At 37.4% G+C, this 122,802-nt stretch overlaps 1 protein-coding gene and 1 pseudogene across 2 annotated transcripts; both read left to right on the top strand.

The window, feature by feature from the left end:
• Nucleotides 1-12,744: 12,744 nt before the first annotated feature.
• Nucleotides 12,745-13,174, top strand: LOC106560057 (annotated as a pseudogene).
• Nucleotides 13,175-36,838: 23,664 nt separating this feature from the next.
• Nucleotides 36,839-121,608, top strand: ACVR2A (activin A receptor type 2A). Of its 2 annotated transcripts, none has more exons than XM_038565135.1 (11): nucleotides 36,839-37,404; nucleotides 87,014-87,221; nucleotides 90,595-90,704; nucleotides 90,906-91,060; nucleotides 105,361-105,504; nucleotides 107,413-107,556; nucleotides 108,608-108,753; nucleotides 110,685-110,799; nucleotides 113,602-113,740; nucleotides 116,847-116,977; nucleotides 117,853-121,608. In XM_038565135.1, exons 1-11 carry the CDS (start codon nucleotides 37,350-37,352, stop codon nucleotides 118,045-118,047), a joined length of 1,542 nt encoding a protein of 513 aa, XP_038421063.1. In that variant the 5' UTR covers nucleotides 36,839-37,349; the 3' UTR covers nucleotides 118,048-121,608. The 2 variants fall into 2 exon arrangements, with proteins under 2 accessions (XP_038421063.1, XP_038421064.1); XM_038565136.1 differs by lacking the exon at nucleotides 36,839-37,404 and adding an exon at nucleotides 82,432-82,450 and having other exon boundaries at nucleotides 117,853-118,394.
• The last annotated feature ends 1,194 nt before the right edge of the window (nucleotides 121,609-122,802 follow it).

Consider the following 122,802-nt stretch of genomic DNA (forward strand, 5'->3'; position numbering starts at 1 on the left):
GTTATTCTCTCTTTCATAAGGACTAAATGCTGCTCTCCTAGATTGTCCCCTTAATGAATTCTTCTTGCTGGGAGACTCCCTGTCCAATCACGGAGCCACACTGGAATGCTCTCTCGCTTCTCCGTGTGAGTGGCTTAGAGTGGCGGTATTAGCCTGGCAACTCGCCTAAGCATTCTATCACTCACAGTAATAAGTGTAACAAGGGCTAACTTCTATTGACTGCTTATTATGTGCCAGACAGTGTGCTAAGAGCCTTGTATGCATGCTTACACTTAGGTCTCACAATTCCATTGGGTGGTAAGTATTATCGTCCACCTTTGAAAAGTGAGGAAATGAAGTTGCATTTCTTCTTCTCCAAGGCCACAGCCTCTAAGCAGAGTTCTTTCTACATATTTAGATAAGCAACACAATGACCCTATACTGAGCCAGTTGCAGAGCTCTGAGATGAGGCATATTTTAAAAGAAGATTCTCACTTTTCCTTGAGGACATAGTCCTATGCTCTTTGAAGATCGCTACCAACTCTTAGACTCTTCAAATACGCATTAGTGCCAAGGCTGGAACTCTAACCAGAGTTGTGCTCATGGATTTTGTTAGTGGATGGATCAATCTGGCCAAAGACTGTTCTAAACTATTATTCAAATTCATTGTTTATGTAATTTATAATAGGCACATAAACCCAATTAGTTTTTAATTTTTTTACATGCTAAATCTATAGATATGGACTCTATCTTATAATTAAGCCCTCTGCATCAGTCAGCAATTGTTCCATAACGAACCACCTCAATATTCAAGTCATAGAATAATAAGCTTTGGTCCTTAGTCACGTGTCTATGAGTCAGCTGCAGTGTGTCAGCTTCAGACTAGACCAGAAATGCTTTGCTTTACTGGTCTCATTCAGAGGCCCAGTTTGAAGGAGCAGTGGCTACCTGCTGTATGTTCTAACAGCCCACTGGCCAAGGTAAGTCACAGGGCCAAGACCGACATTAACGAGACAGGGCAATAAACTTCTCCCTTGGAGGTTTTTTGGGGGAAGAAACTAAATATTATCTGAGGAATAACTTACTCTACCATAATTCTGCAAATAAAGAATGAGGAGAAGAGATCAACATGTGTTAAACACATACCTGTTTATCCATCGATTTAGAAAAGATTGTAAAGTAGGTACGATATACTGATTTTTGAGTAGATGCTAGGATCGCGATAATGAACAATAATCTAGTGGCAAAACAAATGGCATTTCCCTGTAAATCTTCATAGCAACCCCATTTGGTAGATATAGTCTTCCGCATTTGATAGCTAAAGAAACTAAGGCATCAAAAGATCAAACAACTTGGTCAGAGTCATACAGATAGCATGTGGCAAAAGTAGAATATGAAGAGTGAGGGTAAAGCCTAAATTCTTTCAACCTCACCAATATTGATTCCCAATAATAAATAAACTCTCATAATGCTTCAGAAGTGAATGTCAGAAACAGACCACCCATGAGGTGGAGTTGAGCCAGGCAGGCAGAACCATTGAGCGACAGACCACAAAGAGCTCACTCTTACAGGCGCTGGCCTGAATGCAGTCATAGACGTCTGCTGCCTACAGGTCTGGTACTGAGCCTGAGCATCAGTCAGGAAGAGAATGTGGGCACAAAGTAGGGGCAACCAAGGACAAACCAGAACCTGTTAGGAAAAAAACTGAAAGATCACCTAATCTCTGCCTTCCATCCTGATAATTTGGGTAACTTCTGGGATAAGCCAGCATCTTTTACCACAGAGCCAATCATGCCCCAACCCTGGATTCTCAGAGGCTGAAGGAGTTTGATGGCAGCCAGAGGTGCCGTGGGTCCAGCAGATGCCCTTGGGCCAACAGCAGATCCATGACAGCATGCACAAACCCCAAAGTACTGGTCCGGCCACAATCCTCAAAACCTAGAAATGGGTGTCCTTCGGTGCCTAATCCTGCACAACTTTGTGTCTTGGCAAATCCTAACCTGCAACCATTATGGGAAGAGAATTTGGGGAGATTGACACGGTACAAAGCCATCACCCCATGTTAGCACTTTTGCTATATGTTAACTAAAAGTCTGGGGCAGCCCGGGTGGCTCAGCGGTTTAGCCTTCAGCCCAGGGCGTGATCCTGGGGACCTGGGATCGAGTCCCACGTTGGGCTCCCTGCAGGGGGCCTGCTTCTCCCTCTGCCTGTGTCTCTGCCTCTCTCTGTGTTTCTCATGAATAAATAAATAAAATCTTAAAAAAAAATAAAAGCCTGTTGTCAGGCACTTCTTTGTGTCACTGTGATGCTTTCTGAAGAAGGGAAAAGAATAGCAGTGTAAACTTCAGCATCTTCCTTAAAATTATTTGATTTAAGGTACATTTGCATCACACATTTTAATCTAGCCAGAACCCCTATTCTTTGAGGACTGGCTTCTCCCTCTTCCTCCAGGTTTGGGTGGAGAGGACAGGCTTAGTATTTGAAATATTGTATTTTAAATAAAATGATTTTCTAGAACTTTCAAGTATCTAGAGTCGAAAATACTGAGTGATGTCAGGGAATGCACATCCAGAAGCTTCTTTCCATACAGTGACAGATCGTGAGTACTTTGTATTTATTTAACCCTGACATTTCATATGTAAGGAGCCACAACACTTAGTTTTTCTCAGCATAACGTCACTTTGATATATACTATTTTGGTTAGAAGAATTCAAACCAGATTAAGTAGAAAAGAAGGAATGTGTCAGCTCATATACCTGGAAATTTAAGGATGACTCTCACTTCGGGAATGGCTAGGAACAGGAGTGCAAATAGTATCATTAAGGTTTACTTAACATCTCTCAACCATGCTCGTCTCTGCTTCTCTTTGTATGTAAGGTACCTGTTTTCCTACTCTGAATGACTATCATCACATGTCAGAAAACATAAGTGCCAGGATTTCCAAGTGTGCATCTTTGAATCTTGAGATGCAAAAAATATGAGCCCTTTCACCATACACACACACACACACACACACACACACACACACATATTCTAAGAGGACTTGTCTAGGTCATATGCCCACCAAACACCATAAGACAGAAGGGTGAGATACTATGATTGGACAGGCTCAGGTCCCCTGCCCACTCCTGCAGCAGAAGCTGGCAAGACACTGAGACTGTCCTCTCCAGCAAAACCCAGAGGAAGAGGGAGACACCACTCCTCAAATAACACAGGGGTTCTGGCCAAATTAAAATGACCGATGTTTAATGCAAATGTAACTTAAATCAAATAATTGTAGGGTCTTCGTTAAGGAAGATGTTGATGTTTTTGCTATGATCCTTTTCTCTTTTCTAGAAAGCATGACAGTGACATAAAGAAGCACCTGATAACAGACGGAGTGTAGAAAAAAAAAAAAGCAGCACATATTGGCAATAGAACCAAATGCAGTTTTCTATAGATAGCACTGGCCTGCTGCTATCTCAATTTAAAATACATTCAAAAAATTGCCACTAGATGAACTTTATGGCCAGCTTTAGCGTTGAGGGAAATAAAAAAAAATCCAATGTCCAATAGATATCTTGTAATGGGTTGCCTTTGCTGGGGATGTTTTATTAACAAATCAAGTGTGCAGCTGCTACTCATTGGTCACTCACACCTCACATTTTTTAATACCAAAAAAAAAAAAAAAGAAAGAAAGAAAGAAAAGAATCCATAAGAATGGAGAGGCTTCCTAATAATGAGGAATGACCTCTCATTATAATGGAGGTTACTTTCAGGTAAGTTGGTTAAAAGCTAATTTTTATAGCATGACGTAAAAGTATTGTTTTTCTTAATGGTTTTGCTTCAGACAAAATGTGACTCCATAAGAAATAACACTGAAGTTGGTTCACAACTAACAGTACTAAAGGATTTAGTCATTGTCCCCACATTCACTCTGTATCGACAGCCCACCGTATTGCCATGCACTGAACTAAGCACTAAAGATACCAAAAAGAGTCAGACATGTCCCTACCCTAGAGAAGCTTCCAGTGTAGCAGAGGCAAGCTCGAGAAACACAGACAGAGCCACAAACCTCTTATGTCCAGACAGCTATGACAGCATAGAGGAGCAAGCAGTGAATTTTGCCTGGGGATGTCAGAGAAGGCCTTTTAGATAGGGGTCTTGATGGAGAAACAGTAATTTTCTAATCAGAGGCCCTAGGAAATGATATTCCAGGAAGCAAAGGCAAGCATCCACCGTTAGGGACTATGTGGATTAATTGTGTCACTGGCTGGACAGGGCACAGTGGGGAGGAGCTCCCAGAAAACTAATGGGGTGAGACCAGACAAAAGGGGACAGGAATTGTGTGTCATGCCAAGGAGTTTGAAAGAATAACTCTGGAAGCAGGAAAGAGGGTGGGTGACCAAGGAGAGACACTGGTTACACTGGGACCTTGAGGTGAGTTCAGAGAAGGCTGACATGGGGCCAAAGTGAGGCTGGACCTGACTAGCAATGCAGCGAATGAACGACTTAAGGAAGAGAGAGGGATCAGAATACATCTCCTGTACCCAGTTTAGGAGATTAGCTGGAAGGAGATACCATTAAAGGTTGTAGGGAAAACGGAAAGAGACAGACATGCGGGTAGAGGGCGGGTCTGGGATGGAAGAAGGAGAGAGAACCCAGCTGGGATGGCCTATGTGCCCAGGCTTTGATTGGGTGACTCAGTACAATAGCTATATAAAATAATCTGTTTACCCATACATGTTATTATATTATAGGTTTTGTTTTGTTTGTTTTTGTTGTTATAGGTTTTGATTAATGCCTCCCTTTCAATGTATTCATCCTGTCAAAACATATGTTATTAAGTAACAGTACAGACCGCGTCCTCTATTTCCGATATTGCATGAGGGGTATAATATTCTGAGTAGCAGTGCAGAAATCTCATGTTATGTGTAGTGTTCCAGCTTTATGCGTATATTATAGATGCTCTGGGGGAAAAATACTGTCTCCACGTGACTGCATAATATTTTGAGGGAAAAATATTTTCCTAAGTTCAACTAGCGATCTCCTCAAAGCCAAGAACTGATGCAGTTCATACTTCCTAACCTTCCCTTTTCAAGTGCAGTATTTTCAGCTCCAGGAGTCTAACAATGCTAAACCTTTGCAAATGATGTCTTTTGGTTTAATTTGCAAGACTCAAAGATTGCAGATTCTGACGGATTAGGAGCAAACCATTCGCCAGAAACAATAATAGCTACTAGTTGTTGCATATACATTGCATTTTTCAATGACGTTCTAAGATACTTGCTTACTACTACATTATAAGACTTTTACAGTGATCTTAGCTAAGGCATTAACGTGAATTACAGGAAAGGTAGCTGAGTTTTTTTCACATCAGATGTCAGGGGTGGGGATTTGGGTGTCTAGTCTTATTTCACACTGAGTCTTTTTCATTTACTTTTCTTAATGCATTCAAAAGTTGTTAAAGTTTCTTATATAAAAATATGATTGATTGTTACAGTGACAGTAATTGCATTTTAGCAAAAGTAACCATTATAGTAATTTTCTTCAAGAAAGAGAAATCTAACTAACTAAAGTAGCTAGTTACTTCCTCATACATTAACTTTGAAATTTTTTAACATAAAAATACTTGATAAGGGGAAGTACAAATTGAAGAACATAAAATGGCATGCAATATTTATAAAACTACTTCCATTAGACGGTTCAAAATTTTTGCAGCTGTTAATCACAAATGCAGTGAAACAAAATAAGGGGAAAAAAATGACAATTTCTCTACTAGTCCGTCAATAAAAGTAAGGCCTCAGCTGAAGCCTTTTAAAAATGATGCTCAGGTATCTCTTATTTTCATTTCTAAGCTATAGAAAGTAATCATTTATTTGTATCCAAGATTTATTCAGACCATGCCCTCAGAAGATTGAATCAAATGAATACATGAAGATATGATGATTACAAAGAGAAAAAACAACAATTATACATGTGCATTGACAGGGTAATGTGCATATGGTAACAACTTGTACATGTTAAGTCACAAATGAAACGGCATTAGCATTTAATTTCATGTATTCCACTGCACACCTGAATACTAATTAGCAACTAAAATAGGAAATGTGTGGTACTGCATGTATTGATGAAATCTCAGTTCTGTATTCTTCAGACACCAGCAATTTAACATGAACTGCACACGACGAAAAGCTGCTTTAGCACTTGTGCAGTCTCCTTTCTAAACTTTTTTCCCCTTATTATTGAAAGCAATATCCTAATTTCAAAGTCAATCAAAGGCAACTGAAATGTTGGCTAAATCTGGAATCGCATTTTCTAATATTTATTGTTAACAATCTATAGACAGTAACCACCATGGGGAGTATGAAGCAGAGGCTCAAATTCAGCACACAAACAGATGAACAGTAATTCGAGGTAATCTGAATCAATTGAATCAACCCAAGTTTTTTATTTTTAGGGGGCCACAGAGGACACCGGTACTTTGTGTCTGCCCCTCCTTAGCCCAATTTTGAAATGGCCCCTATAATTGCAAGACAAAGATTTATTTTGAAGACTGAGACAGAGGAAAAGGAGTTTAAACTTTGTGATTTTTCCCTGGCTGCCTCTATTCATCTTTCTCCATCTCCATTCCTTTGCTAGCCTCTGTATTTAAACTGGCCCTTGCACTACCATTTGATTTATTCTGGAATTATTCTTATAGAAGAGGAGTTCATTCACAAAGCCACTCTTCTTTGAGTTAACACTTTCCTTTATTTTTTCACTACCCCCCACAGGTTCTAGATCCTCTCCCATTTGTTTGTACCATTTTGCCCACCAATAGCATCTATAATTCAAGTTAGTTTTTAGTACTTATGGCAAGGAATGCGGTGGGGGAAATAGCAGGTGTGTGTACGTGTTGTGTGTGTGCGCGCGTGTGTGCACACAGATGCGCTTGTGTGTCTGTTTGGTTTTAGGTTGTATTCTAAAATAAAGATTCAGTATAAAATTGATGATAATAGTCTTTCGGCGAAATCCTATTTCCTTGAAGCTTGGCTAGTGTTTCATTTACTAACAGAACACAAACGTAAAAGGTAATTGCAAAATAATTACCCTAGCAGACATCAAAATAAAATGTTTCAGAGGAGAGGCCCTAATAAATATCTGCTAAGAAAGTCACAGAGGCCGTATCAGTTAGGATTCTTCTAGTCGTAAACAAAAGAAAATCTTACCCAAACTTGCATAAACAATAAAGAGAATTTGTTGGCTCATGTGACTAATAGTCCAGAGGAAGGCAGAGACTCAGCTGCAAATGACCAGAGTGCCAGGTGATTTGGCTGCAGTTGTCTCAGCTCTTCCCTTCTTTGATTATTGGTTGTCCCCTTAGGCTTTACAAGGGCAGGTTACAAAATTTTAGTTCACAGCAACGAGGGTCACCTCCTTTCCCATTCACATCTCCTCAAGACAGGGCATCCTCTCTCCTACCCAGAGAAGGAAAGCCTGAGCTTCATTCTGACTGGCCCAGTTTGGACTCCTCTTGAACTATCTGCAATGGCAAGAAGGAAAGACATATTGGTTTAGACCAACCAAACCAAGTGCTTAGCACACACTGACATAGGTTTGGTTTTTTTTTTTTTTTTTTTTTTTTTAAATACTGAAATGCTCCTAAACCAGATGATAAGTAGCCAAGGCTCTGTGACCCACTACATGCTCCTCACTGCCTCAACAATCCATCCTGGCATCCTCCTGACTTACCTGTATCCAGCAACTACAAAGTTAACATCTGCAAAGTGAGGATCCATCTGGTCCCTGCTCTAGCAATGCAGCAGGCATCTCTCCTGTTTGGATGGATCATATCCTGGTTGTGAAACATACTGAATATAATCTCAATGTACAGTTGAGGGCATTGTCAACCCCCCTCTATTAGTTTCCTGTGGCTACCATAACCAAGTACCACAAACTGGGTGGCTTAAAACAACAAAAATTTATTCCCTTATAATTCTGGAGGCTGGGAATTCTAAATCAAGCTGTTGGCTGAGCCATGTTCCCTCCAGAGGCTCCAGGGAAGAATCACTCCTTGCCTCTTCTAGCTTCTGCTAGTTGCTGGCCGTTCTTTGTGTTCCTTGGTTTATGGTAGCATAACTCCAATCTTGGCCTCTGTCTTCACATGATGATTGTCTATGTGTCCATATCTAAATTTCCCTCTTCCTATAAAGACGCCAGTCACTGGATCAAGGCCCACCTTAATCCAGCATGACCTCATCTTAACTTGATTTTATTTGCAAAGACCTTATTTCCAAATACAGTGATACTCATAGGCTCCAAGTGAAACATGAATCTGGGAGGGACACTATTCAACACAGTATACCCCTCCAAGGGGGATGGCTGCTATGCGATGGGGAAGTGGCAAAGTAATGTTGGGGAAGTTCCCACAATGTCCACTAGATGCTGGACCTCTGGTCCTCACCTCTCTTTTTACCTGTTTTAGACAACAGTTAACCCCGCATTTCAGATTTTCTGAAATGGATCCTATTCTATGTAACCTCTCCTGAGCTGGTTCCTATTCTATCCTCATTTTTAAATCTAAGGCCTAAGGCCATGGACTTCAGAAAGAAGTTTGGGGAAGGGGTCTGACAAGTCCTTAAATCCACATGTCAGTCCAAGCATTAACAAGAGAGTGACTAAGCAATACATTTCACCTAAGTACTATCATTTTTCAAATGTACGCAGCTGGAATTAATAAAAATCCATTTAAAGTCTTCTTGTATTTATAATACCTCTTTGTCATTATGTATATTCTCTATCAGCAGATATTAAGAGACAACCACTAGGGTACTTTTACACACTGGCCTCTATTAGAAGGGCCATGAGTAGACTGGAAGATAAGTCTGCCTGCTGTCACAAAGACCAAAAAAATTATAGCTCAGATGAATAGACACTGATTTCTTTCTCACATAAGAGCTGGAGCACAAACAGTCCAGGGGTTGTGTGGCAGCTCCTCGGTCCTGAGGACTTGGCACTTTCTACTTTGTTGTTCTATCATTCTCAAGACATGGCTTTCATTCCCTGGTCTAAGATGGCTTTTTCAGCTCTCACCAATGTGGCTGGATTCTACTCACACACCATTGGTCAGATCCTAAAATATATGGCAGCAAGAGTAGCTGGGAAATATAGTCTTTATCTGGATGGCCAGATGCTCAGCTAAATGTTGAAGGTTCTAATACTAAAGAAAGAAGGAGCAAATCAATATTAGGGGAGAGTTAGCAATCCTTAACAAAAGCTACATGCACGTGGGAGAAAATAATGGTTCTTTGCAAATAATTTGCATACTCTTAATAGGTTATGAAGTTTGTTCTGACATAATTTTCAAGATAACTTTACACATTCTTAATATTGTAATTTTCTGATATGTTTCTTTAGTCTCTATCTTATCTTACTAATTCTATTTACATAGTTGGCCTGAATATGTTCATTAGATGTCCATGGCAAGAAGGTTTTAAAGTCATAAGGAGATTGGTTGCAAATACTGGAGTCAACAAGAAACAGTGTATGGAATGGGAAAAATTACAATTTAGAGAGTGACTATTTTGCTAGCATGAGACTTTTAACTCCCTATCTCTAGTGACAAGTTATCCAATTACAACTAACAAGAAGAAAAGTTAAGCTACGGTACTGATATTGAAGACATAAACTATCTGCACAGTGCTGTAGCCAACCAAGCCTTTGTATTGCTTAAAACTTAAAACCTAGTACCCAGTTTAGAATCTGATTTTTTTTTAAAGATTCTATTTATTTCTTCATGAGAGACACACAGAGAGGCAGAGACCCAGGTAGAGGGAGAAGCAGGCTCCATGCAGGGGATCCCAGGACTCTGAGATCATGACCTGAGCCAAAGGCAGATGCTTAGCCACTGAGCCACCCAGGTGTCCCATAGAAGCAGGTTATTTTTAAATGGAAAGTAGCAAGTTAAGGTGTATAAATGCTGAACAACAATCAGGGGCAGAAATTTGCCAAAAAAAACAAATAAACCAAACAATAATGCCAAAAAAAGGAAAGAAAAGGGAAACAAAGATGCATGATTTTTTTTTTTTTAAGAACTAACATTAGAGATTGGGAGTATATGATTCTATTTACAATTATTCAAAGGTCTTCTGGTGCTGAAATTCTCATCCTTTGGCTTTTCACAGAACCTTATTACAAACTTTTTTATGGAAACAAGTGTACTGAATGGTCTCGGTGTGTGCCTTGGATCCACTTCCCATCCTTCCCCATCTGATCTGTACCCCAGGAGATTGATTTGTATGGATCATATCGCTAGACTTGCTTGCCCTATAGTGTTTTACTAAACCCCACCTATAAGAGGCTCCAGCAGGACATCAGACAATGATAGGACAATGAAGTTGGGTATTTACTCCCCTGCTTCTCTCTATGCCAGACTGCAGGTTGGCAGTTCCTGTGATCCTCCACTGAGGGCCACAGCTCCTGTCAGCTGTCCTGTCCTATAATTATAGCCATAGGTGCCCTGCCTCTTCCCTGGACCTACAGATCCATCATGCAGTCGAGCCAGGCCCTTCTTACTGGTTTAACTCTGCTTACAACTGCATAAAGTAGCTCAGTATCTATATTCTCCTAAATTGCTCCTTTTGAATGAGCCATCTGTTCCTAGAATCCTGAGTGATACAATGAGGAAGAAATGATTCACTCACCAAAAAACTAGTCCTACTAATCTAGTGGCTAGTGAGCCATTCTCAATTTTGAAACTGTCTCCTTCCTACAAATCCATGTTCTCTTCCTCCTAAACTTGGATCGAAAGAGGCTCACCTCTTTCATGAACCATTTCTAAACTAGCTGCATGGTTTTCTACTTCCTAAAAACACTGGCCATCACTTTCCAGTTCTATTACTCCACTTATCTAAATTTGATATATTTATAAGCCATTTCTAAGTTTATTAATGTTTCCTCTAGGCTTCTTTTTAAAGGTTTTAGTGTCTCTAGTGTAGAAATGACTTTGCCTGCTTTCTGTGCAAACTCGCTCATTCCTAGAGTTCTGTGTAACTTGTCTCTATTTATACTCTTTCCCTGGTAGTTCTCATCCAAGTCTTATGACTTTATAGGACTAATGAACCTTTCTACTTTTAAGCCTAATAGGTATTTTAATCTTAAAATTAACATATCCAAATCTAAACTTTGGATCTCCTTCTTTACCCTCACTGCAAATATGTTCATGTTCCAGTTCTATTCTCTTAGAAACTCCAGTTTCTTGGGCCCCAAAACTTGGGGCCATCTTTTACTCATCTCTCTTTTTCTTTTTGTCATACCTTAACGAAAATCCTTCAAAAAGTTATGTCAACCCTATATACAAAATATATACAGATTCCAATCACTTCTCACAACTTCCTCTGCTACCTTCTGTGCTGGTCCAGGTCACTACGATCACTATAGTAGTCTCCTCATTGGTCTCCTCTGCCTTTGCTCTCATCCATCTGATAGTCTTTTCTTAATAGAGCAGCCTGAGTGCTGCCTTTTTAAACCTTAGTCCGATCATGTCATTTCTCTGTTCAAACCCTTCTCCTAGCTCCATTTTCATTCAGAGTGACACCCAGAGTTCTTACATATAGCCTACATGGTCCCACATAATACAGCCTCTGCTATCTGTCTGGGCACATTTCCTACTCCATTCCAGACACACTGACCTTCTTGTTTTGGGATAACATACCTGCCACCTCTCACCTTAGGGATTCACATGGCTCACTCTCTCATCTCCTTCAAGTCTCTGCTCAAGCATTATCTGTTCAGGGTACAACCCTTTCCCATAGTAATTACTATCATTCAACAAATCATATATTTCACATGTTTATTTTGTTCATCATCTATCTTCCCCATAAGAAGGCAAATCTTCTATGAACTTAGTATTTCTTAAATATTCTCAGTTTTATTTACTACATATACACAGCTTTTAAATCTGTTTCTGGCATTTAAAATATACACAACAAATATTTGATAAATAAATGAAAGTGTATATTTTTTATTCTTTAACATAAAGCCTTTCACCAAAATACATGGGCATTAGAATACCTCAACAGATTTAAAAAATTTAAAAGAAACTCATATGCATAGAGTGCTCGCCATCTATTAGGTAATGGGTAGTACTTTACAAGCATGAACTCAAGGAATTTTCATAGCAGATCTTATTATAAGCAACTTGCAGACAAATGTTATATAACTAGTTTAAAAAGTGAAAAAGTCAGTACATGGGGAATATGGGTTCCAATACTGACATGCCTGACTCCAGAGTCCATGTTCTTTCTGATATGACTAAAACATGCCTCTTTAAACTTAAAAAAACAACAACAACAGCAATAAAAACGATGAAAGCAAACCTTCATTTCAAAGGGGGGCAACTGGGGCTCCTGGGTGGCTCAGTGGTTAAGCATCGGCCTTCGGCTCAGGGCATGACCCCGGGGTCCTGGGATCGAGGCCCACATAGGGCTCCTTGCAAGGAGTCTGCTTCTCCCTCTGTCTGTGTCTCTGCCTCTCTGTGTCTCTCATGAATAAATAAATAAAATCTTAAAAATAAATAAAAGGAGGGCAACTAAGTGTCTGACTAGGATTCCAAGTGTGTTAAAATTCTAAGCCCTAGCTTTTAGAAGAAAAAATACTGGATAGGCCAGGCAAAAGGCTGGACACAGATTAGAAAGCCAGAATTGCACCTTCATGCAAACCAAGAGATTGTAGGTAGAGAAACTGCTCTGAAAGCACCATCTTTTCCCCCCTTGTATGGCCATTGTTGAAGCAGCAGTAGCCAAAATGAAGTTCAATCCCTTTGTGACTTCTGACCAGGGCAAGAGCCATAAAAGGCATTTCAATTGACCTTCCCACATTTGCAGGAAGATTGCGTCTTTCCCTCTTTCCAAAGAGCTGAGACAGAAGTACAATGTTCTCTCCGTGTCCATCTGAAAGGATGATAAAGTTCAGGTTGTATGAGGACACTACAAAGGTCAGCAAATTGGCAAAGTTGTCCAAGTTTACAGAAAGAAGTGTGTCATCTACCCTGAACCTGTGCGATGGGAGAAGTCAATCCCACAGCTGCCTGTGTGGGCACTGGGCCCTGCAAGGTGGTTTTATCACCAGGCTAACACTGGACAGACCCAGGGAGGTCTTTGAATGTAAAGCCAAAACTTGTCAGATGGGAAAAGAAAAGGGCAAGTATAGAGAAGCAACAACTGAGAAGATTTAGGGATAAAGTAATCTAAAATAAAAAAAAAAAAAGTAATCTAAAATACAACCTTCACTATACAAACTGCTACAACGAAAAACAAACAAACAAACAAACCTCCCCAGCCCTGTCCCTGTGGTCTACCAGCTGCCCTGTACTCCCACTGCACAAAAGGATGGGAGATTGTTCCAAGTTCTTGCTTATTGAGTTGATATCAATTTGCATCAGGAAACTGAGATAATCAAATAATTCCAGAAATAAAATTAGAGCCCTTTTTATTAAAGAATTCCTCTATCTTGGTCAATTAGAAAATAGTAGAGGGAGCTTCCTTGGCTCTTCTGCTGGCCATGTGAATAGACCAGGGATTGGTTTCACCTCTTCTCTGTCTTCTTTCTTTGAAAGATGCACTATGTCCAAAAAATTATCCAGAAAAGAAAAAGGAAGAGGGTAAATGTCATAGTATACCCCAGACACAAGGAAAGGTTCTTGGGAAACGTAAGTAAGTTATCTGAAACTTGACAAAAATCATATCAATAAAAAAAAGAAGTTACATGAGTGACTTTTGAATTGAAACTTCAAGTGTGTTAGCAAATCAGAACGTCTATAAAACAAGGCAATATTCTTCCCAATATCCCCTAAGCTCTCTACCTTATAAACAGATTCTAAAGGGACATTTACATAAGTAATTCACATTTAGAGCCAACAGAAACCTCCTATTGATGAGAATATTCCAATTGCCAGCATCTCTCAACACACACAGAAGTCCCTTAAGATTTCAATACCTCACGTTATTCGAGCTGAAGTTTCACTGGTTTTATATCAGAATTAACGCCTCAGAGAAAACTGAAATTCATATAAAACTTTAGGATTTTAAAAACATTTTGTATCTTGGTTCTTTTTTAAAGAGAATGTTGTAAAAGAGAAATAAAATATTGAGGTTCAATCATACCAGAGGGAAGGCAATGAAGTTGAATTTAGAGGCAAATCAGGACTTCAGCACCAACAGGTACGAAGGTACACATTCACATTCTTTGGTTTCTCCACTACACATCTTTTATCTTCGCTGACATCCTGCCCAATATGTATATTTACATTTTTTCTAGTAGTTAGAAACATGACACAACTCGTGATGTGCCTCAAATGAGAAGATTCTTCAACACATCAGATTTCACGTTATGGTGGCTAGCTCAGTGCTAACACTCGGGTGACAGCAGCAGCTCTTTAGAAACTAGCACTGAAAGGTGCTAAAACCTCAGGAAGTACTTAAAGAAGATTTAAAATTGTCTCTACGTGATCTAAGGCTGAGCACTGTGTATAGAAAAAAGGGCTGACAGAGATTCAGCAACTAGAAGTCTACGTCTCCTAGCAAAAGACAGCTGGACAACTCCTCGTAAAGAGAGCAAGATATTACTCAAAAGTCAAACATTCGCTTCTCCATTTGCATGAGGAAATTACATTCTTTCATCAAATCCAGTATGTGTGGTTTTTAAAAATTATATGCCTATCACTAAATGGCTGAGTTCACCTACATATTTGAGCTAACATATCAAACAAAGAAAACAGGCTTGGCCGCGAAGTCAATGAAAGTCAAATAAAAAGCCAAACTAAACAGATGAGACACCATGCCATGAAGATCGACAAAGAAGATCATTGTTAGGTGAGGAGGGTTTAGCAACCAGCAAGGAGGATTTGCTGTGCCCATCATAAACACAAAGCAACTCATTTAAGCTACTTAAATACAAATCCCACTTCAAGACGGATGGGTAGTTGATTGCATACAACTGGATTTTTTTCTTTACCATTCTGTATTAGAGTTAAACTCCATGAACCACACATGGATATCTTAAAGGTATTTTTGAAATGCTTGGTAATAATAATAGGAGTAACAAAATCGGTAGCTTTGTATTAGGGATTTTTAAAAATAGAGTACTCTCTATAAATTTAAGATGTAATGGCAATTATGATGACTAAGATTAAGATCACAATGACTTATTTGTTTTAAAACAATCCTCATTCCAATATTTCCCTTCTAAAATGATACTACAGCTTTTGAGGGCATTCATTACCTGGTCTGGTCTAGAGAAGCCAAGCATCCAGAATGTATCTATATTTGTCCTTCCTGAGATTTATCAGAAGGGATTTCTATCCATTAAACTGAAAAACACAATTTCTTCTCTTCCACAGCATCCATTAGGAATCTTCCTGCCAGGTATTATAATTATATACCTGGAAAACTCAAGAGACTCAATTGAAAAGCTATTTAGCAAAGTAGTGGGGCACAAAATCAATATACAAAAGAAACACAACAAACAATATGAATATATAATGGAAGACAGTACTCACCTAAGAAAGAAAAGAAGATAAAAGGCAGGCAAATAAACTTAATAAAAAATGTTAAAACTTGGGGATTTCTGGGTGGCTCAGTGGTTTAATATCTGCCTTCGGCTCAGGGCGTGATCCTGGAGACCCAGGATCGAGTCTCACATCCTGCTCCCTGCATAGAGCCTGCTTCTCCCTCTGCCTATGTCTCTGCCTCTCTCTCTCTCTCTCTCTCTCTCTGTCTTTCATGAATAAATAAATAAAATCTTTTAAAAAATGTTAAAACTCTACTGAAGAACATACAAGAAATTTTTGTACAAAGTGAAGATGTATCTAGCTGGTAGAGTTAACAACAAAAAGATGTCAATTCTTTGTGAGTTAATTTATAATTTATTTTTATTTTTATTTTTTTTAATTTATAATTTAAACATAAGCCCAAAAAGAATAATATTGATGTAGGTTTTTTGAAACTAGGCAAAGTGATCATAAAGTTTATATGGAAAAATTATCAAAAATGGGAAGGAAAATTGGGGGAGAGAAAGGGCAATGAGGGGGAATTACCCCTATATGTTTTATAAAAACATAAACATAAAAACCTTCAAATAGGATGGCACTGGTTCATCATTAGACAGATTGACCAACAGAATATTATACAAAGTCCAGAAATAATTTCAAATGCATACTACAATTCACCAGACGAAAAAGGTAGCATTTCAAATCAGTGGGGAAAAGACAACACTTCAATAAATGGTGATAGAATGTATGGGGAAAAGATATTGGACTCATTACTCTATCACACTCTAGTGATCTAGTACAACTAGGATAGTTTTCATTTGAGTCAAAGATGTACATACAAAATAATGAAAGCATGCGAGTAGTAGAAGAGAGCACAAGAAGTTCCTTTGTAACATTTCAGTGGAGAAGATCTTTGTAATTCAGATCTAGAATCCACAAAATTAAAAAAAATAAATTTAACAACATATGAAACTGTGAACAAACTCAGAAGATAAGTGGTAAACTGAAAAACTTCTATCAGAGAGAGATACTAACCTTCCCTAACGTATGAAGAGCTACTAGAAACCAATAAAAGACCAATCACGTAGTAGAAATAGGCAGAAATACATACATATATGTCAGAAAAAAAAACTGACATAGCTTATAAATATAAATAGATGATCAAATCCACTTGTAATAAGAGAAATACATTGTTAAAACTAGGCTGATCTATCACTTTCCAGTTTGGTAATGGTCTAAGAGCTTGACAGCACATTTTCTTATTGTAGGAAGATAGGCCTTCTCATACATCAGGGAGAATTGAAATTGGTACAGCTCCGATGGAAAGACTTTTTGTAAGGTTTATCAAAACGGTGTTCACATTGTACTTTTAGGAATTTATCCTGCAGATATACTTGCCCACGTGTGAAACGACATTATGTGTAATGTTTTCTAGGCCAGCATTGCTTTAAAAACTGGAAACAACTCACATACCCACTAATAGGAGACTAGTTAAAAAAATCATTGAACATTTACAGAGTGAAGTACTACACAGCGGTTTAAAAAAATGAGGAAGCTATCTACTATTGATCATCAAGATGTAGTGTTGCAAAAAAAATAATGCATAAAACAGTGTATATTGTGTGCTACTTTTTATTTGAAAAAGGAAGAATAAGACTATATATTCATATTTTCTGGGTTAACGCATAAAGAAATCTGCCAAGAATATATAAGAATTAATTATGGCTCTGTGTGTATATGTGTGTGTGTGTGTGTGTAAAAGAGAGCTGTGTAAATGGTGGACAGGATGAGAGCACAACTTTTCACAGTATGCCTTTTTTACATTTTTGAAAAGTTTGCACTATGTGAATATATGCCATTTCAGGGCAAAGGAGGGGTGGAGGACGCTACTTGCCTAAACTTTCTGTTCCTCTACAGCTCTAGTCACCAGCAAATCATTTGCTGCTGGGGAGAGTGGGAGTCAATTAAGACTATCTTTTTCATTGCCAGAGGACGCTTTCTATTAAAAAGTACACTATGAAAGCCACACTTAGGAAAGAGAACCAAGGAAAATACATTTTCCTACTTATTTATGCTGCTTTATTCAAGATAAAGGGAATTAAGCCCAAATACGTGTGTCCTCCTGCCAGTCTCTTCTTTTTAATCCTTTATAAGCACACACACATATAAATCATTCAGTCTTTTCCTCACCTTAGTGCATTTGGCTGCTTTAACAAAATACTACAGACCGGCTTGTAACAACAGAAATTTATTTCTTACAGTTCTGGAGACTAGAAGTCTGAGATCAGAACACCAGGATGCTTGGGTGAGGACCCTCTTGCAGGTCACAGACTTCTTATTGTATCCTCGAGCAGTGGAAGGAGTTAGGTGTATTTCCAGAACCTCCTTTATAAATAAGGGCACTAATTCCATTCATGAGGGCTCCATTCACCTCCAAAAGGCCCCACCTCCTAATACCACCACCTTTGAAGGGTGAAGATTTCAACACATGAATTTGGGGGGATATATATATATATTCAGACCATAGCAATCCTCATCACGTACTTTACACATTTTGAATTTTATTTTGTAGGCTGGATTTCTTTTCTACAATTGTTGATTTTGCCACTAATCTTCAAAACTCCTTAATCTTATCTGCAAAATTTTAAACTTTTCCTGATCCAGATGTAAGCATTGTTTTAGTACAAGTCTGTCAAATGAAAAGTATAGGAGAAAGATCATCTTTCAAACTGAATTCATGGGGGAGTTTCTTTGAAGTTAAACCTCACCTTGTATTTGTCACCTCTGGTTTCACATTTTGCATTCAGGACCAACAGTTTATCAGCCTTCACATCATTTCTCTCTCTGTGTTCTAGGATATTAGAGAACCACCTAATTCAGTTCCCTGTGAGTCTCACAATATGTTCTGAATCTTTTATCCAAGATAGCAATAAAGATACGAAGAAAACTATCCTCATAGCATGTTTCCATTAATTGTCATTTGCTTCATCCCGTCTAGAAATACAACCATGGTTTAACTACTCTTTGTTTTTGTCAAATTGTTCGGTTACCTGGAAGCAGTATAAATCAGACCTTACTACTATAGTTCTTCAAAGCCTTCTTCTCTTCTTGCAGATGCTGTAGATATCCCCAGCCCAGATATCACCTGCCTAGATTGAAACGGATTCAATCTTTGTCGAGGTTTCACCGAAGAATACAGTGTAGGGTACCTATGACAACACTAGGGTGGTAAAAGAGAAGTAACTCCAATAAGCTAGAATTCCCTTCAACCGTTAAGAATTTATAAGACATTTTATGTTGTAATTTGTCTTATATGGCAAAGATAATATGGAAGCGATACTCCTGGAAATAAAAGAACTGTATTCAATTTGTTCCTTTTTCTTTTTCTACTCCTAACTTCTCTCTCTCTCTCTTTTTTTTTTACTATGTTTAATTTGGTTTCAGGACTGGATTTAGGATAAAGAGCAGGTTGGTCATGGAGAATAACAATTCTTAGGAAAGCCATGTTAATACAATATAGTGATCAAAAATATTTCTTTTAAAAATAACATAAACAAACAAACAAAAAATAAATAAAAATAAAAATAAAATAAAAATAACATAAACAGACTATGATAATTGTAAAGGCTGGGTGATGGATACCTGAGAGTTCAATATAACATGCCTCTACTTTGGTATATTTTGAACATTTTCCCCAACAAAAAATTAAAATAAGCAAACATTAAACTATATTCTCAATCTCTTTTGCTGTGGTGCATCTTATTAGATATCCTCTAAATTACCCTTGACCTCATCCCCCAAATTGGATCTATGTCTAGAGACAGAGATAAAAGTATAATTGAAGTAAAATGTGCTATTATTTTACTGTATTTAATGATATGATTAGAAAAGTAGAGCGATATTACCAAAGTGTTGGTATCCCTGAATGTTGGGAACTGTACGCTACTGAGGTGGGTTGGTGATCTGGTTTATATGTGCAGAGGATGGGAGGAAAAACAGGATGTGGACTGCACAAAAGTGCTACAAGGAAATAAAGTTTTAAAGACACCCTGGGTCCAGATGGTTTAAAAAAAAATGAGAAAAAAAGGGAAAAAACAAACCCAGGAAGGGATGAACTAATGAAAAGTTGAACTCAGGCAATCTCTGCATATTATCACATGTCTGGAAAAAAGAAAAGAAGATTGATCATGGGATTTCAGTGGGTTCAATCCCAATGACCCCACACACGTTGAATACTCAGATGCCTACCACAACAGCAGTTTGAAGCCTAAACTGATCCAGGCAGAAAATGACCCTGTCTTCAAAGATGAAGTTTTCTAAAAAAAGGTTTCTCTGCTCTCAGTTTGAGAATGGAAGCAGACAGAACAAGAAGAAAGGTGGTGACTTCAAGGGTTTGGCCTCAAGGAGAGAGCAGCAAATGAAAGAACTGAGCTAGCTTCGGCAAGAAGGGTTATTGTTTTCAGGCTGTCCTGAGCTGATGAAGTAACGCACTTCATCTACCTACAGTTTTTCCTAAAATTGCCAAGTAGATGGTAGCATCAGTTGTGGGACCAAACAGATTCTGAGTACTGCATTTTGGTGGATATAATGGGAAAGGTGTGCTCCAGTGGGGGAAAAGGATATCAGACCATAGAGAGAGATTTGAAGGAAAAATTGCAATCTTTAAGTGGTGAAGTTAAGTTTTTTGCTCACAATGCAGGACAGGGAAAATCCAAGTTAAAGACACTTTCTGTTTGGGATCTGGAGTGGCATTCCATCAGCCATTTAGAACTTAATTGCAAAAGCATAAATAAATTTTCCAAGCCCCTTATTCTCTTTATAAATAGCACTTTCTCACGTGTGTGCTATTCTTCACTTTCCTGAAAAGCAAATTAAGGCTTTCTAGTAGCTATTCACAAATACATAGCGACTTTGGGGGTCCTCTTTATTTATTATTCTCATTTGTGATCCTGGGATTTATGTTGAGCGTATACTTATTAAACTAACGGAAGATGCAACTTTAGCTTGCATGTCTATTACTTAAGGAAACACAATTGAATTCAAAGTCGTCTTCACAAATCTAATGACCTTTAATTCAGGGGACAAATGCAGATTTAATCACCTAAATGAAAGAAAAAATGCTAGAAATTTACATAAACATGATAGACTATTATATAGTAATTATGATACATCAGAAACAATAAAAACAACAAAACCTTTAACACTGACCAGGTCTTAATCAAAGTGCTGTCTTCTGGGATATAGTTTTATGCCATGGATGAAACGACAAGGCAGGGATCTTGGAGAGAAGCTCAGCCAATATGCAAATATTTAATAAATGATAGGAAGAAGGCCTAAATAAAGTAGGACCATAGATTGCTAATGTGAGGATAATTTTTAAAATTCCTCAGATATTTAGAAAGGAATCCTACATTGTGGTTAACCACTCTGTATTTGAGTAGAAGTCAAGGAAAAAGTAGACTACAGAAATAGCAACTTAGTATAACAATGGGACAAGGTCCTTACCATAAAAAGGATGTGATATATAATAAGTAAGTATTGTGAAATCTCATCAAAAGATATGTTTAGGGCACCTGAGTGGCTCAGTGGGTTGAGTGTCAGACTCTTGGTTTTGGCTCAGGGGGTGATCTCATGGGTCATGGGATAAGCCCTGCATCGGGCTCCACAGTCAGTAGGGAGTATGGTTGAAGATTCTCTCTCTCTCTCTCTCTGCCCATCTACCCACTTATGCGTTCTCTCTCTCTCTCTCTCAAATAAATAAATAAATCTTTAACAAAAAGATATGTTTAAGTTGGATAAGAAATACTCTTGTATTTCACAGATAGACTGAAAAGAGGAAATTCAAAATTCTATTTCTAGAATCTTGGGATTATCCACAGATTCAAGAATTAACATCATCCTTTAATAATGATTTGGGAGAATTTTAGAGAAGTCTAAAACCATGGGCACACAACTAATTTTGATAAGTTGGTGGCTAGCAATATTCTGAAGACTGTGTGATAAAGAAACATAATCATCTAAGAGTTAGACACATAAAGTATCAATCCTGACTCTATTATTCACAAATTCTAATTCTACATCTGAGTCTCTTCATTTGGAAAATATAGCACTTGACCTCCAACTTCAATAGTTGTACAGATGACAAGATAATGTATGTGAAAGCAGTTTAAGAATCAGAGCTTTGCAGATATATTTGCTCCGATTATTAACACTGACAACAATATTAGAAACAAATCATTCCTATGTTTCAGTGATACATATGCGACTCTCTCAACCACAAATATGAGAACTTTCACTCCTTCCATTACACTCTGAAAGGGAATCTATATCCAAGAATTAAAGAAGGGCCTGAGGTTAACCATTTACTGTTATTTGTTTTTAAAGGCTTGTTTTTTACAAGAGTATATATTCATACAATAAAATTCACATAGTGTATTGCTCAAAGAATTTTGGTAAATGAATACACCTGTGTAACCACCTCCCAGGTCAGATATAGAACATTCCCAATATCCTACAATGTTCTCTCATGTCCGATTCCAGTTAACTTTCCTAAAGCTAACTAATATTCTCACTTTCATCACTATAGACTCATTTTAGGTGGTTTTGGAAGGTCCCATAAGTAAAATCAAACAATATGTACTGTTTGTGCCTGGCTTCTTTGGCTCACTGTCATTTCTGGGAGACTCATCAATGTGGTTACATGAAACATTATTCATTATTTTTATTGCTCTATACTACTCCACTTCAACAAAATATCAGAACAAAAGCACTTCTGGAATGGCAGAGTAAGAACCTCAATCCTCTCCTATAAAAGCATTGAGAACACTCATTAAAAATGTCAAAATTAATTTTTTCAGACCTCTAGAAATAAACTCAAGACTTGCAGCAATCAAAAGAACATTTATTATGCAATGAAACGCCGGGACACCTGCACCCCGATGTTTCTAGCAGCAATGGCCACTATAGCCAAACTGTGGAAGGAGCCTCGGTGTCCAACGAAAGATGAATGGATAAAGAAGATGTGGTTTATGTATACAATGGAATATTACTCAGCTATTAGAAATGACAAATACCCACCATTTGCTTCAACGTGGATGGAACTGGAGGGTATTATGCTGAGTGAAGTAAGTCAGTCGGAGAAGGACAAACATTATATGTTCTCATTCATTTGGGGAATATAAATAATAGTGAAAGGGAATATAAGGGAAGGGAGAAGAAATGCGTGGGAAATATCAGAAAGGGAGACAGAACGTAAAGACTGCTAACTCTGGGAAATGAACTAGGGGTGGTAGAAGGGGAGGAGGGCGGGGGGTGGGAGTGAATGGGTGGCGGGCACTGGGTATTATTCTGTATGTTAGTAAATTGAACACCAATAAAAAAAAAAAACAAATATGAAAAGAAAAAAAAAAAAAAAAAGAACATTTATTAAAAAAAGAAAAACCTACTGAATTTTGGTAAAACCGGTGAGCTTTGTGGCATTTTGACTTGCCCTATCTGGTTATCCTCTCCTCAGATTGATGGTAGCCCTGAAAATCAGCAGCCTAACACCATAGTAGCTATGAAAACCACCCTAGTAGACACTGAAGGGGACAGAATGAGTTTGGAAATCCCCCCAAGTCCCCAACCGATTGTCACTGTTTGACCTATCTGGCAACTCCCAGGAAGAACCCCATTCATAAGACTTGCCTTTATTTTACCTGAACCAGAGTTTGTTTAGTGAAGAGAGCTCTACCCCTAAGGCATTGTCAAAAGCATTCAATGACAATTGTTCAACATCACAGTCACCTAAAACAGAAATACCACGAAAGAAAGAAAGAAAGAAAGAAAGAGAGAGAAATACCACTCTTGACAAAAACAAGAGGCTTGACAAAAAGAAAAAGAAATACCACTTGACAAAAACAAGAGGCTTGACAAAAAAAAAAAAAAAAATGGGAAATCTGAAATGAGATGTGCATAGTGGGCTTTGAAAAGCTCCAAAATATTTCTGAGACTCTAGAAGGCCACATGCTTGTGCAGGGTTGTGGAATGCCTCACAAAAACCATTTTCTCTCCTCTGACACAATCTGAAGCCCTGTGCAAACAGGAAGTGAAGGTTAAGGCAGACTTATAAAATGCCAGAGCATTGAAGGCATACCCCAAAACAAACACACAAAGAATTTCTTGGCAAAATCTTGGACACCTATAGTTCTTTTACAAAAATCATCCTGCAATTGTAAGCTGACCACTAAACTCACCAAGCAGAGACTTCGATGGCTACATATAACTAAAAATACAAATTTTAGAGAATTAGTTCAGGAAAGTCACCAAATAATAAGTAGCAACAACAAATAGCACCTACAATAAATCATGTGGTATGAAGGTACCACATTATATTGCATAAAATTCTAGTTTTCAACAGCAAAAAATAATTTCCAGATTTTCTAAGACACAGGAAGTTATGGCCCATACACAGGAGTAAATAGCAGTAAATAAATACTATACCTAGGACTCTTAGATGTTAAAATTACTAAACGAAGAATTAAAATCAGCTACTATAAACATGTTTAAAGAACTAAAGGAAATCATAGCTAAGGAATTATAGAGAGATGACATCAAATAAAGAATATCAACAACAACAGCAAAATATATACATATATATCCCAAATATAAATATATCAATTTGGAATTGAAAAGTACAGTAACAAAAATTAAAAATTCATTAGAGGGACTTAAGATTATTTTTGAACTGGCAAAAGTAGAATTGGCAAACATGAATATAGGTCAATAGAGACTATCCAATCTGAGAAACAGAAATTATTTTAGTGAAAAAAATAAAATGAACAGAGCCTCATTGATCCACAAAACACTGTGAAAAGTACTAATATATGTATGATGAGAGTCTCAGACGGAAAGCAAGAGAAAGAAACAGAAAGAATATTTGAAGAAACAATGGACAGACATTTCCCAAATTTGATGAAAAATATTAATCTATAGATTCAGGAAATTCAACAAACCTAAAGTATGATGAACATAAAGAGATCTACTCTTTTTTTATTTTTAAAGAATTTATTTATTATTTACTTATTTATTTGAGAGAGAGTGTGAACGGGGTCCAAGTGGGGGGAATAGCAGAGGGAGAGGGACAAGCAGACTCTGCACTGAGCATGGAGCCCAACCTAGGGCTCAGTCCTACAACGAAAATCAAGAGTCAGTGACTTAAACAACTAAGCCACCCAGGCACCCTGAGATCCATTCTTTTATATAGACAAATGATAGTCACACTGTCAAATGGCAAAGAGTAAAACTGTATTTTTGTTTGCAACACTTTTCACCTTTTATATGAGTTAAAAGATATGTACATAAATGATAAAACTTTGGGGCAGCCTGGGGGGCTCAGTGGTTTAGCGCAGCCTTCAGCCCAAGGCCTGATCCTGGAGACCCAGGATTGAGTCCCGCATCAGGCTCCCTGCATGGAGCCTGCTTCTCCCTCTGCCTGTGTCTCATGAATAAATAAATAAAATATTTTTAAAAATTATAAAACTTTGTTAATGGGCTTTAATATACAAAAACATAATTCGTATGACAATAATGGCACCAAAAATGAAAAGCAGAAAGGGAACTAACTAAATAATTTTGTACATTTCTGTACAAAGAGGAACCAATAATTTTGTACATTATTGTAATTGATTGTTTTAAGTTAGAATGCTAATTGTAATTTCCATCGAATACAGTAAGAAAATTAATTCCAATAATATAATAGAAGAAACAACAAGGGAGTTCAAAAAGTATGCTAGAAAATATCTAATACAAAAGAAGGCAGTGACTGAGAAAGAAAAAGACATAAGACAGAACACAAATAACAAAATGATAAATGTAAATCCTACCTTATCAGTAATTACATTAAATGTGAATGGATTAAGCACTTGAATCAAAAGGAGAGATTGGCAGGATGTATTTTGAAGAAAATGACCCAACTATATGCTGGGTATAAAAGATACACTTTTGATTCAAGAAACAAAAAAGTTGAAAGTAAAAGAATAGGGGAAAAGTCTCTTTGGTTACTGTAATCAGAGACCTAGTAACTAACCAAAAAGACCTAGTAGCCAAAAGTAACCTTGGACGGCCATACTAGTATCAAACAAAATAGACTCTAAGACAAAACAGGTAACTAGAGTCAAAAAAGGCATTTTAAAATAAAAAGTGAGTCAATTTGTCAGGATGACAATCAATTATAAATACATATGCACCTAATTGTGGAGCTCCAATGTGTGCAAAGTAAAAGCTTATAGAATTGAAGAAATGGACAATTAAAAAATATTAGTTCGAGACCTCCATATCCCATTTTTAGTAATGGATAAAAAGAAAGAAGACCAAGAAGAAAATAGAAAAGTGTAACAACACTACAAGCCAACTAGACCTAATAACATCTATAGAACACTACCCAACAACAACAGAATTCATACTCTTAGGTGCACATCGAATAATTCTCCAGCATAGGCCATATATCAGGACATAAACAAGCTGCAATCAATGGAAAATAATTGAAATCATACCATATATGTTCTCCAACATTAATGGATTGATATTAAAAATCAATAACAGGGGCACCTGGGTTAAGTGGCCAATTCTTGATTTCAGCTCAGGTCATGATCTCAGTGTCCTTGGATCTAGCCCCACGCCAGGCTCTTTGCTCAGCGGGGAGTGTGCTCTAGGATTCTCTCTCTCTCCACCTTTGCCCCTCCTTCTGCTCTGTCTTTCTAAAATAAATAAATAAGTAAATATTTTTAAAAAGCAATAACACAAGGTAACATTGTGTGTCAGATACTTCAATAAATAAATAAATAAATAAATAAATAAATAAAAATACCAAAAAAATCAAAAACAGAAAAAATAATTTGAGAAATTTGAGAAATTTGAGGACATCAAAGAGTCAAAAAGGGAAAATTAGAATATATTTATAATAATTTATATATTTTAAGACTGTGTTATTAGGTATGTTTAAATTTAAGTTTATATTCCTATTCTTTTTTTTATGATTTTTTTATTGATTCTTTTATTATTATCAAACACTGTGTTTTTCTATAGTAATGCCTTTTGCCTTAGAGTTTATGTTGTCTGACATCAGTATAGCTACACCTTTTTCCTTTGGTCATGATTTCATTTTATAGTTTTCATACTGTTACTTTCAGCCTTAAATAGTCCTTATATTTAAGGTTTATCTTTTATGAGCAACATATGATTTGTTATTGTTTTTCTGTCTACTTTGCCCATCTTTGTCATTTAACTGGAGTATTAATCCAACTACTTAATTATAATTATTGGTTTATTTGTATTGAAATGTATCTTCTTACTGTATATTTTATACTATACCATCTTCTTTTATATTAATCAAGTTTTTTATTATTCCATTTGCCTTATGGGATTGTAGTGATATATTTATCATTTTATTGATTACCCTAAAATAAGAGATTCCAAGATTCATTCATTCATTGAAATATACTTTAAGTTTGTACATTTACAATTTCTTAGATAATATCTTTGTGTTGTTATGTATGTTAATCCTATAGCTATTTTAAACCCCATAGTGCTTTACTTACTATTATTTGTATTTAGATTTACTCATTTACCCTTCCCTGTGTTAATATTTTTCCTACAGTTCCATGTTGAAACATGAAAAAAAAAATCCCTTTTGTCTTCTGTAGTGTAGGTATACTAGAAACAAATTTTCTCTGGTTTTGTTTTTCTGAAAATTTATTTATTTCACATTCCTTTCTGATGAATCTATTTGTAAGGTATAGAATTGTTGGTTAGCAGTTTCAGTCTTTCAGAATTTTAAAGTCATTCCATTGTCTTCTAGATTCCATGGTTTTTATTTAAAAGTCATCTGAAGTCTTTGGTCAATAGTTTCTTTTTATCTTTTTTTTTTTTTTTTTTTTTCCCAGATGTTTGACTATGATACCCTGGTTGTAGCTTCCTTGTATTTATCCTGCATGTGGTTCGTGGAGCTTTTTGAATTCATGACTTGCTGGCTTTCATCCATTTTGTAAAATTTGTTGCCAATAGATTTGAAATGTTGCTCTTGTTCACTTCATGCTTTCATATTCTTCTAGGACTCCAATTACTGGTATGTCCGACTTTTAAATGCTGTTCCACCTAACTCTTATTTTCTCTTCTGTATTTTTCATCCCTTTTAATCTTTATATTTGAATATTTTCTACTTCTCTCTTAGTTCACTATTCTTCTTTCTGATGTGCCTAATCTATTATTAATTCATCTTATAATTTATTTTAGTTCTCGTAACATTTCCTTCTAGCATTTCTGCTTGGTCCTGTTTCTTACACACTTGGTGATTTTTAAATTGGATGCTAAATGTCATGTGTGAAAATTTGCAAAGACTCAACATTAAGTTATCCTTTTCCCAGAAAGGATTTAATATGCTCTGGTCATATAATGTATGGACTCATCACACTACTCAAGTCAAATGCCGGGATTCAGACTTTGTTAGCCTTAATGATTTCCAGTTTGTTCCTACTCCTAAAGCATAGTCTTTAATTTTTAAGGAGTAGCATTCTTAGATTCTCCTCTGAAATCCTAAAGCGTTTACTTAGGCTCTAGCACCTTGGTGGTTTCTAAATTTTCATCTCTGCCTCCCAAGTTCTCCAAGCCTGCCAAAATCTCTGCTCAGCTATTTAACATCCAAGCTAGTCCTTTACACTCAGTTTCTCTGCATTTTACCCTGCACAGTTTAAGAGTCAGCATATGCCTTGACTTTGTGGCTTTCTCAACTCCTGGATCTTAGTCTCTCAAGTCGCAATCACCTTGGTAGTCTCAAACTGTATCATCATCTGTCATATAGCATTCCCAACCCAGTGAGCCTGCCGTAAGCTCAGGCTGATGCTTTCTTATTGGCCTCTATTTATGCATGCCAGGAATCTGCTAATACAAGTGAAAAGCTGAGATGAATGTGGGGCTCAACTCATCACAGTTTTCTCTCCTCTGGGATCTTGGATCCTCCGGGACTGGTTTTCTTAGCTCTTCTCTAGTGACTTCAAATAGTTGTTGTATATGTTATGTTTAACCGGTTGTTCTCAAGGAGAGTTAAAATATTACAAGCTATTCTCTCATAGCTAGAAGTGGAAGTTGAATCATTCACTTTTAATTTGCAACTTCCATAATCTCTGCTTTCAATATAGTCTTTCATTTGTGGTTTTGAAACTGCAGAGTTAAAACTGAGTCAGAAAAAGTACGTACCTGGGTGAACTTGGAATAAGAAAAATGAGTCAGGAAAGCACTTGTTCAAATGTTAAATAAAATGTATACAGTTGCTGTTTTTCTATGGTTAGCCTAAATAACAAAGGGAAAATGGATTCCTGAATTACGTAGATATTAGTCTAATACTGCAAATTCATATTCTGTGTATCCCAGGTCTAATGTCAGTATTGGCCAACAAAATTAAAACACTCTTTTGATTTTGTAAGTATAAAATGTAGTGCCTTTCTACAGTATATATATTTTGTACTACTTTTTTGAACTTCTGACATATATTGTCTCTATACAGAAAGGTTGACGGTTTGGTATGTAAGTTTTTTTTGGTTTCGGCTTTTGGTTTTTTTAAGTGGAAGAAATAGGTCTCCTTACTATGTTGTGTAGGTCTGGATGGGACATGCTCCATTTAGAACTCTGTTTCCTGCTTGGAGGGACAATTAATATGCTTACTACTTGAGAAACAGCATGGCTCATTGGACTAAGCTTTGAGTCAGTAGTTTGGAGTTATAATCCTACTTCTGCTACTGATTCAATTTATTTCCCTGGGCAAACCATTTAACCTTTGCATTTGTTCACCTAAAAAATTGGATAAAATTATCACTTATTTGCAAGAGTAGCTAGTAATAACTGATTTTGAATATAAAGAAATGCATACAATACATTGTGACTAGTTAAAATTACTACAAACATTCCTACAATTCAGTTTCCCCTAAAGCCTCAGTATTGCTTTGATTAAAATTCTTCTGATCTAAGTTAAAATGAAGCACAATAAAGTGCCGTTAAGTGTTTTAATTTGCATGCTTAAACAGATGGGAAAATCCAGTGTAGTTTAGCCAGAGAAAACAAAAATTTTTTGGAAATAAAGAGAAAAATAATTTTTCCATCTCCCCTGTTTTTTTTTAATTATAAAAAGTACTATATGTTATACACAGGTATTATTCTCTATTGCTTAAGTGCAAAAATTCACATTTACACACAACAATAAACTCACATCTACTCTTTTCATTTTCTTTTTTTTCTTTTCATTTTCTTATTTATAATTCTTTAGAAATGGAGTTTTATGTTTTTTTAAATTTTATTTATTTACTCATGAGAGACACACAGAGAGAGGCAGAGACACGGGCAGAGGGAGAAACAGGCTCCATGCAGGGAGCCTGACATGGGACTCAATCCCAGGTCTCCAGGATCATGCCCTGGGCTGAAGGCGGCGCTAAACTGCTGAGCCACCGGGGCTACCCTAGAAATGGAGTTTTAATAATAATTATTGTTACATTTTGTGATAATTTTATCTCAACACAGTTTTTTTCTTTTTTTTAATGCTCTCACCATATAAAAGGGAGCAAATATTCAGATCATTCCTTTGCCTGGTACTTTATCTTACTTTGCATAATATATGCTTCTGAAACAATGTAAAGATTGAATTTTTTTAATATGGAGAAATTTAAAATAACATTGAGGAATGCTGTCATCTAACAGACTCCAAGAAACATCTCTATGTTCTTGAAGTCTCAATGTTTTTACTCCCTTGTCTAGTATTTGTCACCATTTTAGGTAGTTTCAACCTCCTTAGAAATGACCCATTCAGCTCACTGGATGCTTTGGCATCCCATTTTTGGATCTTCTCATTGCCAGTGACCGTATCTTTTTCTTTCACAGCAATGGTAATTCCCTGGCCAGACACAACTTCTCTCTAAAACTTTGCATTCTTATTCTTTGATCCTAGCTCCTAGCCTTCTAGTTGCTTAAATATTGACCAGGAAGCAACAAACTATCTTAACGGTGTTGGCCAGTCTTCTAATCCATGACTCCTATCACTCCTCTACACACAACAGCCTCTTCTAGACTATACTTTCTTCCTACCCAACTCAAACTCCATTATTCGGTGTTTCAATACAATTCCCATACCTTTCTTTCTTTTTCTTTTTCTTTTCCTCAAAATCACTTACTTAACAAACCCAACCATGATAGAACTCAATCAATCTGCCTGACAATTCTGTACCTGACACCCCTGTGTGTTTCAGGAAGTAACCAGTAACAGCTTGGACTGACTGCAGTGGTGATAAACATGATCTCCAACTTCCAATAGCTACTCAACCCTGAGAATTCCACTATAAATCTTTGCTCTCCAACCTCAATTAGGAATATTTCACAACTCTTCACTATGCATCTTCCACTTTAAACTGAAAACTTGCTTTATAATTTGTGGAAATTAGAGCTCTCAGCTGGAAATACACCCTCCAGTGACTAGTTCTACAAACTCACCCGCTTCTGCTGGCACTTTTTTCGTCCTGCCTACCTCAATCTGGCTTCTCTCCCCATGATGCAACATACAATAGCTCCTTATTATTTATTTATTTATTTATTTATTTATTTATTTATTTATTTATTTATTTTTGCTCTTCAATTTATTGATGTTTCTATAGGACCAATACTGTTCCCATCTCCCTTCTGTAGAACACTCTCATGTATGACATCTTTCTCAATTTTTATCTTATCTCTCTGGCATTTACTTTGTCATCCCCTTTCCTGCCTCTTATTCCTCCACTTGCTAAATTTCTTCTCTGTCCACTCTCTATTTAGATGTTTTCAGTCATTTCCATGGCCCTACATACCATTTACCTGCTGATAATTCTCAAATTTATATCCGCAGCATTGCCTGTTCCTCCGAACATCGGTTACATACAATTGCTTACTTTTACATCTCTGTTTAGACGTCTTGTAGGCATCTGTTATTTAATATTTTCAAAATTGAACTTTTTTCACCATTCATCTCTCTACTTTCTCTATATCTCTCCTTCTAAATCTTTCCCAACTCAACAAATGACACTACCTCTACACATCTGCTTAAGAAAAAAGTAGGAGTCTTCCAATGCATCAGCAAATCCTGTTGATTCTTCTTCCCGAGTATATCTTAGAGTCTGTCCACTTCTTTCCATATTAGTTCATAGTACCATAATCTCTTGCCTGACTTACTGCAACACCTTTCTCCTAGTCTCTCTGCTTTCTTTGGTAATTTCCTACAACCTGTTCTCCATATAAGAACAAGAATAATCTTTAAGGACTTAAGCTAGAAGACATAACTTCCTTACTAAAACACTCCAATGGCTTGATGCTTCACTTTGGAAAAAAATCCAACGACCTTACTTTGCCCTATAAGCTTTTGTGGTCCGGGGCCTGTGTTCCTCTCTCTCCTTATTTATACCACTGTCTTTATAACCACGAGAACCTCCTTTCAGTTTCTGGAACACATCGTAGGCTTTGTACGTACTGTTTCTCCTTATCTAGCTAAATTCATGGCTATCTCCTTTTCATCTTGTGGGTTCGGTTTAAATGTTACCTCCTTAGTAAGTCCTTCCTGAGTTATTCCCTCGCATTAGTGTCCTTTTCCTTTCCAGTTCCATCATTCTTCCTTATCTCAGCACCCCGTCTGCTTTTGTAAATAATCCTTCCCATTTGACAAATATTTTTTTTCTGTCTTCCTCATGATACTGTAAGCTCAGTGAGGGCAGAGATGATATCCACTTTCTTTATCACTATGCAACCAATACCCAGGACAACCCTGAAGCTAAAGTTAATAGTTACTTGTTGAATAAATGAATAGCACAGGTAATGATAGACCATGTGATAAAAAGGACTGATTCTTATGCAATCTTACATTATAGAAAATTTTAAGAGTATAGCATCAAAGCTTTATTGAAGATTTCAAGCATTTGTCAAAATGGATGGAAAGCATTTTTTTTTTTTTTTGAGAGATAATCTTTGGTATATAGTCTATTTTCTCCTCCAGTGCCTCTCAAATTATCTATGGTGAATTCCAAATCTATGAGACTTTTGTAAAATTCAATAAAAATTACTAAAAAACATCATGAAATAAAAACAATAACAAAATATAAACCCAATTGTTTTTATTATTAACTTTAACAGACTTAACATGTTTAAGTTTCTACAAGATTTTTTTTTTTAATATATATTTTTTTTCTTTTAGAGAGAGGGAGAGAAGAGAGAGGGACAGGCAGGGAGAGAATCTTAAGTAGGCTCCATGCCCAGCATATAGCCCATGCTGGACTCAATCTCCTGACTCTGAGATCATGACCCTGGGGTCATGACCTGAGCAGAAATTGAGTCAGCCACTTAACAGACTGAACCACCCAGGCGCCCCTCTATGAAACTTTTTAATCAATTGTTGCCAATGTCTATGCTAATCTCATTTAAGATCAGTAACAAGGTTTGGGACCAATGCTGGTTGGAGATCTGTACTTTTGAGTAGTGTTGTTTTACTCCAACTTGGATGAATGACTGAGGTCATTGGGATTGATTTAGGCACTGTATCTCAAAGCTCATCCATCCTGTTATAGGAAGAGGAGTTGAAAGCTACTAGAAATAAAACAAAACAAATAAAAGTCATAAAATTTACAGAACAGTTGTAAAATTTAGAAATGAAATAGAAAACTATTAGAAATTAAATTTCTAAAATGATGGAAGTCAAACAGAAAATGAAGTTTCTGTGGTCATGAATATACATTGGAGGGTGGGAAAACATCTTCCCCAAATACCTTGACTGGATTTTGAAGGAGGTGAGAGTGGGAGAAAATTCAAATATTACCCTTGGGATGTCACATGGTGACCAATTGGTTATTTCTATTCCTACTTGAGTTAGTATAGCCTTTTAATCAAAGTGCTAGACTCATTATTTCTACCACAAGCTAGTTTCCTCTAATTCTTCTAACTCATCTTCCTGTCTTAAAAAATTCTGCCCTAATGTTTTGTCCCTCATCCATTCCCACATCCCTATTCTTTTCATTATCTGTCTCCGTCCACTCCATCATTGGCATAGCGCAATGCTATTAGTAGACCTACGTAAAAAGGGAAGAATAACAGTAGCAAAAGCTAGGTAGGATACAGGGAACTTAATTCCCAGTTTGAGCATTTAGGGAGGGGGATGTTCATGGAAGATATGTTATTATTTGCCTTTCTTTGACTTACCAAGTTACCAAGATTTCCCCCTTGTGTTATGCCTCACAGCATCGGTGTAGGGGAAATTCATTACTTATGCCACTTCAGGAATGCCCATGTTACTTGAAATTTGAACACGAGTAGACTTCCATAGTACCTTTATAGTATACTTGTACATACTCATACAAATGTATACTTTTGTAGCATACAGAAAGCAGCAGAAATACTCTTAAATCCTTCATCTAAGGGAAATCCAACAGCCTTCATACATCCAAAGGAATGTAGTCATCTTACTGAAGATGAAGGAAGAGAGATTTGGCATCTCTAAGCTTATATGAGGCTGTTGCTATGTCCAAAGGCAGGTGAATATCTTACAGTGAATTTCTTCACAATATATATGGCATACCACCCAATCTCAAAGGCAAGTTCAAATCTTGCCTAATTCAATTCCAGCCCTATTTCAGAGCTGAAGGTTCAAACCTAATGCATATACCTTTTTGAGCCATATGAGTTCCTAGCAAAATAAATCATCCTCTATTTTGAAAGCAGTCTACAATACTTGTTTACCTCTGTCTCCTCATCTAGCCAACACGCCCTAAAACGGTCTCTTAAAATTCTTCCGGCTGGGGAAAGCCTGCAGTTCAATCAAATTTCTTGTCAGAAGCCTGGACCTGAAATTCTAGCATTAGAGAGACTGAGACCAGGTGTCGGGATTGAGTGATGTCAGCTAAAGGTGTTTAACACATTATCGTCTAACGCTTTGTCGGACCAGAGTTCCTTTCGCGTTTCTGCCCCTTTTCTTCTCCTTCTTTCCTTCTCCTTCTTCCTCTTGTATGGCTTGCACTGTTAGGGAGTTGTTGGATTTGTGGATTAAGAAGAAGTGATTCTAGAAATAGGAAAAAGAGGGGCAGTAGGGTTAGCTGCAGCTACCTCTGTCTAGTTTTCAAGCTTTAGAATTCCAGTGGGAGTTAGTCACATACTCTCACGTCTTAAGTTAAATTATTTTTGAATTTTTAAAAATATACAGAAGATGGGGGATTTTAGGAACAAAATAGGTAACTACTGTTACTGGATATTAATAACTTCTGGGGGGGGGCTAAACTCTTTATAAGAATAGTTCAGCGAGGACTCTGACTTGTTGCTCCCCTTTTATGCGACAGAGAAAAAATAATTTCCTTCTTCTCTTAAAATTCTTCTACTGGCAAATTTAGGTGGTAAGATAAGGAATATAATTTTTTTGTGTGTGTGTGTTTTAGTCCTATTACTGGTTATTCCAGTTATTCCACTCTCTGTGGTTTCACAATCTGCGAAATATGGAAGTGATGCAGAGATAAGACAACAGGGAGGCCTGATCCAGGGTATAACCCACAGAAAAATTCCTGAATGCACTAAATACGCTCTTCCATTCCAGAAACATTAGTGGAAACAGTGCAAGTAGAGAATGGAAGAATGTTTATATTTATTCCTCTGAGCAGCTCATAAGGTCCAGAGAATTACATAATATGGGACCATTTAGACACCTTGAAGACCCACTGGGGACTTTTTCTTAACTGTTGCACAACATCAGTCCAATTCTGAGCACCAAAACAAACAAACAAACAAAAAAAAACAAAAACAAAACAAAACCAACAAACAAAACCAAAAAAAATCAACAAAACAAAACACACAAAAAAACCTCACAAAAAAAACAAATAAAAAAAAAAAACAAAAACAAATTCTGAGCACAAACAAACAGAAAACCAAATTCTGAGCACCACGACGTGAGGACTTGGAGATCTTGGAGGGAGTTTAAGAGTCACAGTCATTACTAATGACCCTGACAAGTCGTAGAAATGGGCAGATAATTACAGGATGAGCTTCATAGATAGCGATATTGAGTAATTTAGAGGAAGGGGAAAAAAAAAAACCACTGTGTACATACATGGGAGGAGGCTTGGCTTTGTGGGAAAAACGTGGGGATCGGTAAAGCACCAGTGAAACAGAGGAGTTAGCCACACGCAGTACGGTTTATGACTCTTTATCATTAAAAAAATAAAACGGTTTGCGGAGCTCACGCTAGAACGCCGCAGGCAGGGCCGGGCGGCCCCGGGTCGGGTCGGGTCGGGTCGGTCGGGTCGGGTCGGGTCGGGTCCCGGCGTCCGCGGGGCTCGAACCCGCCGCCGCCGCGGGCTCCGCGAGGGGGGACGCTGGTCCTGCGTTCGGAGTCGCGATCCGAGCCCGGCCCGGCCCCGTGCGAGCGATCCACCTGGCTTAGGGGGCGTGAAAATTTAAGGAAAAAAAAAGAGAAAGAAGAAAGAAAGAAAGAAAAAGATGCAAGGAAAGAAAGAGGCAGCCGCGACCCCGCCGGGTGCGGAGCGGACCCCGCGCGATCCCGGGCGGCGCTCGGCTGCCCCCCGCCCCGCGTGCACGCCCGGCCCGGTGGCTCGGCCGCGGCACTGAGCGCTCGGGCGCCGGGGGCTGGGGCTGGGGCCGGGCCGCGCCTGCAGCCCGCGCGCACCGGGTCGGCCGGGCGGCTCCGCGGACGCGGCGTCCCCTGGGGCAGCGCGGGGCAGGGCAGGGCAGGGCAGGGCACGGCAGGGGCTCCGCGGCTCCCCGCGCCCCGCGTCCCGCCCGCCCGGGCCCCGCAGCCCCCGCAGCCCCGCAGGCCGCGCAGGCCGGACGCACAGGCCTCGCGGGAACGCGCCTCCGTCCGCCCCGCCCCGCCCCCGCCCTCCGGCCCGCCCCGCCCTCGCGCGCGCCCCTCCCCGCGCCCGCCTCGCCTCGCCTCCCCGACCATCTCCTCGCGCTCCCGGCCCGGCACGCGCGCTGCGCCCGCCGCCCCGCCGTCCCCGTCCCCGTCCCCGTCCCCGTCCCCGTCCCCGCCGCCGCCGCCGCCGCCGCCGCGGCCGAGCGTTCCTCCGCCGCGCCTGGCTTCCAGCTTCGGGCCGGAACCGGAAGTGTGGGGGGCGGGGCCGGCGGAGGCCAGGGGACCGAAAACGCGGCCGAGCCCGGAGCCCGGAGCCGGAGCCAGAGCCTGGACCAGAACTTGGCCGCCGCTTGCGCCGCCGCCTGCGCCGCCGTCCCCGCCGCCGTCCCCGCCGCCGCCGCGCCGTCCCCGCCGCCCGGGCCGCCACGGCCGCCAGCCCGGCCGCCAGCGGTCCGCGGACTTTGGGTGTCCGGGTTGAAGGTCGGTCCGGACGTCGGACCCGGCTCGGCTCCCGGACTGTCCGGGCGGCTCGGGCTCCCCGCCGCCCCGCCGCCGCCTCGGCGCCTCCGCCTGGCGTTTTGTTCCGAGAGCCCCGACAGGCGAGCGGCGCTGACAGCGATTTTGACAGTGATTTAAACCCGCTTTTGTTGTTGTTGCCTTTTCGTTGTTTGGTTTTGTGTGTCGTGCGTGTGTGTGGCGGTTTTTCTCCCCCCACCCCTTCCCCGTGGTGCATTTTTCCTTTTTTTTTTTTTTTTAATATATAGCATTATTGTGCTCTTTTATTTTTTCCTTTTTTTTTTTTTCTTAACCCCGTGAACCTTTTTCGTTTTTTATTTTTTTTTATTTTTCTTTTTGGTCGGGGGCTTCCGAATATGTTTTATGACGGTTGATTTCACACCAGGAGGTTTGTCTCCGAGGAAGACCAGGGAACGGGCTCTCTAGCGAGAACTTGCTGCGGATCCCCCGGCGCCTCGGAAAATGGGAGCTGCTGCGAAGTTGGCGTTCGCCGTGTTTCTTATCTCCTGCTCTTCAGGTAGGTGCGTGGAGCGAGCGCGGCGGGGCTGCGGCGGCGGCGGCCTGGGGAGCTCCACACACACACACACACACACACACACACACGCGCGCGCACGGACACACGCGCGCACACACGCGCGCACACCCGCCCCCCGGCGCCCTGGGCCGCGACCCCGCGCGACCCCCCACCTCAGCCCCGACCGTGCCCCGGAAATCTCTGTCAGCGTCTCCCGCTCGGAGCCGGGCCGGCGGGCTGAGGAGACGGACGGCTCGGCCGTGCGACTGGGAAAGTCACGCTCCGTGGCCCTCGCCCCGGGTGACAGCGCTGCCTGGGGCGGGGGGGGGGAGGGGGGCGGTTAAGCCACAAGCGGCGCGAGTGACAGCCGGGGCCGCGGGTTCGAGCCCCGAAAGGCGCCCCCCGGAGCGGCGTGTCGCGTGGCCTGCCTCCCCCCCACCCCGGAGCGGCGCGTTTTGTTCTGGGTTTGATTGTCTCGTAACCAGCGCTTCCGCGGTGGCCGTCACGACGGGCGTCCAGCCGGCCGTCGCCCGCCCGCCCGTTCGCCCGTTCGCCCGCCCGTTCGCCCGTTCGCCCGCTCGCTCCGGACGGCGAGAAACAATGCGGCGCGGCGGCGGTGTCATCGGGGTCCCCCCCACCCCCCTCGCCCGCCCGCCCGCCCGCCTCACGGTCTCCTCAACTTCGGCGTCCAGCCGCGTTAAAAATAGTTGTAGCTGCTGTGGCCCGGGTGTTCACAATACCGCGGCGCGGAGCGGAGCGCGGCCGGGCGCTGGCGGAGCGCTGGCCCTCACCACCATGTCTGCGTGCTCTCGGCTGGCACAGATTCCGCTCACCTACGGGGGACTTCTCTTAACGCGCGGTGTATCGAGGCATTGTTTTCGGTCTATAGAGCAGCCATTCGAGATGGTTCGCGCTCGTCAGAGACGTTGCGGTCCTGGCGTGGGTTGTGGCCCGAGGTTTGGAGGGGGCGACCTGGTCCCTCCTGCATCCGACGTTGTGATTTTTGCTTGGACGTTGTACGCCTTTGCAACCAGTGGTTGGGAAACTAGTCTTTTGTGTTTGGGGTTCGGTAAACGAACGCAGCCCAGCTCCAAGGTGTGCACACGTACGTCGCAGGAGAGTTTAGTTTGATGGATGGAACACTTTTGAAGTCGCAGTGGATCTGGTGATCATAAAATTCAATATTCGGGTACCAGGTTGTGGGAGAGAATTATTGGAGGCGGGGGGGGAGGGGGGGACGAATTGACAGGTTTCACGGCCACGTCTTTATCTCGTTTGCTGCAGGGAAATTAGAGGGTGTTAGTCTTTTCTTTGTGTACCTCTGTGCTGTGTGTGTGTGTGTGTGTGTGTGTGTGTCCGTCCGTCCTCCCAGCCCCCTCTTCTAATAGAATCCTTTGTAACGTATAGAATTTTGCTGAATGGTACATTTCCTTGTGGTTAATAAATGGATAAAGTCTAGTCTTATGTCTGTAGTGGTATTGATCAGTTCCGGGTGGGCTAAATGTGTTGTGAAATGGCGATCATTGCCAGAGATTAACCAAAGAATCATGTCTGTTTAAATGGAAGAAGGAACATGCTTAAGGCAGGCTGACAGTTCTTTTTGTGCAGGGCTTGGGGAGGAAGATAAACAATGGTGTCTCCGAAATGAATGAATACCTTGATAACATTAAACCTCTCGCTTTTGTGACATGACTTAACTATGCAGTTTTTATTTTCCCCGTAGTACTCTCTCTCTCTCCTGGTTCCTGTATGTTCTGGTTGGTGAACTCCTCATGTTCAAATCCCTTTCTCTGATCTCCTGCCCTTGAGGAGGAGGGGCATCATGGCCACTGACCAAGGAATTGTGGACATTATTCCCTCCCAAACCCACCTGAGTCACAATAATTGGTGAAGGGGGTTATTCTTAAGCAGTCTCAAGGTATTACTTCTGGAAAAGCAGGCTGTCGCTTACAGATCTTACAGCCTCCTCTGCTTGGTTTAGAAGCAAAAAGAATTGAGCGTTAGTTTCTTGTAGGATTATTTTCAGTGGGCCAGGAGGTTAATAGCTAAAATTCTGAAATACAGTAATTTTCTTGCTTACAGAGCATATAGATATGTATAGCACATAGAATTACATAAAACCGGTGCTGAATATTGTTGCATAGTTTTTTTTCCCCAAATAATTCCTAGTTGAACTAAAATATAATTCTGTTGAAGATAATTGAAATCATCTTAAAGACTTTAATCCATATTTATGTATAAAGATATTTAGTACTTAAAATATCTGATTTTTTAAAAGGCTTTTGTTATGAATCAAATGCACTCTAAAAGATTATTGTGTTTCCTTTCCTAATTGATTTTCCTAGGTAATATGTAATCTGGCATGCTGGAAGCATGAGGATGGCTATTTTTATGAGAATTAAAAAATTTCTCAAGTTGTCATTTTTTTTTTGTTTCTGGATATTTAATTTTTTTAAGCAAATGAAAAATAGTAATAAAGAGCTGTTTATCAGATTTTTAGGGTGGATGCTTCTTTCTTTTTTTTTTTTTTTTTTTTTTTTTTTTTTTTAGTATTTTGCAGACTTTGATTTTTCAGTTTCCATCCCATGGCATAGTATATAGGAGACTGATTTTGCAGACTATTCCTGTAGGATATGGCCAAGTATGTAATTTCTTAATGTAATTCCAGGGGAAACATTTTTGAGTTTTGTTCTATTCCTCAGATGCCTTCAGATTCCTTTTGTATTTGCATTTTTTCCATTCTTTTTATCCTTCCTCAGATTCTGTTTCAAAACACAAATCGATTTATTGGATTTGTTTGTTTGTTTTTAAAGCAGTGTGGCTAATTTGTGTCTTTCTTCACCATTTGTTAAACTATGAGTTTAATACTTGCTCTAGCACTTAGGTCTCTCCTACCTAGAATGATGCAGCTATTGTGGTGTTTGAGTTGCACTGACTAAGTTGAGGAATTTGGGTTTCTGTGGGAACTGGAGCAGCCTGGTCCATATATTTGATGAAATAAGAAATGGAAATAAAGTAATTATGTGCATTTCTTTGACCTCAGATAGGTAGGCAGTGCCGGGTGTGTGCACGCCCGTGCCCGTGTGTGTTTCTGTGAGTGAGTCTATGTGCCTTTGGAGGGGGAATTGGCAGCACTGTGGATCTTCTGGGACTCAGCTGAACTTTGGCTAACAAGTGATGGATGTGACACGCTTTGTTTCCTACAGTCAGAATCTCTTAAGTGTAGTCTGTGATCAGATTCAGATACCATCTACTGGAACATCAAAACCAGAAGAGGAACAAGACAGACTCCCTCCTCCACCAATTCACTTTGAATTTTTTTGTATTTATAAGCCAGTAGTTCTCAGGTTGGGTGTCTTTTGCTACCTACCCCTGCACTTCTCCTCCAGGGGACGTTTGAAGACATTTTTGGTTATCACAACTATGGGGGAGGGTGTGCTACTAGCATCTAGCGGGGAAAGGGCAGGGATGCTGCTCATCATCCCACGGTGCACAGGACAGCCTTGCACAGTGAAGAGTTACCTGGCTCAAAGTGTCAGTAGTGTTGAGGTTGAGAAGCTCTGTTTTCAAAAGTATTAGTATATTAGCAAAAGGGTCTAGCTTCCTACTCCCACAGTCAGTCATCCAAATTTTGCAGGTACATGCATATTGATCTTTAGGTGACTTTTTGTTGAGAGCTTTCATCTTTTCGTTATCTTTTAAAACTAGAATGATTATATTAGACAGACTATAGCTATATGCATTATTTCATCTTATTATACTTTAATAAAATGTTTTGCTGATTTATGAATAAACTCTCCAAAACCATGGCTTTGCTATGATGGAGAGCCCATGAAGACTGGTATGTTCATGAATAGGATGAATGATTGGTCAAGGTATCAAGTTTAATTATATTTGCATCTGATCCAGTAGACTCCTTGCTGTGATAATTACCTTTAAGGATATTTCCTTTTATCCTTACTGAAATTTTACTGTATGGACTGTGTGGTGGCAGCGGATTGTGTGTTAGAGAAAGAGAAAGAAAGAGAGAAAGAGAGAGTGAGATCAACAGTGAGGGTGCCAGAAAGTTTTATAAGTTTCCGATGGAAGAACTATGTACGTTATATGCCCCTGAAAGGTTTCAAAGTATAAATTCAGGTTTTTTTTTTTTTTTTTTTTTTTTTAAGGATACTTCTTCTTCTCCTTCTTCTTCTTCTTTCGTTTAGCTGCCTTTAATTTGAAGCAACTTTTAAAGTGGTTTCTTAATTCCATAATTTTCTGGAGAATCATTGGCTGGGTTTTGATTATTAGACTCATTTTGGCTATGCTAATTAATATTCTATGATCTATCACAGACCCTTGTCCTTTTTAAGGTTAAAATTTGACCATAACTAATAAGTGCTTACTTGTTTTGAACTCTGGTTTTAAGGAAGTGAACCCAGCCAGGATAAGAATTAAAGTGAAAAGGTGTAAGTAGCACTACAGCATTGAAAGGAAAACTTCTGAAATCACTCCCACAAGAAGTATGCAAATAAGCCTCATACTATCTTTGTAACACACCTCCCCATACATGCGTATCTCTGGTACTACTGACATTTTCACCTTTTGGATTCACCGTTTTGTGTGAAGTAAAGCACAACTAAATCAAACGAGATTTTAATAATCTCTAAACATTCCTTTAGATTCTAAAACTATTTTGTTGCTTTTTTACTTTTGTGGGTAGTGTACTCTTATTTCGCATCTTTGGGGTCTCAAAAAATCTGTGATTTAAATTTCCTCTTTTCATGCTCTCTTATGTTGCTACTGGTCTTAGATAGCAGTGTTTGAGATTAGGGTCACTAGTACTCTTTCACTTTTTTGTCCATATTGTATAACTCATAATTTCTTCCATTCCCTTTCATTATGCTTCCCTTTCCACTGTAGGCCTTTTTTGTTTATTCTCTTTAACCCCTTCTGTTCCTTCTGTACTTCCTTATACTGTAGGCAGCTTGTTTGTGGAACCCACTTGTTGCTTAGCATCAGGGTGGCTCAAGGGGCTTACACATGGTTTAAATGAAAACAGATTCAGTTTAGAATGTTTGAGAATTGACCAGATAGTTTTTTTTTACTGTTCTTTCATTTGTTGGCTTCTGGAATACCACAAACACACACACACACACACACACACACACACACTCTTTTGGAATCAAATAGCTTCAACTGTAGATTGCTCTTACTCCTCCCTCCCCCGTAACCTTTTTTTGAGGAGGGGGCAGAGAGAGGGGAGAGAATCTTATGTGGGACCTGATGCAGGGCTCAAGCTCATGACCCTAGGTCATGACCTGAGCTGAAATCAAGAATCTGACACTTAGCTGACTGAACCACCCAGGTGCCCCACTCTTACTCCCCCTTAAATGTTCTGGTTTTAACTCTTCTCTGCTTTCAAAAAGTCTGTCTTTTGTTATTATTCATTCATCACCTTTGTTTAAGCCACAGTTTGACCAGACCAGAGAATATATTTATTGCTGGGACCACATCAGACTTCCTCGGTGGTAGATTTAATTTTGTTAGGTTATAATAGTCATGTCTAGACAGAACATTGATTTCAAATTGACTATTGAACATGAAAGTTCCAGGAATAGTATATAGAGGAAGGAGAAGGAAAAAGTCAAGAAGGTAAGAAAACTGCTGTAGATAGCAATTGACTTTCTGTCATTCTCCACTGGGTTTCTGTTAGTCACTTTCTTTCCTATATCCAAATGCATCTAGTAGTCACATTTGGTTTAATGAAGGGTCTAAAGAAAATGTGTATTTCCCCGAGTTTTGAATTTTTTTTTAAACTGTTAGAATGGTGGGTTTAAAGGAAGAAGTTTGGGGGTTCTTATGGATACTGGACAAGAATGTGGTCACAGTGGTCAGTAGACTTTGGTTCCGGTGTCAGCACTGCCACTGTGTAGCACATCTATCATTTTTCTTGCCTGAATTATGGTAATACTTTTCTAGCCAAGACTAGGTCCCTGTAACTACTTCCTCTTCCAGTCTGTCCACATATAACTTCCAGATTGACTTCATTAAAAAATAAATCTAAATATGTCACTCCTGCTTAAAACATTTCACTGTGAGTCACCTTTAGCATAAAATCTAAAGTCTTAGAATGGTATGTACTTAGAATGGTGTTTTATCATTTGGTTCCTGCTTGTGTTCTCTAACCTCTTGGTAGAGTGACTAAGAGGATAGGCTCTGGAGTTAGGCTTCCCTGGTTTACATCCTGGCTTCACAATTTAACTTTGGGCACATCACTTCATCTTTTGTACTTCAGTTTTATCATCTACAAAATGGGGATATTAATAGTGACCACCTCAGAGAGTGATTTGAAGGTTAAATATCACATAAATAGGGCAGCCCCTTGGGATCCCTGGGTGGCTCAGCAGTTTGGCGCTTGCCTTCGGCCCAGGGCATGATCCTGGAGACCCCGGATCGAGTCCCGCGTTGGGCTCCCTGCATGGAGCCTGCTTCTCCCTCTGCCTGTGTCTCTGCCTCTCTCTCTCTCTCTCTCTCTCTCTCTCTAGAGAGTAAATGAGTAAATAAATAAAATCTTAAAAAAAAAATCACAAATACTTGGTATTCTGCTTTGGCTCCTCCTTATATTCCAGCTATACAACTTGGCTTACAGTTTTTTGAATGTGTCATCCTTTATTGTGTATCAGTACAGTACCTTTGTATATTTTATTTCTTCTCCTTTACCTGGCCAGCTCTTTGTTTTTAAGACTGAGTAGTATCACTTGTTTAGAAACAATTTTTCTGCCACCCAACCCAGATTGAGTTAGTTGCTGTTTTTCTAAATGACCTTGATTCCACTAATTACTGCAAATGTTTATTTACCTTTATACATGTTAGACTGTGAGCTCTTTGGAGACATCTTCTCTATATGCAGATTCAATCCTAGAACCTGGCACATAATGGGTTCAGAGGAAATGTTCAGTGAATGAATGAAGTGAAATTTTTTCATTTCTGGGCCTGGGTTTTTCTTTTATATGTATTAAAGCAATAAAGTTGGATTAGATTATTTCTGAATGTTTTTCCTTCTCTAAAAGCTTTATGATTCTATAATCTTAAGGTTAGAGTTTAATAGTGACATTTTATTAAGAAAAAATGATTTTGCTGGCTGTTTTTTGGGTATCCTTAAATTCTCTTCATTTTTTAAAAATGCTTTTTCTGATCCTTAGACTAATAAATCTTTTAATATAATTTGAATCGTGCAGATTTAGAAGGCATTTTAGAGACCTTTAAGTTCTGTAGCTTTCAGCTCTTTTGACCATAGCCCACAGTAAGAGATAGACATTACATCATTACTCAGTTTCCATATACATAAATATGTATATATGTCAGGAATAGAAGTTTTGTGAACTCTGTGTGTAAGACTTTTATTTATTTTTATATTCTGTTCACTAAAATATTTTTTATTGTGATCCATTAATTAATTCAGTGATGAACTTATGGGTTCTCAACTCCTAAGAAATAGCGACTCAGTTCAACAATCCCTTATTCTCTCTACTCAGTACTCTGAGAAGGAAGCTGCAGTGTAAACATGTGGAATGAAAAATACGTATACTGAAAAATGTGCTCATTATTTAACTGACAGTAGAGAATGAGTACTTAGGTATAGAATATAACGAAAAGTGGTCCCATGAGAGAGCATGGCCCTGACTGAGCTCTTTTCTCTTTTGGATTCACTGGCTAAATTAGGTGTATACAAAAGTGCTAAAACAGAATTAGATTGTAATTTTGAAGGGTTCATATATACATTTTTTTTTTAAATTTAGGAAAGGCTTTCTGGAGGACATAGATCCTAGTAATAGGGAAAAAAATGTCTTGGAAGGTGTTTGAGAGGGATGTTCATCTTAATATGAAGGAAAAGGCACAAAATAGGATCAGGAACACAGAGGGCATTTACCAGTAAACTTGACCATGGATGGAAGGCAAATTGAGATGAGGGAATTTTGGCTAAATCTGAGGAGATTTATGTGATGAGAGGATGTTTATAATTTCTTGAAAAAGTAAAATAACCTCATTTGAGGGGGTTAAATCAGAGCAACAGTAATTGAAACTAAGAGAGATAGGAGTGTATGATATAGCTCTTGATGGATGTCCCAAATATATATATGTGGAATATAGGATAGAGCAATTTGAAGATTAAAGTAGGATGCTGGTGCTACTAACTAAATTGGTAAAGAAATAACAAACCAGAAGAAAATAGGAAGCATTTTCATAACTAAAGAAATTCTACAGATATGGATTTAGATAATAAGCATGAGTGAAAATACCGACATGATTTGGAAAAATAAGAGTACATAGAAAATATGAGCACATGTAATATTCTTTTATGGGGGTAGAGATACCACACAATGGATATGTCTTTATTGTGAAGTTAAAGAATTCTAAGCACTTACGGCTTGGTATGTTGTTTGTGTTTAATAGATTATAGTAATTGCAGTTATTGCTCATACTGGCCATCCAGATTATATTCTTTGAGATCTACATAAGGCATTTTCCTCATAGTAAATTATACTCTTGCATAGAAGTAGATTTAGAAACTTTTTTGACTTGGTGTATGTTATTCATGCCTGAATCCTAAACTTTTTTAATACCATTCTTTTGGACTAGATACAAGCACTTTTTTCTTTGGTTGACTATTTTCTTAATAGCTATAGTCACATTGGGAATCATTGTATTCTCTAATTTGCTGAAGAAAATAAATGTAAAGCGATAATTATTAGAAGTTCCCACTAGGGAGTGGTTGCTTTTTAAAAGCTTTGAAAAATGAACCATCTTTACATATTGTAATAAAAGTAAGCCTATCCATATATAAAACTTTGAGAGAGGAGTTTTCCTACTTATGATTACTAACTTTACAATATATATTTAATAGAAATGAAACCTTTATTGGAAAAAATCTGTTAGTCTTCATATCCTTATGATTATACATGATCTTCACATTTTTATGATTATAGATGATAAATCAAGCTACTTCCAAAGCATTATTTTAGGAGGAGGGGGCATGGGTAAATTATGATATCTTGGCAAGTTTCTAAAACTCTTAGATTAATTTTTTTAAATTTGTAAACCAAGATGTATATAATGAAGTAATAGGCCATATAACACAGTCGCACAGTAGATACCACACACACATATTAGTTTGTAACCTATCTTTAAGTCTTATTATTTTAAGAATGTAGTGTGTAAAACATTTAAAAATATAGATTCAGTTCTTGGAAGGTATTTTAAAATTTTCTAGTAAAGTACTTATGAGTTAATATAAAATAATATTCTGACTAAATGATTTAGCCAAAGAAAATATCAATAGAGTGCCAAAAAGGAGCCAAGAAATATTTAGAACATTCAGATAAGTTTTTTTTTTTTTTTTTTTTACAAAGTATTCTTCAAGATCTCATTGTTGTAGCATACATTGAAAGGAAACATTTGAATAAATTTTCATTTCTATTTATTGGAATTTAAGATATACTTATAATTTTACTTAAAACTTAAGTGCTGCAAGATTTTTCATATAAAAGTAAAGTCTTGAAAGATTCTCAAGCCTGTTTTGGGGGGACAGCTACAAGCTTTGAAAACAATCAAGTTTTGAGATCAGTGTTTTGGATATGATATAATAATATCTTGGACTAAAACTTGAATTTCATTCAGATTCTTACTTTGCTTACTCTTCTTGACCTTAGCCATCACTAAGAACTCATTTTACTCATCTTTAAATTAAAAAGGGTAAAATAACTATTTTTTTATTAACAAATGTTGAATTGCATTGCTAAACACTGCAATGTGCTTGGGATGCAGCAGTGAAGAAGACAGATATGATTATGTGCTTATGGAGCTTACAGTCTTAAAGTAGCCAAGTGAATAAAATAATTACAGATCATCATATGAGTTCTGACAGAAGCAAACAGGGTACTCACAGGATAGCTATTCACTTCACATCACGTACCACAAATCTCCAGTTATTTAGTTTATCTACCCATTTATTATCTACACTTTCCACTACTGGAGTGTAAGCTCTAAGAGGGGTGTGTCACCTTTGTCATGATACACTCAGGGGTTAGCACAGTGTCTGGCAAAGGAGAAGCTCAGTAAATGTTTGCCTGCCTGAAGAAGTGAGTGCAGGCTTGGCACTGGAGAGATAGACAGGGACCAGACCATGTAGGGGCTTTGATCTAATGTGGGAAGGAGTTAGAATAAAATCCAAAGGGTAGTGGTAAAGCAAAGAGTTTTAAGGAGGAGCTAGATCTGGGTTATGTGGTGATATCACTTGGGCAGCTCCCTGGACAATAAATTAGAGGAATCTAAGAGTGAAGAGGTGAGAGTAGGAGGCTGTTCCCATCAACCTGAACTAGAGAGACTCTCCCAAGACCCCTTCTAGCTTTGAACATTCTCCATACTCTAAAGCTTGCCTGCAATTAACTAGTCTTCCTCTCAGATTTTCTTAGTCACCCCATTTTTTCCTACCTATTATTTCTTTAAAGAAAAATGGATAGGCTTATTGTGCACCTGAAAACTTTGAATACAACATCTCAAAAAAAAAAAAAAAAACCCAAAATCTAAAAAGAGAGATAATAAAATGTAGATTGGAGTTTATTGAATTTTTGTGGCAATTTCCTATATTTAGATTTTGTGCATTTGCTAATTTATATTCTTGTTTACTAAGCAGTCCTATTTCCCAGTGAAACTTTGACTTTACTCCTTTTCATATGTCTATTTTTTCACAAGATCATCTCTTTATTGTTTTAAACATGTAATATACTGTATTGTTGGTATGGTTGAAGATTCACAAGTAGAAAAAGCATATATTGTGTCTTAATTCTTAGGAATTTGATATCTTTACAGGTTATCAAGGTCTTAAAGGCTGAAAGGATAAATAGTTAATACTATGGGTTCTTATTTTTACTCAGGGCTATGGCCTCTAACTCTAAGTAGTCAGCTTGAATATTTTTATCTGTGAAAGATTTCAAGCCTTTACTGTTGGTAGGAGGGGGAGGTGGTGCTTGGCACAGGGAAATCAACTCTATATTGGCAGAAGTTCAGCATCATCATCTCTGACTAGGAAAAACTATATTATTACACAGAGAGAAAACCAGAAGAGACGTTAAACTTTACTGAATTTAAAAATGTAATGGTGGCTGCCTCTTTTCATTTGGTTTCTCTCATTATGGAAACAGGTAAAGCTAACTTAAGCCACCTATTGTAAAGAAGTGTAGTTTCACCCTGAAAATCCATTTTATTTGTTATTACCTAAAATAAAGTAGCTCTAGAAGTATAACTGGTTTGCTAGGTTTTGTCTTAATTGGTACTGGAGTTTCATACTGCATTACTTGTGAATAGAATTTGCTAATTGTTTTTATTTAAGCTTAGACTTCAAATTACTTGTGCAAGTACATTTTAAAATGATATGGGGGAGAAATGAAAAGTCTAAGTTAAAAGAGAATGATAAGTAATGAATAAGGGCAGTTATGAGAGATTAGCTTATACAGATGGGCAGGGTAATAGTAAGGCAGTTTGATTAGTAGGCATTCAGAGGTAGGGAAAAAAAAGAAAACCTTATTTTGTGACTGGGAAAATGATTACATAGCTACTGATCATCCTTTTATTTTGTGTAAATGTTACATGACATGTCTTACCAACTGACCTTTTTTTGTTCTCTTCCATAGACATACATAAACCTGGTTTTGGTGTTGAATTAGGAAATTCATTGCTAATTGTTTGTTAAAATGTAAATAGAGATTGCCTATTCACCAAGAGAACTAGAAATAATAGAAATGATTAAATTAGGAGGCTTTAACTGCTGAGATGGCCAAACAGAATGTCAGGTACTGTTTTTTTCTAGTAACTACCTCTATCAGAATGATTTTTATGAGATACAAGTCTACTCAAGCTGATCCTCACTTTAGAAAGATGGAGTAAAATTAAAAGATCAGGGTCAGAGAAGAGGAATGTTGGTTATACTTTTTAAATTTTTGAATCAGTAGAAGAGTGGTTTTGATCTTTTATCCACAGATCTTATCTTTCACTATTGTAGCTGGAAAATAATAGCCCTACACCAAGAGTTGTAATTCCTATTTAGCAACATATATTTAGCAACGTATATTTAGCAGCTTTGATTAAACAGTATTTTTAAATTAATATCTGATCTTGTTTCTGTGATAGGGAAAGATATCAGCTCACTAAGCCAGGGAGTAGAAAAAAAATCATAAGAGCCTAGTCTGTTACAGATTGTAGAATTTTCTACCATTGGAACCTGTTGTAGACTAGTAAGGTCTAGTTAATAGAAATAAAAGCTAATCTTACTGGTACAAATGTAGCTGTTGGTTAGAAAGAATGATTTTCTCAAAAACAAATGAATAGCAGTAGGAAGGTTCTTCATCTCAAATTCAGTGAAAGTAATTAATTATGCAGTTCTTGGAGTGGTTTAGTAGAAAGAACAGACATTCTGTAGGGAGAAAACTTGGGTGTTGGGGCTTTTTTTTTTTTTTTTTTTAAACCGTGGTGTGATATACCATTTGAACTTGGGAAAATTCTGTAACCTTAATTTCTTCATCTGTAAAATGGAGTTTATAATACCTACCTCACAGAAGTACAGTGAGGATCAGAGGCTGCATACATAAACTCAAGCACACTTACATATACACTTGCAACTTTTTAAACTTTGAAATATTATTTCAGATATTTATATTAATGCAATGATTTTTTTTGAGAACATTAGAATGCTAGGTTCAAGTGAACTGTAATAGTTCTAATTTAGACTTAGTGATTTTTCATCAGTAGATATTTATCTTTACAGTGTGAGTAAAGGAGTTAAACTGAATATACAGTAAAATATTAGAGGAATGTCTAGTTTTTATAGTGACCTTAAACGCATTGCTTGATATGGTCATCTCCAGTCTCCTCTTTTGCCATATTGGCTCTCTGATGGTTCTTACAACAAACCAAATGCTCTTTATTCTACTGAGCTTTTGCTTTCACTTGCCTTCCATGAATTCTTGGGAGGGGAGAGCCATATCGGACTTATTCATTGTAGTTTCCCCAGCGTCTGACACATAAAAGGTGTTTAACCAGTATTTGTGAATGTAGGTTGAAAGCTTTCAAATACTAAAGAGTTCACAAAGTTTTTTTTTTTGTAAAGGGCTAGATAGTAAATATTTTAGGCAGTCTTTTTTGCAACTATCAGCTTTGCCAGTTTGTTATTTTTTCTTTTTTTTCCCAGCTTTGCCAGTTTTAACACAAAATCATTTGTGTTAAATCACAATGAATCAATGAATCAGTGTGACTGTGTTCTAATAAAACTTTATTTATAGATACTGAAATTTGAATTTCGTGTAATTTTCATGTGTCATAAAATATTCTTTTGAATTTTTTTCAGCCATTTAAAAACATACAAGCTATTCCAGCCCCTAACATAGAACATGGTATAAATAGCACCCCTCCCTCCAAGAAGTATTTTGTGTTTTAAAAACTTTTTTTGGAACCTAGAAAGAATTTTCTTATAGGATCATTGTTCTATAAGTTGGGTAAGTCCCCAGACTAATCTACAAGCCTTTTTTTTTTTTTTTTTTTTTTACCTCCAGTGTTCTTTATTTTGGAGCCCTTTATTCCTCCAGTACAGCTTTGCCCCCCAGCAATAACACCATCTCTGAGAGAGAATGGATATGGTATTCTTTCTTGGACCAGAAGAAAGACATATTCTCAACACCTATCAAAATTTCCTTCTTCTGGGATCCCTCTTTTTCTGTCTGCTGGGCTTTGGATCCTGGGAAATATCTGGATCCTTGGGGCTCCAGTAGGGTGATAGGGTGACAGGACTAAAAAGAGAGTTATGTGATTAGGGAGGGAGGGCATGGAGGTAAACAGGTTGTAGGGGGTGCAGAGAAAAGAAAGAAAATAGAAGAGTGATTGTAGTATTTTGTGAAGTTCAGGTATGTGTGTGATTTTATGTATATATGTGTGGATCACAATGAAAAATGTAGGTCTTACAGTGGTTTGTGGTCAGAAAGTTTGAAAACCTGTACTTTAAGGGCTTGAGATACTGATCCTGACATCTTTTTTCCCCCCTCTTATTATATATAAGACCCAAATGAAAAAATCGGAAGGAAGTCTTTATTGCTTGCTACAGTGTTTTGGGTACCAAGTTACTTTATGAGGTAGTTATCCGTTTTATAGATAAAAAGACAGGGTCTTAAACTAATAAGCTTCACCAGTGAGATTCATATGAACATTTGCCTTATTTTAGAATATGCACTTCTTTGTTATAACACGTTTTTACTGGAGGGAAAGAAGCTGTGTATGACTTCTATTGTGTTTCAGAGTACAAAAAAACATTTTATTTTTTAAAAGATTTTATTTATTTATTCACGAGAGACACAGAGAGGTGGAGATACAGCCAGGGGAAAAGCCGGCTACGTGTAGGGAGCCCGATGTGGGACTCAATTCCAGGACCCAGGGTCACGCCCTGAGCTGAAGGCAGATGCACAACCACTGAGCCACCCTGGTGTCCCACAAAAAAAAAAAAAAAAAAAAAAAACGTTTTAATTGGTGGCAACTCATCAAATTTCTTGAGACAAGGCACCGGCTTAAGTATTAGGACAGTGCTACTGGAAGAAAATGATTAGGAACTATGTGAAGAATGACATGATGTGTAAGAAAGGAAGAGGCTCTGTCATTTTGCCTTTATTTTTTCTTCTTCCCTGTCTGTACAGCGAGCCTTGCTCCTTCATACCTCACCACCAGTGTGGGCTCTTAACTCATACCAGAAACAACAAGGGCTTGAGGATGAAGTTTAGTGAGGAAGAGTAATATAATCTTGTCTTTAGTTGAAAGGAGAACAAGGAGGGAAACCCAAGTAGCAGGGCCACCTGGCCACCTGAATGGGTTGGCTATTCCCAGGTGGCGATTTATAAGTGGGTATAGGTAAAACAAGGACTGCTGTTAATCATGTTACCGACAGAAGTCTTGGCATTGGAGACTAGTAGCTTTGATATGCTAATTGAAAATAGTTCTTTTCTAGTTATTAAGGAGAATCTTCTCTTAAGCAATACTGAGTCCAGATTTAGTTACCCATTTTAAGTACTTAAAAATTATATTAAGTGTCTAAGACATCTCTGTTTCTCTTATATATTTTGTTAGCAAGTATGGTGCAAACTAATTTATGCTAATTCTGATCTCTAACTTGATTTGGAATTGTCTTGGGAGGAAAAAGATTGATAGGAAGGCTATTGTTCTTAACTAGAAAAGTAATGAAACCATAGCAGATAGAGAGATATACCTGGTTAATTGAATGGAAAGATGACAAACCCTTATAAAGTATGTTAATTTTTCTCAGGCTGAGTTGGGAGTCTTGGTTTTACAATGGGAATTACTAATTTATTTATTATAAATAAATTAGTAATAAATAAAATATTATTTTATTTATTTCAACTGGTAATATCTGAAGACTCGGACTTAATATTTTTAGCCCTCTTGGTTACCCCTATGCTACTGCTTACCATATTCTGTATTAGAATTCCTTGTAATATGTCCATCTCTATTGGCTGACCTTGAGTTCTTTTAGATTCTTTCAGTGTAGTTCCTAGTGTTCAAGAGCACTGGAGCCAGAGCACCTGGTTTTGTATCTTGGCTCCATTATTTTCTGGCTCTCTGATCAAGTTGTTTTTCTCATCTGGAAAAGGGAGATAATATAAAGTATAGACGAATTAATATATATAAAGCGCTTTAAATGATAACTGGCATGTAGTAAGTGTTCTAAATAACTCAGAGACATTAGTTGAAAGATAAGACTGGAAGAAAATATTTGCAATATTTGATAATATCTGATGGGGGACTATTGTCCAAAATAAACAACTCTTAGAACTCATAAGAAAAAAAAAAAACAGATTTAAAAATGGACCAAAAAATTAAAAAAAAAAAAAAATGGACCAAAGACCTTAAGAGACACCTCACCAAAGAAGATAAACAGATGGTAAAGAAGCTATGAAGTGGTGCCCTTACATCATAAGTCATCAGGCAAATACAGATTAAAATGAGACAATACTGTACACCTATTAGGACAAAATCTGGAACACTGACACCAGCAAATGCTGGGAAGGATGTAGAGCAATATGAACTCATATAATTGGGAGTGCAAAAATGGCACAGCTACTTTGGAAAGATAATTTGGTGGTTTCTAACATACTCTTACCTTAGGATTCGCAGTCACGGCACTTGATATTTACCCAAAGGAATTGAAAACTTAAGTCCAAACAAAAACTTATACACGAATGTTTACAGCTTTGTTTCTAAGTGCCAACATTTGGAAGAACCAAGATGTCCTTTAGTAGGTGAATGTATACATAAACTGTGGTACATCTAAACAATGGAATATTATTCACTAAAAAGAAATGAGCCATCAAGTCATGAAAAGAAGAAAAAAGAAGCTTAAATGCATGCTACTAAGTGAAAGAGGCCAACTGAAAAATTCTTAAGAAAAAATCACTGTCAGGGGTGGAAAGGATAAATAGGCAAAGCACAGAGGATTTTTGGGGTGGTGAAAATACCCTGTATGATAGTCTAATGATGGATATGTGTCATTATACATTTGTCCTAACCCATAGAATATGCAACACCAAGAGTGAACCCTAAGATAAATGAGGGGCTTTGGGTGATTCTGATGTGTCAAGGTTCATCCTTGGTAACAAATGTAGCATTCTAGTGAGTTATGTTGATAATGCCGGAAGCTATGCATGTGTGGGGTCAGAGGGTATATGAGAAATCCCTGTACTTTCCTCTCATTTTGTTGTGAACCTAAAACCGCTGGTTTTTAAGTCTCAAAAAAAAAAAAAAAAAAAGTTGCTGCTAATTGTTTTTGTCTAGCACAGTGTCTAGCTTGAACTATTCATTGAACATGAATGAGTACAGTGTAGTGAATCTAAAACTGAGGGAATTCCAGTATATTTAGTGAGAAACTATACTTCTGCAGATGGCCATGCTCTTCAGGATACAATAGTGTTTGTTTTATTTATATTAGTTATATATTTATTAGACTGGTTTAAATCTGTTAGACTGTTTAAATTCTAGAACATTGGTTTTCATCCTTGTACTACTTTGAGAAGAGTACTAACATTTTCAATTATGTAATTTGATAGTATTTTATATAGCATGGGGGATCTTTTCAGAAAACTATAAAATAGAATGGAGTACTGTGGCATTCAATAGTATATCCTCAAAGGGGAGCATCTCAAAATCTTTCTAAAATGAGATGAAGACAAAAGGGAAGTGAGTGTGGTAGAATAAATAAGTGAAAGTTCCAAAAGTGAATCTTACTTGTTTTTTTCAGTATTTTTTCACTATTTCTGGGAAGGTAACTTCTATTTATTAATGCCTTACAGTTTTCTGACTGATTTCATGTATGTTCCTATTTGATCCCATTTGAACCTGTTTGAGGTATGTTTCCTATTTTATGTTTTAATTTAAGTCAGACTCTGAGATAACAGAATTTGCTTGAATTCACTAAGCATTGGAGTTAGCACTTTTATTAAAACCCCATTTTTAAGTTCAGTGGGTTTTTTTGGTAAAAGAATGCTTACTCTTTTCTCATCCTCCTCTGCCATTTCCCATTCTTAGTGGGGGGGAATCTTTACAGTCATTAATAGAGGTAGTTGTTCTGTAAATCATCCTTGTACTACTTTGAGAAGTCCATGCTTGGTGGGGAAGTAGGGAGCTGGAAGTAGCAGTACAGCAGTAAGAAACACCAAAATGAGCCGAAAGTCCAGGGCAGAAGGTTGTTTTGCTCCTGCTTGATAGCTTGATGGTAACCACAAATCCATGTGTGTTAATTGTTGCTGCAGGTAAATCCTGTCTTTGATTGCTTTTCTCAATCACTTTTGCTTTTGTTGAAGAATGATTACATTTTTTTTTTTCCTAATGGGTCATTATCAGGTGAGTCCCATTACACGTGAGCCACGATTTTACATTATTACATTCTTTGGTCAAATTGGAACTGGCAAGCTATGTCACAGCTCGGTCATTGTGTAAAACGATAATGTTATTAATGATTAACATTTGTTAAAGCTGCCATTATTAATAGCCACCACTTATTGTATGCCCTGGGCTAAGTGCTTTTAAGTTTCAGTGATAATGTGGGTGACTCACCTTATAAGATAGATATTATTCCCATTTTATAGATGAAGAACCTGAGACTCAGTGACTTGCCTAAGGCTACATAACTGAAGTTGCAGAGCCAGGGTATGTTACCTTGGTATGCAGGGCTTAAATCTGTTCTTTCTATTGAATCAAATATTTTGAAATGTGTATTAAAATAGACGTTACCAATTCCAGGACAGTGTGATTTTCTTTGAACCTGTTCTGCCAATGTTCCTGCCCCATGTTCCCACCCTGACAGTAGCTGCTGTTGCTGTTACTCCTTAAAAACTTACGATGTAGTAAACAATGCTGAGTTATCAGAATGAGTTTTTGATGGTCTGTCGTAGTTCCTGGAGCTGATAAAGCAGAGCTTTCTCCACTTCTTAACTAAAAGTCCACAACTGTTTAAAGACTAAGAAACAGAAGTTGTTCCTTTTGGCTATACAATGAGCCAGAATCAGAACTAGGTCAGAATTCATTTGCGCTGATCACTACTTGAGTAATTAATGAATGAAAGGATCAAAGCAAATGCATCTTTTAAAAATGATTATACTTTGATTCAGAGAGGATGAATTAATTGAAATTTGCTTCTGTAGAAGAAAACAAGCCCAGATTCTTTTTGACTGGTATTTGGAAAATAATTTAATGGTAGTAGCAGTTAATTGCTCACTTGGTGCCTGTTACCTATGCTGGGTGAGTGAGAAAGAACATATTAGATAAGTATGAATGATTCTGGCATTTGGATTTGTGGTTCCCTTGCCCACATTCATATTAAGACAGATTGATAAAAAGATAAAACACATACTTTGTTTTGCAAAATCCAAGGACTTAATTTTTCTGTTACTGTAACTTTTAAATTATACGTTAGCTTGCAGAAAACTGAGTGATGATGAAGAGAATAGGAAGAAAAGGAAATCCGTTATTTATTCTGTGTTTCTTAGATTAGAAGAATGAATAAAAGATGACAAATGAGTAGTAGAAGCTAATAAATCCATAGGGATTTGGTTTAAATTTAAGTGACTGAATTTATAGAAAAATGAATATTGTCATATTCTTTATCTGCTTTGCTATAATTGAAATCAGCCAACATTTAAAGGGTACCTGCTGTGTGCTTCTTAGTATGCCAGGTACTATGGAGGTTGTAAAAGGAGTATGAAGTCTTTGTTTCTTTTTGGAATGATAAACTTTATACATCAAAACATAATACACATTTTGAAACTTAAATTCAAATACAAAGGCAGTTGACATGATTACTAAAAAAAATGGTGTTATACACTAAGGGGCATTTCTCTCTCTCTCTCTCTCTCTCTCTCTCTGGAGGCTTTAGTTATCTTTTAGGACTTTAGTAAGTAAGGGATGCCTTTCAGATTCTCTTTGGTCTAATCTTTTTGAGGTCCTCTTGGCGTTGTTTCTTCCTAAATTTAGTGCCTCCAAAATAAAAGCACCATGAGGATAAGGATTATGACCTTCTTGTTTATCACTGCATTTCTAGTGTCCAATGTTCAGTATTTTTTGAGTGAAATCATGTGTAAAGGTCTCCCTTTTTCCTCTCACTAAGTTCTTGAAAGGTTTTTGTCCTACTTTGGCTTCACATCTGTACCTTTTGTTTTCTCCTCAACCCATTGTCATCCTGAAGTAAGTGAAATAATTCCCTTAAAGATTAATGATTTTCTGATTGCCTAATCCAAAGGATTCTTATCTATATTTGGTTACTACTTGACTTTCCTAAAACTTTGATGCTATTATCTGCCTGTTCCTGAAATTCTTTAGTTCCTTTATTCTTCCAGTTTTCCTGACCATAGCCCCCTCATTACCTCAACACTCAATACTCAGTCTGCCCATCCTTTTAGTTTTGTGTTTCTCAAGAGTTAAATCCTTATGGAATTCTTAATCTACACATCTTTCCCTGCTAAAGTAATCCCACTTATCATTTTTAACTAAATGTAGTTGTCCAGAATTATATCTCTCACTCTGATCTCCTTGAGCTCCAGACTTACTTATTAGTCATCCAGTAAACATTAAGTATATGTCAGAACTGTGAATATGGGGATGAATGATTACACGGTCCCTAGAGGACTCACAATTTTGTTGAGGAATGATTAGTAAAATAGCAATTATGCAGCACATTCTATGTATATTAGAGTGCCTGGGACTACAGAAGAAGGTGGCCCAAGTTCAGTTTGGGAGGAGTCACGTAGTATTTTCCTTCAATGATGCTTACAGTGTTTTTGAAGGATGATTAGGAGTTCACCAGGGGAGCAGAGTGGGAGGAATATTTTATGTTGTCTTTGTCGAGTCTGTTGGGTGTGCTTCTTGGTCTTGAGACATCCCATTATGGAAGCCTCCAAGGTCTGAGAACATACAGCCTCAGGGCAGAGAGTGAGCATCTTTTAGTGGAGCCAGAGTCACGGCCTCTAAAATGGTATCAGGCACTAAATCTAGAGGGAGAGAAGAGACTGTAAATGGAGAGTTAATAACAAAGTTCATTACTACTCAGTCAAAAACTGTGTGTTTTAAAGGAATGACTTAGATTAAGGCTCCAGAAGTAACATGTATTAGATTTGTCCTTTTCTGTGTTACCTGTTGTTCATTGTAGTAATGGTTTTGATAAAGGACTACTTCTCAGGCTTTAGTATGCATATAAATCACTTGGAGATAATGTTAAAAATGCAGATTTTTGATTCACTTTGTTGGGAGTGGAGCCTGAGATTCTACATTTCTAACAAATTCCTAGTGAATCTATGCAGTCTGTCCCTGTACTTGGAGAGTCAGAAGGGACTAAAAGAACCAAGAATGACCAGAGACATGCAGAAGAAACAACTTATACGTGGACATAGATATTTATTACATGTTTGAGGTACTGGAGTTAGTTCATGAGACCTAGATCACGAGACATGGGACATGAAGCACAGTGATGGACTCAGTGATGAGTCTGCAGAGGTGGACAGGGATCAGATCACGAAGGGCTTGTTTTGTGGAGGAGTGTTAACTTCATGCTGAAGGCTGTGAAGCCCATTTTGAGCTGGAGAGTGCTTTATCAGGTTAGAACTTTAGCATGAAGAGATCAGTTAGGTTTTCATCAAGTAGAGGTCAAAAAATACTTGTAGCTTATCCGGGTAGATATATCAAATAAGTAGTTGATGATAAAGATCATAGCTGGAGAGAGATTTGAGTCTTCAGCTAATAGATGTATAGGCATGAAATCAGCTAGGTAGAAGGAAGAATAAAGAGTTCTAAAGATCAAACTGGGGAATACTGACATTTTCAGGGTAGGGAGAAAGGACAAGGAAGAGCTTGTAGAGGAGACCAAGATGTGGTCAGGAAGGTAGAAGTAAACAAATAAGTGTCATTGTAAGAAATCTAGATGGAGGGAATGAATATTCACAGTGCCAGAGAGACCAGATATAAGATACAGCTGAAAAGTCAATACTACATTTGTCAATTTGGAGATTATTTGTAACTTTAGCAAGAGACATTTCAGTGGAATGATGGAGACAAGAACCATTGTAGAAGATGAAGAGTGAAATGTAGATGAGGAAGTGGGTTCAGCTTGACCAATTACTTTTTAAGAAATGTTAGCTGAGGGGATCCCTGGGTGGCTCAATGGTTTGGCACCTGCCTTTGGCCCAGGGCACGATCCTGAAGTCCCAGGATTGAGTCCTGCGTTGGGCTCCTGGCATGGAGCCTGCTTCTCCCTCTGCCTGTGTCTCTGCCCCCCCCCCCCCCCCCCCCCGTCTATCATGAATAAATAAATAAATAAATCTTAAAAAAAAAAAAAAGAAATGTTAGCTGAGAAGGGATGTAAAGGGATGTTTATATGCTGCTTAAGGAGTTGGTTTAGGAGAGAGACTATAGAAAGGGAAAGATTGAAATTTAAACCTTCTGGAACCAGAAACTTGGGTGCCATCTTCAACACTTCTGAGTGTTTTTGCCAAGTCTATGAAATTACTAAATCCTAAATTTTAACCTCCTGAATATTTCTTGAATCTATTCTTATTTGCCCGTTCCCATTACCAGAGTGTTCTGTCCTTACCATCCCTTCCCTGGACTCTTAAATGCATTCACCCCCTTACTCCCCTCTCCTGCAAACAAAGCAAACAAAAAAGCGCCTGAGGAAAAGAAAATCTGTAGCTTCTACACAATTTGCTGGAAACCATGGAGACTACAGAAACTAAGAGATCTGTCATGAATGTGCAGATCTGACCCTGACACTCACCTGCTTAAATCCCCTGCACTGACTTATCACCCATAGAGGATGAAGGCCAATCTTCTTAACCTGACATATACAGTACCCCCTGGGACTATTCCTTTCCAACTTCATTTCCTGCCACTCACTGCTTCCTACTTTGATCCTCTGACACTAAAAAAAAAAACTTCTATCTCTCCTCGCCCACCATATACTTTGATTTTGCCTCCAAACTCCACACATTTTGTACTTCCTGAAGTTCCTATGGGACCTTCCCCAGCAAGTTGTTAGGTGCTCTTTCCTGTGTTTCCATACCACCTTATTGATTTATACCTATTGTTAAACTTCCTACATTCTTGATATTTTTCTCTTTTCCACATTAGATTTGTAAGGGGTTTGTCTGATTCATCTCCGAATTCTTGGTGCTTGGCTTAGTGCTGCTGGAGTAGTAGTAAGTAGGTGCTCAACTCATGTTCAACGATTAGACATAAAAAAAGAATTATGTGTGCAAGTAGTGGCATTTGACCTGACCTGGGAAGAATGGTAGGATTTTACCAAGTGTAATCCCATTGGCCTTTGATGGGGAGAAGGATTCTATACAGAGTGACCAGCATATGCAAGAGTACTGAGGCAGTAAATATTATATTTATAGATATGTTGAATACCCCTTTTCGACAGGAGAAAGGAGGTAGAAAATAAAATGGGAGATAGGGTTAGAAAAATAAGTTGGGTACAGATGAAGTGGAGTCTTTGGTCTGTGCTTTAAGATTTTATTTATCTTTTCCCTTGTAGCAACCCTTGTTGGATTGTTAAACTGGGAAGTAACACCAACTCTTGAATTTTGAGGAAAGGCTCTATACCTTCTTGAAATATTAGATGTAGATAATCTCTTTTTTGTTCAAGGTGTTTTGTTTTGTTTTGTTTTAATTTTTGTTCCTTTCCGAAGGATTATAAGATTTTGCCCTTTGTACTTAGATCAGTACTTTCTATCATTGTCTTTTAATATCTTTAAAAGCAATCCTTGGTGACTTTTAGAGTTTTTCCCTTAGGGATAGTCATTTAATAAGGGTAGTTTGTATTCTTCCTTTAATATTAGAAAGCATTCTAATATTACATTTTTATACCCTTTAAAGAACTTTGTAAAATTGCTCCCATTTAGCATGGTAACTTGCTTCCTAGAGTTGCTTATTGAAATTTCTTAAGTCTGAAGGCTCTGCTTTATACCTACTTTTCCAGGTTATTTGTAAAAATGTTAAAATTGATTTTGTGTCATTCATCAGGGAGACTGACTATTCATTCTTGCCTTTTGTGTATTCCCTAAGCCAATGTCCAACTTATGACTGTAAGACCATATTAGTGATGTGTTTAAATACGTTATTGGGAGATTGTGGAAGGAAATCGAGGGATTGAATGTATTTGGGGAATTGTTAGGCAATATTATGTCAAAATGGAATAGCATATAGGGTAACAGCCATTCAAAAGGTGTGTGTGTGTGTGTGCGCGCGCGCGCGTACGTGTGCATGCGTGCCTTGTATTGTGTTTCTGTAGAGAAAATAAAAAGCTGTGGTCTATGCTTATGTTCTGTTGGAGAGAATTCTATATATAAATCAACAGTAAATGTTACAATATAGTTTATATTTAAATTTTGAATTGCTTGAGAAACCAGCTGAATACTAGCTGAGTAACTAAGAAATACAGGATCAAGAAAAATCATCAAGAGGCAAAGTAGCCTGGAAAGCTTCATAAAGGAAATGGGACTTCAGTGGACCTTGAAAGTCATCACTTAAAATTTAGTTGGGAAAGTGGTGGGGTGGGGGTGAGTGTAGGGACATGAACTAAGGTATGGATATTGGAAATAAGAGAATGACATATTTGTGTTGAATGAGGTATGAATGTGCTTGGGGGTGTAAGAGAGCATGGGTGTTGAGGTATGTGAGAGTTCTGTGGGGCTGTGAAAGTTGTGGGTTTGTGTGAGAGGAGAGGATATGAGGGTATATGAGTTCTGAAGGTGTGTAGGGGTCGGTAAGAGGAAGGTGTGTGTCGGAGTGTGAGGGTATTGTGGGCTGTGTGAGAAGAGATTGGGTGTGGGGGGATGTGTGTGGGGTGTGTGGGAGGGTGGAGGGTATGAGTTGAAGAGTTTGTTCTTCAAGGCAACAACAAGTTGTAGAGTGAAAAATGTCTCAAGTATATAAGGAAATCTTTACTCTTTAGACGTGTGTGTTCGTCCTTGTGGTACTCCTGTGTAGCATAGCATCAAGTTAATTGTTGGCCTATTTCTTCCTTCCTTTAATATTCTACTTGGTCATCTCTGCTACTTCTTTAATCAAAAGTGTACCTTTCATCTCTATCTATCTGTGCTTCTTATGAATGTCTCCAATACCTTGCCAGAATGCTGAATTTAATAAGCCGCATCTGATTTTTCTTGTTTGTGCGTTGGCAACTTGAGAGCAGGTGTCACAGTTTATTCAGTTCTTTGGCCTTTCTAGTACCTTGTAGGCTACCTAGGATGGAGTTTTACCCTTTACACCCTCTGGCCTAATTTATAAAGTCGATACGTAGTGACTCTGAATACCTTAGGTAGTTAATCAGAAGCCTTTTAGTTGCAAGAACTGTTGACCCTGATTTTTCTCATTTCTTTCTCCACTGACTCCCTTCTTCTCTTTTAAAGGAGCTTGCTTTTTTTCTCAGTACAGACTGCTTTCTGCATTCAGGCCCTTCTTTTCTCTGACTACCCTCTTCTTTCTTTAGATGACCAAATATCTTTACTTTTCCAAATATAGCAAGAGTCTTTTTCATAAACTTTTTTTTCTTAAAGATTTTATTTATTTGTTTGGGGGGGGGGTGCTCAAAAGCATGAGCAGGAGGAGAGGGGCAAAAGGAGAAGCAGACTCCCCGCTGAGCCGGGAGCCCTATATGGGGCTCTATTCCAGGACCCTGGGCAGACACTTAACCCACTGAGCCACCCAGGCGCCCCTTCCATAAACGTTTTCTATGAAGTCTTTTCTAATAAATCCTTTATAGTCTGTGTATATATAGCCCTTTAAATCTTCACATTCCTAGTGAAATCCTCACATTCCTCGTGTACTTGGTTTGCAAATAAGCACACAAATTACTTTAAATAACTTCCAAATTTTTGATATATTTGAGATGCAGAATGGATTGCAAATTTCTAAAGAGTAAAAGACGACTTGTGGTATATTTCTCTAATGTTTTGGAGTGCCCTGAGTACTTAGATTACAGTTATTGTCTGATGGTTGGTACTCCTCTCTAGTGCTCAAAGCTCATGAGTTTGAAGAGGTTTCCCCTGCTATGTCACAAGTTCTGATTCTTACTTATACTTGTGGGCTGGTAATATTAAAAACTTGTTAGGAAGACATTTTTTCCTTGCTTTTGGCCAGTATTGAGTAAATGCCAAGTTAATACGTAATTACTAATTAAATTAAATTAATATGTAAGCTTTCTCCTACACTTACCTTCTGCTAATCACTTTTGAATTCTAATACTTAAATTCTAAAGACCCGAAGGAACATCAGTAAATAATTTAATTTGATCAGCTTTTTAAATGAGGGTTTTATTTAAATAAACATTTTGTGTGTTATCACTCATAGGACAATTTGTAGATATCTAGCCTAGGTGCCTGTGCAATTTAAGTATATATGATAACTTAATTATAAATTAATTTTGAGAGCGAATGTATCAATATTTTGTGGACTGTGCTATTTGCTGCAGGTAAGTCCTAACAAGCAAAAGCACGGTATTAAGCCTCTGGTGTCAGTGGCATTGAGCAGATATATACTGAAAAGCTCATCTTATAAATATTCTGAGGACTAAGTCCCCTACTTAACTATCTGTTAAGATTTCACTTTAAAGAAAAACTTGCCTCCTGCTTTTTGGGACATCTTAAATTGCTGCTCACATTGCCTTCTTCTTGTTCTTCAAGTTCAGATCTTTTCATTTTTCTGCTTTTTTGTTACTTTATCCAGTTTACATTCTTTGTGATTTGATTTTGTTTGTTGGTCTTTGGCATAAGTAGGAGAAAAACAGTTTATTGAGCACCTACTGTATTAGGGATTCTTACTGGTGAAGCTTGCTTGCTCTCTAATGCAAAGGTTTTTTTTACCCCGTACAGTGGCAAACGTGATCACATACTTTCCATTGCATCTCCTCTGAATCAGCATTGAGAGCACAGAGCCCATGTTTTAGTATGTATGTATTCTTACTACAGGGAAATCTGAGTGATTGACAGCTGACTTCTTAAATGTGCCTCACCTATGTTTTGCATCTATCAAAAAGGAGTCATACATTATTTTTTCCACATAGAATGTATTATGTAAAGCCCAATTAATAAAGTGTGCCTTGATGCAAAAAGCTCCTTATGTCTTAATGGAAAGCTGGGTTCCATGCGTAATCAACATGTTGAGCAGTTGATGTCAAGCATTAGTGGCTTACATTTTGTTGTGCTTTATATTTGCAGAGTAGTTCTCAACAGAAACCTCTTTTGTTCCTTTTCCAGCCGGACATCAACAGACTGCTATGGTTTTATGTCATGTTTTGGTTTATCACTGCCACTTCTGCAAAATCAGCAAAGTTGTCATTGATGCATTTCTTGGCTCAATTAGAGGAATATTAGTGTGATTTCTTCCTTTGACAGAAATGCTACTAGATGACTATGGTAGGAGTCTTAGTCACCTGCCACTGTCTCCAGGTTATCTGGTTGAGCAGGATTCGGGGTAGATGGTGTTAAATGCATCTTTTCTGAAAGTTATAATTTTCTTTCTTAACAACGTATCTTCTAACTCTCAGAATCTTACATACGTTTTGTTTTACATACAGATAATCTTAGTGATAGAAGTTATTTTTGTCTTTCTATAGTTTCTAGGGTTTTCCTTTTTCCTTTGTTAGAGGTAGCCATTGTCTTACCTTCTTGGGGTAGCTTAAGTATATGGGAGAGAAGGCAAAAAGAAAAGTTTCAGGTATAGGAGACGGTTTTTAGGCAGACTAGTTTGTTTGCTTTTCGGTAGCTTGTTTACTTGACACCTAACTTGTAGTTCCAACTTTGAAGGCATTCATGGTAGCTTCATTTCTACCTGGTGTTCCTTGAAATGCGAGGAACATTTTTTTATCTTTTGAGGATGTATTTATTAAGTTCTGAAATGTTGAATAATTTTTCTTTTAAACATACAAACTGAAAGAAAAACTAGGAAAACTAGAAATTCAACACCTTACTACTATTACTATTGTTACTTTTTTTTTTTTTTTAAGTTTGTATTATTTTGCCCAAATGAAAGGTGAGCTAGTATTTCTGACAGTGTCGTCAGCTGGAGAACTTCATCTTGGCCTCCACTTGATGTCTTTTACTCCGTGGAAATGTCTTTTCAAAGCAGTGTTATCTGCCCACGGAGAATTTAAACAGGAGTCATCGTCATTTTCTTCCAATTTCTTGAGCTCCTCTTGTCTTCTCTGATAGTACAGCATCAGCTGTTTCTGCTCCCCATTGCTGATCACTGGTTCTCAGGCTGGAGCTCCCTGTCCTCTTTGCTGAATTGTTCTAGAATTTTTATTTTAATGGGATGAGCTAATTGATAATTGATATAGCTTTGAGGAGATGGTTGAACAGAGGGAGTAGATCTATTCTAAGGTCTCCTATGACATGTTATAATGACTGGCATTGGGCCAGTCAGGCTCAGGATTGTGGACTGTATAAAGTAGTATTGGAAAGGAAATAGAATGCAAGACACAGATGTGACCCACAAAATACAATTTTAGATTTTCTGGTGGCCATATTAAAAAAGGTACAAAAACGCGAAATGTTTTAACCCCAAAATGAAGTTAATTTCAGTAATATACTTTATTTAACTCAGTATATTAAAATTATGATTTCAACATGTAATCAGTATGAAATTATTGATGAGGCCTTTGAAATCTGGTGTATGTTTTATAGTTAATGGCACATAACAGTTTGCATTAGCCACATTTCTGGTGCTTACTAACCACACATAGCTCGTATCGGACAGCTTGGGTCTGGAGTGTTTGGTGAAATTATGGTAATGCCAGGAAATTGGGGAAGGCATAAGATGAGTGAACATGAATCTTTTAAGATAGACTTAGTGCCCGGAATTCTGTATGAGATGGTTTGTAATTTCAGGAGAGAGATTGAGAAACTAGTGTGAAACAGAGATTTTTGGTGGATGGTGGGGAAATCATCTGGAAGATGAGAAAAAGATTCAAAAGAAGATGAAAATAGAAAATGGCAGGACTTGACAGCAGACAGTATTCGATAAGAAGAATAAAATACTTAGCATTTTAAGGAAAACATCTTTCCCAACCCAGGGCTTTTTAGCCTAGGCTATGGTACTACTGGAGTTACTCATAATGACATCCAAGAGAAACCATTGAGATCAGCAGATAAAATTGATTGCAGAGAAATAATGTGGGTAGCAGTGAGGCATGGGGGATGATTTACACTAATATAGTAGAGGAAGGATTTGAGGTAAATGATTGATTTTCATGAAATAAGAACTGGACAAAGTTCTTGGTGACTTAAGTGCGAGTGAAAGATTATGCAAACTACTAGATCAAAATTTATTGCTTAGGCGATGAATTTAGAGGACCTAGTGATAGGGATATTGGTCACAGTATATAAGTGATGTTAAGAGCTCATACTTTTAACTTTAGTCAGTCCTGACCTGACCACTGAATTTTATATTCGTTGGCAAATTACAACCACCCACGTCTCAGTTCCTTTATCCATAGAATGGGCAGAAATAGAATCTACTTCATTGACCTATATGGATTAAATGAGTATGCATGTAGTGATCTTGACTGGTATGATCTTCCTGTTATTTCTTTTAATTTGGAGGAAGAAGAGTTGGAAGAAGAGTTACCATAGTGTTTTTGGAATCCATGTTCACACTACATCTTCTAAACTATGACTCCTTAAAGTAGCTTTCAGAGTCCAGCTTGGTGAAACCTCTTGATTAATAGTTGATGAAAATTTCTTTACACGAATTCTTATTAAGTGAAGAAAGACTTTCTAAGACTTGTTTTGTGAATGGTGTGCATAGTGAAAATGAGAACAGAAGTCTGGGACTGAGTCCCAACTCTACCACATAATGACCATTATAATCACTTCATCTCTGAGACTCAGTTGGGATTGAACTGTTTTATGATTCTCAAACTGTGGTTTGAGGTCCTCTCAGCATTAGAATTACCTTGAGTACTTGGATAAAAATGCAGATTCTTGAGCTCCTCCTTAGACCCATTGAGTCAGGCTCTGAGGGTAGTGCTAAGGAAGTTTTATGTAGCAGTCAGGTATAACTGATGCATACCACATCCAGTTTGAGAAGCACTGGAAATGAGGCACTAGATGATTCTAAGATCTGTTTTGGTTCAAGTATGAATCTTCTGATTGTATTATAAGTATACAATATGAGTTGGTAGGATTGTTGAGGATCAAGCAAGATATTTTTGTAAAAATCCATTTGAGTAAAAAGATAATTAAATGCTAGATCTCTGTAAGTTGTAACATAATACATAGTACATATGCATACGTTGTAATATGTAATACATATAATTTATATATGTATAATAGGCAGTGGCTCTTAGCTGTAAATCTATAATGATTTCTCCACTAGGTGAGTCTGGGTGGATCACAGGTGTTATTAAGTATTTGATAACAGATTTCTAATGCACAAATATTGAGTTTTTTAAATCTCCCCATTTCCATTTAATTTCTTTGCTTCTGTAAGTTGCATAGAGGCTAAACAGGATTACAGATATTCAAGCCAAGTGAGTATGTAATTTGAAGGGAAGACAATGTCCATTTCAATTTTCAAATTTGGGGCTTAAAGTGTTTGATGTTAGGAATATTAATATTAGGAATAATAATTACTAAGTAATTTTTAAAAATAATTCCTGTGGCTGTTGTTTAAATAGAAATCTTGCTTAGGGATTATTTGAAGTCTACCTTTAATACTCTTTACCATCAACAAACAAAAAATACCAACCTAGAACAAAAAGCTACCCCTACCACTATGGTACCTTCTGGGGATAATAAAACATAATTCCCCATTTTCTCCATTTCCAGGGAGAGTAGACTATTACTGATTATCTATTCTGTGTTAGATACAGTGTTTTATGCTTTAAAAACTCTTATTTTTGTATCTCGCCCCGGCACATAGTATATAAAAATGCAGTGTAATAGACAACACACTTAATTTGATTTAGTGGGTCAGGATTGGGGTCCAAAAATCTACATTTTGGTACAGGACCCACACTTTAGAAACACTAGTCTGAGTTTCTGGTTGCCTCCAGAAGCATACATTTTAGGCACTGGCTGCAGATATACATTAAGAATAATATATTTCCAGCTTGAAAATGAACTTAAGGGCCCCAGTGGCTCAGCAGTTTAGCGCCGCCTTCAGCCCAGGGCATGATCCTGGAGACCCCGGATCGAGTCCCATGTTGGGCTCCCTGCATGGAGCCTGCTTCTCCCTCTGCCTGTGTCTCTCCCTCCCTCCCTCTCTCTCTCTCTCTGTGCCTCTAATAAATAAATAAAAAATCTTAAAAAAAAAAGAAAATGAATTTAAAAATGTTGCACATCAGAACTCTGTGTGTGTGTGTGTGTAAAATATATATATATATATATATATATATATATATATATATATATATATATTTGTGTTTTCCCTAGAGACTCAAAATAATACAGAGATGTCAAATCAGGGCACAAGCCCATCACCTGCAGGTTAAAGCACAGAATATATTAGTATCTCAGAAAGCAGTTTTTAGAAAAGAAAACCATAGAACATGACTGGCTCTAAGAAGAATCTATACTTCTCAGCCTTCCTTTTTAAGTTAGTTTCAGGGATCCAAAAATGTAATAGTCCATTAGTGAAAACTGTTAAGATTATGTGGCAAAATAAATAGGCAGAAAATAGGATAGACAGGCAGTGTCTGGTATTTCCATTAAGAAAAATTACTAAGCTTATTGTGTGTCCAGTTCTGGTTGCTCCCCCAGGCATCTTCTATCAACACTTGTATTCACGTCCTGAAGGGGCTAAATACCTTCACTCCTATGAACAATCCTGTTTTTGGTTGCCCCCCCCCCCCACGATTTTTCATTTAAACAGTATGCTTACTCACTGTTATATAGGTTTTTCATATAATGTGTTTTTTTTTTGTCTCTCTTCTCCTCTTACTGGTTTCTCTTTTTACTGAATGAATGGTTATAAAGAGTGAAATAGTTTATAAAAAAATTAAAATTTCTGAGTACCAAAGCAACACACTAAAATTTGAAATTTTCTTTCCTTTACACCAGTGCTGCTGCTGCTTTTCTTAGGTATTCACCCCCCAGATGTCTCCTCAAGTGTTAGGATTATGCCGTAAATGCATATTTATATTTGAAAATGCTATTATTAAAGGCAGATCTTGGATTGTGTGGCACCTAGGACATAATTCTCATCAGCCTATCACTGGCATTCTCTTCATTAGACTTCTGAGGCTTTTAATACCTAAAGATATAGAAGTTCCTGTTGGGTTCAGACTTTCATTGCAGTTGTTCCCATTCTTAATTTGTTTTTTAAAAAGCAAAATTGTTCTTCACTGAAAATTGGGGCAGGTGGGATAAGTGCTAACCGGGAGGCGGGTGTGTGAATTCCACCAGGAGTTCGTCTTCAGACTTAGTGGAAGGCCTGGGATTAGAATTGTTGACCCCTGAGTCAGCGGCCGGCCAGCTGCTTCCCTGAGAACAAGTCTGCTGGGTGCAGTTGTTCTCCATGTCCTTTCAACTTCTTTTTGTCTCCATCCTTTTCTTCTGTCCGGTTGCTCCTATCCCATCGCAGTCTCTTCAGTGCACAAATACATCACTGAGCATGAAAAGGGGTAACAGTAGTGGCATTATTATTAACGTTTCTGTGTCTGTGAATTCCTTTGCTTTCTGCCACACATCTTGATCCCAGACTTCTATTCCGAGGGTTGATCTGAACCTAAACACTGGCCAGCTGTGGCCTTAGTTTCTGGCATTGGGAAAGTAGCTTTGAACTTGAGAGAAAAGTGCGCTATATTTGAACGTCTTTGAATCTTATTTTATAGGTATCTTTCAGTGGCTCGTTGGTAAGGATTTTTCCTGGTGTTTAAGTGTGCAAATAAATAGAGGACTGTGCAAACAGCTTCAATAATTGTTAGGGTTCTGTAGATCTTTGTTCCTTCATGTGACAAAGGGGATAAACAGTTCTAGGAGGGAGAATGTTGGAGAAATTGTAAAATGCCATTCAAGGTGGGCTAGCATAATTTGTTTCAAGATCTTAAGTTATTAGAACACAGATATATCGAGGTGCCAACTCTTCCACTTTTGGATTTAAAAAGTAAATAGTTATTGACCGATCTTCAGTTTTACTTTTCCAAGGTTGTCATACTCCTAAACACAAAAAGTTCTTTTTACTATTAGCTTAAGTAAACAATATTTTTCTGGTTTCATTAATGAGATATAGGTGGTGGCATATTAGAAAGTAAATTAATCATTCACATAGCAAAACCAGTTACTGATTATTGTTGAAGTAACCATGACTAGTTTTCAGTGTAAACATGACCTTTCAAATGGACATTATATTAGCAAGGGTGATAAAATTTGTGTACTAAATGTAAGTAATAGGCTTTACAGATGTTTGTGTGAAAGCTTTCTGAAGGAGGCTCATTGTAGACTGTTTTGCTATAACTTTGATCCTTGATTAAAACTGTGTTACATTTATCATGTCATTTTTTTTAAATTCCTCGAAATCCCTGTTTCTTAACTACTGACTGGTTATACAGAGAAATATGAATGCTTATAGTAAAAATCGATGCCTATAGTATATATATTTTGTTGCATTAGTTGTAGAGGGAAAACTCTATTGAGGTAGTATTAAAATAATTATTTTGTGGTAATTAGCATAGAACAAAATTATTGTTGTTGCCAAATTATACTTTGGCAATATTACTATGAATATTACTATGGCAAGACTATTAAAGAAAGGGTTGAGGAAAATTTTTCCTTTCGGTTTAGAAGGTAAAGACAATCTGCATTTGGAAGGAATGTTTTAAAATTGTAAAAGTAGGGATCCCTGGGTGGCGCAGCGGTTTGGCGCCTGCCTTTGGCCCAGGGCGCGATCCTGGAGACCCGGGATCGAATCCCACGTCAGGCTCCCGGTGCATGGAGCCTGCTTCTCCCTCTGCCTGTGTCTCTGCCTCTCTCTCTCTCACTGTGTGCCTATCATAAATAAATAAAAAAAAATTAAAAAAAAAATTATAAAATTGTAAAAGTAAAAGATTTAGGTTAAATGTATTTTGTAATATTAAGTAAAAATGTGTTAATCTAATTTTATTATTCCTGCTATTCTTTAATAGCATCAGACAAACCAATATCTTAAAATGACTTTGATAATTATTGAAAGGTATTAGATAGATGTATTTATCTTTAAAGGGGGCAAATGTGACTTTCATAAGTGTAACTTTTATATTTTTCCTAATAAGCAAGAGGCCAGTAACTAAATTCAGATACTTACTTGATTTGGAATGTTTATCTGAAATTTTTGCTCAGCTTTCTCTGGGTTTAGGAGGAAGGTGCATGTTTTGGATTATTGTGACTAGGGATTTTTAGACAAAAGTTATTAGATTTAAGGGCTTTGTCTCTTATGAATTAGCAAATAAAGCTTTCTTTTTATAGAAATATCAGAAAATAACATTAAGTTTTTGAGAGCTTAGGAATCAGTAGTTTCTTGGGAATGTAAAATTTGATGGTAAATGTATATATTTTTAAAACGTACTAAATGTAATCAAACTGTGTTCTCAGTGGTTTGAGAACTACTTCCAAATTAGAGTTGATATTTTGCCATGATCTGGTAACTTCTCTTCAACTTTTCAAGCATTTTTTTTTAAATGTTTTACTGCACTCCATTATCTCAAACATTAAAAGGGACCTGAAATAGGGAGGGAGTGGTAGAAAGAATGTATCAAGGTCTGAGTTTGTTCTTTGTGTGGTGTGAATTGAAGCTGAAGAGGAGCCAGAGTGTGGAAGCCTCAGAAAATTTGTTCAAGTTTTATTTTAAGGCCCAGAGCAGTGGGAGACCATTGAATGGCATTGGGTTGGGGGAGTGACTTGATTTTGTTTGCTTTAATAAAGGCTCTGACTTCTGGATGAAGACTTTACTGGATGAGATATAAGTGGAAGCTGAGAAATCAGCTTGGAAAGCCATTGCTCTAGCCTAGGAAGAGATGTTGGTAACTTGAAGTAATAGCCTTCTTATTCTACTGACATCTCTTTCAAAAACTAGCTTAGGGCACCTGAGTGGCTCAGTGGTTGAGTACTTGCGTTTGGCTCAGGTCATGATCCCGGGGTCCTAGGATCGAGTCCTGCTTTGGGCTCCCCGTAGGGAGCCTACTTCTCCTTCTGCCTGTGTGTGTCTCTGCCTCTCTGTGTCTCTCATGAATAAATAAAATCTTAAAAAAAAAAAAAAAAAGTAAACAAAACTAGCTTAGATTTTCTCTAATTCTGTTGCTTTTAACTTAAGTCCCTGGCCTGGTTTTGTTCTTTTCAAGTTTTAGTTACCTATAAATATTCTTTTGACAAGCTGGGTGACATTATTTTATTGTTTTATTTGTTAGGGGTGTTAATACGAATGGATGGTTTCTTTATAGTTACTATGAATGCATTTGTAAAGGGCTTATTTACTTTTTAAAAAGTGTCCTTACTACCTAGCAATAAGGAGTTGATGTGGCTGCTTTGTAATATCAAGCAGTAATTAGTGGTGAGCACTTTTGTATGCAAGTCAGGATATCTCACTTGATTTTTATATTTCCCTTTTTTTTTTTTTAAAGATATATTTTTTGGGATCCCTGGGTGGCGCAGCGGTTTGGCGCCTGCCTTTGGCCCGGGGCACGATCCTGGAGACCCGGGATCGAATCCCACGTCGGGCTCCCAGTGCATGGAGCCTGCTTCTCCCTCTGCCTGTGTCTCTGCCTCTCTCTCTCTCTCTGTGACTATCATAAATAAATAAAAATTAAAAAAAAAAAAAGATTTATTTTTTTTGGAGAGAGCAAAGGGAGAGGGAGAGAAGTAGACTCCCTGTTAGTCAGGGAGCCCAACACAGGGCTGCATCTAGGACCCTAAGGTGAAATCAAGAGTTGTAGGCTTAACCTGCTTGAGCCCCTGTATTTCTTTACTTGTCATTTTATCTTGTAAATTCAGTTCCAAGACAAAGTCTACATTTTTAAATGCAGTAACACAATTTTTTCCTTTAAATAAAATGTTGATAAAGAAACATACTTGAAATTCCCTAGTCTTTGTGATCTTCTGATTATTAACCTATTCTGCCTTCCCACCTACCTTCCTGGAGGAATTAAAATAAGCTTTAGGGACACTTGGGGGGCTCAGTGGTTAAGTGTTTGCCTTTGGCTCAGGTCATGATCCTGGGGTCCCAGGATCGAGTTCCACATCAGACTTCCTACAGGGAGCCTGTTTCTCCCTCTGCCTGTGTCTCTGCCTCTCTTTCTGTGTCTCTCATGAATAAATAAATAAAAACTTTAAAAAAAAAAAGCTTTAATTGAAGTTCAGAAATATTTAGAGGTATTTGTTTCTACCTTAGTGTCTTGTTCTGAAAATTCAGCCTCTCATTTTTTTCCCTTCTTCCTAGGTTGAGGTTAAAGATCTCAAATTTTGAAATACTTTATTTCTCACTATTTCTACTTAGTAAAGGATCAAAGTGCCTGGCACATAGTATTCTAGCACTCTATATTTGTTGGATGTAGTTGTTGCTCTGTCTCTGTGAAAGACATAAATAATATATCCTTTAAGATTTCATGTAGCATGTCCCCAAACTAGATGTTAAGTTGTCCTGCCAGGGACAGAAGGGTAGAAGGGTAGATTTTTCTCATTTGTAAGGGGAAAACTTTGGGCTCCTATTTTCCTATTCTTTTTTGTCGTTACCCGCCCCCCCCCCCCCTTAATAAGAAACCTACTTACATTGTTTAAAATTAGAAGAAAGCAGGACTTTTCTTATAACCATTATCCCTCCTCCTTTTTTAATTAGAAGGTTGAGATTTGGAAGTTTGCCAGGCTTTCTTGGATTGTCCTAGAAAAGTAATCGTAAATGTATTCCCAAGTGCTGGCCAGTTGAATCAGAAATTTGGAGTTTTGTGATTTGCTCTTTTCTTGGTTACTGTTATTCTATATATACTTCATGTATTTAGGAAAGTGGAGTTCTTTGGTAGTGGATGATAAAATCAATGCTTTATTCTGGGCAACTAACCAAATATACTAATGTGAAGTATTTTTCTTTAGGAGAAAACGTTATAATGGGTGGCTTTAGTTAGTTAGCAGTTTAGTAATCAAGTGCAGGTTAGTGTCTTTTATTGAACTATCCCTTTTTAGATTATCTTCTGTGCTTAGAGAAGTATTTAAGAAATGAGGTCCTTTAAAAGTTTTGTTAATAGCAGCGCCCAGTGGCGCAGCGGTTTAGCATCTGCCTTCAGCCCAGGGCGTGACCTCAGGGTCCGAGGATCGAGTCCCAAGTCAGGCTCCCTGCATGGAGCCTGCTTCTCCCTCTGCCTGTGTCTCTGTCTCTCTCTCTCTCTCTCTCTCTATGTCTCTCATGAATAAATAAATGAAATCTTTAAAAAAAAAAAAGTTTTGTTAATAAAGAAGCACAGCTTTTGGTATAATTAAGTAAACAAAAAAATGAGAAATTGTTAGGTATTTATTTAAAGAGGGCTGCTTGCTTCTTTTATAAAAGGAACTTCTACCATTACAAACTTGGTTATCTGTTTGGGGCTCTAAAACTTTATTTGTGTAGAGACTTCTTAAGGAAGAGGTTTGAGAAATTAGTATTTTTCTTCAAATCTGGGTCTTTTTAAAAAGATTTTATTTAGAGGGAGTGCACGCACATGTAAGCAGGAGGAGTAGCAGAGGCAGAGGGGGAGAGGGGGAGAGAGAGAGAGAGAGAATGAACCTTAGGCAGGCTCCATGTTCAGCATGGAGCCCTACCCCGTGCTCAGTCTGACAACCCCGAGATCACAACCTGAGCTGAAAATCAAGAGTAGGATGCTTAACTGACAGGAGCCACCCAGGTGCCCCTTGGTCTTCATTAATTATAGACAACAAACTGATGGTTACTGGAGGGGAGGTGGATGGGGCCATGGGGGAAAATAGATGATGGGGATTAAGGAGTAAGTTTGTGATGAGCACTAGGTGATGTTTGAAATTGTTGAACCATTACATGGTACACCTGAAACTAATAAATCTACTGGAATTAAAATTTTAAAAAATAATATTAAAAATCTCTTCGTCCTTACAAAATAAATATATATTTATTTTTGAACTACCTATATGGGAAAAATTAGTCACTTATGAGTTAACAATGTTGTAATACATTTTCGGTGGTTATCTTAGTAATTTGTCAGGAATTAATGTTAGGAATTAATGTTAGGAGTCCTTAAGTACCCAGTGGTTAAATGTTGACTTACAAGTAGTTTTACTCTCCTTATTACACACCCGTGCACATATTGTATCTGGTGTCATAACATACAACATTTAGATTTTTAGTTTATTCCATAGTAGTTGTGTTTCTAGTTTATATTACTTGAGCTAGATGGACAGAATCTTGTAATATTTTGTCAGACTAATAGTAAGTACTAAGTACAGAGTATTAAACAGGTAAGGGAAAAAAATTCTGGGAAGAATGCCAGAAAGTGTTTGTGTTTTCCTTTAGAAATGATTGGTAGTAAGGAGGTGCTTAAGTTTAAAAAAAAAATTAAAAAAAAAAAAAAAAAGATTGATAGGGCCTAAAATGTTTTCATTACCATCCAGAAATTTTATTTGAAAATGTATTCTCGGGACGTCTGGGTGGCTCAGCGATTTGGTGCCCGCCTTCGGCGCAGGGTGTGATCCTGGAGACCCTGGATCGAATCCCACATCGGGCTCCCCGCATGGAGCCTGCTTCTCCCTCTGCCTGTGTCTCTGCCTCTCTCTCTCTCACTCCCTCCCTCTCTCTGTCTCTCATGTATAAATAAAGTCTTTAAGAAAAAAAAATTGAAAATGTATTCTCCTTCCTCATATTTCTAACTTGTTTATCAGAAGGCTTTTGGCACATTATGGATTTATTTTTCTTCCTAATACTTAAAAACAGCCCAAGGCAACCAAATAGGGAAAGTGACTTGTCTTCAGTGGTGTGTGTTACTGTAGAAAAGAAAGGATACTGGAAGACCTATGATGTGTTTATAGTTGTACAGAAACATTATTTAAATGAGTTTCTTGAAAAGGGACAGATTACATAACACACAATAGTAGTAAATAAGAATTTTAGATTATGTTCTTTTCTAATACTAGGAATCTTGGTTATAAATATGAAAAAAAAGCTATTGGTGATTTTTAAAATAAGGTTAGTTAGGTTGATTCTATATCCATTGTTATTCAGTGTCAAAGTTTGTTTCTAGTCAGCAATCTTTTCCTTTAATAGAATTGTATTGCTAGTTAAAGCTACACTAATAAGTATTACTAATTTTCTTCATTTGCTGGTTTTAAAATGCCAGGTATTACTTTGATGAAAACTTTTGTAATAAGGTGGTTTTTTGTTTTGTTTTTTTTTTTTTTTTTCAGTTTCTCACCCTTGATACTACCAGCTCTCGGGTGATATTTCACATTACTTGTATAGCAGCTGAAATTACCCATTTTTAGTCTTTTTGCATCAGACAGAGTTTGATGATTTACTAAAAAGAAGGCCACACCTCCCAAGTAAATAGAGCACTAAAATTTAATTTTCGTAGGGTGTTCTCAGTGTAATTGAGATGTGTAGGTTGTTTTTAGTAGGAACTATTCTGAATGTGTGCTTCCTTAATCTGTTTTAGGAGTTCTGTTCTGATTTTGAGAATTTACCTTTTATATTTTACTATTCTAAATTTATGCTGAGTTTTGGCTTTTATATAATTTCCGAAATAGCCCATTAATTCTGGTGGGAGTACTGGTCTCTAGATGCAGTCACTGCGATCTCCCCTGCCCTCGCAAGATGAACATCTAATATCAGAAATCTGTTTTACACAGTGCAGGTAATACTTGTATCTACTTGTATTTGTTTTGATGTAATTCATATTTCAAATGAGTGCCAGAAAACTGGATAGAACTATTTTAGTCTTGCATCCTGGGCATTTATAGATATCCCACACATTTTGTGGCTGTAGGCAAAAACACTTTGCTGTTGGGCCTCATCTTTGAAGATATCTTACTTATCCCTGAAAATATGTATCTTTCATGACAGTAGGAATAAATATCAGGAGGAGAGTTAGCAACAAAGAGAAACAAAGGGTAGATAGTGTGGAAGCCAGCTTTGTTTGTCAGATGATACGAGATAAACATTTAGAAACCGCCAACCATCTAAACCCCAAAGACTTTTATAAACCAAATCACTTTTATCCCTTATTTTATTACACTAAGAGGGACCAAATAAGGGACTGTAGAAACCAAAAACTTGATCTCTGTTTTCTAATTTGCCAATCCTTTTGATACTTGTGGCTGTCTGGTAAGTAAGTATGTGATAGTATAGAACCTTGGTTTATATTAGTGTTTAGTGTGGCTTTACTGAGTTTCTTTCTATTCTAACACACTTTAATACTCATTGTATTCAGATTAATCTTTAAAATATCATTTCAGTTCTTAAGCTCTGATGTATTGCAAACCTGTCTTGATTATATTCAACATCAAATGACATGGAATGCGCATGTCTAATAAGAGCAGTCTTGTCAAATACTCTGATTATTCACATTCCTGTTGATGTGGTCATTATCTTCTCTGCCTCTGTTTGCCATAGTTTTGTCTCTCCTTAATAGTTTGCTTTAGTTCCACTTCCTCATAGAGCCTTTCTTTTTTTCTTTTCTGTGTGAATTGATTGGTTTTGTGTATACTTGTTAAATTCCTATACTGTGCTGGGCTCTGGTAATTCAAAAGTGGTAACAGGGCTTATTCTAGAAGCTCATAGTCTAATAGAGGTCTAGGTTTACAACTCTAATTTCTGCAGCATTTATCTGTAGCCCTTATCTTGGTGTGTTAACTTATAGTATAAGCATATGGTCAATTTTTTTAAATCTGTAAATGCTCAATATAAGCATAGTTTTCTCTGAAAGATTATTCCTCAGGAAAAGAGTAATTTTATATATGAATCCTTACAAAGTTTTCCATATTTTGAGGCCCTTTCAATTCTATTTTGAATGAAAATGTAATGTTTGGAAAAGGCAGACAAGCTTGAAATGATGCCAGTCAGTGCCAGATTGAATGTTTATGTCAGTTTCCTAAGGGAATAGGTAGAAGGGGATAAAGAGTTTAAATGAATAAATTATTCTTGGGGGTGGTGGTGCTACTAGTTTACTATCATTTATTGTAAACAATTTACAAAGGCTGTAAAAAAAAAACTTGAAAAGCTCACTTTTTAAAGCAATACTGTCAGTAGTTACTTTATGAAGAGCACAAAATATACCTATGGAACAGTGGAAAATTACTCTTAGTATTATGTGAATGGATATTATTGGCTTGGAAAAACATTTCCAGGGATAGTATTCTATATGACTTTGAAGCAACTTAAATGTAAGTGAAGCTGATTCATGTTTTGATACTTTCCGATGACTCAAAAAGAAAGTAGTGACACTTGTTGAGAATTGCATGTGAAACTTGAACAGAATTGTTTTGTAAAATTTTTGTGTTTTATGATTTTAAAATATTCATAAAACCAAATTCATTAAAATAAGTATACACTGGACTATTTCATATGAATATACAAAGGTTTGTATATTTTAAGTTGGTCAAAATTTTAAAAATACCTTAATGGGGAAATTGGGAAATCCTTCAAATTGAGGATTGTATGATATTCATTCAAGTTGCAAGTTTCTGGGTAGTTGGATGATTACTTAGCATAGTGAGAGACTATTAAATAATAACTGTTGAACTAATAAAATGCTGTATACATTTACTTATTTTAAATTTCCGTTACTTATGTAAAATCATTCTTTTGTTTAATGCTTTTGATACTATTTTATTTTTTAAAATTTATACTATAAAATGTTTTGGATTAAAAGCATCATTCAGTTTTATCTGCCTGCTGCTATTGATTCTCTTTGGATGCATATTCTATCCCTAGAGTGGCAGGAAGCAGTACCATGTGAGAGAGAAACAAGAAGTGCTTATCAAGTTTTATTTATTATTTTTGAAACTTCATTAACCCTTCCTAAAGGACTAAATTGTCTGTAGGAGGAACAGGTTTAGGGAAGACATTCAATTGCATGTCTGTTAATATTGTATTCTCAATGACTTATTGATAGTTTCAGACACCATTGGAAAACTTTTTCAGAAGAGAGCCTCATATTTGTAAGATAGCCAAACAACTTTCCTTTCTGTTTAATGTTGGTTACATATATAGGAACATCGTAATAGGGTGATGCAGGATCACAGACCTCTGAAAAACGTCATCTTAATCAGAAAACAAATTAATGCAATTCTTAATTGCTAAAGATATTTTAATTCCAGCTGTTTGAAGCTGGGAAGCAGCAGTAGTTGGTGTTTAGTTTTGTTATTTAGTTGTTACATTGCTTTTTTACATGTTATCATTCATTAAGTACGATTTATATTTGGAAGGATAGTTTTAGACCCACTGACATTCAGACATGTAAAAGAATGTGTGTAGGCAATTGATCAAAAACAGTCAATAAATGTAAAAGAATACATTTTATGTTGGATTGCAAGTGTGTACATTTTGAGGGCAGGAGGACTTCTGATTAGAAATTCTAGGATTATTGCATCTATCTACCTTGAGAAAACCTGAAAATTGTCACATGTGAGATTTAGCCTAGGAGGTTTTCTTTTTTTGCAAGACTTGGGCTTTCAGGAACTATTAAAACGATGATAGATAGCAGAGGGGAGGGCATTTAAGAAATATTTGCTTGAACCATGTGCTATTGCTCTAGTGCTATTTATCGAAAAGGCTTTTTCTTCTCTATAGAGTTGCTTTTGTTCATTTTTCCAAAATTAGTCATATTTGTATAGATCTCTTTCTGTTTTTTTTGTGTGTTTATTGATATTTGTGTCTGTCCCTCCTCTATTACCACATGGTCATATTTACTGCAGCTTTATGGTAAGGCTTAAGATCAGTAAGCATGAATTCTCCTACTTTATTCTTTTTCAAAAATGTTTGGAATAAGTTCATTTATGTCTATAAAGACGTTTGATTAAATTTTAATATGAATTGGATTAAATCTATACATTATCATGGTATATCTCTCCAAATGTTCAAGTCTTCTTTTTTTTCTTTCATTAATATTTTATAATTTTTATCATGCAGATTTTATACATTTTGTCTGATTATATCTTAGGTATTTTATAATCATAGCAATTGTAATTGGTACTACCTTTTAAAAAATATTATATTCATTTATGTATTTACTTATTTGAGAGAGCACATACTTGGGAGCATGCACAGATGCATGCAAGTGCGGGGAGGGTCAGAGGGGGAAGAAGAAAAGGAAGAGAATCTCAAGCCGACTCAGCACCAACTGGGAGCCTGATGCAGTACTTGATCTCAGAATCTTAAGATCATGGCCTGAGCCCAAATCAAGAGCTAGATGCTTAACTGTGAGCCACCCAGGTGCCCCACTGGTATTATATTTTAAATTTTATTTCTACTTGTTCCTTGTTAGTTTATAGAAATGCAGTTTTTGTGTTTTGATCTTATATCCTGTGGCCTTAATTGAACTCATCTAACATTTTGTTTGAAGATTCCTTGGGATTCTCTCCAGAGACAGTCATGTCATCTGCAAATAGAAATAGTCATATGTATTTTTTCCAATTGGTATGCCATTAATTCCTTTTTCTTGCCTTATTGCAGTAGCTAGAATTTCCAGTACAGTGTTAAGAGTAGTGGGAGTAGACGTCATTGCCTCATTTTTTTCTTAGAAAGAAGCATTTAGTCTTTTGCCATTAAATATGATGTTAGCGGCCAGTGTTTTTGTAGGTGCTCTTTGTGAGTTTGAGGAAGTTCGCCTCTCTTCCTGGTGTACTGGATAGACTGTATTATTTTTATTTTTTAGCTTCTTAATTTGGCCGATTGCACTGATTGATTTTTGAATATTTAACCAACCTTATGAACTTGAAATAAATCCTACTTGGTGTGGGTTTTTATTTTTATTTTTTTTTAAAACTTTATTTATTTATTCAGAGAGACACAGAGAGAGAGAGAGAAGGCACAGGCAGAGGGAGAAGCAGGCTCCACGCAGAGAGCCTAATGTGGGACTCGATCCAGGGTCTCCAGGATCATGCCCTGGGCTGCAGGCGGCGCTAAACCACTGCGCCACTGGGGCTGCCCTGGTGTGGGTTTTTAAAAATTTTTTTAAACATGCTGTTGGATTTGGTTTGTATAAATTTTTCTGAGGACTTTAACATCTAAGTAAGAGATACGGGTCTATATTTTGCTTTTTGTGCTCTTTGTTTTTGTAATTATGAGGTGGCCTCATAAAATCAGTTGTGAAGTAGGCCTGTCTTTTCTGTTTCTGGAAGAGATTATGTAAAGTTAGTGTTGGGGCATTATGTTAATATTTACTGCTTTTAAAAAATAAAACCCCAGTTATCCTCAAACAGTTACTTTAGGTGAACCTGCTTTTTCATCATAGGAGGGGTATTTTAGATATTTTGCTGGGCTATTTTATAGTTAAATGTTCTACCAAATTTCAGATCCAGTGTGTTGCTTTTTTTTTTTTTTTTTTTTTTAAATGGTACCAGTCATTAAAGCATAAAGTAGTACTTTGGAAATAGAATTATTATCTAAATTAACTCTGATACTGGATTCGGTGATTAGGCTCATTGATTTACTATAACTAGGCTGAATGTGAATTATGAAATGATGGAATTATCCATAATAATTATGAAGTTATTATGGAAATTGAATCAGTTGTGGCAACAGGGTAATGAAAGTTTTGGTAATTTACTCAAGGCCACAGTTTGTGAATGAAATTCTAAATTCATGTCACAATCTGTTAAGCCAGTGGTACTTAACTAGGGAGGAACATTAGATCACCAGTGAGTGGGTCTTTGTCAGTAAGACAGAGAAAGCAAGTGCGCACACGTGCACGCACACACACACACACACACACACATTTTCTTGGGTATATACCCCTCCTGTCATAGAGTTTTCAGTTATTCCCAGGGCTACAAATGGACTCAAACAGGAATTTGAGAAAACAGAGGATTCTGTTGTATATGATTTGTTAAGAACCATGAATACCTTTTATGTCTGTTTATTTCTTTTGAAAATAGTATGAACTATTTTTTTTTAGTATGAACTATTTTTTTTTTTATTTTTATTTTTTTTTAATTTTTTTTTAATTTATTTATGATAGTCACAGAGAGAGAGAGAGAGAGGCAGAGACACAGGCAGAGGGAGAAGCAGGCTCCATGCACCGGGAGCCCGATGTGGGATTCGATCCCGGGTCTCCAGGATCGCGCCCTGGGCCAAAGGCAGGCGCCAAACCGCTGCGCCACCCAGGGATCCCTAGTATGAACTATTTTGAATTATTTTGATAGAATAAACCTATGGGTAGAAGCTTTAAGTTTCAAAAAATTTTAAATTGGAAGTTGCTGCTAAAAATAAGTGCGTGTAAGCAACTTTTGCCTTTTTTTTTTTTTTAGGATTGCACCTTTAAAGTCACAATGCAAGCTTAAGAACATAAAATGTATGTGTAATTGACTTTATTTTTATAATTATCATGTTGTTGTATTTAGTGTTGAGTTGGAGGAATGATGAGATAGAGACAGATTACAGGATCAGCTTGAAGAGGGGGTGATGAGATTGTCACAGTTTTCCATATAAGCAGTCTTGTATCTCTGGAAAATATCAATCAAATGGTAATCTAAATCTAGAAAACCATCCTGAAATCTGTTTGCCTTTACAAATTAAGTGAAAAAATTATTTTTTAAAATGAAGAAATGGTCATTTGTTTCTTTTCTCTAGAACAGAGATGGCAGATACTAAGTCGAAGACCCTTTTACTTCAGAATTCTTATTACTCCGGGCAGCTACTATTAACTGATTGGAATTGACACCAAAGATGAAACTTACTTGGCATTTCTGCTCTAGGCAGTATTTTATTTTTGTCAGTTTTATTTCATTTAAATGGTGTTATGGTGTCCTATGCTTCAGTGGCATCTTCTTTGGAAGTTAAAAGTAATTAATACTAATTACATGAGTGGTAATTTACAGAGGATTTGTCCCCAACAAAACAAATCAAACAAAAGGCAGGTTAGCTAGACTGTTGGAATTAGGAAATTGTTTTAAAAGATAGCTGACCACACAGACTGTGAGCCAAATTAGGCTGTAAACTAAGAGTGATTTTTGTATTTTTAAATGGTTGAAAACAAGAATAGTGTTTTTTGACATGTAAAAATTACACAAATTTCATTTTTAGTGTCTATAAATAAAGTTCTATTGGAATATAACCATGCTCATTCATATAATGTCCTATGGATGCTTTTGTGCTGTAAGCGCAGAATGGAGAGGAGTTGTGACAGAGACCAGTTGGTCTGCAAAACTGAAAATATTTACCGTCTGGCCCTCTACAGAGAAGGTTTGCCATACCTTGTTTTAGATAATAATGTGACAGTGAATGATTGCTTTTGGGTTTAGTAGAGGAGGTAACTTACTTTGCTGGTATTTTCAACAGGTTTCTGAAAAGGAATAACTTAGAAAATAGTTTTTATACACATAAATAGTAGAAGCACCTTTGGTTTTTTTTATAGAATACAAAGAACATGGAGTTAGCAGCCTTAGGTTATAATATGTCTGCTCGTGCTATTATTTCTTCCATAGTTGAGAGAAGTCCGTTGCACTAATATTGCTACAGATTTTAGTAGCTTATAATTCCATCTGTGTACTAGCACATTGTACAGCAGCAGCAAGTTCTCACACTTTTTGGTCTCAACTTTTTAAAGACTGTATATTTAGAATCCCAGACTCTTTTTTTTTTTTTTTTTTAAATAGGGGTTATATCTATCATCATCACATTAGAAGTTGATACAATTTTGAAATATTTATTTAAAAGTAGCAATAATCCATTGTATGTTCACCAAAGAACATTTTTATGAAAAATATTTTCCACAACAAAAAAATGTGAAATATTTACAAATCTCCTTAATTGTTTTAGTGGAAGATAACTAGATTGTTGTATCTCTCCATTAAGTCTGCCGTGGTATGTTCTTTTGATATGAAGGAAATCTGGCCTTACACAGATACATAGTTAGAAAAATGAGTATTTTTAGAAATTGTAGATGTTTTTCTTTGATATAATACCTAAACGCAAGTGGTAGAGTTTTTGCTTTTTTTCTCAAGTCAGGTTTATTGAAGTATAATTTACGTAGAATAAAACGTATTTTTTTAATAATACAATTCTGTCAGTTTGGATTAACCATAAATTATATAACCTCTAGCCAGTCATCATGTAGAATATTTTGTCACTCTTTTGTAATCAGCCCTCTCCCCTCAGTCCCAGCTTCTGGCAACATTTGATTGGATTTCTGTCTACATAGTTTTGCCTTTTCCAGAATATTGTATAAATGGAATCACATAATACATAGCATGATATGTTTGCAATTCATCTGTGTTGCTACAGCTATCACTAGTTCATTTCTTTTTATTGTATGGATGTTTGTTGATCCATTTACCAGTATTGGATATGGAGTCATTTCCAGTTTTGGGTTGATTGTAAATAAAGCCATTCTAAGCATTCATGTACAGTTTTTGCATGAACATATGTTTTTCATTTCTTAGGTAAATGCCCAGGCATGCTATTGTTGGGTAGTATGGTAGGTGTATATATGTTTAACTATAAGAAGCTGTCGAACTGGCTTTACAAAGTGGGTGGACCATTTTACATTCCAACCACCAATGTGTGAAAGTCCCAATTGCTCTACATATTTATCAGCATTTGAGATTGTTTTTGTTTTAGACATCTTAATCAATATTATAATTAGTTTGTTTGCATTTCTGTAATGATTAATGATACTGAGACTCTTTACATGTAGCATTTTCCATTCATATTTTTTCAGCAAAGCGTGTTATTTTGAATCTTTTGCCCATTTTTTAAAGAAATTTAGTGGCTTTAAAAAATGACTTTTGGGATCCCTGGGTGGCTCAGCGGTTTAGCGCCTGCCTTCAGCCCAGCCCAGGGCTTGATCCTGGAGTCCCGGGATCGAGTCCCACATCGGGCTCCCTGCATGGAGCCTGCTTTTCCCTCTGCTTGTGTCTCTGCCTCTCTCTCTCTCTTTCTCTCTCTCTCTGTCTCTCATGATTAAGTAAATAAAATCTTAAAAAAATAAAAAATAAAAATAATGACTTTTATGAGTAATGAGAAGTAATGACTTGTGAGAAGTTTTTCTGTATACTGAATTTCAGCTTTTTTTAGATATATAATTTGCCAGGTATTTTCTCCTAGACTGTGACTTTTTTTCCTTTAGCTTTCAAAGAGAAGTGTTAATTTTTTTCTAAAGATTTTATTTATTCATTTGCGAGAAAAAGAGAAGCACAAGCAGAGGAAGGGGCAGAGGGAGAGGGAGAAGCAGACTTCCCACCGGGCAGGGAGGCTGACATGGGGCTCAATCCCAGGGTCCTGGGATCATGACCTGAGCCAAAGGCTCCTGCTTAACCAATGAACCACCCAGGCACCCCAAGAAGTTTTCATTTTAACGAAATGCAGCTTATCAGTTCTTTTTTTGTACTTCATGTCTTAAGAAATCTTTCATAATTTAGGGTCACAAAGATTTTTCATATTTTTTTTCTACAAGTTTTATACTTGGAAGGTTTTAGTTTAGGTATTTGATTATAGTTCTTATAAATGGTGTAAGATACGAGTTGAAGTTTATCTTGTTGTTGGTTTTTGGATGAGATGTCCAATTGTTCCAGCATCAGTTGTTGAAAAGACTATGTTTTCTCTATCAAAATGTGTTGGCACCTTTGCTGTGTGTCAGTTGAATATTATGTGTGGGTCTATTTCTGGGTCCTCTGTTGTGTCCCATTGAAGCATATGTCTTTTCGCTAAGACCACACTGTCTTGATTGCTGAAGCTTTCAAGACCACATTGTCTTGAAAACCAGTAGTATGCATTCTCCTTTGTATATCTTTTTCAGAATTATTTTGGGTATTCCACTACCTTGTTTTTCCATACATGGTAAGAGATAGTTTTTTAAAAGCTAATTTTACAGTGCAGAATCTGAAACCATTAATGAATATTTTGACCTCTGTAACATTAAAATCTATGAAACTATCTTGAATATCAAATGGCTTTTTTTTTAAACTCACAAATGCTTTTATAACACCATACATAATTCAATTAGAGAATATTGGTTTTCTGAATTATGTAGACCTACTATTGGCACATTTCATTATTCAGTATTTATAAGTTACATGATCTATCACCACTGATCTCATGAGAGAATTCTTCTTCTTCTTCTTTTTTTTTTTTTTAAATGAGAGCGTGCTCACGCATGCATGTCTGAGTAGGGGTAGGGGAGGGGCAGAGAGAGGGGGGGAGAGAGAATCTTAAGCAGACTCTATGTCTAGGGCAGAGCCCAAAGCAGGGCTTGATTTCATGTCTCTGAAAAATGACTTGACCAGAAATCAAGAGTTGGACGTTTAACCAGCTGAGCCACCCAGGAGGTGGGAAAGTGTCAGGCTAACGGTGGTGACACAAAATTTTCACACTTCTTTTTTTGCTTGAAGGATCAAATTTATCATTGACATTGTTTAATGTTAGTTGTTTTTCTGGAAGTAATAGGGTTAGTTGGTTCATTTTTGAGAACTTTTGTGTGTCAGATACCCAAGTCTGGATAACCACTACTGGGTTAATTACCAGCTCAGTCATGCAAAGGCTTTTTCTTGAGGCAACCATTGTGCTTCAGTGTGCAGCAGAAGTGCTTTTGCTTAGCTCCTATGTTGTCACCTTGGAAAAGAAATCTCTCCAGGGTCAAGATTTAATTAAATTAACAATTTTACAGCTTTTCATCAAGGACATTCTTAAATAAAACTTTTTTTTTACAGAGAAATCTTGTGATATATTTGGTCACTTTCTGTTGTTCTGTGTATTATACTTCGAGTACAGAGATTGATGTGGAAACCTAAACCCAGTGTTACACAGTGGGACACTGTAAGTCACTGACATTTTAGGACTATCTGAGGTTGGTATATGGTGAGACAATCTCTTAAGAGCCAATACGGTTATATTAAGTTGTTGTTTTATTGTCTTATAGGTGCTATACTTGGTAGATCAGAAACTCAGGAGTGTATTTTCTATAATGCTAATTGGGAGAGAGATAGAACCAATCGAACTGGTGTTGAACCCTGTTATGGTGACAAAGATAAAAGGCGACATTGTTTTGCTACCTGGAAGAATATTTCTGGTTCCATTGAAATAGTGAAGCAAGGTTGTTGGCTGGATGATATCAACTGTTATGACAGGTAAGGAAACATTTTATTGTTTTATGAGAATGTTGAATAACCACCCCCCACACACACACATATACACACACACGTGCTCCCTTTTTAAAGGGGAAAAGATCAATGCATGTATTTTCACTTAAATGTTTCTTTTTTAATATGGGATTATGAAGGCCGTTATAACATGCTCTAATGACAAGATATGTGTTTTAAAGTAATAAAATATGGCATTTTTATGTTTTATCTTTGATATACTTTGAATAATCTACCAAGTAGTGAGAACTATAGATACGACCATTTTTTCCCTTCTGTTATTGGAATGATAAACTTTTTAAATGTCAATTTTAAGGAAAAAGGATTTCTAAAATTGCTTTAAACGACAGTATATCTGTTGAAAATCTATCCTCTGTCCTCAAAAAAAGTAAAGCTTAATCATAGTATTTAATTTCCTTTTAGTTTCCCTCTTTATGTATCTGGAAGAAATTGATCTTCCTGCATTTTTTCCTTTTTTTTTCTTGCAAAGTAGGCCTTTGTTCTTTACCCCCGAGAGACATTTTAACTTGACGTTCAGAATTACATCAGTACTAACAGAGTCCTCGTAGAAAGCTACATTTTATTTAAAAGATTTTGCTTAAATTGTTTTATTCTGTACTGGAAGTAAGCTACAGTAGAGATGTTGTTGACTGCCTGTGATCTTTCTATAAGGAGTCCTATAGATAATGGGCGATCACTTAAACTGCCTGGGCCCCAGGATTTCCACTGTGGGTGGGTGCTGATGACTGGCAGAGGCTGCAGAATCCTAGAGAAACAGACATTTTGGAGCCAGAAAATACTGATACACTCATGGAACCCTAGATAGTTGGCCTATCCACTTTCAAGAGGCTCAATTGATAATCATGAACAGGTGGTTGATTAGCCACATGTGATTTTTTAAAAAGATTTTATTTATTTATTTGAGAGAGATTGCAGAAAGAGACAGAGTGTGCATGAGCGAGCATAGGAGTGGTTGGGAGTTGCAGAGGGAGAGGGAGAAGCAGACTCAGAGCAGGAAGCCTGACGTGGGGCTTGATCCCAGGACCCAGGACCAATCACCACCTGAGCCCAAGGCAGATGCTTAACTGACTGAGCCACCCAGGCACTCCAGCCATATGTCATTAATAGCAAAATTGTTGAATAAGCCCATGAAGATGGAATTATCTCAATTTTTCATGAGAAATTAAAATCTTACACATACACACACACACACACACACACACACGGTATTGTAGTATTTAGGATATACTTCTAAATCTGTGGATTTTCCAGGGCTTATTTCTCTGTAATTACACATTTTAGCTGCATTTCTGATTCTTGGCCTCTCATTAATAGAGGTGATATTTGCTTTTATGAAAAGTAACTAGGGCCACTAGGAAAATAGGATGGAGGTTCCTCAAAAAATAAAACTACCCTATGATCCAGCAATTCCACTTTTGGGTATTTATCTGGAGGAAATGAAAATATTAACTTGTAAAAAGATACATACACCCATATGGTTATTGCAACATTATTTATAATAGTCAAGATTGGAAGCACCTGAGTGTACATTGATGGATAAAGAAAATGTGGTGTGTACACACACACAAACACATACACACATAGAGGATGTTATGCTAAGTGAAATTAATTAATTGTATAGAGAAAGGTGCAAATACAATATGATCTCACCTAATGTGTAGTGTATATTGTATGTTTAAAAGTTGATAAGACAGTAGATTTTTGTTCTGTCTTTTTTTGTTTGTTTTGTTTTTTTTTTTTAGAGAGAGGAGGTTGGGGAGGGGCAGTGAGAGAGACAGGAGTTCGATTTCATGACCCTGAGATTTCAGCTGAAATTCGGAGTCATATGCCTAACTGAGCCACCCATGTGGTTTGATGAGAGAGTAGATCTTGAAAGTTCTCACCACAAGAAAAAGAATTTTTAACTATGTGTGATGTTGGACATTATATTATTGTGGTGATCATTTCACTATATGTACAAATATGAAAGCCATTTATGTTGTATACTGGAAACTAATGTAGTGCTATGTCAGTTTTATCTCCAGAAAAGTGGGGAAAATATTTTTTCCAAATTATCTTTTATTAATTAGTTGAAACCAGAGATCCTTGTTCTTTTTGTAGTAAAAACTACTGTTCGTCTCACCTGATAGTTAAGAGAAGGAAAAAGAAAAGATTCAAGAAATATCAAAGTATGGAGAAAAGACAATGATACAAAGAATGAAATTGGATAGGGAAAAGTACTTTTTTGAGTTAATTTGGCTAAGTAATCATTTTCCCCTCCTATAATTTGAGGCATGATTCTAAATGTTAAGATTTTAAACATATATTTTTTATAACTTAAGATTTAGCTTTCAGTTGTCTTTTATTTTCTATTAAATAGAATTGGTGTAGATTTAATTTTAATGTTTGATTTTGTTAAAACAGCCTTCTCCCTGAAATTTCTTAAGCTTTCCATTTTAAATTCAACCTTATTATTCTAACAGCCATCACAAAAGTTTGCAGTTTGTAGGATATGTCTTTAAATTTACCTGATGTTTATTAGCATATTTAAAGGTTTGTTGTTGTTGTTGTTATCTGTTTGTTTTCAAACAGGTATGGCTATTTATTGGCTGATTAGGGTTTGTTCTAGTGGCTGAATCCCTATCTCCTCAGCTCCCCAGTCAACCTCATATCAGTTTTTGAGTTATTAGGTTCTATATCTTGTTACATTTTGTTTTCTACTTGTTGGTTATCTTACCCTTGCTCATTGTGTTTAGGGAATTTAAATCTACTCCAAAAAATGATACTGTTAATTCCCAAACCTAGCTTGGGTCTGTGATGTTGAGATAGGTCCTGCCATGAAAGGAACTTAGGTCCTTGTGTGTGTGTGTGTATATTTATATATAAACATATACGTATATATGGGTATCGGTGTGTACACATACACATAGTTTTATTTATAGTGTTCAGCTTTTTAATTCATGCAATGGGAAAGCTATATGTCCTGTAAGAGAAAGCACTTGTAAGCCAAATTTCTTCGTTGGCTCTATGTTCCTTTTTACACTTTTCTAATAATTAAAGAAACATAGTTGCCTTAGATTGATGATTTAAAACCAGATTAAGGTCATAGCAGTGGCCTCAAGAAGCTAGTGTCATTGCTGTAAAAGCAGCTGGTTTTTGTTTTTAAGTGAGATTTAGTAGAAGGATTACTGGAATGTTTTTTGGCTTTTAAGAATTGATCATTGGATATTAATAAAAATCTTTTAAGTTGACCATGAATGACTTTTCCATTATTTTATCTCTGAGAAGAATTTTAGAAAAATACCCATTGTGGATTCAGTTTAATGCTGATTTTAATGATTTCTCCTCTGTTTGTTTATAGGACTGATTGTATAGAAAAAAAAGACAGCCCTGAAGTGTATTTTTGTTGCTGTGAGGGCAATATGTGTAACGAAAGGTTTTCTTATTTTCCGGAGATGGAAGTCACACAGCGTAAGTTCACAGGGAAAATACATAGATCTGTTCAACTAGTACACTGAAAGCAAAACATATTTTGTGTTGATGGAATAATTTACTCCTACCTTCTCCTACTCTTGTTTTTCTCCTAAAATTTGATGCTATAAATCAATAAATACTTATTGTGGAATTTTGTAGACCAAAGCTGAATTGTTTTTTTCCTTCCATTTTCCACAGCTACTTCGAACCCAGTTACACCTAAGCCACCCTATTACAACATATTGCTTTATTCCTTGGTGCCACTTATGTTGATTGCGGGGATTGTTATTTGTGCATTTTGGGTGTATAGGCATCATAAGATGGCCTACCCTCCTGTACTTGTTCCAACTCAAGTAAGTTGTCTTGTACCTTGTGCTGTTTTAAGTTGTATATTTTACAGAACTATTACTGTGGTGAAACCCACTGGGTTGCTATAAGTCATTTTCTTTTGGTGTTACTTTTTGAATGCTTATTGTTATGGCAACTATAGCTAATTTTCCAAACTTAGTAATTTGCTGTGTCCTAAACTTTTCTCACTTTGGAGCTGAGGTAAGGTAGAACAAAGGGTATTCTGTTCTTTGGACAGTTTCACTGTCATTGTAATACTTTCAAGTGTGAGATTTACCCAGCTTTGTTTCTTGAGAAGTAATTGATGGATAAGTGATATCATAACCTGTCCTTTCTCTTCTTTCTTCCATTCCTTAATTCTTTTGCCTTTTTCAAGACTACTTGCCAAAATATCCTTTTAACCATAGGGAGAGTTTTAGTAAGGTGATCCAGAAAGTGTGGAAAAGGAGGTTTCACAAAGGCATCAGGAAGCTATATACGAAAAAATGTTTCTGGGAAGAGGAGCAGATGAGCAATGCTTTTCATCATTTATTAGTAATAGTTCAAGTGTTTTTTGTTGTTATTGTTTTTGCAGCATATCAAGTGTGTACTGAAAACTAAAAAGCTTTTTTTTTAATACTAAAAATTTTTTCAATGCCCTCGATGCTCCCTCTCCTGACCCCAAATCTACCTTAAACTATAGATATGGTGGGTAATCAGATTAAATTCATGAAATTTTCCTCTTTCTCTATCACATAGACAGTTGGTACTGGTACAATGGTTTACAAGTTCTTTTAATATAAGTAGCTAATATTCTGCAAACTCAGGAAGGGTGAAAACTGTAGTTATACTTGTTTGCGACATCTTCAAACTCTAGTTTTAACTGTGTTTCTTTCAACTCTTAAGATCAGATTACCTTGGCCTTTTGGATCTGTGGTTTAACTGTTACTCTAATACTAGGATTAATGGTTAAAACGTGGTAGAAGAATGGTAAAGTCCTATAATTTAATGACCAAAACAACTTCTTCTCTGTAAGCTTTATTTACATAACATACTACTTTCTCAGTACTTGGCAGCAATCTGTTAGCATTAGGTTATTGATCCACATAATCTTTGTAAGATGTATACATGGAGAAATAAACCCAAAGGTAAAATACCTTATTCAGTAAATTAGGTAAACACTGTTTTGTGCAGCTGAAATATTTTAACTTTTAAACCTTAGTTACCAACTTGTGGATTTATTAAAAATTATCTCTGAAAGTATTTTAAAATAAAAATTTTCGCTGCCTAATAAACAGATGTAGCTTACTCCAGATGGCCATAGGATCCACTTTATCTGCCTTTGGTGGTAACTATTTTTTGATTTCTATTTTTAGAAGAAAGAGTATTTAGTACTTAGTGTCTGAATTTACCCTAGATTTGTGATATAATAGAAGAAAACTAGAAACTGAATTGAAAAATAAATTTAAGTTTTTTAATGGAACTTTAAAAATAAAAATGTATTCTTATAGATAACATTGATATTTATATAATATTGGCACAAAGTTACGGTTGGACTTTTTAAAAAGGGCTCAGTATCCTATACATGAGGCCACTTTACTTAGAAATGCTAATTAATTTAAGGGGTTAGACTTTTAAAATGGAAAGATGCAGTTATTGTTCGTAAGTAACCGAGAACCAGGAGTCTCCAATGAATATCCATTTCTGGATTTTAGATTATTTGTTACCAGGTTAGTATTATTGTACACATTTATTTAGCACTTGGATTGCTCTGTGGTGACTTTGCATACACTACATGAATTACTGAAAACTGAGAACTAGATTTAAGATTTTGTGATGGAATGATCTGGAATGGTCAAGCTTTTGTTAGGCAAAATAAACTGTGGAAGAGGGATTGTCATCAGTTTGGAAATTTCATTTATGTCATCTCTCACTGTGTCTCAGAAGTATAGTGTCATGCCTTAAGTATCATTTTTAGTGAGAGGTTCTACAACACTGATTAGTGGCCATTTTGTTAAAAATGCTCAAGTTTTATCTCCAGTTTCAAAATAATTATTGATAATAATTATTGAAAACAACAGCAAGGATTTATTGAACTCTTACAGTGTACTAGGGTACTGCTAAGTTACACATATGTATAAATACTTAAGTTTTATATAAGAATATGTAAAAACATAAAATACATATTTTTTTCTCATGATTTCTAAATTGTGACTGATAGATAAGGCTCATCTTTGGAGTTTGTTAAAAAATACAAACTCCAGGGCCACAGCCCTGTAAGTATGGAGTGGGGCCTAAGATGATATGTTTCTAATAAGTTTCCAAGGTGATTGTGAACAGCCAGGTGTGAAAAGCACTCATTTGATTTTATCTCACAGGGTTTATGTAATTTTAATTTCAATTTTATAGATAAAGAAATTGAGACATAGCAAGACCCACAAGTGTCAGAGCTGGAATCTGAACCAAGGACTGGCAGTAAAGCTTTACTCTTCTTACTGCTTATGCTATTCTTCTTCTTCTTCTCCTACCCTCCCCCCCCCAAAGCTGGTGTCTCTGGTGCTTTAGATAATTCAGTAAATATCTCTGCCATTTCAAAAGCATTCTATAGGCTAATTTATTTTCCTACTTCGGTTGTTGAATAGTTTGACTACTAAAATGAGCAGTAATACCACACTGTTTCACATAAGACAAAAAGGAAAAGTCATGGATATATACAAGGGCATATTCAAGTGTTTTCCATTAAAACATTTTTTAGCACATTTTAGAATAAAGTTTGTTAGCACGATTGGGTTGTAGGTAAGGATTCCTGTGCTTCTGAGTTGATACTCAAGACTTTTACGAGGAATAGGAGTAGTAAGTGAGGGAGACATACGTTCGAAGTCTTAAGGTCTTGATTTCTGTATTTCACTCCATATTCATGTCCCCATGTTCAAAGCTGAATTCCAAGGCTAGTTAAGAAAAGATCATATATTCTTGTGGATTTCTGAAACATTTTTCCTCCAATTCTTCAAACACTTAGTGACGTGAAATTTTTCATTCCTTTTCTTGGGGAAACTTTTCTTTAAAGCTTTGGCTAAAGGCTGAAGGCTGGTTTGTGAATGAACTGGTCTGTTGTATGACATTAGTCTCATTGGGGTAACATCTTATTGACAAGTCATGCCTACAATAAGAACTGTACTTGAGAATTTATAGTGAATCTCACAGAGCAAGCTGAAGTTATGTATACTGTGATCATTCATTGGTCTAATCTCAGTCTTTTTTCTCATTGGCATCCTGGAGGACACGAGATACCCATATACATCTTCTTACTAAGCTAGTTCTGACAGCTAAATTGTGGGATTCTTTATTTCTAAGACACCAAGTTAGAATTTCTTCTAGTCTTGTATTTTATTGTGAAGAAATGATCTGGGGATCTACATGATATAAAATCTGGTCTTATGGTTCTTAGTAACCAGTAAAAAAATATTAATTCTCAAATCTAGCATAGTTAGAGTCATGGAGAAAGTCATTTTGCTGTTTTTATTTTTATTTGAAGCCTTGTTTCTTTCTTTATAACCTGTAACTACTATGTTTCTAATATATGTTTCTAACTATTATGTTTCTGACACTGTCTTCCCCATCACTCTGGATGAAAGCCTGGGAGACAACTACTACCTCTTTAGGCCCTGTCATTTACCAAGTCCCATTCATTCATTTTTTTTGTCCTTCTTGATTAGGAGACTAATGTCATCCTTCTTGTAGTTCAGGACATTATTACATCTGAGGCTGAGATTATTTCTGTGATCTCATAGCTGGTCTTCTTTCTCTCCATCTATATTATCGCTGTAAAATAGCATTTTACATGTCTGATTATCTTCCTTCTGTTTTTAAAACTATTTGAGGGCTTTCAGTGATCCATGGCAAAGAATACAAAGTTGAGAGTATGACATAGGAGCCTTCTGTACTTCCATGCATTTACTTTTTTTATTCTTTCCTCTCACTACACCCTAAGCCGTCCATTATATGCATCTAGAATGGTATTAGTAATGTACTGCCCTTGAAATAATTGAGAAAATAGTGCTGCAGTCAGTTTCCGTCTCGTGTGATTCAGGTGAATAACCTCAATTGAGAGAGGCTTTAGTCATTTGTGTACATGTTCCAGTCTCCCACTTGATTGTAAGCCCCTTGAAGACCAGCTGTGTGTCGTACTCATACTGGATTCACCCGGTGTTTGTGTGTAGAACCGTTCGGTAAGTGATGAATTGCTGAATTTGACTTTGTTGCATTTAGAGTTATACTGAGATGATAATTGTAGCATGCCCAGGGATTCATTTAATAAAAAACTTGATGGCTTAGTTTTAAGATAAATCTTGAGGCCATATTTCTTTAGGGTAAAATAAGTTGAAGTATTCAGGCTTTTGTAAGACGATGCCAGTATTCAGTTCTTTCTGGAATCACAAGCTTGAAGCATCTTTTAAATTTGCATCCCCTAGGTCCTTTTCTTTTATCTGTGCTGAAACTGGCTTTCCACGTGTAGGAATTTGCTCTTTTAACCCACAGTGAGTAAACTGAACACAAACTGGTTTTTCTAGTGCCAGTGAGTCAAGAATATGAGGGAATGGATGCATCGACTCTGATTAAGAAGTCTTACCGTGGTTAGAGTTAATGTGGTTTCAATAAAAGTGTTTGCATCGCTCTCAAAACCATATGAGAGCTGAAGTTTCCTGTTAATAAATTAGATCTATATTTGTGCTGATGAAAAACACTTGATAAGAAAGTGGATTTTAGAGCCTAGAAATTACCTACCTTTAAAAAGGTATGAAATCAACTTCCTGTTCATTTTTAAAGGCTATATAAGTAGCACTATAGTATTGCAACTGTAATGCTTGCTTAAAGACATCAGTCTCTTCAGTGATTTACATCATGACATTTTGTCTAGATTTTGGTCTGATAAAGAGTAAAGGTTTTCAGATGTTTGGGATACTGATTGGGGTATACAAAATAATACTGCTGACCTTAATATTAAAGTAAATAACAGGTTGTCCTTTCATGCTATGTCAGATTACGGTCCACCGAGAAACCGAGCCATCTGTGAAAATGCTGTGTAGGATTTCCTGTTGAACATGGGTCTGTGTATGGTACCCATTTAAAATTAATAAGATACCGAAAGGGTAGCGTAGCATCATTCAGCCAAGTCAGTTTAGGAAAGGGTACTGCTTACTTATTGGCGGAGGATGCAGGAGAAATTTACTAAAATTAAATGAGTATTAATATGCTAATATTAAGTTATACTTGCAAAATGAGTATCATATCAAGAGAAGCACATCTTGAAATAGGTTGACTCACTTTCTCTTTCCTTTAAATTTTTTTCTTTTTAAGAATTAATTCCAAACACTTGCCTGTTAAAATAAGACAAATTATACAGAAGGAAGTGTGCAAAAGAAAGGAGATAGAGCCATTTGTTCTTCCTTTTTTTTCTTCCCTTTATCACTTTCCTGAGATAATCAATTTGAACAGGTTGGAATGTATCCTTTGACACTTTTTTCTGATCTCATTTGTTTGAATATATGCTTTTTTCCCCTTTTATAAACTATAGAATGTTATTTCACAATTGGTTTCTTTTAATTTAACAGTATACTGTGGATAGCTTTTCAGCTCAATTCTTTTCAATTTCATTCTGATTAAATGATGCATTCTTAAGTGAAATTTACTGTAGCTTTAATGTATGCTCATGAAATATCAAAACTTGATGTTTTATTAGGCTAGAGTTGGTGTTAGTTAGGTTTCTGCTAAGACCTGGAACCCACATTTCACGAATATTTTTAACTGTCTTATTTTAGCATGTTTAAAGTATGGTGATATAATGCTCTTGTCTTGGCATTGGGCTTTTTTTTTTTTTTTTTTTTTTTTTTTGTAGATGCCAAAGAAATAGTCCAGGGCTACTACAAAAGTCTGTTTCACCTTTATGTGTGATTATTTTTGTTACAACTTCTATTACAAGTTTATGTATACTTCTAAACTGATTTTGGGGAGAAGTGTCATAAATTATTTGTAGACTTGCAGCTTTACTAAAAAAATTACTCTTAGGCGTGTGAGCTGTTTTACTTAACAAATGCATGAACGGGCTCACTTGGAGATATGCTGAAATTCCATATCCAAAAGCAAAAAGGAAAGAAAGGGGAGAAGGAAAAAAAAATTAAAAGCTTTATCCAAAGCCTAAAACAAGTTTAGCTATATATTAAAGTTAATAATGAAAGCACTAATTTAAAGATGACTTCCACTGAATTTTTAAAACTTTGAGTTCAGTTTTCCTTTGGACTGTAGAGGGAGGGTCCCACCTTCCAGTTTTCAAATAGGGCTGATGCATTTGGACCAGAGTACATAATTTCTCCTTTCTCTTGTCGAGTGAGGTGGAAGATAGGAAGAAGTGACTTTGCTTTTCTCTTAATTTTTTATTTCCTGGACCTCATTGTAGATCTCTTCTTCATTCCTAGCTACTTCATCATTGTAAAATCTTCTGTCAATTGAGATAATAAAATGAAAAAGCCCATTTGTTAGTGAAAGCTGTTTGTATCACATAGGCTAGCAGGTGTTCCAGTTTGTTTTGTTTTAGCTTAACCACTCACCTAATGCTTGGGTGCCTGCTGTGTGCCAGGCATCATGCTGATGTATAGTGATAAGCAGCAGAGGGACAGTCCTTGCTGGCTGTTTTGAAGCCCATAGTTCATATGTAGATAAAAAATGGGTTAGTGGTTGGTTGGTCATTTGACTTTGCAGCTTAGAGATGAAAGGTAAAGAAAGAGGGGAGTTGCTTCAACAATTTTGGTCAAAGGAGGAGGAGAGGAGAAATGCCTGACTCCAGTTTGGAGTGACTGGGAGCCACATGTGAGGTGCCTACCTAATGTTAAGTGTTCACGATATGTTAGCTGTTACTGCCGATAGAGTAACAACTTCAAAATTGTACTCAAAAGGTATATTTATGGAAGCCATTGTAGATATATATATTTATATGTTGAGACTTTGAAATTAGTTCAATAAAAGATTGCATTTTGAGTACTCTGTCAAGGATTGCACCAAGCACTTTATACCGATTAAACTTTCAACACCCCATGATATAGGTTCTGTTTTATTAAGTCCATTTTGTAGATAAGAAAATCAAGGCACAGATACGCGAAGTGTCTTGGCCTAGGATCAGTCCTGCTGAGTGGTAAAGTCTGGGCATTTAGACCCAGGGATGATTATTCACTGAAGTAATTTTAATAGAATGGTTTATTTTAGTAAATATTATTGGGAGGGGAGGCGTAAAAAACTACTTTAAAGTAGGATAAGGAGGGATCAGAGTATGTAAATTACATCGCAGAAAGTTTTTATTGTAATATATAACCTTGTTGATAACCATCTCACTACATCACAATTTATATAATGTATGGCATAATCCTTTTCCTTTTTTTCAGCCTTACATGCAGAATACAAATGCTAAAATAAATAAAAATAAAATTTCTTCTATCCTCGATAATAAACCTGATGCTTCTAAGCAGTGGCCAGAAGAATGCATATCCCTCACATCTTGTTCAGACTTTTAAACCCCATTGCTAGCTACCCTGAGAAGCAGCAGCCTTCTTCTTAAGCAACTTATTCAGAATCCTATTTCATCCACCTTGGTCTGTCTTTGCTTTGCTTTCAGGAGTTAGAGGAGAGAAACAGTAGGAAGTAGGAGTTGGTATATCACAATGGAACTTGGAAGATCTAATTGGATAGAGTGATGGCTGTGCATTTGGCAGTATCAATATTATTGAATTTGTTAATGTATAATGTCTTGCTTTCCCTAGCTCAGAAGCATTTGTTCTGATACACACACTATATTATTTCTTTATAGATTCTATTTCAGTCTGCCTGGCAATAGTCTTTTTTTAAAATTAGCAATTGTGAAATTTCTTAGAGCATGAGATAATTAGATGACTAAGATGAGGCAAATTCAGAATTTGTCAGTTTTCAAATACTTTGGGTGAGTGTGGGGTGGTCCTTAATTCTTCTTGATAGTCCAAAGCTATTTAGTGAGTTAACAAAAAATATGTACATATATATAAATCTTAGTATGGTTTAAATACTAAATAAGGGAAAATTAATAATATATGTCATATATGTTTGTTTATAGCATATAAATGAACTAAAATCCGTATTTCCTGTTCTGTACATCTAACTGCCTACTGAATATCGGCACTTGGATGTCTCCAAGCATGTAACAACCTGTGGTAATGATCTCTCTGAGCCTGGTTCTCAGTTAAATAGAATGAGTACAGCATTTGGTGGCACAAGTCAGAAATTTAGGATGTAACCCAGTACCATTTTTCCACCTAATCTGTCTCCCTCAAGTACTTACCTCATTTTTCAGTGATCCTCTCCTTGGGAAAATCCTCTTATTTATCATGCCAGTGGAAGTCCAGTTTCACCTTACAGGTACCTGCTCAAGGGACTGAATTCCTTTTTTTACTGCTCTTATTTTATCATCGTGCATTCAGTTAGCATGGGGTCTTTGATACATCTTCTTTCCCCCACCCGGGGTAGTCAGTGCCTGGCACAACTAGGCGTTCAGGAAAGATTTGATGAGGGAATGGAGAAGTCCTCTTCATTCTTTTCTGATGTTTGGCAGTATAGTTAAATTTCTTTACCCCTTAAGGAATAAGCAGCAAGTCTCTTTCTCATCCGGCAGCCTAACTTCTTGACATTAATGTGCTGATTTGGTTTTCACTGTTATCTCCAGTTACAGTGCATGATACTCAAGTTTCATTTTCCATGTTGTGAATTGATGGTTTTATTTGGTTACTTTTTATCCATGTATTTCAGTGATTTAATTTTTTTGAATTCTGTTTTGACCCTTTTGTTTTGTAACATACTTTACACATTGAGGCCTGTTCTTGGTGTCTCTTGTTTAGCTTGATCATTCTCTGACTTAATCTGATGTTCATTTATTGAGAAGTATATTGAGCAAAAATACACATTTTGGTAAGATGCGTGGATAGCACCTCCTTGAATAGTGTGATTATAGTGGCAGGTTTATCTCCAAAGTACCTGTAATGAAAACAAAACCTGAGAGATACTAGGGCTTGGGAAGCTGAAGTCTGGTTATTCATTTGGCATGTATTTCTTTCAAGGGATGAATTTTACTCTGGAGTACTGATAAGATGTTTTGATAGTAGGATTAGCTAAGCCTTTTAGATGAATTCTAAATAATCCTGAATCATTATCAGAGGAGAAAATCAAGAAGGAAGCAAAACTAGTCCAGCTACTGGTACAGATAAATGAGTTGTCAAATCTTTTTTTGTCAGTGCTATTCTCTGTATAAATATTGTAGAAATATTGGAAAGGGCCGATAAATACTCAGTTATTGGAGAGATTTGAAGCCTCCTTTTACACTGGTGACCATATTTCTTTTACTTTTAAATTTAGGCCCTTAACTATTTTAGGATGACTGGGAAAATGAAAATCTTGTTCTCTATCAGTATCTGAGTGTCCTCAGACTGAAAAATATGTGTGGATACTTGTTCCCAGGGCCATCACTGCTTGACTTCTTCACTCTCACTGTGGCTAAGTCAGCAGTGGGCCTGGCCTGTCATATGTTCTACTTAATTCTCACTTATTCTTCCCCTGTCTTATTTTCTTCCCCTAGTATATTGTTTCTGTTGCACGCACAGACACTAGAAACATTTTTATATTATGATTCTACTCTCTTCCATGAAAAGGGAATGAAGCAGTTCAAGAAAGAGGAGGTTTTAGAGATTCTTAACAAAACTGCCCGTGTGGGCTGAGGAACTTAGTCTAGTTACGTAAAAATTTTTTTTCTGTGCTGCTTCTAGTCTTTGTTAAAGGCAATACTGCCCTCTGGTGTCCAGAAGCCAATTCCACCCCATATTTTCTCAGTTTGCTTTGCTCCTCCTGTTTAGACTCTAGAACTTCTTAGAAAAACAAGTAATGATTATTTAAGAAGTCGGTGTAGTTTATTTGCTAGCTTGAAGTTCATTGGATCAGGTAATTTGGGGTCATACTAGAGTCATCTACACAATAACATCCCTAATCTGAAAGGTAATATCCAAGTTTTTTGTTTGTTTGATATTACTTTCCTCTGTTTATAAGGAAAGTGTTCTCAGTTCTTATTTTAAAAATATGATACATTGGATCATTGCCAACTTTTGAAAAGCTAAATCATTATTCTCCCTCCTTCACTTTTGTAACTGATGTGTCATTTTTCATTTCATTCTGGATATAAATCGTAATTTCTTTTGCCTGTGTTTTTTCTTCACAAGCACGCCTTTCATATAATGATAGAGGTAAGATGCATTGATGTTTGTTTTATGGTTGTGGAACTTTTTGTGGATGCATATTAAACATTTTGTTCTTAGATTTTTGTTGTTGTTGCTTTATTGTGCATCCTTTATGTTATAATTTTTTTTTTACCACTTTTAGTATTGAAAACATGATTGATTTGCTACATATTATAACAGTTTTTGGTTTTCAAAGAATTGTTAACAGAATTTATACTTATCTGAGTTGGAATGTAGAAACAGCGATTTTAGTTGATTAGATGTTAACACTTAATGGCTAGTATGTCACTAGCTTAAATGTCAGCATATGCTCATTTTTACCAGGAGCTGACTCTCTGGTGAAACCCATTATCCTTTAATGTGAAATCTGTATTTTCAGATAGTTTCTTTCATCTTTAGCCTCCTTAGCAAATGGGCTAGTTAGAGAAGTTTAAGTTGATCTTTTGCTCTCTAGAGATCGAAGGCTCTATTTTAGATTAGAATTCACCCTTCTCATTTGAGAACTCAGAAGAAATGAAATGATCACAGACTGCATAGCAGCTCTTGACTTCTGCTAATTTATTCTGGTCTTGATTATATTAATTCTGTTGGGTAGTGGTGTTGGGATGGGGGCATGGTTTTCAGCAATTGCCATTTGTTATTTCTCAACGTGATGTCTTCTGATGCCATAGTTTTCACATACAGATGGGTAAACAAGATGTAATCAGAACCATGTTCTACTTCATCTCTTCTTAACTGTGCAGAATAGCTTGGGGATTGCAAGACAACTGGAGACTTAGGAAAAGTTTTCAGGAATTCCATGGTCCTTACCATTGATCCCCCAAAGCTGATTTTCTGTGTAGCAGGGCAAAGTCATGTTTTATGATAATATCAGAATGTTGCTGTCATTATGAAGTCCAAGTTCAAATTTGTCTCCCCAGGGGTTGATACATTTTCAAGGTGTGTAACTCTTTGACCTAGAATCAAGTACAGTTGACCCTCGAACAATGCAGGACTTAGGGGTGCTGAGGGTGTGCACAGTCAAACCTATGTATAAACTTTTACTCCCCCAGAACAAAACTACTAAGTTTTGTGAGTACTAACACAAATGCTTGATTAGCATGTATTTTATATGTTATATGTATAATATAGTATACTCTTAAAGTAAGCTAGAGAAAAGAAAATGTTGAAATCCTAATGAAGAGAAGATACGTTTACAGTACTGTATTGTATTTATTTAAAAAAATGCACATAGAAGTGGACTTCTCAAGTTTAAACCCATACTGTTCAAGGGTAAACTGCATTGACTTTTGTGGGTAAATTATGATGATGATGCTCATAAACTGCAAATAATTTCCAATATTCTCAGGTGATAAGTAAAAGCCAGATATTAGAGATGTAGTTAAAGCTTCCTATAAATTTTAATGAAGAGCTGAAAAGTATGACATAGAACATTCTAGTAATTTTTCATTAAAAAAGCAAAAAGGTATCTTAATTGGCATTATGTATTTTATATACTGAGTTATTATCTATATTTTAGTTACTCATTTTTGAGGCTTACCTTTTAAGTATTATAGAATATTATTTAAAAACACATACCATTTCTAAAAGCTTTGATATTCTATAGGAATGTGCCTTTGTAGTCCTTTCCTTCACCCTTTAAAAATTCACCAGTATTCTTCATAACTGTAAACTTTTTATTTGTAAGTAATTTTGGTAACAGTCTGTTTTCAGGCTGTTGTGATAGAAGGTTGAATAATGGTAATACCATTAGGATAGTGATCTAAGATTTTTTTTTACTGATGATGATAGCTTAGAAACTTGCCAAAGACTTGGAAACTTATGGGAACCTTGAAGTTTATTTGTGCATTTGAAAAGTATTCAGAGATCTTTTTCGTCTAAATATAGACAGTGAAAGTTATTGTATGTTTCCTAAATTAAGGTTAGTATTGTATTAAAATTATATTTTGGACTGCTGACATAGTCTTAATTTGAGATGTGGATTAAGTCCTCTGAATCCTGTATTATAGACTGAATCCTCTCTGTGTGGTTGGTACACTTTAGAGCAGAGAATGGGTAATGTTGTATGCTACTGAAGGATCTTATCAATTTATATAAAAGTCATTAAAAATCTTAATGCTTAAGAGCCATTTTATTTTTTACCTGGTTATTTTGCCTCTTCAGCTTTCAGCTTTTATCTGCATACTTTAGTTTTTGGTAAGTTTGCTTTGAAAGCTTGATGTTTCTGACTTCGTTCTAAAGAAGGGGGGAATCCTTGATTTTTAACTTCGTAGTTATTCAGATATTTCAGATTGAACTTCTCCTGTCAGCATAGTTATTTTATGCAGTTACCTAATAATTCTTGGACTTTGTGCATGACTTCCTTTGCCTCCACAAGGCTGGTTTTCTACCTTTCTCCCTCCCATTTCCACATCCCCAGCAGCAGCATACTCCTGTCACTAGCGTCTCTTACCAGGCATAAGTGACCAGTCAAGCAATGAGGTAGGGTGGGTTTAATTGTGATAAAACCTCTCCAGAATTCTTGTGTCCCTTCCCACTGAGGATCATAACTTTAGGGGCCACACTTCTCTCAGATTTGTATCTGATTTTCTGGACTCATCACTCTTTTAAACGAAAACACTCTTTAGCTCCACTATGACCTTTCATCTTTTGAATGTGTGAAGGAAGAGCAACTTTTGTAGATACTTTAAAAATAAATATCCAAGGTTGAAATGAGTCACAAGAAGTTTTCTAGTTTTAAAATATTTTATTTTAAAATAGGAATTCTCCAGCCATTTTATAAAGATTGCCTGCAAAAAAATTGCACCTTTGTCCTCTTTAATATTGTGCAGTGTTTCTGTTTTTGAGGGTCTTTCTAAAGCAGACGTCAACTTTTTCAAATCTTGAATGACACCAGTGGGCTGAATAATGTGTGAACAGAGCACCAACAGTTTTGGGGCAGTAGGAGAGGGGATTTTTTTTTTTGTAAGAGGGGATACAAGGGAGAGAGATGTGTTGATGCAGGGATGACATACCATTTCCAAGCAACTTAGATGTCGCGGTCTCTATTACTGTTGCCACAGAATTTTGGTTCTTCGTTATACTCATTATGTAGCCCTTCAAACACTTTCTCTGGAGGCTTTTCAGAAGGCTTCTTGCATCTTGTTTTAGTTGCAGATATTGAACTCTGATACAATGCTTCCAATGAGGGGTTGCCATTCTGCTCTGTAGAGGAAGGATGCCCTTGTGTTTTATAAATGTTGTACGCCTATTTATATACTATACTTGCTCCATTTTCAAGATTAACTATAGCAGTACACTTCTTTTTCATTTATCTACTACGATGACCACTCATTTTCTGGATTATAATTTGTACTTTTTTTGCCAATCAGACTAATAATTTTTATCTCAGGTCAGTTTTGGGATGTAATTATAAGCAAAGTGATTGTTAATAGGTAGAAAAATGAGAATGAAAGGAACAGTTTGACTGTTAACATATTTATTTCATGTGCTTTGTATTTGATAGACTTCTTATCTGCAGTGTGTTTGAGAATGACTATGTGCATTTCTGAGATTACTGAAGAAAAGATTTATTAAAGATAAATAGTCATTGTTTCAGAAAGTAGTGGATTTTGAGGAGTGTTTTCCTTTGAGACATAGCCATAATTTGCTGTTGCCGACACTTTTTAAAGTCTTCATCTTCTAATGAAGTACCAACTGGATGAAACCATTGAAATACTGTTAGTAATATCCTAAAGGTCACAGAAAATTTTAGTCCAGACAATTAGTGAGACTGACTCAAAATGATTTGAGGTCATTTTTCCTGCTGTAATATAAAAACTCCCAATTCAAGTGACTCGCTTTAGGATCACTATAAATGATTAGTAATGCTCGAGAACTCAATTTTGGCAAGATTGAAGTTAGTGTCATTTGTATGTGTTTCCTGTTTCTGTCAGTTGATGCCTTAGTATACTTACAATTTCTTCTCATATTTAGCATTGATCTGTATCATGTGCCGCTTTCTAACTACTGTTACTGTTTATCTGTAGGACCCAGGACCACCCCCACCTTCTCCATTACTAGGTTTGAAGCCACTGCAGTTATTAGAAGTGAAAGCAAGGGGAAGATTTGGTTGTGTATGGAAAGCGCAGCTGCTCAATGAGTACGTGGCTGTGAAAATATTTCCAATACAGGTATGGTATTGCACCTTTCTCATCTGCACCTATTTTGTAAAAGATGCAACTGGCTCGATTATCATAATGCAGCAACAGTCTGAAAACACAAACTGTTTCAGGGTGGTTCTGTGATACTGAGGAAAGAGTTAGCCCTTTTGTCTGCCGTCTCATTTGAGGAATGGAACTCATGGTAAAGCAGTCATTATGTCTGTTTGGAGCAGTGGAATTACGAACATACAGGAGATCTTTTGTCAATAAAAATACTACGGAAATGCAAGTGAAGATGAGGATTCCAGTTACAGACTTTCATTGGTTAACTTTGAGTGTCCCATTGACATTAACAGAAAACAGAGAAGAATGAAAGAACAGCATGCTAGTTTTAGAATTGTTTAGCATATATTACCAGACTGATTCATTTTTTTGTCTTACTTTGAGGGGTCATGTAATCATTTCAGGTTTTGTTGGTGAATTTTCAGAGGCAGTGAATCAGGATTCTAAATAATTGGTTCACTGCTGACTTGTTTTTCTTTTAAAGGGGGCTCACCTCATAACACCCTGGTCTAATGCATCTCTGAGCTGCTCTAATGTTTTGTGCGAGTCCATCAGTTGTACAGATCTGTGATGATGTCTTCGTCTCTGTCCCTTGCTTTATGCCCCCCTCTAGCTAATGCCTTGTGTGGTGTTGCAGTCCCAGTTGGCTTTGGTGATGTGGGCTCCACCACTGTATCTGCACAGTGGATCTTCCTCATTCCAAAGTTATAGAATCAGTTTTTGTTGTCTTAATATACCTAGGTTTTATCTTTCTTGCCTCTTGTAAAGCCTCTTATAGTCTGTGAAGAAGGGTACTACCTTTCTTTTTTTTTCTTCTTCTTCTTCTTCTTCTTTTTTTTTTTTTTTTGTAGTGATGCAGATTCTTTAAAACTATAGTTCTCAGAGGAAGAGTCTAGTCTGTTCTGCTAAGATTGGCAAATTCAGGGCTCTTTTTCAATTGTGGGAAGAAGCTTAAAAATTAGATAAAGACCTTTGGATATTAACATAAGGGTAACAGCAGCAAGAATAGCAGTAGCTAATATTTTATTGAGTGCTTCTTATTGTCAGGTAGAGGTGCTTTGCATAGGAGTACTCAGTAACATGTGCCCATATATTACCCATAGATACAAAACAACACTCAGTGTACATATCATACAACAACCCTGTGGGACAGACTGTAGTCCCCATTTTGCTAGTGAGGAAACGGAATGATCATGTCACTTGGCAAAGGTTCTTAAGATAGTTTGGATCCAGAAGGTTCCTAACCATTATTATTATGGTGCTTCCTGCTTTCAGTGTGAAGAGAAACTAATCTTTTCTAAGTAGACATGTAGTAGGTGTGGGTCACTTGCACAGGTACAAATGAGTATATGGTGTTTTAAATTATTGTATTGCCTATTTATACTCTGTTGTGCTCTTATGGACTCTGTAGGGTAGTCTCAACATTTTGTTAAGAATGTTTGCTGTAATGTTAGTCTTTGAACAAAAAAAATTTTTTTCTGTCAAGATGAAGTCCTTCTACCTGAAATTCTTATCTCAGGGAAACTGTCAGCAGAGTGTGTCACCATTGTTAGATACGGAGGTGCAGCATTTCTGATGATAACTCCTGTATTTACAAATGAGAAACACAGAAAAGTATGTTTGAGGGAACAGAGCAGGCATTTGTCATGGATTTGTTACCTTATTGTCAGATTTCTTTTATGAAAAAATAAGCCAAAACCAAACCAAATAACTTTTTCATTTTTATTTTAAATTTTATTTACTTTAAATTTAGCCTTAGAATCTACTTGAGTAGATTTTTTTTTAATTTTTAATTTTTGAATCTACTTGAGTAATCTTAGATATGGTTTATTTGCCTGTGTTCTTTGCATTACTATTCTTTCTTTTTAACTCTAGGACAAACAATCATGGCAAAATGAATATGAAGTTTATAGTTTACCTGGAATGAAGCATGAGAACATACTACAGTTCATTGGTGCAGAAAAACGAGGCACCAGTGTTGATGTGGATCTTTGGCTAATTACAGCATTTCATGAGAAGGTAAAACTACTTTTCATTTTAACTCAGGAAAGTCAGGGCTGGCTTACCTACTTAATGTTGGCTACAAATCCCTCAGACTGATTTTTTTCTGGGAATAGTACGTCGTTGTAGCTAGTTAATACATATAAATAAAAAATCCTTTAAAGATAATTTTAATACAAGAGCAAAGATGGCACCTTTTTCACCCAACCTTCTACTCTCATAAAACCAGTCTTTTGTTCCTTATTTCTGGTGCTGCAGTTTTCCTCTTACAAATAGCCCTTTCAGTGTAGCTGGTGCTTTGTGATTTTCATCCACCATTCATGATCCATCTTGATTATGTGGTTCATTCTTTAGCTTGAATTGTGTTTCTTCAACTCTTTAATCAGTGTAGTCTTGTGACAGAACTAGAGTCAGGAGATTTATCTAATCATTTTTTAAAAAGATTTTATTTATTCATTTATAAGAGACACACAGAGAGGGGCGGAGACATAAGCAGAGGGAGAAGCAGGCTCCTTGCTGGGAGCCTGATGTGGGACTTGATCCCGGGACCCTGGGATCATGCCTTGAGCCGAGGCAGAGGCTCAACCGCTGAGCCACCCAAGGGTTCCGCTTTATCTGTCACTAATTTGTAGAGTAATTATCACCAAAACACAGTTGCTATTTTTCTACTTCTAGAGATAGTATGGAATAACATGTTAATGAAATAGGAAATTGTGTTCTTCTTGGCAATCCGTGTCATCATCGTTAGATACAAGTGGCTCTTGGACTTCTCTAAATTCTTGACCAGAAGGATGGCAGATTCTGATGTAGTTATTTATATATCTTAATTTTGTGTTTTCCTAGTCCTGTGATAGAACAAACATCTTAAGATTAGATGTATTCCATTCTAGTCAGATATTTACTATTGTGAAACTTGAACCATTCCAGAAAGATTGCTTTTTTGGATATCATTATTCACTAAAAGTAAAGATATGCTGCCTCCCATATCTTGAAAGTAAAGAGGAGAGTCTCCATGTCATACAGCTTTTATCCAGAGCATAAGTTGTTTTTTTCCTCTCCTTTTCTTTAGGGTTCACTGTCAGACTTTCTTAAGGCTAATGTGGTCTCTTGGAATGAACTATGTCATATTGCAGAAACCATGGCCAGAGGATTGGCTTATTTGCACGAGGATATACCTGGCCTAAAAGATGGCCATAAACCTGCCATATCTCACAGGTAGAGCTCAATTTATATTATTTTCCCAAATAATTCAGTATTTGTTATTTACACTTTTAATTTACTGTGCAAAATTTATTTTCCCCCTAATTACCTAATCATGCTAGTGGAGGCAGTTGGTTTTCATTTGTTTTTCAAATTAGCTTTGAGATTGGCCAAGAAGTATTTTGGATAATGTATGGATTAGTATCATTAGCAAAGTTTAATTCTTGACCAGTGTTTTAGTTTGTTTCATTTCTGAAAGCATGGTTAAGAATGAGAGTGTATTTTGTCTATCTCAAAGGAAAAAAATTTGTTTTGCTTCAAAACATGACTTACTTTGGTGATAATTATAAGATGAATTAAGGAGAGACTTTGGGTATTTGTTTTCTTGTGTTTGTGATGACCAGGTGACCATTACCTCCTCAGTTAAGGTGGAGGGAGGCATCATTTGAATGACTCTTAACTGTCTTTATCAGTGAAGCAGTAGTACTTAAACCCAATAGTTGTCAGAACCACAAAAGGGAAAATGTTAGTTCTTTAAACATGGGATCAGTTTGCCATTGTGTATTCAATGTAAAGATAGTTGCTTTAGAAACAGACCCATAAATACAGAGAACAAAGTGATGGTTGCCAGAGGAGAGGGTGGGGGTGGGCGTGGGCGTATAGACAAAATGGGTGAAGGGGAGTAGGCTACAAGCTTCTAGTTAGGGAATAAATAAGTCATGGGGTAAAAGGCACAACATTAGGGAGTGTAATCAGTGGTGGTGTATGGGAACAGTAGCTGCACTTGGGGGAGCACAGCATATAGACTTGTGGAAATACACTGTGTTGTACACGTGCAACTAATGTAACGTGTGTCCGTTATCTACCTCAATTAAAAAAAGAGATGGCTGCTGTACAGGTGGGTATAAGCAGCTTCATTAAGCAGATAATTGAGTGCCGCCAGGTGGTGTTCCGCATCCTGGGAGGCATTAGTTTAATCCAACTCTAATACAGATTCTGATTTGGCAAACCTTGAATGACTTCTCCTCAGAAATAGCCCCCCATTTTTCTCACCTTCCTGCATAGAGTCTGTTTCTTCTCAGATTTTTGCTCCCCTCACCTAGTCCTATAGGGCACTAATCTCTTTGGCAGCCGAAAAGGTTATTAGGAGTAGGGTTCCTAAAAATCTTCTGAGGCTAAAGTGGATTGGTGTTTGTAGCATCGCGTGTGTCTCCGGTGCCGTCTCTGTTCCACGGTTGGTCTGTGTACGTACATCCAGCCACCGCTCAGGGCAGCGATGGAAGTTGCTAGAAGATAGTAATCTCTAGGATGAACCAGTTGAAGGTAGTGTGTAGAAGAGAATATCTGATTGCTTTAAAACAGTTACTCTTTTCAGAACACTGCGATCCAGCTGGAGCAGTTTATATTTTTGGTGAAAATTTTCGGATCTACATTCCAGAGTTGCTTTTCTCCAATAAGGCTTTTGAATCGAAGAACTACTAAAATAAGGGACCGTTATAATATGTAGGCCTGGACCCGTAGGCAGAAGGCCTCTGTTCATCTTATTTGAATATTCTTTTAACTTAGTTTCTTAAATTTCACTTGCTGTGGGAGTTTCCAACTATAAACTCGGTAATATTTGTATTACCTCAGAACCCCAGCAGTTTTATGACTGGTAGGTAGGAATGACATAGGTAACATCTAGACTAGACCATGGTTTTGGAATAGCAGCTCTTTAGAAAACTGCTTTATGGAGAAAGTTCCTTCTTATTGTCCATGTTATGAGCAGGAGTGGTCACTGCCCTTGTGCTTCAGGCTGTATGGGGACCTTGCATACTCGTTCTCCCTCCTTTTTCCTGTGTATCCTACTTCTGTAGTGTAGTCTCCTCCTTTCCTACTTTCAGTGAAATTTTTAAAAGATAACTTGTTTACAATTAATTTCAATACTTTATCTTTCTGTTTGCAAGGGACATCAAAAGTAAAAATGTGCTGTTGAAAAACAATCTGACAGCTTGCATTGCTGACTTTGGGTTGGCATTAAAATTCGAGGCTGGCAAGTCTGCAGGTGATACCCATGGACAGGTAAGGATTGTAACTGCATAAACTGTAAGAAAAAAATAATCTTGCCCCATATTATCTGAGAATGGCATATCTGGATGGAGTTGATCTAAAATGACTGTAATGGTTATTAAATCAGCAACTAATATCAAATGACACTCTGAAAAGTAGTATGTTAAATCTGCTGAGGGAGACATTTTCATCTGGTGCTGAAGGACTGTTAGGAACACAAGTGGCTTAGACCAGTCAGTCCGTAAAACAACCTGGACACATGTCATGGATTCTATTTTTAAAACTAATCCAGTTAGACTCCAGCACGTTTACATAGACCCCATTCGTAGGGCGTTCTCAGTATTAGGGCAGTGGTTTTGTTAATTCTTTCGTCCTCCTAAGAGGAATGGCAGGACAAGGAAAGACTGTTCTTGCTACTGTGTGTTAATATCTATTGTCTGATTTTTCCACACAACAGTTAGTTTCTCGCTTCTTGGTCTTCAGTGCTTCATTAACTCTTTAACCAACTTTACCGCTTTTCTTTGAATTCTCTCCAGAGTTCAGAGCACTTGCAAAGCCCTGAGCAAAGAGTCTAATTAACTCTATCGAGCCAAAGTCTGCACAAAGAGCTCTGAACAATGGGAATCTTTAAGAAAGCCACCTAGGAGAATAGCATTATCCCTACACTTTATTCTCAGAAACTGTGAGGCGAGGAAAGGTGCTTTCACTCCTACAAGATCACCTTATATTAAGAAAACCAATTGGACCTGAGAGGTGACGTTTCCTTACAAAATTGGCATGATTATTTCTTCATCTTTTGAATCATGGCAGTTATTTGGTTATCTAATTCTCAGCTTTCATTTTTCCCAGTATAGCCTATTGACCTCCAAGGATAGTTGCTAAGGAATCACAGCATAACAGATTTTGGCAATACTGATTGATGGTATAAGCATTTAGGTTTCTAGCAGTGGTCAGCAGTCATAGTTCTGGAAAAGCTGACACCAAATGTGTTTGGGAAGGAAGGCAGTCTTGTGGAGATAGGAGATTGTGCGGGAGGCCTTGGGACAAACAGCTGAGCTGGTTGTGATACGCAGCTCAGTTTAGCGAAGAGTTAACCCTCCGGCACCTACCTCATAGCCCTCTTCTCCCATTTTTAAGACACTACTGCCCTCGGTTGGTTTACATGAGGAGGTAAAAATAACACATCACTGGCTCCTTGACTCTAGATTTCATGGACCAGAACATTTGTTTTCTTACTTTTTTTTTTTTAAGATTTTATTTATTTGAGGGAGTGGGGGAAGAGTGCATGAGCATGAGCAGTGTGGTGGGGTGGGGGGAAGAAGGAGAAGCAGACTCCTGCTGAGCAGGGAGCCAGACATGGGACTGGATCCCAGGACCCCGGGATCGTGACCTGAGCTGAAGGCAGAGGCTTAACCACCTGAGCCACTCAGTGCCCCAGATCAGAATATTTCAAAATGCATATGACTCTACATTTTATATGTTGCAAAGAAAGAGCACTGGAGAAAAACATTTTTATCTTATTAATTTATAAAAGAAGGGACATTTTACACTAAGAAGGTAGTTGAGTAGTCACTTGGTAAGAAGAGTACTTTGGGTGACATACATTTATCTTTAGGAGAAAAGTCAACTTTTGAGACCTGCTGCTTGCTTTCACTACAATTAGTTAAAGGAGGAAAATAAATAAATAAATAAATAAATAAATAAATAAATAAATAAATAAATAAATAAAACAAAAAACCCTATTTTTTTTATTTCTTTAAAGCGTTCTTATTAAATCTTATTAAATGAATTTAAAACTTGAACTTTAGAGTCTTAGTGATCTGTTCCTTTTTTAAGACATTTCCATTTTATGTGTGTTTTCAGATAATTGTCTAATTTCTAGTCTAGAGATCAGTCATCTGAGGATAGAGCTTTTTGGAAATACCATTATCTGGGCTGCTCCCTAGATCTCCAAAAGCTCAATTAGATTGGGATCCACCCAGCTTCTTACAAAAAAATCTTAAGCATTCATATATGAATATTGTCAAGCACCAACCAAAGCTAGCTATAGTAGCTTAGTAACCATAGTTACAATACTAAGAAATACCAAATTGTTAGGGACAGATATAAATAAAGAATGCCAGGACAGAATTCATGAATAAATAAATATGTAGACTTTGTAGAAATAGAACTTTAAAAAGTTTATCCATCCTTTACTTGGCTAATTCTTTTTAAGTTTTATGTAATTTTTTGTTAATACAGAGAAAGAGAAACCCTCAAAAAGGGGTGTTTTGTTTTTGTTTTGTTTTTTAAAGACACATTTCAAACAGGATGCAAAGGTACAATTGAGAACTATAGGGTTGTTTGTTTTTGTTTTTTGCCTTTGTCTCCCACAAAACCGTTGTTTTTTGTGATTACTTCCAGAAAGGGAAGAAAATTCTAAGCCAACCCAGCATGTCTGTTGGTGTATTTATTAAGTGTATCCAGAAAGGATCTCAGTATATACACTGCTTTGTTCCTTGCTGTACACGGTTTTTGGAAATCTTTCAATTTCAGCCCAGATTTACCTCCTGTTTTTTAAGAGTCGCGTAGAACTCTCTGTAAGAAGTCCCTACCTCCCTACCGATGGAAACTTCCCGTTCCCAGTGTGTTGGCTGTTGTTACTTGAGATGAAATACGGTGCTCCTGGACTCTCTAGTCTGGTGGTCACAGCTTGGTGACCTGGCCTGATGGGATCGCAGACCACACTTGGTTTTGATTCTTTTTACAAAATCATAAAATGTTAGTTCATAAAGTTAATGAATGAGTACTGTTTGCTTTCAACATCTTTTTCAGGTTGGTACCCGGAGATATATGGCTCCAGAGGTATTAGAGGGTGCTATAAACTTCCAAAGGGATGCATTTTTGAGGATAGATATGTACGCCATGGGATTAGTCCTGTGGGAACTGGCTTCTCGCTGTACTGCCGCAGATGGTAAGGGAAAATACATTTTTTAAAAAAAGATATGCCAATGTATTGCCTACTGCACATATATGAAAAGGGATGATTACACTCAAAGGTAATATTTTAAAGTGCAAAACTTTTTCTGAAGTAGACTTGAAGAGGTAGTAGCTTAAAGAGAATTCAGGAGGCGGAGAAGGGCAGGCTGGAGAGGGAAGGCATGGGCCGTGCCAGCCCTTTACCACTGCCGGGCGTTTTGCACTGGGCACGTGCCTTTAGTTTATTTCCTAAAGCCCTTCTGGAGGTAGTTATTATGTTAGTTTTACACATGAGCAGTTTGAGGCTCAAATTTTAAGTAGAAATTAAGCTGACTGCCAGTTTCAAGGTGGTAAATGGTGAAACCTCGATTTGAAACTCGGATCCAGACGTAGGGATTAGGACGGCTTCCTTGGTGGGTCCTGCAGCTCCTGCCTGACCCCGGTCGGTTCCCAAGGCTGCTTTTACGCAAGAGGAGATAAATGAAGAGTTGGGGGGTTTTCCCTCCCAGGACACTCTGGGCATCACTCCCATGATGCCAGCACATACCCGACCCATTGACCTTAGTCCGTCCTCCGTGGTTAAGCAGGTCCGTGGATATACCACAGCTTAAGTCCTGCCTCCCTACAGCCTTGGGGGTCCGAGCTGATGCAGACGTCATGATGAACACGAGTGACACTAGTTACATTCTGTAGCACACCTTGGCTCTAAAGGATTCTTTGTTATGTAAGTCCTTGTTCATGTCAATAAATATTTGCACTGATTGATTATAAACTTATAGATTGTGTTCTGGGTGTGACACAATTACAGTGTGCCAGGTTCTGTCTTTAGTGCTTCTCAGAAGGTCTCCATTCTCTTCACTTGTGTTATGGCACCTTTTTTTGGTATGAAAATAGGAGGCAAACATCTTGACAAATGTAAATTAGCTTGACCCCTTTAAGTTTATAATTACCTAAAAACTCCCTGCAGATGGTGAAGAGACCATAAGGACCATAGAAGAAATTGTGTAGAATTTTTTTTTTAAGATTTTATTTTATTTATTCATGAGAGGCAGAGACCCAGGCAGAGGGAGCAGTGGGCTCCTCGCAGGGAGCCCGGGACCCCGGGACCCTGGGACCACACCCTCTGGGCCGAAGGAGGCAGATGCTCAGCCCCTGAGCTGCGGAGAATATTTAAACCAACATATCTCACATTTCTAAGAACGCTTTGTTTTCTGCACCCTGTCATGGGCTCAGTGTAGGACAGACCACCTCTGCTGCATGAAATTTGGGGCTACTGTGCTCTTAAAGGGACCTTAGTAGAGGGAGAGGTGCTCAGGAACGGACAGCCATTCATTCTCCTAAGATTGGAGGTTTGGCAGGGCGTGGACGTAGACCTAGGAGAGAGTGATGCAGTTTGGAAATAATCCTAGCTTGGAAGTCTACAGGAAGAAGAGTAACTGTTCCATGTAGTTTGGCTCAAAGTGGAAGAGGAAGTACGTTTATTACGTGCATTTATGGAAGCAGCAATAGGTTGGATGGCAGGAATTACGGGAGAATATGCTTCCTAAGAACTTGGGCTGGTGGTGTGGGGGATATGCCAGGCCCTGCCCGGACGTAATGTCTAGTTCAGCTGAGGGCAGGACCTGGATCCTGGTCTAGCTCTGCGCTCGGTACGCAGATGTTCAGGAAGTGACTCTGGACGGGCGTCATGCCTGAGGAATGCAGGGGTGTCACTGGGGTTTAGTGCAATGAACGTGCTTTGTTGTGCGGTGGAGGGGTTAGCCGGGAAGTTTTCATGACAAATGAAAAGGACATCAGCTGCTATTTCTAAAATGCTTGGCACGTGCTGTAAGTACTTGACTGCAGAGTCGGGGATTCCTGACTCTTAGGTCAGAGGTTAGGGCGGGCGGGGACGGTGAACCTTGAGAAGCGAGGGCTTCGATGGCTAATCGTGGACGGGTAAATTCAGTGCCTCTCAGACTTTCATGTGAACCAAACTCCTGACAAAGTTCACGTTTGGACCCAGCAGGTCTAGGTTGGGTCTGGGGCCTGCTGTTGACGTGGCGGGCAGGCTGCCAGTCCGTGCCGTTGCTGCTGAGCCGTGGGCTCGTCAGACCCTGGAGTTGCTGGAAGTGCGAGAGCAGAAGTGGACTCTCCAGGCATCAAAGGTTCTTCCGCTTGCAGAGGGTGGAGTTAAAGGTCCTCCTTCAGGACTCACGGTTTCCAGCCTCTGTTCTGTCCAGGACTAGGAGCATCTGTACACGGTTTAGGCCTTTATAGGATACAGGTCCTTTATAGGAAACGGCTCTTTAGTGACGGGTTTCCGTCAAGGGGAGACCGCAGGGATGGAAAGCACAGACTTCAGCGTCCTTCAGAGATGCAGCCCAACTCTGCACGGAGCAGCTGCTGCCCTCGCGCACATTACGCAACCTTCCTGGGCTGCTTTCCTACCTGTAGAATAGAGGTGATGTCACCGTCACTCTGCAGGCGGGTGGAAAACGGAAGCAAATAACACGGAAGGTTCCTAGTCAGGAGAAGCGCTCGTTACGAAGGCGTGCGGACGCGGAACTGCACGTTCCTATTGGAGTATGCCTGAGAAAATAGAAGCCGCTTGTTTTGTTGAATAAATTTTGTCTGTTGAAGGCACGTTCTGAAGACTTGTTGGGAACCGAGAGTAGAATTGTGATTTTTAAAAAACTAAATATTTTTGGCAGGTTTTGTGAGGGCAGAGGTGGGACTCTGAGGCACGTAATTCCTTCTGCAGAACGTGCAGGGGGCTAGGGTGTGTCCCAGCGAAGATGGGGAGGAGACGGCCCCAGACGGGCAGACGGAGGCACCGCTGTGGACGGTCCGGTTCGAATTGTGGGAAGTACTGTAAGGGGGGTCACGGCGCGGACTCGCCAGCCTTGATGGCGCCCGTGGCCCTGTCCCGAGGGGAGGTGGGCATTGCCTCCCAGACCGGAGGGGCAGGGTCCTCGGCCCTTAGCAGGCCGATAGGCCGAATGGTGGAGTTTTCGGTCTCACCCGTCCTTACCGCCTGCAGCAGTTGGGAAAAGGTGATGCGGAGTGTTTCAGGACGTCAGGAAGATTTGAATTAAAATGATTCCCCCCCTCCATTTCAGGACCTGTAGATGAATACATGTTGCCATTTGAGGAGGAAATTGGCCAGCATCCATCTCTTGAAGACATGCAGGAAGTTGTTGTGCATAAAAAAAAGCGGCCTGTTTTAAGAGATTATTGGCAGAAACATGCTGTAAGTTACACAGCTTTTCATTTGAAATTCCAATCAAATGCTTTTTGGAGGAAAGATTTGCACACTTCTCTTCTGGGAGGATTTTCTGGGGAGGTTATCTTCCTAGAGGGTATTCGGTCCTAGAGTTCTGTAAGCAAGAGTTTTAGGGCCGTGAGGGAGATGGTGAAGTCCTAGAACCCAAGGGGCTCACACTGCTGTGGTCTTGTCTGTCTGGAAAGCTCCCAGGGAGGCGAGTGCCTGACCCTGAGCTTGCGGGTAGGTGGGGGACCTCGAAGATCAGCAGCTTCCCAAGCTAAAAAGTGAAGCTTTCCTCTCTCCATGTTTTGATTTGGGATTGGACTATGTTCAGGTTCTTCAGAATGCTCTAAAACTAGAGATTTAGGTAGTGAATGGGGCACGACTGCCCTCGGTATTTTGGTCCAAATATAACTGGAGACGGATACAAAGCAGATAGAGGATCTCCAGGATGCTTTTGCAACTTTTTTTTTTTCTATTTAACTGCAAAACAGAAATGCTGGTATTAACTAAGAAAACAATAAGAATTGGTTTAAAAAAATTCAGCCTTGGTTTTGATTGAGCCCAGTTCACGGGTTAGCCTCGAACTGACCTGGTTTATAAGCAATGGGACAAGGGTTTTTGGAATTAATAAACCTTAATAACCTCTTGGGACAGTCTCCAGTGCTGTAAGAAATTTTATTTTTTTCTTGGTGCTTTTCTTCCATTTCCCGCATACAGTAGAGACAAGTGAATGTTGACCTAGAACATCAAACTTGGCTAATCTTGCAACGGACAAAAATAGCCATTTCTTCATGGACATTTGTCTCCTAATAGAAACAGAATTTGCTATGGTGTCTGAATATGTTTTTCCTTTTTAGGGGATGGCAATGCTCTGTGAAACGATAGAAGAATGTTGGGATCACGATGCAGAAGCCAGGTTATCAGCTGGATGTGTAGGTGAAAGAATCACTCAGATGCAAAGACTAACAAATATCATTACCACAGAGGACATTGTAACAGTGGTCACGATGGTGACAAATGTTGACTTTCCTCCCAAAGAATCTAGTCTATGATGGTGGCACCATGTGTACACAGTGAGAAACGGGACTCTGAACTGGAGCTGCTAAGCTAACGGACCTGCTTACAGTTTATTTTCTGTGAGAAATGAACACGGTGTCTCCTGGACAGGTCAGAAAGAAGACCCTCGTTTCAAATGTGGCTCTGGGAGACGTCCAGCATTGCCCGCAGCAGACGCCAAGGACACGAGACTAAGGAAAGCTGCAGACTCTATAAAGAAACTTTTGAAAACGTGTACATGAAGAACGTAGCCCTCTCCAAATCAAGGATCTTTTGGACCTGGCTAATCAAGTGTTTGAAAACTGACATCAGATTTCTAAATGTCTGTCGGAAGACACTAATTCCTTAAATGAACTACTGCTATTTTTTTTTTAAATCAAAAACTTTTCATTTCAGATTTTAAAAAGGGTAACTTGTTTTTATTGCATTTGCTGTTGTGTTTCTATAAATGACTATTGTAATGCCAATATGACACAGCTTGTGAATGTTTAGTGTGCTGCTGTTCTGTGTACATAAAGTCATCAAAGTGGGGTACAGTAAAGAGGCTTCCAAGCATTACTTTAACCTCCCTCAACAAGGTATACCTCAGTTCCACGGTTGCTAAATTATAAAATTGAAAACACTAACAAAATTTGAATAATAAATTGATCCATGTTTTGTAACAAGGTATTACAAATTCACTGTGTTATTTAAGAAAAAAAGGTAAGCTATGCTTAGTGCCAACACTAAGTGGCCATTCATAAAGCAGTGTTTTAGCTTTTCTTGTGCTAGCTTGTATTTAACGGAAAAAAGTGCTGTTTTTTGAAATGAAAAAATGTCATTTCCCCCTTTCCTCCCATGTTTTAAAGCTTCATCTTCTATCCAGTTCCCAAATTATCGCATACTTACCTAAGTACTTTTTTTTTAGGTGTGCTGTGTTTGGGGAATATTTGAAAATTTAAGCATGATTTAAATTTTTTAAAGTGAGCTGTGACACTGGAAAGCTCTTCATTTTTATTCTTTTAAAATAGATTTTTTTTTTCCTATTTATATGTGTAGAATTGTAGTGTATTTCTTTTCACCAAACAGTGTGTGGGACATTCTTGATCACTGTTTAAGGATCACCTCAGGAAGTGTCATTACCCAGAATTCCTCACTCTCTGCTTTGAGACGCGTACCTTTATCACTCTATTTCTGCCTGGTGCCATCTTGTCAGAGTAATATTTGAGGTCTGTGATCTGTAGAGAATTATCCTAGGATAGAGGTTTTAAATTCTAAGCACAGATTTCAGATGTTACTGTTTTAAAACAAATCAGGGATAACAAGTTAAAATATGCAATGACATTTAGAGGTAACCGACGTCGACAGAGGTAAGACCGCCGAGCCTCTTGCCTCTTCCCGCAAATTGCTTTGACAACCAGGATTCTTAGGATATTTCATGCCTTATCCTTGATAAGAAAACGGAAGCGATGGTAGGTAGGTGCCAAAGTGCTTTTCAAAACAATACTGCGTTAGAATATGATTGGATTGTTCCTCAAATTTATGTAGGCCAAAGTAAAACAGTAATTTCCTGAATTTCTAGATTACTGACCAACAAATAGCCAGTATTATGCTATGTACTTTCATCAGGTCATTTTAAAATCCATACATTAATTTTATAAAAGGATTTTTTACATGTCACTATCAGGAGCTCACTGTGAATGTATTATCTTCAAATGGCTATTTAACCACACAGTACACTACATTTTACATATAATGTGCACTTAATCTCTGGGAATAATAAATTATATTATTTATAAATAATGCATAGGTCAACACACTCTAAAGCAGGGAGGGAAAGACGAGTAATAGCATTGTCGTCTGTGTGCCACACACCATCCAGGACGTTGTGCTCTTGGGTCGCACGTGTACCCAAGTTTTCAGTGTATTCCTAAAATTCCCTTTTCGATGTTGAGTTCACCTCTATTTCAAAAAGTACTTGACACCTCAGTTTCTTGATTTGGCTTTACTTCCACTCTGAAACTAATCAAGATGGAAAAGTGACAATGTTCACACATGGAAATCGCCAATCTCCTGTTCTAAACATTTTAACCCTATTTCTAAAAGTAAGGAAAAAAATCAAATCAAATCAAAACAAGGAATATTAGGATGAATGTTTGGCTTACGTGAGCACTAGAGATAAATTTTATAAGATCAGTTATTCAAAAGATAGTTTTCTCTTCATGTTAGAAAAAATTTTTAGAAATCCTGGGTATCGTACTTAACTCTAGCTAACCAACTTTAAGACGTGTATCCTTTTGAAAACTATATTAATAGGAAAACACTTTTTATAAGCAGTAAAATAAGAATGTTCCAGTGACTACCTGTCCTGACACCTAGTCTTGTTAAAACTTTCATTTGCAGGGCATTTTCGTGTTTGGTTTACAGTCAGCGCAGAGTGGGCAAGCTCACAAAAGGTTTGAGCTATGGATACTAAAAAAAAAAAAAAAAAGATCAAAGAATGAGAAAAACGATGACTTCTTTGTTTTGGGGTGCACTGAGACCCCAGTAATTTTTTCCTCATGTGTATGGTGCTCCTTATGATTCGTCTTGTATTTTGCCTTTCTGATACCCATCAGGACTGCTGCTCTAACTTCCACTCTTTACCTTGCCCAAATCTCCGTGTCCGGAATGCTTTATGATCAACTGCCATAGGACTGATGGATTAACCAGTGTTCGGCTTTACTCGGAGTCTATGCCCTGCACAGCTCTTGTATGTATCTTAGATGCTAGGAAGTTTTTAGCATGTGAAGTGTGACTCTTGTTTGAATGTTTATTACAGGTACCTTGTGAATTCCAGAACAGAGACTGTGCCTCAAAATGGTTGGGCCCATGAACCTGCACTATCTTTCATGGTGATGTTTTGAAAAATACAATCAGGAAAAAAGCCCAACAAGTTTGGAATTTAAAATAGAATCCTCTATCATGAAATTTAAAAAGAACCTCTCTTCCTCCTTTCCTCAATCCTAAAGTAACAGCTACATTTACCTAACATGCAGGTGGGTAGGGAAAAAAACCCTGGCCGGGTGAGAAGTTCAAGTGGAATTAAAAGTGATTACTACTTAAAAAAAAAAAAAAAAAAAAAGCTTCTCCACAAGTATTTTCCAGTTTCTCTTTTTTACCTTTTTAAAACATTACTTTTTAGAAGCATTTGGTATAATGTGCATAAAATTATTTACCGATTTATGGGCAAAATGATACAAGTAGCATCTTAATTGAACATCATTTACCTCAGATATTCAACCAGCAGTACATTTTTTATGCAGTCTCAATCCACATCCTATTTGTTACCTCTCAAAATATTGGTAAGCAATTATTTTAGCTTTACTCTGTATTTCTTGTCAGTGTTTTGGGCACAGGTTGTTGTACTACTGTCAAATTGTACTTGCTATTTTTTTCTGCAAGTATTTAACAAAAAGCTAAAAAAAAAAAAAAAAGCCCCATAAAACCCCACCTTGAATAAGTGATTGTTAAATATTGTACAATAAAATGTATGCTATCCCCATTCCACCCCGAGTTAAATAAAAAAATGAATATGGTATGATGTTTATGCAGTTTTTCTTTAGCTGTACATACACTTTTTTAATAATAAACTTATTTTTCTTAAAGAGGGAACAGCAACTTTATCGTTCATGGCAAGGCTCACACCTTGACACAGGCAAGAATGGGGACAGTGGTGAGAGAAGGCAGGCTGGTCGAGGCTGGGGTCCCCCCTTCAGCGTCTAAGCAGACGGCTCGCCCCATGAAGGCTATTAGTCCTGCCAGTTCCAGGAAACCAGAGGCTGGTGCCCGTTAGTTACCTCGTGTTCCTACGGAAACTGAAAACCGTGGCTCAGGGAGTAGTCATCTCAGATACAAATTCTATTTCCTAAGGATGGTAACTAATTTACTGACTCAATGGAAGAATTCTGGTATTTGCACTTAGGGGAAGAGTAACTGTCGAGGAAGCTGCCGTCCATTTACATTTTTAATGTTGCTAAGGCTTTTGTTTATCTTGTGGCTTTCAAAGAAGAGTCCCGGATGGAAAGCCCCCATCCCCGTGGTGCGGTGGGAGCAGTGTCACAATTCACACCAGGGCGATTCTCAGTATTTTTTTAGGGTAAACGTGAAGGAAAATACATTTAGGTAACGGTAGTTTGAAAGACCCGCACCGCCTTCTAAACCAAGTGAACACGCAAACTATGGTGGAGCGTGCGCTGAATCTCTGCCAAAGACTGAAATGGTCTCCCGCAGCAGGTCCTGCACAGCAGGTTCTCGGGGGAGTTCATACACAGCATATACTCAGCACATGACATTAGGACCAGCCAGTTTTAATTCCCCAGAGCCATTCACATGCGTGTACGCGAACCGGAGGTGTTCTGAGAAGATCCTGCTTCAGCAAGGGTACTCGGAGGGGTCCCATCGGCCAGGCCTACTGAAGCCTCTAGCACTTCCTCTTCACCGGTTTTTCAATCTGATGACTCATGGAGCTCATGTGGGTTGTGTTATTTAAAAGGCCACACTCCTCCTCTAATACATGAAGAAAACATTCCCTAAGCCCTATTTGATTATTCTTCAAAGCTTTTTACTAGGGCTTTTCAAATTTATTTTTTTATTGATGGTTTAAAGCAATTTAAGAGATGGACCTTAAATTTTAAGTACATCTCAGCTTCTCTGTATTATGGAATATGTAAAGGGGAATATCAACATTGCTCCTCGCCTCAAAAAATGCCTTTGTAATATAGGCACATACT

The sequence above is a fragment of the Canis lupus genome, chromosome 19 (assembly GCF_011100685.1).
Source record: "Canis lupus familiaris isolate Mischka breed German Shepherd chromosome 19, alternate assembly UU_Cfam_GSD_1.0, whole genome shotgun sequence".
Classification (NCBI taxonomy): Eukaryota; Metazoa; Chordata; class Mammalia; order Carnivora; family Canidae; genus Canis; species Canis lupus.

Bases quoted from the DNA above. Each gene is read 5' to 3' on its own strand.
- ACVR2A (XM_038565135.1), top strand. From the start codon at position 37,350: ATGGGAGCTGCTGCGAAGTTGGCGTTCGCCGTGTTTCTTATCTCCTGC. The intron at 105,505-107,412 runs GTATGGTATTGC...TTTTAACTCTAG, and splicing joins TGAAAATATTTCCAATACAG to GACAAACAATCATGGCAAAA. The intron at 107,557-108,607 runs GTAAAACTACTT...CCTTTTCTTTAG, and splicing joins TTACAGCATTTCATGAGAAG to GGTTCACTGTCAGACTTTCT.